The sequence below is a fragment of the Ranitomeya imitator genome, chromosome 5, assembly GCF_032444005.1.
Source record: "Ranitomeya imitator isolate aRanImi1 chromosome 5, aRanImi1.pri, whole genome shotgun sequence".
NCBI classification, from domain to species: Eukaryota; Metazoa; Chordata; class Amphibia; order Anura; family Dendrobatidae; genus Ranitomeya; species Ranitomeya imitator.
The window spans coordinates 102,522,887-102,667,065 of record NC_091286.1 but is presented as its reverse complement, the minus strand read 5'-3'; the positions used below and the strand labels follow the sequence as shown (position 1 = coordinate 102,667,065).

General features: G+C 45.3%; 1 protein-coding gene across 2 annotated transcripts; it reads left to right on the top strand.

Annotated features, from left to right (window-relative positions):
- Positions 1 to 62,031: 62,031 nt before the first annotated feature.
- ATL2 (atlastin GTPase 2) lies at positions 62,032 to 139,844 on the top strand. Of its 2 annotated transcripts, none has more exons than XM_069768990.1 (13): positions 62,032 to 62,151; positions 110,049 to 110,302; positions 113,597 to 113,731; positions 115,665 to 115,769; positions 117,183 to 117,233; positions 118,169 to 118,225; positions 118,414 to 118,506; positions 125,597 to 125,735; positions 125,845 to 125,972; positions 127,044 to 127,100; positions 127,185 to 127,256; positions 133,515 to 133,946; positions 138,570 to 139,844. In XM_069768990.1, exons 1-13 carry the CDS (start codon positions 62,070 to 62,072, stop codon positions 138,687 to 138,689), a joined length of 1,725 nt encoding a protein of 574 aa, XP_069625091.1. In that variant the 5' UTR covers positions 62,032 to 62,069; the 3' UTR covers positions 138,690 to 139,844. The 2 variants fall into 2 exon arrangements, with proteins under 2 accessions (XP_069625091.1, XP_069625090.1); XM_069768989.1 differs by having other exon boundaries at positions 133,515 to 133,964; positions 138,081 to 139,844.
- Positions 139,845 to 144,179: the final 4,335 nt, after the last annotated feature.

Sequence of the window (144,179 nt, the reverse complement as noted above, 5' to 3'; positions counted from 1 at the left end):
GGGGCAGGAGGATCAACAGATGGAACCATAGGTGCCACGTATCTCCGCAACAATGACCTATGGAATACGTTATGTATGGAAAAAGAATCTGGAAGGGTCAGACGAAAAGACACAGGATTAAGAACCTCAGAAATCCTATACGGACCAATAAAACGAGGTTTAAACTTAGGAGAGGAAACCTTCATAGGAATATGACGAGAAGATAACCAAACCAAGTCCCCAACCCGAAGTCGGGGACCCACACAGCGTCTGCAATTAGCGAAACGTTGAGCCTTCTCCTGGGACAAAGTCAAATTGTCCACTACATGAGTCCAAATCTGCTGCAACCTGTCCACCACAGTATCCACACCAGGACAGTCCGAAGACTCAACCTGCCCTGAAGAGAAACGAGGATGGAACCCAGAGTTGCAGAAAAACGGTGAAACCAAGGTAGCCGAGCTGGCCCGATTATTAAGGGCGAACTCAGCCAAAGGCAAAAAGGACACCCAGTCATCCTGATCAGCAGAAACAAAGCATCTCAGATATGTTTCCAAGGTCTGATTGGTTCGTTCGGTCTGGCCATTAGTCTGAGGATGGAAAGCCGAGGAAAAAGACAAGTCAATGCCCATCCTACCACAAAAGGCTCGCCAAAACCTCGAAACAAACTGGGAACCTCTGTCAGAAACGATATTCTCTGGAATGCCATGTAAACGAACCACATGCTGGAAAAACAATGGCACCAAATCAGAGGAGGAAGGCAATTTAGACAAGGGTACCAAATGGACCATCTTAGAGAAGCGATCACAGACCACCCAAATGACTGACATCTTTTGAGAGACGGGAAGATCTGAAATAAAATCCATAGAGATATGTGTCCAAGGCCTCATCGGGACCGGCAAGGGCAAAAGCAACCCACTGGCACGAGAACAGCAGGGCTTAGCCCGAGCACAAATCCCACAGGACTGCACAAAAGTACGCACATCCTGCGACAGAGATGGCCACCAAAAGGATCTAGCCACTAACTCTCTGGTACCAAAGATTCCAGGATGACCAGCCAACACCGAACAATGAACCTCAGAGATAACTTTATTCGTCCACCTATCAGGGACAAACAGTTTCTCCGCTGGGCAACGATCAGGTTTATTAGCCTGAAATTTTTGCAGCACCCGCCGCAAATCAGGGGAGATGGCAGACACAATTACTCCCTCTTTGAGGATACCCGCCGGCTCAGATAAACCCGGAGAGTCGGGCACAAAACTCCTAGACAGAGCATCCGCCTTCACATTTTTAGAGCCCGGAAGGTATGAAATCACAAAGTCAAAACGGGCAAAAAACAACGACCAACGAGCTTGTCTAGGATTCAACCGCTTGGCGGACTCGAGATAAGTCAAGTTCTTATGATCAGTCAAGACCACCACGCGATGCTTAGCTCCTTCAAGCCAATGACGCCACTCCTCGAATGCCCACTTCATGGCCAGCAACTCTCGATTGCCCACATCATAATTTCGCTCAGCAGGCGAAAACTTCCTGGAAAAGAAGGCGCATGGTTTCATCACCGAGCAATCAGAACTTCTCTGCGACAAAACAGCCCCTGCTCCAATCTCAGAAGCATCAACCTCGACCTGGAATGGAAGCGAAACATCTGGTTGACACAACACAGGGGCAGAAGAAAAATGACGCTTCAACTCTTGAAAAGCTTCCACCGCAGCAGAAGACCAATTGACCAAATCAACACCTTTCTTGGTCAAATCGGTCAATGGTTTAGCAATACTAGAAAAATTGCAGATGAAGCGACGATAAAAATTAGCAAAGCCCAGGAACTTTTGCAGACTTTTCAGAGATGTCGGCTGAGTCCAATTATGGATGGCTTGGACCTTAACAGGGTCCATCTCGATAGTAGAAGGGGAAAAGATGAACCCCAAAAATGAAACCTTCTGAACACCAAAGAGACACTTTGATCCCTTCACAAACAAAGAATTAGCACGCAGGACCTGAAACACCGTTCTGACCTGCTTCACATGAGACTCCCAATCATCCGAGAAGATCAAAATGTCATCTAAGTACACAATCAGGAATTTATCCAGGTACTCTCGGAAGATGTCATGCATAAAGGACTGAAACACTGATGAAGCATTGGCAAGTCCGAATGGCATTACTAGATACTCAAAATGGCCCTCGGGCGTATTAAATGCAGTTTTCCACTCATCGCCTCGCTTAATACGCACAAGATTATACGCACCACGAAGATCTATCTTGGTGAACCAACTAGCCCCCTTAATCCGAGCAAACAAATCAGATAACAATGGCAAGGGGTACTGAAATTTAACCGTGATCTTATTTAGAAGGCGGTAATCAATACAAGGTCTCAGTGAACCATCCTTCTTGGCTACAAAAAAGAACCCTGCTCCTAATGGCGACGATGACGGGCGAATATGCCCCTTCTCCAAAGACTCCTTCACATAACTCCGCATAGCGGCGTGCTCAGGCACAGATAAATTAAACAGTCGACCTTTTGGGAATTTACTACCAGGAATCAAATCGATAGCACAATCACAATCCCTATGCGGAGGTAGGGTATCGGACTTGGGCTCATCAAATAAATCCCGGTAATCAGACAAGAACTCAGGAACCTCAGAAGGGGTGGATGACGAAATAGTCAGAAAGGGGACATCACCATGTACCCCCTGACAACCCCAGCTGGACACAGACATGGATTTCCAATCTAATACTGGATTATGGACTTGTAGCCATGGCAACCCCAACACGACCACATCATGCAGATTATGCAACACCAGAAAGCGAATAACCTCCTGATGTGCAGGAGCCATGCACATGGTCAGCTGGGTCCTGTACTGAGGCTTATTCTTGGCCAAAGGCGTAGCATCAATTCCTCTCAATGGAATAGGACACTGCAAGGGCTCCAAGAAAAACCCACAACGCCTAGCATACTCCAAGTCCATCAAATTCAGAGCAGCGCCTGAGTCCACAAATGCCATGACAGAATACGATGACAAAGAGCAGATCAAGGTAACAGACAGAAGAAATTTTGACTGTACCGTACCAATGGTGGCAGACCTAGCGAACCGCTTAGTGCGCTTAGGACAATCAGAGATAGCATGAGTGGAATCACCACAGTAGAAACACAGCCCATTCAGACGTCTGTGTTCTTGCCGTTCAACTCTGGTCAAAGTCCTATCGCACTGCATAGGCTCAGGTTTAAGCTCAGGTAATACCGCCAAATGGTGCACAGATTTACGCTCACGCAAGCGTCGACCGATCTGAATGGCCAAAGACATAGACTCATTCAGACCAGCAGGCATAGGAAATCCCACCATGACATCCTTAAGGGTTTCAGAGAGACCTTTTCTGAAAATAGCTGCGAGCGCACCTTCATTCCACTGAGTGAGTACGGACCACTTTCTAAATTTCTGACAATATACCTCTATTTCATCCTGACCCTGACACAGAGCCAGCAAATTCTTCTCTGCCTGATCCACAGAACTAGGCTCATCGTACAGCAATCCGAGCGCCAGGAAAAATGCATCGATATTACTTAATGCAGGATCTCCTGACGCAAGAGAAAATGCCCAGTCCTGAGGGTCGCCACGCAAAAAAAGAAATAACGATCCTAACTTGTTGAACTGGGTCACCAGAGGAGCGAGGTTTCAAAGCCAGAAACAGTTTACAATTATTTTTGAAACTCAGAAATCTAGTTCTATCTCCAAAAAACAAATCAGGAATAGGAATTCTCAGTTCTAACATAGAATTCTGAACCACAAAGTCTTGAATACTTTGTACTCTTGCCGTGAGCTGATCCACACATGAAGACAGACCTTTAATGTCCATTGCTACACCTGTGTCCTGAACCACCCAAATGTCTAGGGGAAAAAAAAGGCAAAACACAGTGCAAAGAAAAAAAAATGGTCTCAGAACTTCTTTTTTCCCTCTATTGGGAATCATTAGTACTTTTGGCCTCCAGTACTGTTATGAAAGGTAATTTAGTACCACAATGGACATAGAGGTCAACGCACATACAGTGACCTGGCAATAACCCAAAAAACAAGAACGAGCTCTGAGACGTGGGAACTCTGTTGACCGCAATCCCTAATCCTCTCCAACACACTAAAGGCAGCCGTGGATTGCGCCTAACGCTCCCTATGCAACTCGGCACGGCCTGAGAAACTAGCTAGCCTGAAGATAGAAAATAAGCCTACCTTGCCTCAGAGAAATACCCCAAAGGAAAAGGCAGCCCCCACATATAATGACTGTGAGTTAAGATGAAAAGACAAACGTAGAGATGAAATAGATTTAGCAAAGTGAGGCCCAACTTTCTGAATAGAGCGAGGATAGGAAAGGTAACTTTGCGGTCAACACAATATCCTACAAAAACCACGCAAAGGGGGCAAAAAGACCCTCCGTACCGAACTAACGGCACGGAGGTACACTCTCTGTGTCCCAGAGCTTCCAGCAAGCAGAAAAAAAACAAATTGACAAGCTGGACAGAAAAAAACAGCAAACAAATAGCAAAGAGGAACTTAGCTATGCAGAGCAGCAGGCCACAGGAACGATCCAGGAGGAAACAGGTCCAATACTAGAACATTGACTGGAGGCCAGGATCAAAGCACTAGGTGGAGTCAAATAGAGCAGCACCTAACGACTTCACCACATCACCTGAGGAAGGAAACTCAGAAGCCGCAGTACCACTTTCCTCCACCAACGGAAGCTCACAGAGAGAACCAGCTGAAGTACCACTTGTGACCACAGGAGGGAGCTCTGCCACAGAATTCACAACAGCTGATAAAATCACATGTATGCGTTTGCTGGTTATATGTATTCCTATACAGGTGCATCTCACAAAATTATAATATCATCACAAAGTAAATTTATTTCAGTTCTTCAATACAAAAAGTGAATCTCATATATTATAAAGAGTCATTACAAACAGAGTGATTGATTTCAAGTGTTTATTTCTGTTAATGTTGATGATTATAGCTTACAGCCAATGAAAATCCTAAAGTCTTTATCTCAGTAAATTAGAATACTTTATAACACCAGATTGAATAATAATTTTAAAATCTGAAATGTTGGCCTACTGAAATGTATGTTCAGTAAATGCACTCAATACTTGGTCAGGGCTACTATTGCATCAATTACTGCATCAATGCGGAGTGGCATGGAGGTGATCAGTCTGTGGCACTGTTGAGGTGTTATGGAAGCCCAGGTTGCTTTGATAGTAGGATTCAGCTCGTCTGCATTGTTGGGTCTGGCATCTCATCATCTTCTTGACAATACCTCATAGATTTTCTTTGGGACTATGGTCATACGAGTTTGCTGGGCAATCAAGCACAATGATACTGTTGTTTTTAAACCAGATATTGGTACTTTTGGCAGTGTGGACAGGGGTCAAGTCCTGCTGGAGAATGAAATTTCCATCTCCAAAAAGCTTGTCGGCAGAGGGAAGCATGAAGTGCTCTAAAATTTCCTGGTAGATGGCTGTGCTGACTTTGGTCTTGATAAAACACAGTGGACCTACAGCAGCAGATGACATGGCTCCTGAATCCATCACTAATTGTGGATACTTCACACTAGACCTTGGAAATCAAGGTCCCAGAGTCTGGAGAACGAGTGGAGAGACAGATAATCCAATCTGCTTGCGGTCTAGTATGATGTTTCCACAATCAGTGATGGTTTGGGGAGCCACGTCATCTACTGGTGTAGGTTGACTGTGATTTATCAAGACCAAAGTCAGCGCAGACGTCTACCAGGAAATTTTAGAGCACTTCATGCTTTTTGGAGATGGAAATGTAACCCCTTTCCGACATCGGGCGCAATAGTACGCCGATGTTGGACTCCCTCCCTTTGATGCGGTTTCCAGCGCTGAGCCCACATTTTTCCAGGGACATGTCAGCTGTTTTGAACAGCTAAAATGTGCCCGCAATAGCCACAGGTGGATTTGAGATCTACCCGCGGCTATTAACCAGTTAAATGCCGCTGTCAAACTCTGACAGCGACATTTAACAAGAGCTTCAGGCAATTGCGGTGGAAACCCGCCCACGTGATCATGGGTCACCGGTGTGTTGGCATGACAACCTGAGGTCTCCTGGAGACCTCTATGGTTGTCAGTGCGATTGCTGTGAGCACCACCCAGTGGTCGGTGTTCATAGCAAGTGAGTAATTCTGCCATATAGTGGCGGACTGATTATCGCCTCCATGTAGCAGAGCCGATCGAGTTGTTGCAGCTTCTAGTCTCCCATGGAGACTTTTGAAGCATGCCAAAAGTAAAAAAAAAAATGTTTTTAAAAATATATAAAAAAATAAAAGTTCAAATCACTTCCCTTTCGCCCCATTCAAAATAAAATAAAATCAAACATACACATATTTGGTATCGCCGTATTCAGAATTGCCAGATCTATCAATAAAAAAATGATTAATCTGATCGCTAAACGGAGTAGGGAGAAAATAAGTAAAAACGCCAGAATTACATTTTTTTGGTCGCCAGGACATTGCAGTAACGGCAATCAAAAGATTATATACACATGTTTGGGGTCTATGATCTCGTAATGACCTGGAGACACATATTGGCAGGTCAGTTTTAGCATTTAGTGAACCTAGTAAAAAAGCCAAACAAAAAACAAGTGTGGGATTACACTTTTCTTGCAATTTCACCGCACTTGGAATTTTTTTCTTGTTTGCTAGTACACAACATGGTAAAACCAATGGTGTCGTTCAAAAGTACAACTCGTCCCACAAAAAAACAAGCCCTCACATGGCCATATTTACAAAAAAAATAAACGTTATGGCTCTGCGAAGAAGGGGAGGAAAAAGCAAAAAGGCAAAACTGAAAAAAGCTCTGGGGGTTAATAGGTTAATGAGGTATGTCAAAAGGAAGATGAGAGACACCAGACCCCACAATGCAGAGGAGCTGAATGCTGCCATCAAAGCAACCTGGGCTTCCATAACACCTCAGCAGTGCCACAGGCTGATCGCATCCATGCCCCGCCGCATTGATGCAGTAATTGATGCCAAAGTAGCCCCAACAAAGTATTGAGTGCATTTATATTTCAGTAGGCCAACATTTCAGAATTTAAAATCATTTTTTCAAGCTGGTGTTATAAAGTATTCAAAGTATTCTAATTTACTGAGATATTGACTTTTGGGTTTTCACTGGCTGTAAGCCATCATCAACATTAACAGAAATAAATACTTGAAATAGATCACTCTGTTTCTAATGACTCTATATAATATAGGAGTTTCACTTTTTGTATTGAACTGAAATAAATTAACTTTTTGATGATATTCTAATTTTGTGAGATGCACCTGTATATTTTCTCATTGCACATTAGATGATTGTATAGGAGAGCATTAAGGTACCTTCACACATAACGATATTGTTAACGATATCGTTGCTTTTTGTGACGTAGCAACGATATCGTTAATAAAATCGTTATGTGTGACAGCGACCAACGATCAGGCCCCTGCTGGGAGATCGTTGGTCGCTGAATAAAGTCCAGAACTTTATTTTGTCGCTGGACTCCTGCTGACATCGCTGGATCGGCGTGTGTGACACCGATCCAGCGATGTTTTCACTGGTAACCAGGGTAAACATCGGGTAACTAAGCGCAGGGCCGCTAACCTTACCTAACGCTGTCTGTCCTCCAGCGCTGTGCTCTGCACTCCTCCTGTACTGGCTGTGAGCGTCGGTCAGCCGGAAAGCAGAGCGGTGACGTCACCGCTCTGCTTTCCGGCCGCTGTGCTCACACAGACAGTACAGGAGGAGTGCAGAGCACAGCGCTGGAGGACAGACAGCGGTAGGTAAGTATGTAGTGTTTGTTTTTTTTTACTTTTAGGATGGTAACCAGGGTAAACATCGGGTTACTAAGCGCGGCCCTGCGCTTAGTTACCCGATGTTTACCCTGGTTACCGGCATCGTTGGTCGCTGGAGAGCGGTCTGTGTGACAGCTCTCCAGCGACCAAACAGCGACGCTGCAGCGATCCGGATCGTTGTCGGTATCGTTGCAGCGTCGCTTAATGTGAAGGGGCCTTTAGACTCCATTTGAAGAACAATGCTGTATAAATTGCATTAGATAACCTGTGTTTGACTGAGGCAGTGTATAATCTTATTAAAGAGTGGATAAAGCTAGCCTGATCCAATTTTCTTAAGGGTTTGTGCAGTTTCCAGAGCTAACATCTTAACTGTCATGTCTCTGCTTCACAGCTTCTTAACAAGCCAACATCATTAGTACTTCTCAGCCTTGCCACTCTAATTCAAGGAGAAAATAATAAGAATTTACATCTCTTGGGTTGGTAGCAGAGGCGTATCTAGGGGGGGGGGGGGGAGGAGCTGGGGCAGGTGCGGGAGAAGCCAGCAGGGGAAGCCAGCAGGCGGCACAGTCGAGCCACCTAATGCGGTGGTCTGAAATGTCTGCATTTTGCTGCCCCATGGACTGGGAGTCAGCAGTTCTGAGGCGGCTGTCAAACTGACTACCGACTCACAGTACGTGCAGCACTCCGGCTCCCAGTGATCAATTGTACTTGGGTCTTTCAGACTAGAATACAATTGAAGCTCTGACCGCTGGGTCAGAGTGACGTCAGCAGCATGATCAGGTCATGTGATTACACCGACAATGCAGGGGTGCACATTGGTGGTGAGTGCCCCAGAGGAGATAAAGACACCGAAGATTAAATGTAACGGCAGGAAAGGGGACATATAGTGTGGGGTATTTACTGTGTGTGGGGGAGATTTTTTCTGGGTATGGAGGTATTTACTGTGTATGGAAGTTGTGACAGGGTCACTGGCACTGTATGCAAGGGGAGATGTGTCACAAAGATTGCTTCCTGTAGAATGTAAGCCAAGGGCAGGGTCATCTCCCCTCTGTATCAGTCTGTCATTGTTAATTTTGTTTACTGTAAGTGATATTTGTATTTTGATGTAACCCCTTCTCATGTACAGCACCATGGAATTAATGGTGCTATATAAATAAATAATAATAATAATAATTGCTTTCCTCTGTGATCTGAACCCTATACATTTCTCTCCAGCATGCTATGTGCTGAATGGGTTAACCAGCCACTATCTGGGTTTTAGGTGAGTAGGTGAGAGATGGGCGGGACAGACGCCTACTCACCATATCTCCACCTCAATGGAGTGGCTGGAGAGTTAAATGTGCAGCCACTGTTTGCTTTCTCTGTGTTGTGTTTGGAGAGGAGAGTCTCCAGGAGGAACTGAAGACATATGGTGGTCTGAGCAGGCGAACCCCTCAGATATAAGGACTTTGTGTTTTATCTTTTGTTTTGCCGTTATGCCAGAAAGGCCATGTTTATTTTGCTGAACCGTGCTGTGGTTTATGCTGTACCATAATAAACCAGCAGGTGACTTACCTAAGAAGCATTCCTGTGTCTACTTTTCAAAGCAGCTGAGTGAGTCAACCCCTCATAGGGTATTTACTGTGATTGGGGTATTTACTATGTGGGGGAGATTTAGTGTAACGGGGCTGGGGGATATTTACGGTGTGTGGGAGAGATTTAGTATAATGAGGGGATGATTTGAGGACACAAATTTAGGAAGCAAGGAAGGGGCAGGAGCAGACAAAATGGGGAGCAGGATAAATTTCAAGACACAATATGAGGAGCAAGTGGGAGAGGGGGCATGTATGAGGAATCAGTATAGGGGCGAAGGAAAAATCTATGCAAACACAGTATGGGAAGCAAGGGTCATGGGATGGGTGCGGACCCAGTATTGGGAGTCAGGGGATTGCATGAGAAGGCAGAGTGAGAGAGTAAATGTGTTAGGAGACTATTGAGGTGAATAGTGTGAGGAAACAGTATGGGGGGACAAAAGTGTGAGTGGGCATAGAATAAAGACTTAGTAGTGTGTGTGTGTGTGTGTGAGGGGGTAGCATGGGGGAACAGTGTATGGTCACAGCCAGGAAGAGATAGTAAAGGGGGAGGAGGGAGTGTGGTGAGGGGGCACAGTATAGAGACTGGACAGAATAGGGGGGATGCAGCGTGAGAGGACAGTGTGAAGAGGGGGCCCGGTATGGAAAGGAGAGGGCACTGTGGAGGGCATGTACCATAAGACAGACATTGTGTGAGTCATATTTTGTGCAGACGTAATCTATCGGGTACCTGGATGTAAAAAAAAATGTTGTGATACTAATTCTCATTTTTATTTCTGTTAGGAGCATTAAAGGGGTGGTTCAAGTTGGTGGTGAGTCTGCAGTCATTCTATGTGACTACAGATTTCTGAATTCTTACAGTGCGCATGGAACACTGTCAGGATTCTCTCATGCCGGCCATTTGCATATATGCAGTTACGTGCTGACTAGACATGCATGGCTTCACTCAATGAAAATAAATTGAGCGAGGCTGGACACGTTGAGTCGGAATGTGGCTAGAAGTATACAAATCACATACTTCTGCAAGGGAGAATCCTAGAAGTGTGCAGTACATGCGCTGTGAGAATTCAGAAGCCTGCAGCTACCTATTGTGAGTGCAGACTTCCATCTCAAACTTGGACACATCCTTTAATGAAAAAATGAAGCCCTATAGCATGCCAATCCTAACAGTGTTTACTATACTCACTGTCAGGATTCAGGCCTGCTTGCTGGTTCCAGCAGTCATCACGTGGCCGCTTCACTCCTATGTGATTTTCAATCTTACGGTCATGTGACAATGAGCTTCTCTTCCTGGGGAGAGGGGGGCGCTAAACTGAATTCTTGTCCCAGGTGCCTCTGGTTGTTAGAGTAGGCAAATTTTAGGCCATGCCCCAGACCACACCCATTTCACAACTAGTCACACCCATATCCACACCCCAACCACACCCATTTAGCACTGCTGATCACACTGTTTCATAAACAATTATAAACAGAAAAAAATATGGCCACACGGTGCTCCATACTGTATAATGGCCACACAGTGATCCATACTATATAATGGACACACATGATGCTCAATACTGTATAATGGCCACTGACACATGATGCTCCATACTGTATAATGGCCACACATGATGCTCCATACTGTATAATGGCCACACATGATGCTCCATACTGTATAATGGCCACACAGTGCTCCATACTGTATAATGGCCACACATGATGCTCAATACTGTATAATGGCCACTGACACATGATGATCCATACTGTATAATGGCCACACATGATGCTCAATACTGTATAATAGCCACATAGTGCTCTATACTGTATAATGGCCACACATGATGCTCAATACTGTATAATGGCCACTGACACATGATGCTCCATACTGTATAATGGCCACACAGTTCTCCATACTGTATAATGGCCACACATGATACTCCATACTGTATAATGGCCACACATGATGCTCCATACTGTGTAATGGACACACATGATGCTCCATACAGTATAGTGGCCACACATGACGATGTCAGTGTACAGTCGGGGCTGTAGATGTGTCCCAGCAGCTCTGCTTACAATGCAGGCAAAGATTTCACCACGTCGCTGTCCACACTGCTGCCTCACAGATCCTGCACATTGCAATATAGCCCAGCTCTGTGAACTCTGCATGCTCTTGGACAACACCACTATCTACTGGCTCCACTTCATAACTGCTGTAGTATATAAAGGATATATATATATATATATATATATATATTATATATATATATATACCGTGCCTATGACTAACAGGCTGTACTGGATTGCTCTAACTGCTGCCAGTACTCCTGGTTATAATGCCTTGTACTGTAAGCAGAGCAGGGCCAGCTGCATGTATGCGTGCATTACATACACACACACCTCAGAATGTCCTCTCTCCCTCTCTGAACCACCATCCCAGAAGAAGAAGATACGGAGGGGGCGTGGCCTAATACAAGGGGGCGTGTCGGCTGCTCCTCCTGCTGGCTGTGCGGGAGATGTAGAGTCCCGTGTGGGACTCCGAGGCACAGCTTCAAAATCAGGACAGTACCGCAGTATGAGGGACGGTTGGGAGCTATGCACTATAGCCGGCGGACTCTAAGGCCGCTATTTGGCTGTGAATTGTCACTTGTATGGGGAGGCTATTCTTTTACGGTATATCTCGGGTCAGTAAAAAGACGTATTGTCGGTCATTAAGGGGATAACAAAATGTGTTTCTCAGAAATAAAACAGTGGGTCGCAGATATCAAGGTGCCATTTTATTCAGCTTCCTATGACCTACATGCACATGTATACGACTTAGGAGCAGTATTCCTTCTGACAAATTCCCTTGAATTGCAACTGCATTCCTTACACAATGGCTATATGTTTAATATTATATTACCCAAGACTGTATCATCATTTATTTACAAGAGTCTAGGAAACTGAGAAATGTCCTTGATTAAATAGCAAGTGGTAATGGCTGATGTTTTCCTGACTAATATCCCATTTACACATCACCATTTCTTTAATGCACGCTTTTCTCCATAATGACAGTGATAATTGCAAATAATGAAACAAAACATTAATATCTGAAAATAATTCAAGGAAAATTAGACATCCATATGAAGTAGAAGTATAGTTAAGGTACCTTCAGACTCAGCGACGCTGCAGCGACACCGACAACGATGTCGATCGCTGCAGCGTCGCTGTTTGGTCGCTGGAGAGCTGTCACACAGACAGTTCTCCAATTGAATAAGACAAAAATGCTGGCGCACTACAATATGCTACCTATATGATAACAACAAGCGGGGGTGCAGTAAAGTGGCCAAAGGCAATATGAATAAGAAGAAAAGAAGCCACAATATAATCTGCACACCACCAATCAGGTATATGGAAAACGAAGAACAGCTTTATTGGTAACAAAAGTAGTTAAAAACAGTTAAAAATATACAAAACAACTCCCCCATGAGGCCTGTCCAAGATGATATCTCATCAATGATATAAATAACACATGGTGCCTGACACATATACAAAGATGCACAAACACGGCTGGGAATGATCTATGAAAATATATACAAATCCTATTATTCAATCCTAATAAAGAAATATGGGTCACGGCTACAAGCCTAATAACATGGCCAACACATGGACAAAATACTGGAAATAACAAGGCTTTAGCCCCTAATGAAGGGTGGACAAATCATGTCCACTGCCCATAGTTAGAGCCGCCAAGAGGACCCTAATCAGCATATAACCCCAGCAGCGTGCATAGAGTTACCCGATAAACACCTGTAATAGGGAGGGTAACCCCGGCAACCAATGCGTGGACCAGGACCAGAGGGTGGGAGAACCCAACGCGTATCGCGGTTTCAACGACTGCTTCATCAGGGGTGATAACTTACCATGCAAAGCCTACGTCCTTATATATCGAATAGAACGGCCGAAAGTGCGCGCCGGTGTGTAGCCAGCTCTAGACCGGAAACAAGGAGACCGGAACAGATCCTAGAGGAAGGTAACAGGACCAATATACTCGCGCTTGCGCAAACAGTGGGGGATGCCGAAAATGGGCAGACGTCTCTGCCCACACTGTTCCAATGCGCATGCGCCGGAAATATAACCGGCGGTCCGCATAGGAACATGGAAAAAAGAATCACCTACAGGGGCGGCTAGTGGCATATGGCGACTGCGCAGTAAAAAAGAAAAGAAAGAAAAGATATGGCCAAACAATGACCCATGATAATAATGCTGAAAGAAAAAGCATATGGTTAAAGCAAAAGTTGCATTCAATCTGAGAATTATATACCAAAGAAATAAAAAAAAAAAAAAAAAAAATAATAATAATAAAGACAATGAGATAAGCCAGTATAACATAGTCTTCCATCCACGATGGAAGTCGCCAACCCTCCATAGAACTCATAGTCCATAAAAGTCCACTCATGTCCCCAAGACAGTTCACAATGATAAGGATCCATTGAAAGAAGGGGGAAACCCCCGCCGATCCGTCCAGTTCCGGACAAGTCCGCTAAAATACGCCACAAGTCCCGATGTTGTCCAATCTCCCAAAGGTATATAGAGTATACAGTGTATCCAACCATAGAAGCGAAGCTTTGAGGGAGACCTTCTCAAGTTGCCATCTATCCACAGAATCCAGTCCAAACCTCATCAGTCAAGAATTAATGGATCAAATAGGATGGAATCCGAATCAAAAGAGTCATTCAGAAGTTTTTAGCCCAGAAAACCTGTAAAAAGGAGGTCCTCATTAATGCCATGAGGCGCTATAGAATTGAGCAGATAAATCCACCGAGACTCCACTTGTAAGAGTCGCTTGTGCAGGGAGCCACCCCTCCCAGAGCCCCTAACGTGTTCCAGACCAATTATCTTGGTATTGGCATAGCTTCCACCATGGTGAAGTAGGAAGTGTGAAGCCACTGTAGTGAGCGTCTTACCCTTCCTGCTGTCTGCAGCCGCCACATTAATAGTAGAAAAATTACCCTGCATTCTCCGACGCAGCTCTTGCGAGGTCTGACCTACATAAATACAGGGACATGAACATATTAAGGCATAAATAACGTGAGAGGTTTTACAGTTGATATATGCCTTTAGTCTATGTTGCATCTGATCTACGACCAACTGACCATCTGATCTCCAGCGACCAACGATGCCGGTAACCAGGGTAAACATTGGGTTACTAAGCGCAGGGCCGCGCTTAGTAACCCGATGTTTACCCTGGTTACCATCGTAAAAGTAAAACAAACAAACACTACATACTTAGGGTATGTTCACACGTTCAGGATTTCCATCCTTTTTTTTTCAGGACAGTTTTTTTAAAAAACTGCAGCTCTTGGCAGAAAACGCAGGTCCTTTTTTTGTCCGTTTTTGATGCGTTTTTGATGCGTTTTTTGATGCGTTTTTTTATCCTTTTTTTACTGTGTGTTTCCTAGGAAGCTTTTTAGGGCTAAAATGGCTGAAAATACCTAACCCTACCCCTACCCCTAACCCTACCCCTAACCCTACCCCTAACCCTACCCCTAACCCTACCCCTAACCCTACCCCTAACCCTACCCCTAACCCTAACCCTAACCCTACCCCTAACCCTACCCCTAACCCTAACCCTACCCCTACCCCTAACCCTAACCCTACCCTACCCCTAACCCTAACCCTATTCTAACCTTAGTGAAAAAAAAAAAATTCTTAATTTTTTTTATTGTCCCTACCAATGGGGGTGACAAAGTGGGGGGGTGTCATTTACTATTTTTTTATTTTGATCACTGAGATAGGTTATATCTCAGTGATCAAAATGCACTTTGGAGCGAATCTGCCGGCCGGCAGATTCGGCGGGCGCACTGCGCATGCGCCCGCCATTTTGCAAGATGGCGGCGCCCAGGGAGAAGACGGCCGGACGGACACCGGGACGCCGGGTAAGTATAAGGGGGGGAGATTAGGGCACGGGGGGGGGCATCGGAGCACTGGGGGGGGGCATCGGAGCACGGGGGGGGGGCATCGGAGCACGGGGGGGCGGGATCGGAGCACGGGGGGGCAGCCACACTCCGCCCACGCACTTCCGCCCGCTCCCCCGCACTTCCTGCTGCAGCGGTTCTGCACATCAAATCGCAGTAAAACCCGCAGATATATTTTTGATCTGCGGGTTTTACTGCGATTTTGACCTCACAATGGAGGTCTATGGGTGCAGAACCGCTGCGGTTCAGGAAGAAGAATTGACATGCTCCTTCTTTTTTCCGGGAGCTATTCAGCGCGTCTTTTTTTTTACAATTTCCGGACCATGTGCACAGTGTGTCCTGTTTTCCATAGGGTACAGTGTACTGTACCCTGCATGGAAAACAGCTGCGGAACCGCAGCGGTAAAAAACGCACTGTGTGAACATGGCCTTACCTTCCGCTGTCTTTCCCCGGCGCTCTGCTTCCTGCACTGACTGTGAGCACAGCGGCCGGAAAGCAGAGCGGTGACGTCACCGCTCTGCTTTCCGGCTGGCCGGCGCTCACAGTCAGTGCAGGAAAGCACAGCGCCGGTTACAGACCGCGGAAGGTAAGTATGTAGTGTTTGTTTTTTTTTAACTTTTACGCTGGTAACCAGGGTAAACATCAGGTTACTAAGCGCGGCCCTGCGCTTAGTAACCCGATGTTTACCCTGATTACCAGTGAAGACATCGCTGAATCGGCGTCACACACGCCGATTCAGCGATGTCTGCAGGGAGTCCAGCGACAAAATAAAGTGCTGGACTTTCTGCAGCGACCAACGATGTCACAGCAGGATCCTGATCGCTGCTGCTGCGTGTCAAACTGAACGATATCGCTGCAACGTCACGGATTGCTAGCGATATCGTTCAGTGTGACGGTACCTTTAGGGTTTCAGCACAGGGGAGAGTGAAACATCTGAGCAGGTTCACAAACCAGGAAAAGTAAGAAACAATGGCGACAGACTCTAATTACAATGGACAGCTCCGCAGAAGACAATGTTGTTACTGAATTAAACATCACTATGCAAAGACCAAGACTACATATGACTACCATATAATGTCCATGTATTGAAATCACTTATACAGTCTTCTTAACTGGTGGATACTATATGTACAGTGGATTTAAAAAGTCCACAAACTTCTGTTAAAATTTGTCATGTAAAAAAAATCATAACAAGAAGAATAATTTCAGAACTTTTTACACCTCTAAAAGAAATCTGTCAGTAGGGTCATCCCTCCTAAGCCATCTATATTGCCATGTTGGTCATATAAAGGTAACACTTTACTCAACTTTCTATTGACAATCCGATGTCTTATTCAAAGAAAATCATAATTTTTCTTAATATGTAAATGAGCTGTTATGTTATGGGCTGGACAATGATCTATATGACAATCATGCTCCAGAAGTTATTTTCAATGAAAGGGGAAGTTACCAGTGTGAGACATGTAATGACTGCTCTCCTGATCTACACCACCATGCAACCACAACATTTCTGTGCAGGATTTGCAACAGACACATATGACTTCTCATATTTCAATGCCACACAGAGGTCGGGGTCACAACATGGCCATGTGTTCTCTCATGCGAGAGAATCGGGACAATTATACTAGTCTCACTCCCATATAATGCTCCATAAAGGTTAATGATGGCCCCATAAGATGCTCCATATTAAAATATGCCTTATATAATGCTGCACAAAGGATAATGATGGCCCATAAGATGCTCCGTATTAAAATATGCCCCATATAATGCTGCATAAAAGGTTAATGATGGCCCCATAAGATACTCCATATTAAAATATGCCCCATATAACGCTCCATAAAGGTTAATGATGGCCCCATAAGATGCTCCGTATTAAAATATGCCCCATATAATGCTGTAGAAAGGTTAATGACGGCCCCATAACATGCTCCATATTAAAATATGCCCCATATAACGCTCCATAAAGGTTAATAATGGCCCCACAAGATGCTCCGTATTAAAATATGCCCCATATAATGCTGTAGAAAGGTTAATGACGGCCCCATAACATGCTCCATATTAAAATATGCCCCATATAACGCTCCATAAAGGTTAATAATGGCCCCACAAGATGCTCCGTATTAAAATATGCCCCATATAATGCTGTACAAAGGTTAATGACGGCCCCATAACATGCTCCATATTAAAATGTGCCCCATATAATGCTCCATAAAGGATAATGATGCCCCATAAGATGCTCCATATTAAAATATGCCCCATATAATGCTATACAAAGGTTAATGATGGCCCCATAAGATGCTCCATATTAAAATATGCCCCATATAATTCTGCTGCTGTGATTAAAAAAAAATAAAAAATGACATACTCCATACTCACCTCTTGTAGCTGCCCGCTGCTCCTCAGAGTCGCCGACTCTTTGTAGTGACTGTTCAGGCAGAGGGCGCGCACTAACCATGTCATCGTGCCCTATCACCTGAACGTCACAGCCAGAGGACCCGGAAGACACAGCGTGGCGGTGGAACGGGGACAGGTGAATATCGCATGGCTCCCTCCCCCAGTCCTACTCACCCTCCTGGCGCTGCATATCTGTCCCTGCATCTCAGGGGCCGGCATCTCTTTCTGTCTTCCTTCCTGTGCTGAGTGGTCAGTGATATTGCTCTTTAAAGTAATGAAAATGCACACCTATGGGAGTGGAGACGCATGCATATTCATTACTTTAATGAGTGGTACCACGTGACCGCTCAGCACAGGAAGGAAGACAGGAAGAGATATGCCGGCACCCGAGATGTAGCGTTGACACCAGGAGAGTGAGTATGATGTCTTCTGCTCCCCCTCCGACAATGTCTCATGTATAACCCGAGAAGGGCGTTTTCAGCCCAAAAAAATGTGCTGAAAATCTCGGCCTATACACGAGTATATACGGTACATCTATAAAAAATAAAAAAGTCAGAGAGATGTCGATTTCTGATCCAAGTGTCGAATAAAAGTCACGCATACAAGTCTACAGGTCAGAGAAAAATCACTGACTGTAAACATATATATAAGGGGAGCACCCCTGTATTCATAGTAAGACAGCGTGCAATACCTAGTCTGTTAAAGATTAAGCAAAACAAAGAAGAAAAAAGACTAGACCAATAATGGTATACACACCCATGGATAGTACAAAAACATAATGGTACTTTATTAACACCTCAGAAAAAGACAAACACAGGATAAAACCATTTAAAAAAGACCTAAATATAGAACCAGTGGCCCTCACCCCTATACAGATCATGCATAATATAACATAACCAAGGCAAAAAGTGCAGATACCAATCTATATAGACATAAATAATGTGCTTGGTTACGTTAGTACAAATACCAATAAGCTGTAACAGACCAAAATATTGCAAATTCAGAGAAAAAGAAACTAAATACTGGCACACAATGAACTGTAGTTATATATCAACATTACAGTTGCTGCATAAATGAGGTAAACTAAGTTGCAGTGTTATATAAGCATGCTCAGTACCTGAATGATGTTAGCCCCAATGTACCCATCACAAAGTGAACCTAAGCTGTCATCATAAAACCTGGCCTGGTGTGTAGCGAGGGAAGTACTGCCAATTCAAATAAGGGGCAGTGAGCTTACGGATTTGGAAAAGATGGGACAAAAGTGCCAAGAATGAAGGCTGTAGCACCAGTGAGGCTTTTGCCTCACCCCTTAGGCTGCCGTCACACTAGCAGTATTTGGTCAGTATTTTACATCAGTATTTGTAAGCCAAAACCAAGAGTGGAACAATTAGAGGAAAAGTATAATAGAAACATATGCACCACTTCTGCATTTATCACCCACTCCTGGTTTTGCTACACACCTGGCCAGGTTATATGATGACAGTTTAGGTTCACGGATGCTTATTTTGTCCTCTTTGCTGTAGAATTTTTATCCTCCTTTATGAAGAACTAGCTGAAGAGCCCGGCGTTGCCTGGGCATAATAAATATCTGTGGTTAGTTATAGCACCTCACTTCTCTTATTTTCCCATCACGCCTCTCATTTTCCCAATCACATCTTTCATTTTCCCCCTCACATCTCTCATTTTCTCCCTCACACCTCTCATTTTCTCCCTCACTCCTCTCATTCCCCCCTAACACTTGTCATTTCGCCCTCACATCTGTCATTTTCCGATCACTCCACTATTTTCCCTCACTCCTCTCATTTTGCACTGACACCTTTTCATTTTCACCTCACACCTCTCATTTTCACCTCAGTATATACATATTTGTCATCTCCCTTATATATAGTATACACCTGTATGTCATCTCCTGTATATAGTATATACCTGTATGTCATCTCCCCTGTATATAGTATATACCTGCTGTGTGTCATCTCCCCTGTATATAGTATATACCTGTATGTCATCTCCTCCTGTATATAGTATATACCTGTGTGTCATCTCCCCTGTATATAGTATATATCTGTGTGTCATCTCCTCCTGTATATGGTATATACCTGTAGGTCATCTGCTCCTGTATATAGTATATACCTGTGTGTCATCTCCTCCTGTATATAGTATATACCTGTATGTCATCTCCTCCTGTATATAGTATATACCTGTAGGTCATCTGCTCCTATATATAGTATATACCTGTGTGTCATCTCCTCCTGTATATAGTATATACCTGTAGGTCATCTCCTCCTGTATATAGTATATACCTGTGCGTCATCTCCCCTGTATATAGTATATATCTGTGTGTCATCTCCTCCTGTATATAGTATATACCTGTAGGTCATCTGCTCCTGTATATAGTATATACCTGTGTGTCATCTCCTCCTGTATATAGTATATACCTGTATGTCATCTCCTCCTGTATATAGTATATACCTGTAGGTCATCTGCTCCTGTATATAGTATATACCTGTGTGTCATCTCCTCCTGTATATAGTATATACCTGTATGTCATCTCCTCCTGTATATAGTATGTACCTGTATGTCATCTCCTCCTCTATATAGTATATACCTGTGTGTCATCTCTCTTGTATATAGTATATACCTGTATGTCATCTCCTCCTGTATATAGTATGTACCTGTATGTCATCTCCTCCTCTATATAGTATATACCTGTGTGTCATCTCTCTTGTATATAGTATATATCTGTGTGTCATCTCCCCTGTATATAGTATATACCTGTGTGTCATCTCCTCCACACGTTATTTGCCCAGTATTTTTACCTCAGTATTTGTAAGCTAAATTGGCAGCCTGAAAAATCCCCAGCCAACAGGAAGCCCTCCCCCTGGCAGTATATATTAGCTCACACGTACATATAATAGACAGGTCATGTGACTGACAACTGCCATATTTCCTATATGGTACATTTGTTGCTCTTGTAGTTTGTCTGCTTATTAATCAGATTAATATTTTTGAAGGATAATACCAGACTTGTGTGTGTTTTAGGGCGAGTTTTGTTTGTCAAGTTGTGTGTGTTGAGTTGCGTGTGGCGACATGCATGTTGCGACTTTTGTGAGATGAGTTTTGTGTGGCAACATGCGTGTAGCAACTTTTTGTGTGTCAAGTTGCATGTGACAGGTTAGTGTAGCAAGTTGTGTGCAGCAAGTTTTGCGCATGGCGAGTTTTGCTCATGGCGAGTTTTATGTGTGGTGCCTTTTGAGTATGTGCAAGTTTTGTGTGAGGCAACTTTTGCGTGTGTTGCAACTTTTGTGCATGTGGCAATTTTTCTGCGTGTGCAAGTTTTGCATGTGGCGAGTTTTCCATGAGGTGAGTTTTGCACTTGTGGCGAGTTTTGCGTGAGCCTAGTTTTTGCAGGTGGCGAGTTTTGCGCGTGGCGAGTTTTGAGCGGCGACTTTTGTGTTTCGACTTTTATGTGGCGAGGTTGGTGTATGTGTGGTGAAATGTGTCCTGAGGGCAGTATATGTGTTCAAGCACGTGGCAGTTTGTGGCGCATTTTGTGTATGTGTTCATATCCCCGTATGTGGTGAGTATCCCATGTCGGGGCCCCACCTTAGCAACTGTACGGTAAATACTCTTTGGCGCCATCGCTCACTCTTTAAGTCCCCCTTGTTCACATCTGGCAGCTGTCAATTTGCCTCCAACACTTTTCCTTTCACTTTTCCCCATTATGTAGATAGGGGCAAAATTGTTTGGTGAATTGGAAAGCGCGGGGTTAAAATTCACCTCACAACTTAGCCTATGACGCTCTCAGGGTCCAGACGTGTGACTGTGCAATATTTTGTGGCTGTAGCTGCGACGCCTCCAACACTTTTCCTTTCACTTTTTTCCCCACTATGTAGATAGGGGCAAAATTGTTTGGTGAATTGGAACGCGCGGGGTTAAAATTTCACCTCACAACATAGCCTATGACGCTCTCGGGGTCCAGACGTGTGACTGTGCAAAATTTTGTGGCTGTAGCTGCGACGGTGCAGATGCCAATCCCGGACATACATACATACATACACACACACACACACACATTCAGCTTTATATATTAGACTAGCTGAAGAGCCCGGCGTTGCCTGGGCATAGTAAATATCTGTGGTTAGTTATAGCACCTCACTTCTCTTATTTTCCCATCATGCCTCTCATTTTCCCAATCACATCTTTCATTTTCTCCCTCACACCTCTCATTTTCTCCCTCACTCCTCTCATTCCCCCTAACACTTGTCATTTCGACCTCACATCTGTCATTTTCCAATCACTCCACTATTTTCCCTCACTCCTCTCATTTTGCAATCACACCTTTTCATTTTCACCTCACACCTCTCATTTTCACCTCAGTATATACATATTTGTCATCTCCCTTATATATAGTATACACCTGTATGTCATCTCCTGTATATAGTATATACCTGTATGTCATCTCCCCTGTATATAGTATATACCTGCTGTGTGTCATCTCCCCTGTATATAGTATATACCTGTATGTCATCTCCTCCTGTATATAGTATATACCTGTGTGTCATCTCCCCTGTATATAGTATATATCTGTGTGTCATCTCCTCCTGTATATGGTATATACCTGTAGGTCATCTGCTCCTGTATATAGTATATACCTGTGTGTCATCTCCTCATGTATATAGTATATACCTGTAGGTCATCTGCTCCTGTTTATAGTATATACCTGTGTGTCATCTCCTCCTGTATATAGTATATACCTGTAGGTCATCTGCTCCTGTATATAGTATATACCTGTGTGTCATCTCCTCCTGTATATAGTATATACCTGTAGGTCATCTGCTCCTGTATATAGTATATACCTGTATGTCATCTCCCCTGTATATAGTATATACCTGTATGTCATCTCCTCCTGTATATATATATATCTGTGTGTCATCTCCTCCTGTATATAGTATATATCTGTGTGTCATCTCCTCCTGTATATAGTATATACCTGTGTGCCATCTTTCCTGTATATAGTATATACCTGTGTGTCATCTCCTCCTGTATTAGACCGCATTCACACTTTATTTGGTCAGTATTTTTACCTCAGTATTTGTAAGCTAAATTGGCAGCCTGATAAATCCCCAGCCAACAGGAAGCCCTCCCCCTGGCAGTATATATTAGCTCACACATACACATAATAGACAGGTCATGTGACTGACAGCTGCCGTATTTCCTATATGGTACATTTGTTGCTCTTGTAGTTTGTCTGCTTATTAATCAGATTTTTATTTTTGAAGGATAATACCAGACTTGTGTGTGTTTTAGGGCGAGTTTCATTTGTCAAGTTGTGTGTGTTGAGTTGCGTGTGGCGACATGCATGTAGCGACTTTTGTGAGATGAGTTTTGTGTGGCAACATGTGTGTAGCAACTTTTGGTGTGTCGAGTTGCATGTGACAGGTTAGTGTAGCAAGTTGTGTGCAGCAAGTTTTGCGCATGGCGAGTTTTGCGCGTGGTGAGTTTTATGTGTAGTACCTTTTGAGTATGTGCAAGTTTTGTGTGAGGCAACTTTTGCATGTGTTGCAACTTTTGTGCATGTGGAAATGTTTCCGCGTGTGCAAGTTTTGCGTGTGGCAAGTTTTCCATGCGGTGAGTTTTTGCATGTGGCGAGTTTTGCGCGTGGCGAGTTTTGAGTGGCGACTTTTGTGTTTTCGACTTTTATGTGGCGAGGTTGGTGTATGTGTGGTGAAATGTGTGCTGAGGGTGATATGTGTTCAAGCACATTTTGTGCGTGTGTTCATATCCCCGTGTGTGGTGAGTATCCCATGTCGGGGCCCCACCTTAGCAACTGTACGGTATATACTCTTTGGCGCCATCGCTCTCATTCTTTAAGTCCCCCTTGTTCACATCTGGCAGCTGTCAATTTGCCTCCAACACTTTTCCCCATCATGTAGATAGGGGCAAAATTGTTTGGTGAATTGGAAAGCGCGGGGTTAAAATTTCACCTCAAAACATAGCCTATGACGTTCTCGGGGTCCAGACGTGTGACTGTGCAAAATTTTGTGGCTGTAGCTGCGACGCCTCCAACACTTTTCCTTTCACTTTTTCCCCATTATGTAGATGGGGCAAAATTGTTTGGTGAATTGGAAAGCGCGGGGTTAAAATTTCACCTCACAACATAGCCTATGATGCTCTCGGGGTCCAGATGTGTGACTGTGCAAAATTTTGTGGCTGTAGCTGCGACGCCTCCAACACTTTTCCTTTCACTTTTTTCCCCATTATGTAGATAGGGGCAAAATTGTTTGGTGAATTGGAAAGCGCGGGGTTAAAATTTCGCCTCACAACATAGCCTATCACACACACATACACACACACACACTCAGCTTTATATATTAGATTTAGGCCATGTTCCCACGATTAGCTTTGATATTTTTTGACGTTGCAGAATTTCTGCACCTATCATTTAAATTAAGTGACTTGTTTTTTTTATTGTATGCAAATTGCCTCTTCTGAGAAGAAGAGAACTTAAACTCTATAGCGCCACCTGTTGGAAGTAGCGATCCTACAAGTCACAATCAACCCTTTAACGAGTCGTGCAATATGACTTAGGATAAAAGCCAAATCAATATCTCAATTCGCAGACACGGTGTTTCGGGCTGTTGGCCCTCGTCAGTGCGAAGCATGAGAACTGATTTGGCTAGGTGAGAGGCTTTTTTATTGCATTTTTTGTGCAGATTTATCGTGTTTTTGACTAGGTGTTTTTTGTCCCTTGTTGGTGTTTGATATTTTTTTTAACCCCTTCATGCCCTTGGGATTTTCTGTTTTTCCGTGTTCGTTTTTCGCTCCCCTCCTTCCCAGAGCCATAACTTTTTTTAATTTTTCTGTCAATATGGCCATGTGAGGGCTTATTTTTTGTGGGATGAGTTGTACTTTTGAACGACATCATTGGTTTTACCATGTCGTGTACTAGAAAACAGGAAAAAAATTCCAAGTGTGGTGAAATTGCAAAAAAAGTGCAATCCCACACTTGTTTTTTGTTTGGCTTTTTTGTTAGGTTCACTAAATGCTAAAACTGACCGGCCAGTATGATTCTCCAGGTCATTATGAGTTCGTAGACACAAAACATGACTAGGTTACATTTTATCTAAGTGGTGAAAAAAAATTCCAAACTTTGCTAAAAAAAAAAAAAATTGCGTAATTTTCCGATACCCGTAGCGTCTCTATTTTTCGTGATCTGGGGTTGAGTGAGGGCTTATTTTTTGTGTTCCAAGCTGACGTTTTTATTGATACCACTTTTGTGCAGATACGTTTTTTGATCGCCTGTTATTGCATTTTAATGTAATGTCGCGGCGACTAAAAAAACATAATTCTGGCGTTTCTAATTTTTTTAATCGCTACGCAGTTTAGCAATCTGGTTAATGCTTTTTTTTATTGATAGATCGGGTGATTCTGAACGCGACAATTCCAAATATGTGTAGGTTTGATTTTTCTTTTATTGTTTTATTTTGAATGGGACTTTTATATATTTTTTTTATTTTTTTCACATTTTTTTTTACTTTTTAACTTTTGCCATGCTTCAATAGCCTCCATGGGAGGTTAGAAGTTGGCACCACTCGATAGGCTCTGCTACATAGCAGCGATCATCAGATCGCTGCTATGCAGCAGAATTGCAGGTGTGCTATGAGCGCCGACCACAGGGTGGCGCTCACAGCTAGTGGGGATCAGTAACCATAGAGGTCTCAAGGACCTCTATGGTTACAATGCAGAAGCATTGCTGACCCCCGATCATTTGACGGGGTCAGTGATGCGCGCATTTCCGGCCGCGCGGCCGGAAGCGGTAGTTAAATGCCGCTGTCTGCGTTTGACAGCGGCATTTAACTAGTTAATAGCGGCAGGTGAATTGCAATTTCACCCGCCGCTATTGTGGGCACATGTCAACTGTTCAAAACAGCTAACATGTCCCGGCTTTGATGTGGGCTCATCCACATACAACGCATGTCCCTGCGTACCCAATGTTAAAGATTGTAATGCAGGACACATGTGAAAGTAGGCGGAGCCTAGGGGAAGAGCGGAAGTAGGTGGAGCTTAATGGAGGAAGTACGCAGCCCTAAGCATTCTACCCAAACGCAAGTATGAACCCGGCTTTACCCATTACTTTCTTTCTATTGGTAAAAACAAAACAAAAAAAATACTAAAGTGAAATGCTGCAGTTTTCCAAATCAGTGAGGAAAAAAAAGCAATGTGCATGTGGCGTGAGATTTCTAAAATCTCATAGGCTTTGCTGGCTCTGTAAAACGCACCTTAAAATTTACATAAAAAATGCAGCAAAATCGCAACGTCTGAACATAGCCTTAGCCTGGAAATAGCCACCCAATGAACACCTACACTAAAAGGTAATGTTGATTTTCCTGCATGCAAGGCCTCATACAGACATCCATGTGGAATGTGTATGCCTGGGGCCCTGTATGCTGCCTGGAGCCCCCTGTTCTGCCTGGGACCCCGTCCGCTGTCTCTGCCCCCATGTGCTACCTAGGGCCCCGTGTTCTGCCTGGGACCCCGTGTGCTGCCTGGGAGTATATCACTCAATGGTTCTCAAAAGCCTGAAAAATCTGATCTACAGCAGCTGGGGTATATTCTGGCCCAGAGGGGTATACTTTAACCCTGGGTATAATCTGGGGGCGGGGGGAGGTGTAATCTGGCCTGTTACACTGGGTCTTATAAATGTCCCATGGCCACAGATTCTTTTTAAAAACCTGCAGCAAAGGATTGGGTGTGTCAGTGTCTGGTGTGCAGGCGGCAGGGAACATCTTAGGCCGCCGTCACACTTGCGAGTTTTACGGATGTAAGAGCGCAGAATCTACGTCCGTAAAACTCGCAAAAAATACGGCACAATTATTCTCTATGCCCCTGCTCCTATTTGCCGTATTTTACTGATCAGTATTATACGGCTTTCTACGGCCGTACAAAATCGCAGCATGCTGCGTTTGTCACCGTACTGCGCAAGAAATACGCCAATGAAAGTCTATGGAAGCGTGAAAAATACGGATTACACACGGACAAGCAGTGTGACTTGCGAGAAATACGCAGCGCTGTTAGAGAGAAAAGCCGGTAATTCAGTGTGGTGTACAGTAAAATCACACTGACAGCTTACAGAAGAATAGGTAGAATAAATGTGTACACATAGAATAGGTATATATATATATATATGTCAGTGAGACACATATATGTATATATATTAATATTTATTCCAGCGCTATACAGCTTGAAAGCCGGTAATTCAATTACCGGCTTTTTCCTTCTCCTTCCTAAAACCCGACATGATTTGAGACATGGTTTACATACAGTAAACCATGTCTTCTCTCCATTTTTTTTGCAGATTCCACACTACTAATGTCAGTAATGTGTATCTGCAAAATTTGGCCGTTCTAGCTCTTAAAATAAAGGGTTAAATGGCGGAAAAAATTGGCGTGGGCTCCCGCGCAATTTTCTCCGCCAGAGTAGTAAAGCCAGTGACTGAGGGCAGATATTAATAGCCTGGAGAGGGTCCACGGTTATTGCCCCCCCCCTGGCTAAAAATATCTGCCCCCAGCCACCCCAGAAAAGGCACATCTGGAAGATGCGCCTATTCTGGCACTTGGCCACTCTCTTCCCATTCCCGTGTAGCGGTGGGATATGGGGTAATGAAGGGTTAATGCCACCTTGCTATTGTAAGGTGACATTAAGCCTAATTAATAATGGAGAGGCGTCAATTATGACACCTATCCATTATTAATCCAATACTAGTAAAGGGTTAAATAAAACACAAACACATTTTTTAAAATTATTTTAATGAAATAAGAACAATGGTTGTTGCAGTATTTTATTCAACGCCCAATCCAGTCACTGAAGACCCTCGTTCTGTGAGTAAAAAAACATAATAAACCAACAATATACTTACCCTCCGCAGATCTGTAACGTCCAACGATGTAAATCCTTCTGAAGGGGTTAAAACATTTTGCAGCAAGGAGCTGTGCTAATGCAGGCTGCTCCTCGCTGCAAAACCCCAGGGAATGAGGCTAAAAATAGATCAATGATCTATATTTAGCTTCATTTGCGGTGAGGCGCCCTCTGCTGGCTGTTCATAGATCGTGGGAAATTACCTAGAAAGCTCCCAGGCTTTCTAGGCAAGTTCCCACGATCTATAAACATCCAGCAGAGGGCGCCTCACCGCAAATGAAGCTAAATATAGATCATTGATCTATTTTTAGCCTCATTCCCTGGGGTTTTGCAGCGAGGAGCAGCCTGCATTAGCACAGCTCCTTGCTGCAAAATGTTTTAACCCCTTCAGAAGGATTTACATCGTTGGACGTTACAGATCTGCGGAGGGTAAGTATATTGTTGGTTTATTATGTTTTTTTACTCACAGAACGAGGGTCTTCAGTGACTGGATTGGGCGTTGAATAAAATACTGCAACAACCATTGTTTTTATTTCATTAAAATAATTTAAAAAAATGTGTTTGTGTTTTATTTAACCCTTTACTAGTATTGGATTAATAATGGATAGGTGTCATAATTGACGCCTCTCCATTATTAATTAGGCTTAATGTCACCTTACAATAGCAAGGTGGCATTAACCCTTCATTACCCCATATCCCACCGCTACACGGGAATGGGAAGAGAGTGGCCAAGTGCCAGAATAGGCGCATCTTCCAGATGTGCCTTTTCTGGGGTGGCTGGGGGCAGATATTTTTAGCCAGGGGGGGGCCAATAACCGTGGACCCTCTCCAGGCTATTAATATCTGCCCTCAGTCACTGGCTTTACTACTCTGGCGGAGAAAATTGCGCGGGAGCCCACGCCAATTTTTTCCGCCATTTAACCCTTTATTTTAAGAGCTAGAACGGCCAAATTTTGCAGATACACACTACTGACATTAGTAGTGTGGAATCTGCAAAAAAAATGGAGAGAAGACATGGTTTACTGTATGTAAACCATGTCTCAAATCATGTCGGGTTTTAGGAAGGAGAAGGAAAAAGCCGGTAATTGAATTACCGGCTTTCAAGCTGTCTAGCGCTGGAATAAATATTAATATATATACATACAGTGGGGCAAAAAAGTATTTAGTCAGTCAGCAATAGTGCAAGTTCCACCACTTAAAAAGATGAGAGGCGTCTGTAATTTACATCATAGGTAGACCTCAACTATGGGAGACAAACTGAGAAAAAAAAATCCAGAAAATCACATTGTCTGTTTTTTTAACATTTTATTTGCATATTATGGTGGAAAATAAGTATTTGGTCAGAAACAAAATTTCATCTCAATACTTTGTAATATATCCTTTGTTGGCAATGACAGAGGTCAAACGTTTTCTGTAAGTCTTCACAAGGTTGCCACACACTGTTGTTGGTATGTTGGCCCATTCCTCCATGCAGATCTCCTCTAGAGCAGTGATGTTTTTGGCTTTTCGCTTGGCAACACAGACTTTCAACTCCCTCCAAAGGTTTTCTATAGGGTTGAGATCTGGAGACTGGCTAGGCCACTCCAGGACCTTGAAATGCTTCTTACGAAGCCACTCCTTCGTTGCCCTGGCGGTGTGCTTTGGATCATTGTCATGTTGAAAGACCCAGCCACGTTTCATCTTCAATGCCCTTGCTGATGGAAGGAGGTTTGCACTCAAAATCTCACGATACATGGCCCCATTCATTCTTTCATGTACCCGGATCAGTCGTCCTGGCCCCTTTGCAGAGAAACAGCCCCAAAGCATGATGTTTCCACCACCATGCTTTACAGTAGGTATGGTGTTTGATGGATGCAACTCAGTATTCTTTTTCCTCCAAACACGACAAGTTGTGTTTCTACCAAACAGTTCCAGTTTGGTTTCATCAGACCATAGGACATTCTCCCAAAACTCCTCTGGATCATCCAAATGCTCTCTAGCAAACTTCAGACGGGCCCGGACATGTACTGGCTTAAGCAGTGGGACACGTCTGGCACTGCAGGATCTGAGTCCATGGTGGCATAGTGTGTTACTTACGGTAGGCCTTGTTACATTGGTCCCAGCTCTCTGCAGTTCATTCACTAGGTCCCCCCGCGTGGTTCTGGGATTTTTGCTCACCGTTCTTGTGATCATTCTGACCCCACGGGGTGGGATTTTGCGTGGAACCCCAGATCGAGGGAGATTATCAGTGGTCTTGTATGTCTTCCATTTTCTAATTATTGCTCCCACTGTTGATTTCTTCACTCCAAGCTGGTTGGCTATTGCAGATTCAGTCTTCCCAGCCTGGTGCAGGGCTACAATTTTGTTTCTGGTGTCCTTTGACAGCTCTTTGGTCTTCACCATAGTGGAGTTTGGAGTCAGACTGTTTGAGGGTGTGCACAGGTGTCTTTTTATACTGATAACAAGTTTAAACAGGTGCCATTACTACAGGTAATGAGTGGAGGAAAGAGGAGACTCTTAAAGAAGAAGTTACAGGTCTGTGAGAGCCAGAAATCTTGATTGTTTGTTTCTGACCAAATACTTATTTTCCACCATAAAATGCAAAAAAAATGTTAAAAAAACAGACAATGTGATTTTCTGGATTTTTTTTTCTCAGTTTGTCTCCCATAGTTGAGGTCTACCTATGATGTAAATTACAGACGCCTCTCATCTTTTTAAGTGGTGGAACTTGCACTATTGCTGACTGACTAAATACTTTTTTGCCCCACTGTATATGTGTCTCACTGACATATATATATATATATACCTATTCTATGTGTACACATTTATTCTACCTATTCTACTGTAAGCTGTCAGTGTGATTTTACTGTACACCGCACTGAATTACCGGCTTTTCTCTCTAATATATGTGTCTACTGACACACATATATATATATATATATATATATATATATATATATATATATATAGACAGTATATATATATATTTTCTTTTCTTTTTGGGACACATGGATCACTTCTATAGCGGTATGTTGGTTTTGCTAGCCTGCGAGAAAACCACGCAGTACGGATGCCATACGGATTACATACGGAGGATGCCATGCGCAAAAAACGCTGACACACCCTGCCTACGGAGGAGCTACGGACCACTTTTTTCGGGACTTTTCAGCGTATTACGGCCGTAATATACGGACCGTATTGTTTTACGCTGTGTGTGACGCCGGCCTTATAGATGCAGCTTTTGTAAGGAGGCTAAGATCTGATGTTTTTAGTCTGGAGGGGGCAGTATCCATGGCCCCTTCCTAGGTTATTAATATCAGACCGCAGCTGTCTTCATAGCATTTGCTGGTTATTAATTATGGGGGAATCATACGTCATTTCTTGGTGGTCTCCAATTTTAGTAGCCAGTAAAGGCTCCAAAGACATACTGATAGGGAATTTAGATTGTGAGCCCCATCGGGGACAGCGATGGTAATGTGAGCAAACGGTAAAGCGCTGCGCAATAAGTTAGCGCTATATAAAATAAAGATTATTATTATAAGTATAATGCTCCATTGGTATTGCCCCTTTCCCAGGCTATAAACATCAACCCCCATGGTTAAAAAAATTACGCGGGAGCCCACACCATTTTTGTTTTCAGAAAAATAATCTTTTAATAATTGTACAGAAAGCTGCACACACAATGTACTAATTGTATATGTCACAGACGTCTGTTTATCTGTCTATTCTATGTGTATATGCTGTGTGTAATCCTTCTATCCTGTAAATACGTAAAGGGTGCACTCCTATCACAATAACATATGACAATAGCCGTACGGGGTGCAAAACCTAGACTGTATAAACCATGGACTGAAGAAAAAGAGAAAAAGACAAGACTAATAATGGTATGCACATCCACCATCTACTATATAAAGCTGAATGTGTGTATGTGTGTGTGTGTGTGTGTGTGTGTGTATGTGTGTATGTCCGGGATTGGCATCTGCACCGTCGCAGCTACAAACACAAAATTTTGCACAGTCACACGTCTGGACCCCGAGAGCGTCATAGGCTATGTTGTGAGGCGAAATTTTAACCCCGCGCGTTCCAATTCACCAAACAATTTTGCCCCTATCTACATAATGGGGAAAAAAGTGAAAGGAAAAATGTTGGAGGCGTCGCAGCTACAGCTACAAAAATTTGCACAGTCACACATCTGGACCCCAAGAGTGTCATAGGCTATGTTGTGAGGTGAAATTTTAACCCCGTGCTTTCCAATTCACCAAACAATTTTGCTCCTATCTACATAATGCGAAAAAATGAAAGGAAAAGTGTAGGAGGCAAATTGACAGCTGCCAGATGTGAACATGGGGTACTTAAAGAATGAGAGCGATGGCGCCAAAGAGTATATACCGTACAGTTGCTAAGGTGGGGCCCCGACATGGGATACTCACCACACACGGGGATATAAACACACACACAAAATGCGCCACACACTACCACATGCTTGAACACATATTACCCTCAGCACACATTTCACCACAAATACACCAACCTCGCCACATAAAAGTCGAAACACAAAAGTCGCCACTCAAACCTCGCCACGCGCAGATCTCGCCACATGCAAAAACTAGGCTCTTGCAAAACTCGCCACAGGTGCAAAACTCACCTCATGGAAAACTCGCCACATGCAAAACTTGCACACGCGGAAAAATTGCCACATGCACAAAAGTTGCAACACATGCAAAAGTTGCCTCACACAAAACTTTCACATATTCAAAAGGCACCACACATAAAACTCGCCACGCGCAAAACTCGCGATGCGCAAAACTTGCTGCACACAACTTGCTACACTAACCTGTCACATGCAACTCGACACACAAAAAGTTGCTACACGCATGTTGCCACACAAAACTCATCTCACAAAAGTCGCTACATGCATGTCGCCACACACAACTCAACACACACAACTTGACAAATGAAACTCGCCCTAAAACACACACAAGTCTGGTATTATCCTTCAAAAATAAAAATCTGATTAATAAGCAGACAAACTACAACAAATGTACCATATAGGAAATACGGCAGCTGTCAGTCACATGACCTGTCTATTATGTGTATTGTTATGAAAGGCAATTCAGTACCACAATGGACATAGCGGTCAGAGCACATACAGTGATCTGACAATAACCCAAAATCATAGAACGAGCTCTGAGACGTGGGAACTCTGCAGACCGCAATCCCTAATCCTCTCCAAACAACACTAGAGGCAGCCGTGGATTGCGCCTAACTCTGCCTATGCAACTCGGCACAGCCTGAGAAACTAACTAGCCTGAAGATAGAAAATAAGCCTACCTTGCCTCAGAGAAACACCCCAAAGGAAAAGGCAGCCCCCCACATATAATGACTGGGAGTTAAGATGAAAAGACAAACGTAGGGATGAAATAGATTCAGCAAAGTGAGGCCCGACTTTCTTAACAGAGCGAGAATAGGAAAGATAACTTTGCGGTCTACACAAAACCCTAAAGAAAACCATGCAAAGGGGGCAAAAAGACCCTCCGTACCGAACTAACGGCACGGAGGTACACCCTTTGCGTCCCAGAGCTTCCAGCAAAACAATTAGACAAGCTGGACAGAAAAAATAGCAAACAAATAGCAAAGAAGAACTTAGCTATGCAGAGCAGCAGGCCACAGGAATGATCCAGGGAAAAACAAGTCCAACACTGGAACATTGACAGGAAGCCAGGATCAAAGCATTAGGTGGAGTTAAGTAGAGAAGCACCTAACGACCTCACCAGATCACCTGAGGGAGGAAACTCAGAAGCCGCAGTACCACTTTCCTCCACAAACGGAAGCTCCCAGAGAGAATCAGCCGAAGTACCACTTGTGACCACAGGAGGGAGCTCTGCCACAGAATTCACAACAGTACCCCCCCCCCTTGAGGAGGGGTCACCGAACCCTCACCAGAGCCCCCAGGCTGACCAGGATGAGCCACATGAAAGGCACGAACAAGATCGGGGGCATGGACATCAGAGGCAAAAACCCAGGAATTATCTTCCTGAGCATACCCCTTCCATTTAACCAGATACTGGAGTTTCCGTCTTGAAACACGAGAATCCAAAATCTTCTCCACAATATACTCCAATTCCCCCTCCACCAAAACCGGGGCAGGAGGGTCAACAGATGGAACCATAGGTGCCACGTATCTCCGCAACAATGACCTATGGAATACGTTATGTATGGAAAAAGAATCTGGGAGGGTCAGACGAAAAGACACAGGATTAAGAACCTCAGAAATCCTATACAGACCAATGAAACGAGGTTTAAACTTAGGAGAGGAAACCTTCATAGGAATATGACGAGAAGATAACCAAACCAGATCCCCAACACGAAGTAGGGGACCCACACGGCGTCTGTGATTAGCGAAACGTTGAGCCTTCTCCTGGGACAAGGTCAAATTGTCCACTACATGAGTCCAAATCTGCTGCAACCTGTCCACCACAGTATCCACACCAGGACAGTCCGAAGACTCAACCTGTCCTGAAGAGAAACGAGGATGGAACCCAGAATTGCAGAAAAATGGCGAAACCAAGGTAGCCGAGCTGGCCCGATTATTAAGGGCGAACTCAGCCAAAGGCAAAAAGGACACCCAGTCATCCTGATCGGCAGAAACAAAGCATCTCAGATAAGTTTCCAAGGTCTGATTGGTTCGTTCGGTCTGGCCATTAGTCTGAGGATGGAAAGCCGAGGAAAAAGACAAGTCAATGCCCATCCTACCACAAAAGGCTCGCCAAAACCTCGAAACAAACTGGGAACCTCTGTCAGAAACGATATTCTCTGGAATGCCATGTAAACGAACCACATGCTGGAAGAACAATGGCACCAAATCAGGAGGAAGGCAATTTAGACAAGGGTACCAGATGGACCATCTTAGAAAAGCGATCACAGACCACCCAAATGACTGACATCTTTTGAGAAACGGGAAGATCTGAAATAAAATCCATAGAGATATGTGTCCAAGGCCTCTTCGGGATCGGCAAGGGCAAAAGCAACCCACTGGCACGAGAACAGCAGGGCTTAGCCCGAGCACAAATCCCACAGGACTGCACAAAAGTACGCACATCCCGCGACAGAGCTGGCCACCAAAAGGATCTAGCCACTAACTCTCTGGTACCAAAGATTCCAGGATGACCAGCCAAGACCGAACAATGAACCTCAGAGATAACTTTATTCGTCCACCTATCAGGGACAAACAGTCTCTCCGCTGGACAACGATCAGGTTTATTCGCCTGAAATTTTTGCAGCACCCGCCGCAAATCAGGGGAGATGGCAGACACAATTACTCCTTCCTTGAGGATACCCGCCGGCTCAGACAAACCCGGAGAGTTGGGCACAAAACTCCTAGACAGAGCATCCGCCTTCACATTTTTAGAGCCCGGAAGGTACGAAATCACAAAGTCAAAACGGGCAAAAAACAGCGACCAACGAGCCTGTCTAGGATTCAAACGCTTAGCAGACTCGAGATAAGTCAAATTCTTATGATCAGTCAATACCACCACGCGATGCTTAGCTCCTTCAAGCCAATGACGCCACTCCTCAAATGCCCACTTCATGGCCAGCAACTCTCGGTTGCCCACATCATAATTTCGCTCAGCAGGCGAAAACTTCCTGGAAAAAAAAGCGCATGGTTTCATCACTGAGCAATCAGAACCTCTCTGCGACAAAACAGCCCCTGCTCCAATCTCAGAAGCATCAACCTCGACCTGGAACGGAAGAGAAACATCTGGCTGACACAACACAGGGGCAGAAGAAAAACGACGCTTCAACTCCTGAAAAGCCTCCACAGCAGCAGAAGACCAATTGACCACATCAGCACCCTTCTTGGTCAAATCGGTCAATGGTTTGGCAATACTAGAAAAATTGCAGATGAAGCGACAATAAAAATTAGCAAAGCCCAGGAACTTTTGCAGACTTTTCAGAGATGTCGGCTGAGTCCATTCATGGATGGCTTGGACCTTAACAGGATCCATCTCGATAGTAGAAGGGGAAAAGATGAACCCCAAAAATGAAACCTTCTGCACACCAAAGAGACATTTAGATCCCTTCACAAACAAAGAATTAGCACGCAGGACCTGAAAAACCGTTCTGACCTGCTTCACATGAGACTCCCAATCATCCGAGAAGATCAAAATGTCATCCAAGTACACAATCAGGAATTTATCCAGGTACTCTCGGAAGATGTCATGCATAAAGGACTGAAACACTGATGGAGCATTGGCAAGTCCGAATGGCATCACTAGATACTCAAAATGACCCTCGGGCGTATTGAATGCAGTTTTCCATTCATCGCCTCGCCTGATTCGCACCAGATTATACGCACCACGAAGATCTATCTTGGTGAACCAACTAGCCCCCTTAATCCGAGCAAACAAATCAGATAACAATGGCAAGGGGTACTGAAATTTAACCGTGATCTTATTTAGAAGGCGGTAATCTATACAAGGTCTCAGCGAACCATCCTTCTTGGCTACAAAAAAGAACCCTGCTCCTAATGGCGACGATGACGGGTGAATATGCCCCTTCTCCAGGGATTCCTTCACATAACTGCGCATAGCGGCGTGCTCAGGCACGGATAAATTAAACAGTCGACCTTTTGGGAATTTACTACCAGGAATCAAATTGATAGCACAATCACAATCCCTATGCGGAGGTAGGGTATCGGACTTGGGCTCATCAAATACATCCCGGTAATCAGACAAGAACTCTGGAACCTCAGAAGGGGTGGATGACGAAATTGACAGAAATGGAACATCACCATGTACCCCCTGACAACCCCAGCTGGACACCGACATGGATTTCCAATCTAATACTGGATTATGGGCTTGTAGCCATGGCAACCCCAACACGACCACATCATGCAGATTATGCAATACCAGAAAGCGAATAACCTCCTGATGTGCAGGAGCCATGCACATGGTCAGCTGGGTCCAGTATTGAGGCTTATTCTTGGCCAAAGGCGTAGCATCAATTCCTCTCAAGGGAATAGGACACTGCAAGGGCTCCAAGAAAAACCCACAACGCTTAGCATATTCCAAGTCCATCAAATTCAGGGCAGCGCCTGAATCCACAAATGCCATGACAGAATACGATGACAAAGAGCAGATCAAGGTAACGGACAGAAGAAATTTTGACTGTACTGTACCAATGGTGGCAGACCTGGCGAACCGCTTAGTGCGCTTAGGACAATCAGAGATAGCATGAGTGGAATCACCACAGTAGAAACACAGCCCATTCAGACGTCTGTGTTCTTGCCGTTCAACTCTGGTCAAAGTCTTATCGCACTGCATAGGCTCAGGTTTAAGCTCAGGTAATACCGCCAAATGGTGCACAGATTTACGCTCGCGCAAGCGTCGACCGATCTGAATGGCCAAAGACATAGACTCATTCAGACCAGCAGGCATAGGAAATCCCACCATGACATCCTTAAGGGCTTCAGAGAGACCTTTTCTGAAAATAGCTGCGAGCGCACCTTCATTCCACTGAGTGAGTACGGACCACTTTCTAAATTTCTGACAATATACCTCTATTTCATCCTGACCCTGACACAGAGCTAGCAAATTTTTTTCTGCCTGATCCACTGAATTAGGCTCATCGTACAGCAACCCAAGCGCCAGGAAAAACGCATCGATATTACTCAATGCAGGATCTCCTGACGCAAGAGAAAACGCCCAGTCCTGAGGGTCGCCACGCAAAAAAGAAATGACGATCCTAACCTGTTGAACTGGGTCACCAGAGGAGCGAGGTTTCAAAGCCAGAAATAGTTTACAATTATTTTTGAAACTCAGAAATTTAGTTCTATCTCCAAAAAACAAATCTGGAATAGGAATTCTCGGTTCTAGCAAAGAATTCTGAACCACAAAATCTTGAATATTTTGAACTCTTGCCGTGAGCTGATCCACACATGAAGACAGACCTTTAATGTCCATTGCTACACCTGTGTCCTGAACCACCCAAATGTCTAGGGGAAAAAAAAGGCAAAACACAGTGCAAAAAAAAAAAAATGGTCTCAGAACTTCTTTTTTCCCTCTATTGAGAATCATTAGCACTTTTGGCTTCCTGTACTGTTATGAAAGGCAATTCAGTACCACAATGGACATAGCGGTCAGAGCACATACAGTGATCTGACAATAACCCAAAATCATAGAACGAGCTCTGAGACGTGGGAACTCTGCAGACCGCAATCCCTAATCCTCTCCAAACAACACTAGAGGCAGCCGTGGATTGCGCCTAACTCTGCCTATGCAACTCGGCACAGCCTGAGAAACTAACTAGCCTGAAGATAGAAAATAAGCCTACCTTGCCTCAGAGAAACACCCCAAAGGAAAAGGCAGCCCCCCCACATATAATGACTGTGAGTTAAGATGAAAAGACAAGCGTAGGGATGAAATAGATTCAGCAAAGTGAGGCCCGACTTTCTTAACAGAGCGAGGATAGGAAAGATAACTTTGCGGTCTACACAAAACCCTAAAGAAAACCACGCAAAGGGGGCAAAAAGACCCTCCGTACCGAACTAACGGCACGGAGGTACACCCTTTGCGTCCCAGAGCTTCCAGCAAAACAATTAGACAAGCTGGACAGAAAAAATAGCAAACAAATAGCAAAGAAGAACTTAGCTATGCAGAGCAGCAGGCCACAGGAATGATCCAGGGAAAAACAAGTCCAACACTGGAACATTGACAGGAAGCCAGGATCAAAGCATTAGGTGGAGTTAAGTAGAGAAGCACCTAACGACCTCACCAGATCACCTGAGGGAGGAAACTCAGAAGCCGCAGTACCACTTTCCTCCACAAACGGAAGCTCCCAGAGAGAATCAGCCGAAGTACCACTTGTGACCACAGGAGGGAGCTCTGCCACAGAATTCACAACAGTGTATGTGTGAGCTAATATATACTGCCAGGAGGAGGGCTTCCTGTTGGCTGGGGATTTATCAGGCTGCCAATTTAGCTTACAAATACTGAGGTAAAAATACTGAGCAAATAACGTGTGAACGAGGTCTAATACAGGAGGAGATGACACACAGGTATATACTATATACAGGGGAGATGACACACAGATATATACTATATACAGGAGAGATGACACAGGTATATACTATATAGAGGAGGAGATGACATACAGGTACATATATATACAGGAGGAGATGACATACAGGTACATATATATACAGGAGGAGATGACATACAGGTATATACTATATACAGGAGGAGATGACACACAGGTATATACTATATACAGGAGCAGATGACCTACAGGTATATACTATATACAGGAGGAGATGACATACAGGTATATGCTATATATAGAACATGACATGCAGGTATATACTATATACAGGAGGAGATGACACACAGATATATACTATATACAGGGGAGATGACACACAGGTATATACTATATACAGGAGGAGATGACATACAGGTATATACTATATATAGAAGGAGATGACATTCAGGTATATACTATATATAGGGGAGATGACACACAGCAGGTATATACTATATACAGGGGAGATGACATACAGGTATATACTATATACAGGAGATGACATACAGATGTATACTATATATAAGGGAGATGACAAACATGTATATACTGAGGTGATGAGGTGAAAATGAGAGGTGTGAGGTGAAAATGAAAAGGTGTGAGTGCAAAATGAGAGGAGTGAGGAAAAATAGTGGAGTGATCAGAAAATGACAGATGTAAGGTTGAAATGACAAGTGTTAGGGAGGAATGAGAGGAGTGAGGGAGAAAATGAGAGGTGTGAGGGGGAAAATTAAAGATGTGATTGGGAAAATGAGAGGCGTGATGGGAAAATAAGACAAGTGAGGTGCTATAACTAACCACAGATATTTACTATGCCCAGGCAACGCCGGGCTCTTCAGCTAGTTTGTAATAAAATAGAAAAAACCTTTATTACACCTCAAGTAACACAATTATAAAACCATTTAATAACATACAGTTAGGGCCAGAAATATTTGGACAGTGACACAATTTTCGCGAGTTGGGCTCTGCATGCCACCACATTGGATTTGAAATGAAACCTCTACAACAGAATTCAAGTGCAGATTGTAACGTTTAATTTGAAGGGTTGAACAAAAATATCTGATAGAAAATGTAGGAATTGTACACATTTCTTTACAAACACTCCACATTTTAGGAGGTCAAAAGTAATTGGACAAATAAACATAACCCAAACAAAATATTTTTATTTTCAATATTTTGTTGCAAATCCTTTGGAGGCAATCACTGCCTTAAGTCTGGAACCCATGGACATCACCAAACGCTGGGTTTCCTCCTTCTTAATGCTTTGCCAGGCCTTTACAGCCGCAGCCTTCAGGTCTTGCTTGTTTGTGGGTCTTTCCGTCTTAAGTCTGGATTTGAGCAAGTGAAATGCATGCTCAATTGGGTTTAGATCTGGAGATTGACTTGGCCATTGCAGAATGTTCCACTTTTTGGCACTCATGAACTCCTGGGTAGCTTTGGATGTATGCTTGGGGTCATTGTCCATCTGTACTATGAAGCGCCGTCCAATCAACTTTGCAGCATTTGGCTGAATCTGGGCTGAAAGTATATCCCGGTACACTTCAGAATTCATCCGGCTACTCTTGTCTGCTCTTATGTCATCAATAAACACAAGTGACCCAGTGCCATTGAAAGCCATGCATGCCCATGCCATCACGTTGCCTCCACCATGTTTTACAGAGGATGTGGTGTGCCTTGGATCATGTGCCGTTCCCTTTCTTCTCCAAACTTATTTCTTCCCATCATTCTGGTACAGGTTGATCTTTGTCTCATCTGTCCATAGAATACTTTTCCAGAACTGAGCTGGCTTCTTGAGGTGTTTTTCTGCAAATTTAACTCTGGCCTGTCTATTTTTGGTATTGATGAATGGTTTGCATCTAGATGTGAACCCTTTGTATTTACTGTCATGGAGTCTTCTCTTTACTGTTGACTTAGAGACAGATATACCTACTTCACTGAGAGTGTTCTGGACTTCAGTTGATGTTGTGAACGGGTTCTTCTTCACAAAATTAAGTATGCGGCGATCATCCACCACTGTTGTCATCCGTGGACGCCCAGGCCTTTTTGAGTTCCCAAGCTCACCAGTCAATTCCTTTTTTCTCAGAATGTACCCAACTGTTGATTTTGCTACTCCAAGCATGTCTGCTATCTCTCTGATGGATTTTTTCTTTTTTTTCAGCCTCAGGATGTTCTGCTTCACCTCAATTGAGAGTTCCTTTGACCGCATGTTGTCTGCTCACAGCAACAGCTTCCAAATGCAAAACCACACACCTGGAATCCACCCCTGACCTTTTAACTACTTCATTGATTACAGGTTAACGAGGGAGACGCCTTCAGAGTTAATTGCAGCCCTTAGAGTCCATTGTCCAATTACTTTTGGTCCCTTGAAAAAGAGGACGCTATGCATTACAGAGCTATGATTCCTAAACCCTTTCTCCGATTTGGATGTGGAAACTATCATATTGCAGCTGGGAGTGTGCACTTTCAGCCCATATTATATATATAATTGTATTTCTGAACATGTTTTTGTAAACAGCTAAAATAACAAAACTTGTGTCACTGTCCAAATATTTCTGGCCCTAACTGTACATACATAACCAGTAAACCAACACCCCCCCCCCAGACTATATAGGCCTTCCCCTGAGGAAGCTGCAGTGGCAGCGATACGCGTGGGGCTCCAGCCTCACCCCTCCTCTTGCCTTTGATCCCGGGCTGATCTGGCTCTGACGATCTTCTTCAGAAATGGCATTATGGCCACCACTATTGATAGCTCATATGCAAATACAGCCTCTTTAAATTCCTATGCGTCATGCTAGGTGATTTCCTGCCAGGTTGTACATTTGGGCTTCATTTCCCAGACTTGTGATACAACTGTTATCGTGGCACTTTCTCCCTCATGTTTGGTGTACATACATTGTTCCCTTATATGGGATCCTACAACGGTGGGAATTGACCCCCATGGCATTCTAGGGGGGAATGTATCTACATGCTGGGATTTATTATATGTTATTATATGTGTTTCATACTATGCCACATACAAAGGTTCAGGTGCACCATTGACAATTATTCTCCCTTCTCAATAAAATGTTTTGGGACAGGCAAATCAAGTTTCTTTTTCCTTATCGTATATCTATGATGGTTCACCCGTGTTTTGAAGTCCCAAGAGGTTTCTCCCACATACCATAGCTTACATGGGCATTCCAATATGCGGACACACGCATTTCCTTTATCTTTGTTTGCTTTTAGCTAATATTGCATCTGACCTTGCTTGATTCCTACTGCACACGCGCTAGTAAGCGCTCTGAATATTATAGTTGAATTGCTTTCCCTGACATGGCATTTAGCACTATAGGACGCCACTATGTGCTTGACTCATCATATGCTATGGGGTAGGCCATGGAGTTGATTCACTATAATGTCACACATCTGGGCTTTCATTGTCTATTAGTGCTTTGATGCGCACTGTATGTGCCTCTGTATGGTTGCACATTTGCATTGCATTTTATGTGATTCATGCTGACCTGTACAATGCTCTGCACTTTTTGTATTTCACATATTGAAGGGCAATGTCCCCTTTTTTTTTTTTACTAATGTTGTTAAATATTTCTAATTATGCACATGCTTTAAATATTCAATCCTGTGCAGTTTGTTCAATGCTTGAAAAAGGTTCGCTACACTGAACCGAAACATGGCCATCATGGGCTAAATAAAATAGCTCCTTATTCACAGACAGTGGTGTGCTGCTTCCTTTTTTGGACTACTATCTATCTATCTATCTAAAAAAAATATAAAATAAGGCAGAACTCCTTTTCTTCAAGTGAAAATCTGTGTTTTAATTCAGACCCACATGGCAGGCGACATTTCGGCTCTGGATGATATCTATCTATCTATGTGGAATGCCCGCCAGGGCCGTGGGGTACTCGGTACCGGGTTCGGTCTTAAAGAGGGGATGTCACGGTGGCTGCGACTCGGTCCATGGCCCTGGGCGCCCAATTAAAGGGGAAAGGTCTTTAAGGGATATTGTGAATAAAGTCTATTGTTCATGACGCCACCTGTGGTTATCGGTCAGTAGGAACCGACACCTCTTAAAGGGTTCCTCTGGGGTGATGGTAGGGCGGCTAGATGGGGACGCTTCCCAAGGTGAAGCGGGGTTCCCAGGCCTTCCCAAATGTATGGCACCAATGATGTGCTGGATGATATAGTAAAGAACAAGGGCACAGGTTTGCAGTCTTTACCTGGTTTATTGATGAAAGCAGTCCTCAGACCAGGGTACCAAGTGCAGGGAAGCTGTGTTCCGGCCGGCTTTGAGGCAATAGGAGATCCCTCTCCCAGGTGAGGTCCTTAAGCCTTTCCTACTTGCACTAAGATGGTGAGGTCTCTGCTGCTTGAAGCTTAGTTGCAAAGTCTCCTCTCTCCTGTTCTAAGACATATGTCTGTATGATAGGCAGTGCAAGCCTGTTTATAGGATCTCCATCATGACCCGGGCTCTCAAGTTACTGCTTCACCTCAGACTTGGTGCAGGTAATTGACATACAGTCCTATGCCTTTCGGTTCTGTCACGCGTCCTGGAGAACAACACGACCTCGGGCTCCCGGTACCCGGCTTCTGCGCTCTAGCTCCCAGGGTGTCCTTCCGCTGTTCCCCTGCTGAGCCTCTTCCTCCTCTGTGCTTCTTCCCTCTAAACTCCTCCACAATTCAACTCCTCACGATATCTCTCTTTCCAGGGGTCGCAGCTCCCACGTGGCTGCTCGACCTCTACGTCTGCTCCAGACATCCTTCTCCTCTCCTCACTCCTCTACAACTCGCTGGCTTCTCCTCCAGACCAGGATACATAAAGTCTAAGAAAGCTCCCCTGAATCTGGGTCCTGAGCTCCCTCTTCTGGCCTAGATTCAGATGTGTTGAATGTGAGTGCCTTACCTGATAGAGAGAATCTCCCTTGCCTCCAAGCGTGACATCACCTTCCCCGAAAGGAAGGAAACATCACTGCAACAACCGGTTACCTGGGGTGTTGCTTATGTAATATAAATACATATATATATATATATATATATATATATATATGAGTGTGTCACTGATATCTACAGTTAGGGCCAGAAATATTTGGACAGTGACACAAGTTTTGTTATTTTAGCTGTTTACAAAAACATGTTCAGAAATACAATTATATATATAATATGGGCTGAAAGTGCACACTCCCAGCTGCAATATGATAGTTTCCACATCCAAATCGGAGAAAGGTTTTAGGAATCATGTTGTGAATTCTGTGGCTGAATTCACTCCTGTGGTCACAAGTGGTACTGCAGCTTCTGAGCTTCCTCCCTCAGGTGTTCTGGTGAGCTCGTTAACTGCTTCATTACTTAACTCCGCCTGATGCTGCTATCCTTGCTCCTTGTCAATGTTTCAGTGTTGGATCTGAGCTTCTCCTGATTGTTCCTGTGACCCGCTGCTCTGTATAGCTAAGTGCTTTTTGCTTTTTTGTTGCTTTTTTTTCTGTCCAGCTTGTCTTTTGTTTTGCTGGAAGCTCTGAGACGCAAAGGGTGTACCGCCGTGCCGTTAGTTCGGCACGGTGGGTTTTTTTTGCCCCCTTTGCGTGGTTTTGCTTTAGGGTTTTTTGTAGACTGCAAAGTTCGCTTTACTGTCCTCGCTCTGTCCTAGAATATCAGGCCCCACTTTGCTGAATCTATTTCATCCCTACGTTTTGTCTTTTCATCTTACTCACAGTCATTATATGTGGGGGGCTGCCTTTTCCTTTGGGGAATTTCTCTGGGGCAAGTCAGGCCTATTTTTCTATCTTCAGGCTAGCTAGTTTCTTAGGCTGTGCCGAGTTGCCTAGGTAGTTGTTAGGCGCAATCCACAGCCGCTTTTAGTTGTGTTTAGGATAGGATCAGGTGTGCAGTCTACAGAGTTTCCACGTCTCAGAGCTCGTTCTTGTATTTTTGGGTATTTGTCAGATCACTGTGTGCGCTCTGATCGCTAAGCACACTGTTTCTGGATTGCCTTCATAACACCTGTCATTAGCAAACATAACTGTACAAGGGCCCAAACTAATGATTCTCAATAGAGGGAAAGAAAAAGTTCTGACATCATTTTTTTTTTTTTCTGCTCTGTGTTCACTTTTTTTTTCCCCCTAGACATTTGGGTGATTCTGGACACAGGTGTGGACATGGATATTCAGGGTCTGTGCTCTTCAATGGATAATCTCGTTATAAATGTACAAAAAATTCAAGATACTATTGATCAGAAATCTATGTTAGAACCAAGAATTCCTATTCCTGATTTGTTTTTTGGAGATAGAACTAAGTTTCTAAGTTTCAAAAATAATTGTAAGCTATTTCTGGCCTTGAAACCTCATTCTTCTGGTAATCCTATTCAACAGGTTTTGATTATTATTTCTTTTTTGCGCGGCGACCCTCAAGACTGGGCATTTTCTCTTGCGCCAGGAGACCCTGCATTGAGTAGTGTCGATGCGTTTTTCCTGGCGCTCGGATTGCTGTACGATGAGCCTAATTCAGTGGATCAGGCTGAGAAAAATTTGCTGGCTTTGTGCCAGGGTCAGGATGATATAGAAGTATATTGTCAGAAATTTAGGAAATGGTCAGTACTCACTCAGTGGAATGAATCTGCGCTGGCAGCTTTGTTCAGAAAGGGTCTCTCTGAGGCTCTTAAGGATGTCATGGTGGGATTTCCTATGCCTGCTGGTTTGAATGAGTCTTTGTCTTTGGCCATTCAGATCGGTCGACGCTTGCGCGAGCGTAAATCTGTGCACCATTTGGCGGTACTGCCTGAGGTTAAACCTGAGCCTATGCAGTGCGATAGGACTATGACTAGAGTTGAACGGCAGGAATACAGACGTCTGAATGGTCTGTGTTTCTACTGTGGTGATTCCACTCATGCTATTTCTGATTGTCCTAAGCGCACTAAGCGGTCCGCTAGGTCTGCCGTCATTGGTACTGTACAGTCCAAATTCCTTCTGTCCATTACCTTGATATGCTCTTTGTCGTCGTTTTCTGTCATGGCGTTTGTGGATTCGGGCGCTGCCCTGAATCTGATGGATTTGGATTATGCTAAACGTTGTGGGTGTTTCTTGGAGCCTTTGCGGTGTCCTATTCCATTGAGAGGAATTGATGCTACACCTTTGGCCAAGAATAAACCTCAATACTGGGCCCAGCTGACCATGTGCATGGCTCCTGCACATCAGGAAGTTATTCGCTTTCTGGTGTTGCATAATCTGCATGATGTGGTCGTGTTGGGGTTGCCATGGCTACAAACCCATAATCCAGTATTGGATTGGAATTCCATGTCGGTATCCAGCTGGGGTTGTCAGGGGGTACATGGTGATGTTCCATTTTTGTCGATTTCGTCATCCACCCCTTCTGAGGTCCCAGAGTTCTTGTCTGATTATCAGGATGTATTTGAAGAGCCCAAGTCCGATGCTCTACCTCCGCATAGGGATTGTGATTGTGCTATCAATTTGATTCCTGGTAGTAAATTCCCTAAAGGTCGATTATTTAATTTATCCGTGCCCGAACACGCCGCTATGCGCAGTTATGTGAAGGAATCCCTGGAGAAGGGACATATTCGCCCATCGTCATCACCACTGGGAGCAGGGTTCTTCTTTGTAGCCAAGAAGGATGGTTCGCTGAGACCGTGTATTGATTACCGCCTTCTTAATAAGATCACTGTTAAATTTCAGTATCCCTTGCCATTGTTATCTGACTTGTTTGCTCGGATTAAGGGGGCTAGTTGGTTCACTAAGATAGATCTTCGTGGTGCGTATAATCTGGTGAGAATCAGTTAAGGAGATGAATGGAAAACTGCATTCAATACGCCCGAGGGTCATTTTGAGTATCTTGTGATGCCGTTCGGACTTGCCAATGCTCCATCTGTGTTTCAGTCTTTTATGCATGACATCTTCCGTGAGTATCTGGATAAATTCCTGATTGTTTACTTGGATGACATTTTGATCTTCTCGGATGATTGGGAGTCTCATGTGAAGCAGGTCAGAATGGTTTTTCAGGTCCTGCGTGCTAACTCTTTGTTTGTGAAGGGATCAAAGTGTCTCTTCAGTGTGCAGAAAGTTTCATTTTTGGGGTTCATCTTTACCCCTTCTACTATCGAGATGGATCCAGTTAAGGTCCAAGCCATCCAGGATTGGATTCAGCCGACATCTCTGAAAAGTCTGCAAAAGTTCCTGGGCTTTGCTAATTTTTATCGTCGCTTCATCTGTAATTTTTCTAGCATTGCCAAACCATTGACCGATTTGACCAAGAAGGGTGCTGATTTGGTTAATTGGTCTTCTGCTGCTGTGGAAGCTTTTCAGGAGTTGAAGCGTCATTTTTGTTCTGCCCCTGTGTTGTGTCAGCCAGATGTTTCTCTTCCGTTCCAGGTCGAGGTTGATGCTTCTGAGATTGGAGCAGGGGCGGTTTTGTCACAGAGAGGTTCTGATTGCTCAGTGATGAAACCATGTGCTTTCTTTTCCAGGAAGTTTTCGCCCGCTGAGCGTAATTATGATGTGGGCAATCGAGAGTTGCTGGCCATGAAGTGGGCATTCGAGGAGTGGCGTCATTGGCTTGAAGGAGCTAAGCATCGCGTGGTGGTATTGACTGATCATAAGAACTTGACTTATCTCGAGTCTGCCAAGCGCTTGAATCCTAGACAGGCCCGTTGGTCGTTATTTTTTGCCCGCTTCGACTTTGTGATTTCATACCTTCCGGGCTCTAAAAATGTGAAGGCGGATGCTCTGTCTAGGAGTTTTGTGCCCGACTCTCCGGGTTTATCTGAGCCAGCGGGTATCCTCAAGGAAGGAGTCATTGTGTCTGCCATCTCCCCTGATTTGCGGCGGGTGCTGCAAAAATTTCAGGCGAATAAACCTGATCGTTGTCCAGCAGAGAAACTGTTCGTCCCTGATAGGTGGACTAATAAACTTATCTCTGAACTTCATTGTTCGGTGTTGGCTGGTCATCCTGGAATCTTTGGTACCAGAGAGTTAGTGGCTAGATCCTTCTGGTGGCCATCTCTGTCACGGGATGTACGTACTTTTGTGCAGTCCTGTGGGATTTGTGCTAGGGCTAAGCCCTGCTGTTCTCGTGCCAGTGGGTTGCTTTTGCCCTTGCCGGTCCCAAAGAGGCCTTGGACACATATTTCGATGGATTTCATTTCTGACCTTCCCGTTTCTCAAAAGATGTCAGTCATTTGGGTGGTCTGTGATCGCTTTTCTAAAATGGTCCATCTGGTGCCCTTGGCTAAATTGCCTTCCTCCTCTGATTTGGTACCTTTGTTCTTTCAGCATGTGGTTCGGTTGCATGGCATTCCTGAGAATATTGTTTCTGACAGAGGTTCCCAGTTTGTTTCAAGGTTTTGGCGAGCCTTTTGTGGTAGGATGGGCATTGACCTATCCTTTTCCTCGGCTTTCCATCCTCAGACTAATGGCCAGACCGAACGAACCAATCAGACCTTGGAAACATATCTGAGATGTTTTGTTTCTGCAGACCAGGATGATTGGGTGTCCTTTTTGCCGTTGGCTGAGTTCGCCCTTAATAATCGGGCCAGCTCGGCTACCTTGGTTTCTCCATTTTTTTGCAATTCTGGGTTCCATCCTCGTTTCTCTTCAGGACAGGTTGAGTCTTCGGACTGTCCTGGTGTGGATTCTGTGGTGGATAGGTTGCAGCAGATCTGGACTCAGGTAGTGGACAATTTGATCTTGTCCCAGGAGAAAGCTCAACTTTTCGCTAATCGCAGACGCCGTGTAGGTCCCCGACTTCGTGTTGGGGATCTGGTTTGGTTATCTTCTCGTCATATTCCTATGAAGGTTTCCTCTCCTAAATTTAAACCTCGTTTTATTGGTCCGTATAGGATTTCTGAGGTTCTCAATCCTGTGTCTTTTCGTTTGACCCTCCCAGACTCCTTTTCCATACATAATGTATTCCATAGGTCGTTGTTGCGGAGATACGTGGCACCTATGGTTCCATCTGTTGAGCCTCCTGCCCCGGTTTTGGTGGAGGGGGAATTAGAGTATATTGTGGAGAAGATTTTGGATTCTCGTGTTTCTAGACGGAAACTCCAGTATCTGGTTAAATGGAAGGGTTATGCTCAGGAAGATAATTCCTGGGTTTTTGCCTCTGATGTTCATGCTTCCGATCTTGTTCGTGCCTTTCATGCGGCTCATCCTGGTCGGCCTGGGGGCTCTGGTGAGGGTTCGGTGACCGTTAGTTCGGCACGGTGGTTTTTTTTTTTGCCCCCTTTGCGTGGTTTTGCTTTAGGGTTTTTTGTAGACTGCAAAGTTCGCTTTACTCTCCTCGCTCTGTCCTAGAATATCGGGCCCCACTTTGCTGAATCTATTTCATCCCTACGTTTTGTCTTTTCATCTTACTCACAGTCATTATATGTGGGGGGCTGCCTTTTCCTTTGGGGAATTTCTCTGGGGCAAGTCAGGCCTATTTTTCTATCTTCAGGCTAGCTAGTTTCTTAGGCTGTGCCGAGTTGCCTAGGTAGTTGTTAGGCGCAATCCACAGCCGCTTTTAGTTGTGTTTAGGATAGGATCAGGTGTGCAGTCTACAGAGTTTCCACGTCTCAGAGCTCGTTCTTGTATTTTTGGGTATTTGTCAGATCACTGTGTGCGCTCTGATCGCTAAGCACACTGTGTTTCTGGATTGCCTTCATAACACCTGTCATTAGCAAACATAACAGAATAATAGCTCTGTAATGCATAGCGTCCTCTTTTTCAAGGGACCAAAAGTAATTGGACAATGGACTCTAAGGGCTGCAATTAACTCTGAAGGCGTCTCCCTCGTTAACCTGTAATCAATGAAGTAGTTAAAAGGTCAGGGGTGGATTCCAGGTGTGTGGTTTTGCATTTGGAAGCTGTTGCTGTGAGCAGACAACATGCGGTCAAAGGAACTCTCAATTGAGGTGAAGCAGAACATCCTGAGGCTGAAAAAAAAGAAAAAATCCATCAGAGAGATAGCAGACATGCTTGGAGTAGCAAAATCAACAGTTGGGTACATTCTGAGAAAAAAGGAATTGACTGGTGAGCTTGGGAACTCAAAAAGGCCTGGGCGTCCACGGATGACAACAGTGGTGGATGATCGCCGCATACTTAATTTGGTGAAGAAGAACCCGTTCACAACATCAACTGAAGTCCAGAACACTCTCAGTGAAGTAGGTGTATCTGTCTCTAAGTCAACAGTAAAGAGAAGACTCCATGACAGTAAATACAAAGGGTTCACATCTAGATGCAAACCATTCATCAATACCAAAAATAGACAGGCCAGAGTTAAATTTGCAGAAAAACACCTCAAGAAGCCAGCTCAGTTCTGGAAAAGTATTCTATGGACAGATGAGACAAAGATCAACCTGTACCAGAATGATGGGAAGAAAAAAGTTTGGAGAAGAAAGGGAACGGCACATGATCCAAGGCACACCACATCCTCTGTAAAACATGGTGGAGGCAACGTGATGGCATGGGCATGCATGGCTTTCAATGGCACTGGGTCACTTGTGTTTATTGATGACATAAGAGCAGACAAGAGTAGCCGGATGAATTCTGAAGTGTACCGGGATATACTTTCAGCCCAGATTCAGCCAAATGCTGCAAAGTTGATTGGACGGCGCTTCATAGTACAGATGGACAATGACCCCAAGCATACATCCAAAGCTACCCAGGAGTTCATGAGTGCCAAAAAGTGGAACATTCTGCAATGGCCAAGTCAATCTCCAGATCTAAACCCAATTGAGCATGCATTTCACTTGCTCAAATCCAGACTTAAGACGGAAAGACCCACAAACAAGCAAGACCTGAAGGCTGCGGCTGTAAAGGCCTGGCAAAGCATTAAGAAGGAGGAAACCCAGCGTTTGGTGATGTCCATGGGTTCCAGACTTAAGGCAGTGATTGCCTCCAAAGGATTTGCAACAAAATATTGAAAATAAAAATATTTTGTTTGGGTTATGTTTATTTGTCCAATTACTTTTGACCTCCTAAAATGTGGAGTGTTTGTAAAGAAATGTGTACAATTCCTACATTTTCTATCAGATATTTTTGTTCAACCCTTCAAATTAAACGTTACAATCTGCACTTGAATTCTGTTGTAGAGGTTTCATTTCAAATCCAATGTGGTGGCATGCAGAGCCCAACTCGCGAAAATTGTGTCACTGTCCAAATATTTCTGGCCCTAACTGTATATATCTATGTACTCTATGTGTATATATCTATTCTAACCTGTCAGTGTGATTTTACTGTACGCGGCAGATGAATTTATGTTTTACAAACATATTCGCTCATCTCCAGTCATTAGCAACACTATTCTGGTTTTCCACATACCGGAGCACACTTTGAATAGTCTGCTGGTGGAGGTGGTGGTCCCATAGGATGAAGTGGAAGCAGAGGAGGATACGTAGGGGATGACAATATCTCTAATTTCCGGACTGTCACCGCACAGGCGGGTAACATGGGAGGGTGGCTTACACTGATTGAGGAGGGTTCATGGTACCATTCAAACTGTTACTGAAGGTGTAGGAGCCAAGGAACAAATGTAGGAGGACAAGGAGGAAGAGTTGATTTACACGCAGCAGTCAAAAGATGAAGAGGATAATGATCCCCTCTCTGTTGATAAAACATGTCTTCATATCTACTGGTGGTGTCCTGACAGATAAGTGCATTCGGTTCCACTGAAAGTGTAGACTGCCTAACTGTCATCAAGATGAACAAGTTATGGATCTCCAATGACTTTTGCACCTCAGTCGCAGACATGGCACACTAGGCATGTGTCGTTTTCAATGTCATGCATTGATTTCGCTTTAGTGCAGTCTGTGGCATCTATGCTGCGGCTTCTGACTGTGCTAGCTGTTGCTACTGCTGCTGATGATAGAAACAGTTTTTTTTAAATGTGGAGATTCCAAGATGGTCTCCATCTGGTGGTTGCCTGTAGTGGAAGGGTTGTCAGAGGGCTGTTATACTATTTCTACTCTGGGGAATTGATGACACTTTTCATGGAGTCTGCCCCTAATTTGCGCTGTTTGTTTAGCTCCTCTTAAGGTATTGTCTATGCATTTGTTTTTTCTTCCCATTGAAGTCAATGAGGTTTGGGTATGTTCGGAGAACCGTTCAGTGAATATGTTCAGCAAACATCGGGACGTTTGCCGAACCGAACCTTGAAAGGTTTGCTTATCTCTAATCCTTAGCATTATATCTGTCTAGGAGATAATAGTTTTCAATGTATTTCCCCTATAAGCCACTATGTAATGTGTATTGCTGTCATCTTTATGCTTGACTGAAATGATGTGTATGAAAAGAAAATAACACATATGATGCTGTTAAATAGTAATGTCTTTTTATTCTGTAATCATTGTTATTCTTATTTTTTCTCTCATGAAATTTCTCAATATGTCAAATTAAAAAAATAGATCATCGTGGAAAGGAGACGTTGGAGGAGAACAGAATTTGAGATGGTCTATTTCAGCTTGGGTGGAATACACCGCTTGTCAGAAAAGGAAAAGAGAAAACTAACAGAGGACACAGGCAGAGGTGACAGGAATGACAGTGGTCAGAGAGGTGTCAGTATTAAGACTAAATACTGGTGAATAAGTCCTTTAACCCCTTCCCGACCTGTGACTCCACGTAGGCGTCATGAAAGTCGGTGCCAATCCGACCTGTGACGCCTATGTGGCGTCATGGAGGGATCGCGTCCCTGCAGATTGGGTGAAAGGGTTAACTCCAATTTCACCCGATCTGCAGGGACAGGGGGCGTGGTACTTTAGCCCGGGGGGGGGGGGGGGGGGGGGGGGCGGCTTTACCCCACCTGGCTACGATCGCTCTGATTGGCTGTTGAAAGTGCAACAGCTAATCAGAGCAATTTGTAATATTTCACCTATGAAAAGTGGTGAAATATTACAATCCAGCCATGGCCGATGCTGCAATATCATCGGCCATGGCTGGAAACCATGATCTGCCCTCCGCCACCGCCATCGATCTCCTCCCCAGTCCTCCGTTCTGTGGTCCGCTCCCATCTGTCCTCCTGTCCGCTCCCCCAATCCTCCTGTCCGCTCCCCCGTGCTCCGATCCACCCCCCGTGCTCCGATCCGAGAAAAATTATGTTTTATTTTCACGGCTCTGCGTTGTAAACGTCTGTGAAGCATTTGGGGGTTCAAAGTGCTCACCACATATCTAGATATGTTCCTTGGGGGATCTAGTTTCCAAAATAGGGTCACTTGTAGAGGGATTCTACTGTTTAGGCACATCAGGGGCTCTGCAAATGCAATGTGATGCCCGCAGACCATTCCATCAAAGTCAAATTATTTTTTAGCCTGCAATTTGTGAAGCACCTGGGGGTTCAAAGTGCTCACTATGCATCTAGATAAGTTCCTTGGGGGGGTCTAGTTTCTAAAATGGGGTCACTTGTGGGGGAGCTCCAATGTTAAGCACACAGGGGCTCTCCAAACGCAACATGGTGTCCGCTAACGATTGGAGCTAATTTTTCATTCAAAAGTCAAATGGCGCGCCTTCCCTTCCGAGCCTTGCTGTGTGCACAAACAGTGGTTTGTGACCACATATGAGGTATCGGTTTACTCAGGAGAAATTGCTCAACAAATTTTAGGATCCATTTTATCCTGTTGCTCATGTGGAAATGATCAAATTGAGGCTAAAAGAAATTTTTTGTGAAAAAAAAGTACTTTTTCACTTTTACGGATCAATTTGTGAAGCATCTGGGGGTTCAAAGTGCTCACTATCCATCTAGATAAGTTCCTTGGGGGGTCTAGTTTCCAAAATGGGGTCACTTGTGGGGGAGCTCCAATGTTTAGGCACACAGGGTCTCTCCAAACGCGACATGGTGTCCGCTAAAGATTGGGGCCAATTTTTCATTGAAAAAGTCAAATGGCGCTCCTTCCCTTCCGAGTCCTGTCGTGCGCCCAAACAGTGGTTCCCCCCCCCACATATGGGGTGTCGGCGTACTCAGGACAAATTGTACAATAACTTTTGATGTCCAGTTTCTCTTTTTACCCTTGGGAAAATAAAAAAAATTGTTGCTAAAAGATCATTTTTGTGACTAAAAAGTTAAATGTTAATTTTTTCCTTCCATGTTACTTCTGCTGCTGTGAAGCACCTGAAGGGTTAATAAACTTCTTGAATGTGGTTTTGAGCACCTTGAGGGGTGCAGTTTTTAGAATGATGTCACTTTTGGGTATTTTCAGCCATATAGACCCCTCAAACTGACTTTAAATGTGAGGTGGTCCTTAAAAAAATGGTTTTGTAAATTTCGTTGTAAAAATGAGAAATCGCTGGTCAAATTTTAACCCTTATAACTTCCTAGCAAAAAAAAATTTTGTTTCCAAAATTGTGCTGATGTAAAGTAGACATGTGGGTAATGTTATTTATTAACTATTTTGTGTCACATAACTCTCTCGTTTAACAGAATAAAAATTCAAAATTTGAAAATGCGAAATTTTAAATTTTTTTCACAAATAAACGCAAAAATTATCGACCTAAATTTACCACTAACGTGAAGCCCAGTTCACTGAAAGAGTTATCTAGTGCTAAATTTATAGATCACGTTGTTCTGACCGCGGCAATACCAAATCTGTGTACTTTGTTTGTTCATTTTTTAACATAAAAATTTGTATGTATTAGTGTACTATAATTTTTATTTATAATATGTATTTATTAGTGCAATGCACCAGCATCACAATGCACTATACCTATACAGAAGCTTAGACTAAGAAGCTTTCCATAGTGTGGGGGGGTCATCATGACGACCCTGGGTCACCATGGCAAATATCAGGCCCCTGCAATGACGCCGCCGGGGTGCTGATCTGAAGGCAGTGGGTGCTATCAATTGCAGCATTTAGGGGGCTAAGCAGCCAGGGGCGGTACTGGCACCATCCCTGGCTGTTACTGCAGGAGCTCGGCCGTTAACAGCGCCGAGTTCCTGCTGTGTTTCAGGCAAGAGGTGCTGATATTTCAGATTGACTGACCGATCACGGCGCTTAAATGCGGGGACCAATGGCATGGGTCCCCACACCTCTTCCCATACCACTCAGCTGTCAGTGACAGCTGTCAGCACTAAACTGTCACTGCGTATATACATGCATGACGGACATAGCATACCATAGCGTGGGAACTGACACCCGCTCATGACGTGATATGTCAGTCATTGATAGTTAAGATGTTAGGTTAGTTGCATTTGTTTGAAAACAAAAAAGTCTCCAGAAAATGATAGTGGGAAGGTAGTCTAAGAAAGGGTGATATGTTGAGCTATTTTGGAGCAAAGGACCACAAGACCTGTTCTTGCATGCAGGGTCTCTGCTGTCAGTCCCCTGATCCGCAGGGTATCTGATGTACATAACACTACCAATTAGGTCATATTCTCTCAGTATTTAAATGGTCGTTGCTAAAGAATATTTCATTACATGTAAACTGGTTACATCAAAGCAAAATATCTATGTAAACTACTGGTTCAGCTGACTCAGACCATCCAATGTTGAGCGAAGTGTGATTTTGCATTATCATTATGTCAGGCCTCTCATGTGCTTCAGTAAGCGACAGAGGTAAAATGATCTTTTATAGCAGCTGGTCCTGCCACTCACCTGTCCTGTTCTGTATGTGTGGCAGACTCAGCGGGACTCAGAGAAACCAGAACAGATGTCTTTTGTCTGCAATGTCCTCTGTCCAGATATCTCACTTTATATATTAGCATTCAGACCGCAAGTCTTATTCCACCAGAGAAATGACAGCTAGGACCAGCTAATCCTAATCTGGTATATTTGTTGAGGTCTTCATATAGCTACTAAACAATTACAGAATACATCAATTATTTAGGACACGGCAGTGTTACAATGGTTTCACCATTTAAAATACAAACAACAAACCACGTGTCTTATTAATAATTCATTGTCCTTTCTGAGAGATCACTACATTCACAAGTGACCATTAGATCTCATTGCCAATTACTAATACGAGTATATGTCTTCTAATTGTGGAAATATTGTTTAGAGTATTGACAATTAGGAATGCCTATTTGGGGGAAGCGTTGGACCCCATGCTCGAGGGAGAAATTACAACAATTTTCGCATCTCGGCTGCAAGAAAATGGCCGCCGCGATCGCCATCTGCGCACGCACGGCATCCCGCGGCCATTTTCCTGAAGCCCCGGGAAGCCGAGAAGAACCATCTGCGCATGCGCGGCCTCACAAAGATGGCCGCGCCCACCGATAAACGGCTGAATAGCGCAGATCGCGCTATTTTCCTTCAAGCTGCGCAGTGGATTTGCCAGTTGGACATGCGCACACCACTACGCCACCAACGGAGATCTGGGGGAGAAACAGCGCTGTCACCACGCCTAGATGACCTGACCAGCGTGAGTGACAGCCCAAAACGGCGACTTTACAAAGGTATTTCGGCAGCATAGGTGGGGAATAAAGGCTCACAAAATACACTAATGTAAAGCACAGCTCTGCCCCTATTTAACGCTATTTTTAGCTCTTCTTGGAAAAACGGGGTGACAGGTTCCCTTTCATATTGTTGCTCCATTTATCTAACGGCCCTCATGGGTACTGTATGTGGATCGCCCCCCAAGGGCTGTGGGGTACTCGGTACCAGGTCCTGCAGTTCACAGGAGGATGTCACGGTGGCTGACCCGGTCCGTGGCCCTGGGACGTTCGTATAAAAGGGGAAAGGTCTTTAAGGGGAATGTTCGTGACGCCACCTGTAGTAATCGGTCAGGGCGACCGACGCTGCTTTAAGGGGTCCGCTGGGGTGATGTTATGGCAGCTAGATGGTATACCTTCCCACAGTTGAAGTATATCCCCAAGGCTTCCCAGTGCGTAGATGGTAGGATGGTGAGAGGCGCAGTGAAGAACGAGGACACAAGGTTGCAGTCTCTTTACCTTTACTGAAGACTTCAGCATCCACAGTCCAGGGCACCAGATCACAGGGCAGGCAGAGTCCGGCTGGTTTGGAGGCAAGTCCAGAGTCCCCTTGTCCAGGTGGAAATCAGTAGCCTTCCCTTGTGCTGCGGTGGTGTAGTCCCTTACTGCCTATGGCTTCACATAAGGGTCTCATAGATGTGGTGTTTCGTTCTCTCTGTCCCCCATATAGGATAGGACAACACCCGCATGACTGGTGACTTGAGCCTGTTTATAGGGTCTCTTAGATAACCCGGCTCTGTAGGTGTCACCGTGCCTCCTGGGTGTAGGTGCGGACAGGAAACCTGCAATTAGCTGTCCTGCCGGTCTCTGAAATAAAGCGTAGAGGTCCTTACTCCCTCTGTGTTCCGGCTACCGGGGTTTTGCTCCTCAGAAGGAGACAGCTTGAGCGGGGCTGGTCCTCTTCTGGTATCCTCTCCTTTGCTTTGACTTCCTTCACGCTCGCTGCAATACAATTCTGTCTTTGAATGTCTCTTTCTGGGAGCTGCAGCTCTGAGGGCATGCTCAGCTCCTTTAACCTTCCATCCTCCTCAGACTCTGGTCTGGAACTAACGGAACTCCTGTCTGGAGCTCTGCCAGGAACTAGCTCACTTTCCCTACAGACTACCAGTTATATACATATGGTAAGTGACCTAATAAATAGGAGCAGAAGCTCCCCCTGGTGGTCTGGAGTGTGAAATGTGTTGCATGATTGTGATACCTGGATGCAGTTATCCTTCTTTGTCTCCAAACGTAGCATCACTCTCCCCGAGAGGAAAGCAATACCACTGCGATGACCAGGACCCTGGGGTGCCGCATTTGAAAGTGTGGACGCAGGGCTAAGTACCGTACATAGACAAAGCTCAAGCCTGGATCCAGCTGAATTCAGTCCTTGAAAATGTTTTACGTTATCAGGTTAAGTGTCACCATTTGCCCTCCATCTAAAGTCCTCTTTCCTAGATCTTTTGCACTATTGCTAAGTCCATTGCACGGTAATTGCTTTATTCTTTATCAGCTGTTTTTATGCTCGGTACTTTTGGCTCAGTATCATGGAACTTTTTTCACCCGTTTACAGATAGTGATAATCGATATAATAACATAACACAATATAAGTAGAAATAATATCCTCCAAAATATTCTGTAGCAGGACTTCACCAAAAAAAACACAAGAGTGAGATAAAGTCAGTAGTGAGCCTACCTAGCGGAGTGTAAACCGTTTGGACGAGGTAGCGCAGAAGATTTCCCAAGATGACCGATATCCCCAGGTCTCTGGATAGTCACTGCACGGGATATATCCTCTGGTCTAGATGGAATGTACAACCCGTATGTTTCCTTGGTCCGGAAGCTCTGCGCTTTGGACGCAGCAGATACCCGGCTCCGCTCAAAGCGCCGCCCCCTGGTGTACACCCAGTGATTCCATTTGTGTTCACTGAACACATGTGGAATCACTGCATCGTATTCATAGACCGGGTTATTTATCTTGCCGATACGGAGCGTCTCCGCAAGATAAATAGACATGCTGCGGTCTAGAAAGACGCACCGCATGTCCGGATACGCAGGGCCGCCGGATGCGGCCCTGCACGCATATTGGAAACGGAATTTCATAAAATCCCCTCCACTACGCTGTAACATCTGGACGATGCAGCTGTACGCACCGTCCAATCCGCAGCAAATCCTGAACGTTTCCTGACCGTGGAAACATAGCCTAAGTTCGTCCACAGTACACGGGGCAGCTCGGCTTTTCTTGGTGGCCCCAGAGGAAATGAATGAAGCGGCGGTCAGACATCTCACTTGCTACTCTATTTTGGCAGTCGGGCGTCTCACCTGTCGCTCTATTTTGGCGGTCGGGCGTCTCACCTGTTGCTCTATTTTGGTGGTCGGGTGTCTCACCTGTCGCTCTATTTTGACGGTCGGGCGTCCCACCTGTCGCTCTATTTTGATGGTCGGGCGTCTCACCTGTCGCTCTATTTTGGCGGTCGGGTGTCTCATCTGTTGCTCTATTTTGGCAGTCGGGTGTCCCACCTGTCGCTCTATTTTGGCATTCAGGCGTCTCACCTGTCGCTCTATTTTGGCGGTCGGGCGTCTCACCTGTTGCTCTATTTTGGCAGTCGGGTGTCTCGCCTGTCGCATTATTTTGGCAGTCGGGCGTCCCACCTGTCTCTCTATTTTGGCAGTCGGGCGTCTCGCCTGTTGCTCTAATTTGGTAGTCGGGCGTCTCGCCTGTCGCTCTATTTTGGCGGTCGGGCATCTCGCCTGTCGCTCTATTTTGGCGGTCGTGCATCTCGCCTGTCGCTCTATTTTGGCGGTCGGGCGTCTCACCTGTCACTCTATTTTGGCGGTCAGGTGTCTCACCTGTCGCTCTATTTTGGCGGTCGTGTATCTCGCCTGTCGCTCTATTTTGGCAGTCGTGCATCTCGCCTGTCGCTCTATTTTGGCGGTCGTGCATCTCGCCCGTCGCTCTATTTTGGCGGTCGTGCATCTCGCCTGTTGCTCTATTTTGGCGGTCGTGCATCTCGCCTGTTGCTCTACTTTGGCAGTCATGCATCTCGCCTGTTGCTCTATTTTGGCGGTCGGGTATCTCGCCTATCGCTCTATTTTGGCGGTCGTGCATCTCGCCTGTCGCTCTATTTTGGCGGTCGGGCGTCTCACCTGTCACTCTATTTTGGCGGTCAGGTGTCTCACCTGTCGCTCTATTTTGGCGGTCGGGTGTCTCACCTGTCTCTCTATTTTGGCGGTCGGGTGTCTCGCCTGTCGCTCTATTTTGGCAGTCATGCATCTCGCCTGTTGCTCTATTTTGGCAGTCGGGCGTCTCGCCTGTTGCTCTAATTTGGTAGTCGGGCGTCTCGCCTGTCGCTCTATTTTGGTGGTCGGGCGTCTCACCAGTCGCTCTATTTTGGCGGTTGTGCGTCTCGCCTGTCGCTCTATTTTGGCAGTCGTGCATCTCGCCTGTCGCTCTATTTTGGCGGTCGTGCATCTCGCCTGTCGCTCTATTTTGGCGGTAGTGCATCTCGCCTGTTGCTCTATTTTGGCAGTCGTGCATCTCGCCTGTTGCTCTATTTTGGCGGTCGTGCATCTCGCCTGTAGCTCTATTTTGGCGGTCGGGCATCTCGCCTGTCGCTCTATTTTGGCAGTCGTGCATCTCGCCTGTCGCTCTATTTTGGCGGTCGGGCGTCTCACCTGTCACTCTATTTTGGCGGTCAGGTGTCTCACCTGTCGCTCTATTTTGGCAGTCGGGTGTCTCACCTGTCTCTCTATTTTGGCAGTCGGGTGTCTCGCCTGTCGCTCTATTTTGGCGGTCGAGCGTCTCACCTGTCGCTCTATTTTGGCAGTCGGGCGTCTCGCCTGTTGCTCTAATTTGGTAGTCGGGCGTCTCGCCTGTCGCTCTATTTTGGCAGTCGTGCATCTCGCCTGTCGCTCTATTTTGGCAGTCGTGCTTCTCGCCTGTTGCTCTATTTTGGCGGTCGTGCATTTCGCCTGTCGCTCTATTTTGGCGGTCGTGCATCTCGCCTGTCGCTCTAATTTGGTCAGTCGTGCATCTCGCCTGTCGCTCTATTACGGCAGTCTTGCATCTCGCCTGTCGCTCTATTTTGGTGGTCGGGCGTCTCACCAGTCGCTCTATTTTGGCGGTTGTGCGTCTCGCCTGTCGCTCTATTTTGGCAGTCGTGCATCTCGCCTGTCGCTCTATTTTGGCGGTCGTGCATCTCGCCTGTCGCTCTATTTTGGCGGTAGTGCATCTCGCCTGTTGCTCTATTTTGGCAGTCGTGCATCTTGCCTGTTGCTCTATTTTGGCGGTCGTGCATCTCGCCTGTAGCTCTATTTTGGCGGTCGGGCATCTCGCCTGTCGCTCTATTTTGGCGGTCGTGCATCTCGCCTGTCGCTCTATTTTGGCGGTCGGGCGTCTCACCTGTCACTCTATTTTGGCGGTCAGGTGTCTCACCTGTCGCTCTATTTTGGCGGTCGGGTGTCTCACCTGTCTCTCTATTTTGGCGGTCGGGTGTCTCGCCTGTCGCTCTATTTTGGCGGTCGGGCGTCTCGCCTGTCGCTCTATTTTGGCGGTCGAGCGTCTCACCTGTCGCTCTATTTTGGCAGTCGGGCGTCTCGCCTGTTGCTCTAATTTGGTAGTCGGGCGTCTCGCCTGTCGCTCTATTTTGGCGGTCGGGTGTCTCACCTGTCTCTCTATTTTGGCGGTCGAGCGTCTCACCTGTCGCTCTATTTTGGCAGTCGTGCATCTCGCCTGTCGCTCTATTTTGGCGGTCGTGCTTCTCGCCTGTTGCTCTATTTTGGCGGTCGTGCATTTCGCCTGTCGCTCTATTTTGGCGGTCGTGCATCTCGCCTGTCGCTCTAATTTGGTCAGTCATGCATCTCGCCTGTCGCTCTATTATGGCAGTCTTGCATCTCGCCTGTCGCTCTATTTTGGCGGTTGTGCATTTCGCCTGTCGCTCTATTTTGGCGGTCGGGCATCTCGCCTGTTGCTCTATTTTGGCGGTCGGGCTTCTCGCCTGTTGCTCTATTTTGGCGGTCGGGCATCTCGCCTGTTGCTCTATTTTGGCGGTCGGGCATCTCACCTGTTGCTCTATTTTGGCGGTCGGGCATCTCGCCTGTTGCTCTATTTTGGCGGTCGGGCATCTCGCCTGTTGCTCTATTTTGGCGGTCGTGCATCTCGCCTGTCGCTCTATTTTGGCAGTCGTGCATCTCACCTGCCACACTATTTTGTGACAATAAAAATTTCCCGTTCTGCTGATTGTTGCTGATCTCAGTGGTCGGTCATCCACCAATGAAGAAAACATCCCCTTTTAGGTGCGTATTCAGGGATATCACTGAGGCCACGCTCACAAGGTCAGCATTTGGTCAGTATTTTACCTCAGTATTTGGGCTTGTTTTCACTTGCGAGGAACACGTCCGTGTCTCGCATGTGGAAACGAAGCTCTGATGCCGGCACTCCGGAGCAGAGCGTGCGGCTCCATGTGTTGCTATGCGGCCGCACGCTCCACTCCACAGTGCTGGCGCCAGAGCTTCGTTTCCACATGCGAGACACGGACGTGTTCCTCACAAGTGAAAACAAGCCCTTTGTAAGATAAAACCAGGAGAGGAACAGAGGAAAAGTATAATAGAAACACGTCACCACTTCTGTATTTATCACTCACTCCTGGTTTTGGATTATAAAGACTGAGGTAAAATACTGACCAAATACTGAATGTGCGAACGTGGCCATAGGAAGCCAAAAAGTCACTGGATGAAGCAAGTCAGTGTCCTTGACAGTGTCACCCCAACCACGACACATCCCTAGCCATAGCCATGGTCGCCCGTCACACCGCAGCACATACGGGTGAGCTGCACAGACGCCGCCAGGCGCCGTCCACATTGTGCTGCTGTGACTGCGTTTCCTCACTAACCAGGCGCATGCGTACACAAGTAAGAAGGCGGGCACTCCACAGAGCCAGGAGCACCTCTCAGACTGCGGAGACTGGGCGTGACGTAATCACAGCGGGCGGGGCTAATTTCAAAACCAAGAGCCAAGATGGCGGAGAGAGGATCGCTGAGGAATCGGAATCGGTTCGATTCGGACAGAAATTGGGAAATGAATCACGTTAACGAGCCAGGTAATGGTCGTACGTGTATAGAATGGCGGGGACATCTACGAGGACGGGCGGAAGGATCACCGCAGCCGTTCGGTGTGCGCGGCTGTGACGTTACCTTGGCGTCCGTAGCGGGTTTGAGGGGGTTAAGAGAGCGCGCGGGTCTCTGGTGTCACGTGACCCGAGCAGGCTGTAAATAACGTGTGTCCATGTATGTGTGCGCCCTTAACGGGCCGCCTCGCCGGTCACCGGCCCCGTGAGGAGCTGCTGTGCCCGCCATATGGTGACTGTGCACCTGCTGCCCGGGGTCCGCGGACTGCGGGTACAAGGCCCGGGCAGCCACCACTGTGGGGCAGGACCGGGGGTATACCGGGGGTAGTGGCCTCTGATGGAGGGGCCGGTCTGCACTATATTCTAATAAAAACAAATAATTACTGGTTTTGTTTTGGAAAAATCCAAGTTATTGGAGACTAGCTGCTTCTCTCATCAGCCTGGCACTGGGGGAACAGCGGAGTCATGCCTGACAGCTCGGTTGCTAGGGATATATTGCCTAACAACCAGCTTTTCCTTAGTTACCCAGCATCAGGTGCCTAGTAACCAGCTGACTGCAGGGCTCATGTTAGGCGGTAGCCCCCCATTATGGGCTCCATCCCCCTCAACTACAGGACCCAGGTGCAGACTAACGGTCCATTTACTGTCTGAGGAATGATGGGACAGAGCGCCCGCTAATAGGCCTGATCTGTCAACATATAGAGGACATATTATCGGCAGCACGTTCTGCAATGTGCTGCCGATAACGATCTGTATACATGCATAATTAAATCATAGAACAATCGAGCGCTTTGCATGTTTTCACCAGCAGATCATCGCCAAAGTGATCAGTTTCTCGAAATGGCCTCACGCCCATAGGGGATGTTTTGCTCCTCTAGGTCTCGTTCACACTGCTAGGTTTCTTGTGCGTTGTATCTGTGGTTCTCACGGTGCAAAAAAATCCATTTCTGATCAGAGTCATGGATCAAAATTACCGATATGTCTGGTATCGACCACACTCGTCTGATGCAAGTTACTACTTGTTGCCTTGGGCCCAGCTTCTATGAAACCAGCCCACAGAAGAAAATAGGGCCGGTTTTGGAAAATTCCCATTTTTCCAATCTCATACATCCCATTAAAGGCAAACTGTCATGGCCAAAAACACAATTGACCCTTAGGTATAGGGTTAATAGCATAGATTACCCCATCTCTCCAGGTACATAGTGTTCTGGGCTGATAAATTCCCTTTAAGATCAGTGACGACCGATGATTGTTCACTTGATGGCTGCTTTCTCCGTTCCCCTATAAGTATATATTTATAGTGGAATAATAAATATTTATGGCTAAAGCAGAAAAAAAAGTCACTTTAAAATCTGAGTTCAGACCATTTTGATCCCAGCTAAATCCTGTTGGGAGGATTTCCAGGGTATGGTTCCTTTCCTTTGTGCCTTGTGATGTTAAGTTGGCACCTGATAAATACAGGATTATCGCCATCCAGTGCTGCACAGCGTATACGGCTCCTATGCACTTGTGTTCTCAGTCTGTAGGATGAGTGTGACAGCTGCAGCCGCCTGCCACTGACCACGGTTGTCCTCCCTGGATTGCCATATGTTGCTGTCTGTAGGGTCTCGGTCCTCCTCGGAGGGTGGGGGGCGCACACTTGTGTTGTGGCGTTAGTAATTGATTGTAGTACAGGAAAGGTGAGCTGGCAACTTACTAATAGAAGCTGCGAGCCCATCAGCAACACATGAAGCCAACGTTGTGCTTGTGTAATTAGGAAATAAGAGCAGGGAAAGTACAAGAGTGGTAAAATGTAGCACTAGGAAAGATCATTATTAAAGGGGTGAGTTATTGGTATTCTTATGCCTTACTTTTTGTTTCACGTTCACTTTACTATATTTATTAATACTGCTAATATCACACACTTTGACAGCTGCAGTTGTAATATAATTTGTTACATATAGATATATTTTAAAACAAATTTGGATAAGAACTTGTATTTTAGGCATACATTTGAGGCTTACTTTTTGGGGATCTGTTGAGTATATACAGTGAAGGAAATAAGTATTTGATCCATTGCTGATTTTGTAAGTTTGCCCACTGACAGACATGACCAGTCTATGATTTTCAGGGTAGGTCAATTTTAACATTGAGAGATAGAATATCAAAAATTAAATCCAGAAAATCACATTGTATAAATTATATAAATTTATTTGCATTTTGCAGTGAGAAATAAGTATTTGATCCCTCTGACAAACAAGACTTAATACATGGTGGCAAAACCCTTGTTGGCAAGCACAGCAGTGAGATGTTTTTTGTTGTTGATGAGTTTTGTAAGGAGGAATTTTGGCCCACTCCTCTTTGCGGATCATCTCTTTTAATAATTAGTTTTGTTGCTGTCACTTGGCAACTCAGAGCTTCAACTCTCTCCATAATTTTTTTTATTTTTTTTTTATGGGATTAAGGGCTGGAGACTTGCTAGGTCACTCTATGACCTTAATGTGCTTCTTTTTGAGCCATTCATTTACTGCCTTGGCTGCATATTTTGGGTGATTGTCTTGCTGGAAGACTCAGCCACGACCCAATTTTAATGTCCTGGTGGAGGGAAGGAGGTTGTCACTCAGGATTTTACGGTACATAGCTCCATCCTTTCTCCCACTAAGGCAATGAAGTAGACCTGTGCCCTTGGCAGAGAAACACCCCCAAAACATAATGTTTCCACCTCCATGCTTGACAGTGGGGACCGTGTTCTTTGGGTCATAGGCAGCATTTCTCTTCCTCCAAACACGTCGAGTTGAGGTAATGCCAAAGAGCTCAATTTTTCTCTCATCTGACCACAGCACCTTCTCCCAATCACTCACAGAATCATCCAGGTGTTCATTAGCAAACTTCAGATGGGTCTGCATATGTGTCTTCTTGAGCGGGGGGACCTTGAGGGCACTGCAGGATTTTAAATCTTTACGGCGTAATGTGTGTGTAGTTTTAGGCTGATCTCTTACCTTCCTCATGATCAAGGATACCCCACAAGGAGAGATTTAGCATGGTGCCTCAGATCGATGGCGACTGACGGTCCTTTTGTATTTCTTACATTTTCTTACTATTGCACCAACCGTTGTTTCCATCTCACCCAGCGTCTTACTTATGGTTTTGTACCCCATCCCAGCTTTGTGCAGGTTTATGATCTTGTCCCTGACATCCTTATAAAGCTCTTTGGTCTTGCCCATGTTGTAGAGGTAAGAGTCTGACTGACTGAGTCCTCGGACAGAAGTCTTTTATAAAGGTGACTGTAACAGGTAATGAGTTGATTAGGAGTGTCTAACTTGTCTGTAGGAGCCAGAACTCTTAATGGTTGGTAGGGGATCAAATACTTATTTGCTTCATTGTATTTGATATATGTTCAGATATGGAAATGCAAGCATTCTGGATATAAGTCTTCATCTGTCCGTTGATATAGTGTGCTGTTTGTACTGCTATGCCTGTCCATTGATGTAGCGTGATAGATGTATGGACCCATCTGCCCATTAATGTAGGGTGCTGGATGTACGGACCCATCTGCCCATTAATGTAGGGTGCTGGAAGTACGGACCCATCTGCCCATGGATATAGGGTGCTGGATGTACGGACCCATCTGCCCATTAATGTAGGGTGCTGGAAGTACGGACCCATCTGCCCATGGATATAGGGTGCTGGATGTACGGACCCATCTGCCCATTAATGTAGGGTGCTGGATGTACGGACCCTTCTGCCCGTTGATTTAGGGTGCTGGATGTACGGACCCATCTGCCCGTTGATGTAGGGTGCTGGATGTACGGACCCATCTGCCCATTGATGTAGGGTGCTGGATGTACAACTTAGTGATGATTCCTATAATTAATTATGGCACTTGGACTTGCTGTTCTCTTTTTTTTTTTTTTCTGCTCTCTTCTACCCGACTTTTCAGGGGTATCTTCTTACAAAGGTCAGGCGTTACGTCAGCTGTACTCGTGTGTGTGTGTGTGTGTGTGTGTATGGTGTGAATCTGGTATAGCATGAGTACTTGGTTAACGCTAGATCCTCAATGGCTGTATATTTTGCCAGTCATTTTTAGGAAGATAGCAAACAGGGTTATCTCTCCTCCTCCCAGAGAAATTCCTTCATACTGAATGGCAGGGTAAAATGATGTCTGAAAGAAGCGGTCCATAAATACACAGGAATACCGGCCTCCGTGCCAAGTCAGGGCACTTGTAAGCGGAGTGTGCTTACTGTGAACAGATTCGTGGTTCATGTGATTTGCATTTTATTTGCAGCCACAGATATCCCAGAGCAGACAAGTATTAGTTGCAGCTTGTAGGACTCTAGAGCAGGTGGATATGTTCACATGTTTTTGGCTAAAGTTAAGATCCATGGAAGAACTGTCCTGACATCTAGAAATCTGTCAATTGCAGCAGTCGTGGTTAGGCTACTTTCACACTAGCGTCGGAATCTCCCCGTCGCAATGCGTCGGGCAGAGATTCCGACGCTAGTGTTTAACGCACTGCACAACAGAGGCAGCGGATGCAATTCTCCGGCGCATCCGCTGCCCCATTGTGAGGTGCGGGGAGGTGGGGGCGGAGTTCCGGCCGCGCATGCGCGGTCGGAAAAAGCAGTCCGTCAGGAGCAAAAAACGTTACATGTAGCGTTTTTTGCTCCCGACGGTCCGCCAAAGCACGACGCATCCGTCGCACGACGGATGCGACGTGTGGCAATCCGTCGCAATGTGTCGTCAATACAAGTCTATGGGGAAAAAACGCATCCTGCAAGCACTTTTGCAGGATGCGTTTTTTCTGCAAAACGACGGATTGCAGTTAAAGCTAGTGTGAAAGTAGCCTTACGGTTATCTTGTGATGGAGCAGCAGGTATTAAAAAGCCAAAAGTTTGTATATCTGACTGGCAAATGCTGAAAGGATTCCCTTGCCATCTGGCAACTCTATACCTCTATACATAAGTACATACTTGAACCTGAACTATAATTTAATAATCCTGCAAATTTTCCGGTTAATAAAATGGTAGACTTTTCTGAAAGCCTGTGTGCACACGGTGCTTTTTCGCACAGAGTTTTTTCCCCACGGAAATGAGCCAAAAACGCTCTAGAATCCTTATGCCAGCTAATTCAATGAGAATCCTGAAGTACTGTGCACATGATCAGTAATTTTCCTTGAATATTTGCAGTGTGTTGTTTTGTTTGTTTGTTTTTCTTTGTTTTTTTCTCTGCAGCATGTCAATTTTATGTGGATTTTTTAGTGTTTTTCACCCATTGTCTTCAATTGAGTCAGTCAAATCCGCAGCAAAAACGCAGGTGTAAAAAATGTTTGCGGATTTGCTTAGTTTTTGTTTGCGTTTTTACGGGCTGCCTATGGTGTTTCCCACGCTGTCATTTGTGTGACAGCATGGGAAACACTGGTGTGGCGGTTTTAATCGGCGGTAACGCTACCGTTGGTAAGACCGTCAGTCAGAGCGCTGTGGGGTCACGCTGTCAAATGTCAGTGTGACCCCACAGAGATACTCGCTGCTTTCGTGCGGTAAAAGCTTTCTGCAGGTCAGCAGGTAACATCAGTTTCTGCTCTCTTAGGCTATGTGCACACGTTCAGGATTTCTTGCAGAAATTTCCTGAGCAAAACCGCGTTTTTGGTGTGTTTTTTTTTTTTTTTTTTTCAGATTTTTCCAGAGGTTCCCAATGCAATATAGTGGGAAATCCGCAAAAAATCCGCAAAATTAATGAACCATGGTGCGTTTTTTACCGCGATGCGTTTTATCACGGAAAAAAACGCATCGCGGTAAAAAACGCATCATGTGCACAAAAATTGCGGAATGCATTCTAAATGATGGGATGCATAATGTATGCGTTTTTTCGCGTTTTTATAGCGAAAAAAACGTGAAAAATCTGCAAAGTGTACACACAGGCTTAAGTCATCAGGATCTTCGTTGGGCATTATGGATTATTATCTCAGCGGACAGGTGAGGCATATTGTGGCTTATTTTGTTTTTGTTGAAGACGTTGGTGGTAATGGATTAGGCTTTCGGTGAGTATGGTTTAATTTAGGTTCAATAAAGGAGTCTGTCATTATTTTAAATAAAGGACTTTATTCTAGGTGTTTTTTTTTTTATAATATCACTATGGGGATAGTAATGGGGGTGTCTCAATTGCTAACCTGTAGGCTTTAACCACCACATTCCCCATCCCTCCAGCCATTACCCCACTTGCCACAGCACCAGGGCTAGTGGGAAGAGCGAGGCTAAGTTCTTATTGATGTTTTTAGTCTGGGAAGGACCAATATCCAATATCCATGGCTCCTTCAAAGGCTATTAGTATCAGCCTGCAGCTGTCTGCCTAGCCTTTGATGGTTAGATCTTATATAGGTACCCTATGTCAACTTTTTTCTGGGGTCCCCGTGTAAACTATCCAGTAAAGGCGAACCAAACCGCTGTGTGCTGATATTAATAGGCATGGTACCTTTATGGCTATTGCCTCCTTCCCAGAATATTAACATTAGATTTTAGACGTCATCTTCCCCTCTGGTGGTTAGGAAAAATACACAGGAGCCCACAGAAATGTCTTTAAATTATTATTTTTTTTAAAAGAAAAATTAACAGTTGCTGTTAGGTTACAGCCTATGTAGGATCATTCTGTTAATGCTCCTACATAGGCTGGTGACTGTGCGTGTGTTTACTTACATGTTTAGTAATGAGGGTGTCTGGCTGACACCTCTTCAATACTAAACCTATGGCTTGGTGTCAATGACAGCTGCTGACACCAACCCCTAATCCCAATACACTGATGCCACTGAGTCAGAATGAAAAAGGTGTTGAACCAAGAAATTACATCACAAAGCATTTTAAAAAAAATATCTTTATTTGCTCCAAAAAGCATTCAATACTTTACAAAATCGCGGCAAAATTCGCATTTTTGCCGCAGCGTTTTTGCTACCAGATGCAGACACCTTGCAGAAATTTCTGCAAGCAAATACTCAACGTCCGCACGCAGCCAAACTGTCATCTCTGGTTTGTGTGGTTCGTAGGCTACTCTAATGAGCAGTTGCATTTTTTTTTCCTCCTCTAACCTGCTTCTACTTTGCAGAATTTCATATACGTCTAACAGGAGCTGAATATGACAGCCATGTAGACAGTAGAATTGGGAATTTTTAAAGTTGCGCATCTGGCTTGAAGCTCATTACATAGTAAAGCTTTTGTAAAGTAGTTACAATAGCAAAAAAGTACTAATATTGTGCAAAAACTGCCACAGAAACCTTGAGGCTGCTTGCCCACGATCATGAAGAGCTGTGTTTGATTCTGTGACAGCATAGTGGATGGGATTTCTAGAAATCCCATGTCCACTAAGGGTACCGTCACACAGTGCAATTTTGATCGCTACGACGGCACGATTCGTGACGTTCAAGCGATATAGTTACGATATCGCAGTGTCTGACACGCTCCTGCGATCAGGGACCCCGCTGAGAATCGTACGTCGTAGCAGATCGTTTGAAACTTTCTTTCGTCGTCTAGTGTCCCGCTGTGGCGGCATGATCGCATGGTGTAACATATATCGTATACGATGTGCGCATAGTAACCAACGGCTTCTACATCGCACATACGTCATGAAATTATCGCTCCAGCGTCGTAGATTGCAAAGTGTGACAGCAGTCTACGACGCTGGAGCGATATTGTTACGATGCTGGAGCGTCACGGATCGTACCGTTGTAGCGATGAAAATTGCACTGTGTGACGGTACCCTAAGTGTGCATAGTTGGCTGCGGTTCACCCGCGGACACTAACATGCGGTGCGTCTTTCTAGACTGCAGCATGTCTATTTCTCTTGCAGACACGCTGTCCTCCACAAGTGAAATTACATCAATAGAAATGTATTGTGTGGTAAATTTGCACGGTTCAGTGAACACATACGTGGCATCCAAAGCACTGCTAGTTCCGTATTGTGGGCACCCAGACTAAAGGGTTATTCCAATGTGTAGAAGCTATCGCCTATGTGTAAAATATGATAGAGCTGAATATAGTGCTTGCTGATTTTCGTCAGTCCCATAGAGAATGAGTGGAGCTCGTGTCTGGCCATCGCTCCATTGAGGTGGGACCGGAAGTGGTCAGAGACTATACATTCCAAACCGAAAAATGTTTTACGGTATTTTTTTTTTAAAGTTTTTTTGTTTTCTTTTAACTGTATTGTATACAGTACATTCTAGTAGCTGTGCAGTTTTTGCGCTTCTTCTAATCTCTTCTCTAGGGTGCAGAAAAAGAAAACTTCCTGTGATTTCCGCGTTTAGAATATACTCTCTGAATGTTTTCCTAGGCAAATGTGTTTAATAACTGTTCAATCACTAACTTTACATGCCTCCTATGATTTTGTGGACATGGACAGGGGGGAGGTATATTGTCCATGGTGTTTGCTTGGTGAGCGTCTCCTCTGACCTGTGGCACACTTTTGGGAACCCGCTGGACAGTTCCATGTTACATTTCTTCTGTTTAGTTCTGATTGACCCTCTTGTTTTTCAGTTTTTACAGTTTTTTTCATAACTGCTGGAATTTGCTTTTTGTTTTTTGTTAGTACTATGTTGTTTTTTTTTTTTTTTTTTTGTTTTGTTAGTTTTTTTTTATGAATAAAAAACCCCTCATCATTATCTGGCGTCCATGTCATTGGCATATTTGACGTTACTGCTGTTATGGTGTGTTTTTAGTAAACTGATGCCATGCAAGCTGCACAGTACCGCTGTACCCAGTGATTGGCTGCCGCCATCATGTGCTCATATCATCACCCCTGCAGCCATATCAACAGAAGCTGGGGCAGCAGCAGAGCAATGGTACTGGAATGGTGGGGGGGAGGGGGGTAACAACAGCTTAGCCTCTTTTAAGGCGCGTAATGTTTAGCCTGGAGAAGAGAAGGCTAAGGGTATGTGCACACGTCCGGATTTCTTGCAGAAATTTCCTGAAGAAACCGGAAATTTTCTGCAAGAAATCCGCAATTTTTTTTTTTTTTTTGCGTTTTTTTTTTTTTTAGCATTTTGCAAGCGAAATTAGCTTGCAGAATGCTAAAGTTTTCCAAGCGATCTGTAGCATCGCTTGGAAAACTGACTGACAGGTTGGTCACACTTGTCAAACATAGTGTTTGACAAGTGTGACCAACTTTTTACTATAGATGCTGCCTATACAGCATCAATAGTAAAAGATAGAATGTTTAAAAATAATAAAAAAAAATAAAAAAAAGTTATACTTACCTGCAAACAGCCGATCTCCTCAGCGGCGTCCGTTCCTATAGATGGTGTGTGTCTGCAGGACCTTTGATGACGTCACGGTCACGTGACCAATCACAAGACGGCGACGTCATCGCAGGTCCTTCACACACCATCTACAGGAACAGAAGCGGCAACGTGCACCGATGAGAGGCGGGAAGACTCCGGGGCCATCAGAGGGTGAGTATATGACTATTTTTTATTTTAATTATTTTTTTTTTTTACCAATTATATGGTGCCCAGTCCGTGGAGGAGAGTCTCCTCTCCTCCACCCTGGGTACCAACCGCACATAATCTGCTTTCTTCACAGCCCCATGCGGAAAGTAAGCAGATCAATGCATTCCTAGGTGTGCGGAATCCCCGCAATTCCGCAAATTTAATGAACATGTTGCTTTTTTTCCCGCAATGCGATTTTTTTTTTTTTTCGCGGGGAAAAAAAAGCAACATTTGCACAAGAAATGCGGAATAGACTGTAAATAATAGGAGGCATATGTAAGTATTTTTATCACGTTTTTATAGCGAAAAAAAACGCAAAAAATACTGAACGTGTGCACATGGCCTAAGAGGAGACTTAATAGCTGTCTACAAATAACTTTTCAGATATCACAATGTAAAGGGATCATCCTTATTCTCATTTGCACATGGGAACACGAGAAGCAATGGGATGAGACACAGATTAGATATTAGAAAAACCTTTTTGACAGTGGAGGTGATCAATGAGTGGAACAGACTACCATGAGAAGTGGTGAGTTCTCCTTCAATGGAAGTCTTCAAACAGGCTGGACAGACATCTGTCTGGGATGGTTTAGTGAATCCTGCATTGAGCAGGGGGGTTAGATGCGATGACCCTGGAGGTCCCTTCCAACTCTAACTTTCTATTCTTTTACGATAGTCATTATACACCCAACACTAAGAATTAAAAAATCATTTATCTGGTGACCGTATTAGTCCACATGAGACGGGATCTTAAATCTTTACAAGACTAGAAAATTGTCACACGTTTTCAGGGCGACAGGTTTTTTCCATATAGTGTCTCCGCAAGCGTGACCTTCCGAAATGTTGCAAACACTGCTTCCTGCAACGTTCCAAAGCAGGAGGACACTTCCCGTGTTCCGGCGGCTTAACTTACGGATGGCAAGCAAGCAAAGGAGACATTGCACACTATCATCGCTGGTAGGTAGGCATTCACTACCTGGTATTTACTATTCATGTACACACTTATTAATCGGAACCTACAAGAAACAAAATTATTAAACACCCAATGTGAACATGCGTTTATGTGCTGCATGTATACCAACTTAAACCAAGCTCAAGTTTTGTGTTTTTACGCTTATCAATCAGGTTTAATTGGTGCCTTTTTCAGTGTCATATTTATTTATTTTCCTCTTTCAATATTACATTTTGTTATGCACGCAGACAAACCATTCATCAGCATTTGCAGCTATATACACCCTTGTTTGGTGGCAGTGCTGGTTCACAATTTTTTTTTCTTCCAATTGTTTTGAGTACAATCTTTACGATAACACTCAATTAGATGTTTCTCCTGACGTGTGCCGCACTACTAAGATATTGGTGATTGTCCACACTATAGATCATGTTTTCACTCCATCTGAAACTGTACCTTTCCAAAACTGAACCTCTTGTGTTTCCTCCATCTGCTAATCTAGCTAAACCTGATAATCCATTTCCATGTGTGGTCCTATCCTAACACCCAAGCAACATGCCAGCTGTCATGGGGTTATATTTGATTTGGATCATTTCTTCATTCATTACATCTAATCGCTTGATCATGTCACCTACACTTCAAAATGATCTCCAGAATCTGCCCTCTTCTTACCTTGTGAAATTACAAAAACTCATACTGTCTTATTTAGTCTCCTCTGGATCACTGAAACTCCTTACTAATAGGTTTCCCTCTTAATAACTTTTCCCCTCCAATCTATCCTGAATGCAGGTCCAGTTTCTACACAGATGCTTCCACCCTGTGCCAGTCATTGCACTGGTTGCCTATCTGCTATAGAATACAACATAAACTTATAACACTCACCTACAAAATTCTCCATAGTACTTCATTGCCCTACTTTTCCCTCATGGTCTCTAAACTGTTCCTGTGATCTTTGTTCTGCTAGTGATCGAAGAGTAACATCCTCCATCATTCATACCTGCTGTTTCCATCTCCAAAACTTTTCTTATTTTGCACTGTATCTTTGGATTGCATTACCTCAATCGGTTTAATTTTCAGTATCCAGAGTCTCAAGCATGGATAGTTTTAAGAGTCCTATATCAACACAAGCCATTAGACAGGCGTATCGCATCATCTTACTAATCTAACTGCTCTATCGTCTTCCCACACCCTTCATCGACTTACAGCAAATGTAATGCCAATGTAACACTATTTGTTAGTTTACCTGGAATGAAGGCTAGAGTCCTGCTGCTGGACATTATGCCACTCCACCTCATAATCCCTGGAGTAGGACGGGTGTATTTTGTTTATGGCATTGCCAGCATCGTCTCTACTGTGTGTGGAGAATGGAATTGAGCAATGGCGGCCCATTCAGTTATAAGTCCCACTTTTGGTTTGGACACAATGACGGCCAGAGATTGGTCTGGAGCCTATACGGGCAACGCCGTGAAGAGGTCTTAAAGAGACTCTGTCACCTGAATTTGGCGGGCTCCCTGTCCGGTCCAATGGGCGGTGTTTTCTCTCCTTTCATTCACCCCTTCCTTTTCCGCTGGCCGCAATATTATCTTGAATATGAGTCTGTTTCCTCCGTAGTTCACGCGTGCGCAATGCAATCTTGCCTTGCGCACGCGCAGTATGCTTTGCCCAACTGCGGGCAAAGCCAAAAAAACATTAGTGCGCATGCGCAGCCGCACTATGTCCCGGAAGTATTTTGCTGTGTTCTGGGACATAGTGCTGCTGCGCATGAGCACTAATGCTTTTCGGCTTTGCCCGCAGCTGGGCAAAGAATACTGCGCGTGCGCAAGGCAAGATTGCGTTGCGCACGCGTGAACTACAGAGGAAACAGACTCATATTCAAGATAATATTGCGGCCAGCGGGAAAGGAAGGGGTGAATGAAAGGAGAGAAAACACCGCCCATCGGACCGGACAGAGTCCCTTTAATGAGGGAATCCTACTCCCTGGCTTATGGTGTGGGTGTGATGTACAATAGCCAAACCCCTCTAGTTTTCATTCCAGGGTCCCTAACCTCTCGGTGGTATATTTATATAGTCGTAAGTCCACTGTGAATATCCTCAGTGTTTTGGGTTCGTATTTCATCAGTGTTATCATAAGTGTTTCATCAGTAATTCTCATATGGATAAATATATTACAAAACTTCTCCCATCCACTACAATATTGGCCACCGACAGCACCGGTGTTGTAGACTAGAGTCATCCGTATGCTATAGGTGATTTTCATCCATGATGATAAATAGCGGATATGTCTGTGACTGTTTTGTGGACGCCTGGTTAGAAAAAAGTAGACGCGTGAACAGCTCCATGCACTGTAAAGCTATGTACCCACATTGCGTTTTTGCCGTCATTTTCCGCTGCGGAAACGTTTAAAAAGGCTTACAAACAGCATCTCATTTCTTATGCATTCCGCAATTGCTTTGCCCATGCTGCATTTTTTTTCCGCAGTGGTAACGCATCGCGGAAAAATAAGCAGCATGTTCATTATTTTTGCGGATCCACGGCAATTCCACACCCATAGACATGTATTAAAAAAACCGCTTGGAAAACTCGGTAAATACGCGGTAAAAACACATCTAAACAGCGTCTAAATCCGCATGCCTTTTTTCTGCCAGGTGTATGCAGAATTGAAGCAGAAAATTCTGCTTCTATTCTGCAACGGGCACATAGAAAAAGTAACCATTAGGCTATCTGTGCAAACTACAGAGCAGGTTTGTGAAAAAAGTGTGAATGAGGCCTTAGTACTCAGTAATATCTTCTATGAATGTAATATCTGCTCCATGCCAAATTTACCCAATATCGCACTGATCATGGTGACTTCTACAGCAGCACAAGTCATCAGGATCATCAATAACTGATTCTAACGGTTTGTTTCTAATGATTGGCATTGTGTGGATCAGCAGGGTTATCCTCCATGTCTTTGCTAGCTACCTGCCAGTTACGAGCATTCATGGACCTCTTGTGGGCAATTCTACAGCTTCTGCTGATGCCACATCGACAGAGCAGTCTCGCCTTCTTTGATCTGCTCTGCTGACATCACATCTCTGCCAATGTCCTTCTGATTGACAGTTGGCTCATTGCTGCCTAACAGTTGGCTCCAGCTGTCAATCATGACATCGGCAATAACGTCCTGTCAAGAATGAGGAAGAACTGCTCTGTTGACGTGAGGTCAAAGCGGCAGAATCGCTGGCAGAAGCGGTCCGTGACCCCTCCGAGCTCGCAGAGATTGGCTTTGGGCAGAACAGGCAGGTGGCTAACAACAACCTGCCTATATGTTCTTGACCCCATAGAAAAAAAATGAGCAAAGTACTGTATAAGCCCTTTAGCTGATACTCGAGAGATGTGAGTGGGCGGCACGGTGGCTTAGTGGTTAGCACTGCAGCCTTGCAGCGCTGGAGTCCTGGGTTCGTATCCCACCAAGGACAACATCTGCAAAGAGTTTGTATGTTCTCTCCGTGTTTGCGTGGGTTTCCTCCGGGCACTCCGGTTTCCTCCCACATTCCAAAGACATACTAATAGGGAATTTAGATTGTGAGCCCCATCGGGGACAGTGATGATAATGTGTGCAAAAATGTAAAGCGCTGCGGAATATGTTAGCGCTATATAAAAATAAAGATTATTATTATTAGAGGGTATGGTGACTTCATACTGGCCTCAAGTCTATACCACGGATGGGGCAATAGTGGACGTATCCGTGTGATATGCTCATACTATAAATGATATAACAAGAATTAAAAATAGGAGATTGCAAAACACCTAATATGTCCTGTCAGTTGCACTTCCATCAAATCACAATACTGAAATGATATTTTTTTTCCTCATTGTTAATTATGGCTCGCTCTGCTTATTCCATGGGGTGCATGCAGAATGTGCAATCCATTCCTTCATTTACAGTAATGTTGTGAAACCATTGGCAGGTAATGTCAAGCACTAAATATTTAGCGGATGATCATGGTGATTTTCTCTAGAATATAGACAGTCAGCAGGAATGGTAAGATGTAATGACACTGGTAGCACTGAATAATGTATATACTCTTGTGTAGTCTTGTAGTAGACAGTGTGAAGGAGTCTGATTTGTAATTGCTCATGATAATTCATAACCTTTTGTACACTAAGGTTTGTGGTCACAAAGAACTTTGCAATTTAACATCATATTCCCGTAATGGTGAAACGAGTGAGGATATTGCAGTCTGCCTTCATACTAGTGTCAGTGGGGGGAATGTTCTCCTGACCTACTTCTGCAACACATCATCCCAGGAGATCTCACATCTGATCTAAATATTACCAGTCTATCGCTCGTCCTTCTTGGCAGATGTTAGGAACCTACTGAAAGATTTGTGCTGTCGCCAAACATCTGCCATAAGATATTGCTGTAACCTGAAGAGGTTGTTAAAGGATTGAATTTTTTAATGTATTTTAGGGACCATCTCCACATACCTTTTACATACAGCTGAATCTCCTTCCACATCTTTAAAAAGGTTCTCCCAGAATAGAAGCAATAAAGAAAATGTCATTATAAATCTCTAAATACCTTTTTAATTAGCAAATCATTTTTGTCATGAGGAATACAGTAATTACTAAAGATTTAATATACAGCCTTTTTACTCTTGACGGATAATCGTCAGAACCCCTAGTACTTCCAGAATTAGGTTATAAAGACAAGGTGGACAGCAGTGTGAGCAGCCTCTTCTTACCTCAGCACCCCTGGTATCTCCAGTATTAGATCAGATAGACAGGATGGACAGCAGTGTGAGCAGCCTCTTCTTACCTCAGCATCCCTGGTATCTCTAGTATTAGTTTAGATAGACAGGATGGACAGCAGTGTGAGCAGCCTCTTCTTACCTCAGCATCCCTGGTATCTCTAGTATTAGATCATATAGGCAGGGTGAACAGCAGTGTGAGCAACCTCTTATCTCAGCATCCATGGTATCTCCAGTATTAGGTCATATAGACAGGGTGGACAGCAGTGTGAGCAACCTCTTCTTATCTCAGCACCCCTGGTATATCCAGTATTAGATCAGATAGACAGGATGGACAGCAGTGTGAGCAGCATATTCTTACCTCAGCACCCCTGGTATCTCCAGTATTAGATCATATAGGCAGGATGGACAGCAGTGTGAGCAGCCTCTTCTTTCTTCAGCCTGTTATCTACAGTATTAAATTAGAATAGCCACTGAGCACATCAACCCACACATGAAGGGAGAGGGCTGAGCTTCCTAAGGAGCCTGCTCAGACACCTTATTTTTCCCTTTCGCCACGACAGCACCCCACTGGAGAGAGGGATCCGCCCCGCAGGAACAGGAAACCTACCGAGAAATAAAAGGGGGCGGTCCGCCTCTCCTCCTCAGTTTAGGTTTCCTGTTCCTGCGGGAACAATCCAGGAAAGACAGGACGACTTCAACATACCTGGGCTAGCATGCCGCCTGTGCGGTGTCCGTGAGAACGGCAGGGGCTGCAGCTCAGAAGCAGCGTCGGGGGAGTTCCGTTAGACTGCTCCCTCCTCAGCTGGTGGATGGAGCAGACGGCCAGGTCTGGGGAGGGCCGCCCGGCGTCTTCTCCTGCGTGCGGTGCAGCCAGGAGCCGGGTAAGAGAACCTCCATTGCGGTCCGGCGCTGAATCCCGGACCGTGCATGCGCCGACCGCCGCAATACTGGCTACTCCGGAACTGAAGGAGTCACTTCCGGGGCGCCTAGGCTGGATCTAGGGCGGGGGAGCCAGCGGCAACCCGCGCATGCGCATTGCGCAGCGGGAAGAAAAAAAAAAAAAAAAAGAGAGGAAAAAGGGCACACTATTTAAAAACGGCCAGAAACAATAATGCGGCGATGCAGAGATGTCATCCCCAGGTGCCATGGACCCCACAGCTGGAGATCCAGTGCCCCCCACCAAAGATCACACCAAAGGATCCTCGGAGTCCGCTCGTAAGAGTGACGGTTCCAGAACAGGATCTCGGCCTTCTGATCCGGTACTATTCGCTTCACTGGGTGAGTGTTAAAACTCTGCCTATTAAGCTGACGTTGTCTCCCTATTTCTCTCTCTTTTCTCTCTCTCTACTTATTACGCCCAGTCTAAAAAACGACAAAAGTCCAAACATAAGGAATGTGCCTTGTGTAGCCAGCCCCTTCCGGACTCATACCCCAAAAAACTGTGCAAGGACTGTTTTAAGGAAACAACTCAGGGAGCGACAGTGTCAGTTACGGACTTACGGGCCATTATTAGAGAGGAGCTAAAAAATATGACCCAGGAAAAACCGCGTAAAGCTAAGTCCAAAACACCAACACTTATGTCAGACTCCGAAAGTGACCAGACTGTACTGTCAGAAGCCTCCCTATCATCATCATCATCATCATCTTCCTCATCAGAAATCGAGGGGCGTTCATGTTTCCCCTTAGACAGTGTGGACAACTTGGTAAAGTCAATCCGCAATACCATGGGGTGTGAGGAGGTAAAGGGTGCGCAAACCACGCAGGAAATTATGTTTGCGGGTTTGGCAGAGAGAAAGAGGAGATGTTTTCCGGTTATACCAGCGGTGAAAGCATTAATTAAAAGAGAGTGGGAGAAGCAGGATCAAAGAAGCTTTTTGCCCTCCGCGTCTAAACGTAAATATCCGTTTAGTGATGAGGAGCTCCTTACATGGACCAAAGTTCCTAAGGTCGATGCAGCCGTAGCTTCTACCTCCAAGCAATCCACTCTGCCTGTGGAGGATGCGGGACTTCTGGTCGATCCATTAGATCGTAAAGCTGAATCATCCCTTAAACGATCTTGGGAAGCGGCTACAGGAATTTTTAAACCTGCAGTAGCCAGCACCTGCGCTGCCCGGTCAATGATCATTTGGATTGATCAGTTGGACCAGCAGATCAAAAATAAAGTTTCAAGAGAGAAACTTCGAGCGGCCATCCCCTTAATACGTGGAGCAGCAGCTTTTATGGCGGACGCATCTGCCGACTCTCTTCGGCTAGCAGCGAGATCCGCAGGTCTTGTGAACAATGCAAGACGCGCACTTTGGATGAAAAGTTGGAAAGGGGACGCGCAGTCTAAATCCAAAATATGCGCAATCCCATGCGAGGGTGAGTACCTCTTTGGTAAAACCTTAGATGAGATACTCAAAAAGGCAAAGGACAGGAAGAAAGCTTTCCCTGATTCCTCTATTCCCTTTTACAGGAGAGCCTTTAAGAGGAGACCGTTTGGTAAAAGGAGGCAAACGGATAGGTCTACAACATGGACTGCTAAAGAGGTACCATGTTTAGAAGGCCCAACCCCCCAAAAGACAATAAATTCTGAGGATATACCAGTAGGGGGCAGACTGAAATTTTTCGCCACCCAAAGGGAAAAAGTAACATCTAGCTCGTGGGTTTTAAACATCATCCGAGATGGAATTAAACTACAATTCTCTCGTGTTCCCCACGAGTCATATATTATAACATCCCTCAGCTCGCCCGCACAACAGCAGGCTCTAGAGCTAGAAATTCAAACCCTATTATCAAAGCGGGTTTTAGTTCAAGTCCCCGAGGGACAGGAAGGCAGAGGATTCTACTCTCCCTTATTCCTGATTTCTAAACCCGATGGTTCTTTCAGGACCATCATAAACCTTAAAAAACTCAATTCATTTGTTAAAAACCATACATTCAAGATGGAATCCATTAGATCCACTATAAAGCTCCTCTTTCCAAACTGTATGATGGGGGGGCATTGATTTGAAAGATGCTTATCATCTCCCTATCCATGACAGATACCAAAAGTACCTCAGAGTAGCAGTGATAATCAACGGCGATGTTCATCATTTCCAATATACAGCCATGCCCTTCGGCCTGTCAACAGCACCGAGGATCTTAACCAAGATAATGCTAGAGGTGATGGCCTACCTTCGCCAAAAAGAAACCTTAATTGTTCCCTATCTGGATGACTTTTTGGTCATTGGAAATTCAGTTACTCAATGTGCTGATCGCTTGGCTCATGCAATTTCCTCTCTACAGGATCTAGGCTGGATAATCAATACCAACAAATCCAGACTCACTCCGCTATCATGTCAGGCGTACTTGGGGTTCCATCTAGACTCCGTATCTCAAGTGTCTCCTGCCTCAGGTAAAAATACTACTGGTCAAACACAAAGTCCTAGCGGCGATAAACAATCCACGTATATCCCTAAGACAAGCTATGTCCTTACTAGGATCTCTTATCTCTTGTATACCTGCGGTAAAATGGGCTCAACATCATACCCGTACACTGCAACACCAGATTTTACAAGAAGATAGACGGTTATCTGGTCACCTAAATGTGAAAATAACCTTATCTCAGGAAGTTTTAACTTCCTTAACGTGGTGGCTGAATTCAGACCATTTAATGAGTGGTGTTCCATGGATAATAACGCCATCTCATACCATAACCACGGACGCCAGTCCTCATGGATGGGGCGCTCATATGGGGAATGATTTTTGCCAAGGGTTATGGAACATGGAGGAAAGCTGCTACTCCTCTAATGTTAAAGAATTAAATGCAGTAAAATACGCCTTATGCCATTTTCTCCCACAGCTACGAGGGAAAGACGTCAGAATCCTTTCCGACAACACCACCACAGTGGCGTATCTAAACAGGCAAGGAGGCACGCGATCAGAGACTCTGATGTCTTCTGCTACAGAAATCCTGAATCTAGCAGAAAGTCACCTAACATCCCTTACTGCACTGCATATAAGGGGGGAAAACAACCAGCAGGCAGACTTCTTAAGTCGACACACCTTGAAACAAGGGGAGTGGTGCCTAAACCAGCAGATTTTTCAAGATATAGTATCCCTATGCGGTCAACCTCAAGTAGATCTCTTCGCCACAAGGAAAAACAAAAAAGTCCGGAAAATTGCCTCCCTATCTCTAGCGGATCATCCGGACATTCTGGACGCTCTCCAAGCCCCTTGGCAGTTCAGTCTAGCATATGCTTTTCCTCCGATCATACTGCTACCTCAAGTCATTCGCAAAATCAGAACCGAAGGAGCGAGGGTGATACTAATGGCTCCATTCTGGCCCAAGAGACCATGGTTCTCGTGGCTGCAAACCATGTCGGTCTCAGATCCTTGGGTCCTCCCCTCAACACCCAATCTTCTCTTCCAGGGTCCGTTTTTCCACCCTCAAGTGGACAGTCTTCATCTTACGGCCTGGAATTTGAGAGGCAGATGCTAAAATCAAGGGGGTTCTCGGAGAGATTGATAAACACGCTCCTCCAGAGTAGAAAACCTTCCACTACAAAAATTTACACAAAAATATGGAAGAAATTCCTACAATTCCATACATCTTCAAATACGTCAGAAATTCCGATACAGTCTATCCTGGAATTTCTTCAAAAAGGGAGAGAACTAGGTTTAACTGCAAACACCTTAAAAGTTCATGTTTCAGCACTAGGAGCTCTCTATGGCCATAACATTGCGGGGAATAGATGGGTATCCCGATTTATTGCAGCCTGTGAACGGATAAATCCAGTTAATATACCTAGAGTTCCTCCCTGGGATCTAAACTTAGTTTTACAAGCCCTAACAGACTCTCCATTCGAACCAATAGATTCAATACCAATCAAGATTCTATCACTAAAAACGGCCCTCTTGGTAGCACTGACTTCAGCCAGGAGGATCAGTGACATCCAAGCACTCTCTATAGATCCACCTTTCCTGCTAACTTTTCAGGATAAGTTGGTCCTTAAACCAGACCCTTCCTACCTTCCCAAAGTAACTAAGACATTCCATAGGTCTCAGGAAATAATCTTGCCCACTTTCTTCAGTAATCCTTCCACTCCGGAAGAACAAAAGTACCACACTCTAGACGTTAAAAGAGTAGTGTTAAAGTACATTGAAAGAACCTGTAGCTGGTGACAGTGTAGGGCTCTGTTTATTTCCTTCCAGGGTCACAAGAAGGGTCATGGAATAACGAAAAGCACGTTATCCCAGTGGATCAGAGAGTCTATCAGACTGGCCTATTCCGCGAGTAAAGAAAACCCTCCGGAAGGCATAACAGCGCACTCTAGAAGAGCTATGGCATCCTCCTGGGCAGAAAGGGGAGAGGTCCCAATTGAGACTATATGTAAGGCGGCAACTTGGTCAAATCCCTCTACATTCTATAATCACTATAGGCTTGACCTATCGTCAACTTCTGACCTAGACTTTGGCAGGCCTGTCCTCAGCACGGTGGTCCCCCCCTAGGTGATGGTCTCTGTAAGATCTCCAGTGGGGTGCTGTCGTGGCGAAAGGGGAAAAAGCCGGATTACTCACCGGTAATACTCTTTTAGTGAGTCCACGACAGCACCCTCTTACATCCCTCCCTATATTAATATAGTACTTACTATTGAGTAAAATTCTTTTAATCAAACATGAGCAAATAAGTTTGAAAATGAAATAAATTATATTTGCCTAATACTGGCGGTCCTCCGGGTACTCTGAAATCAAAACTGAGGAGGAGAGGCAGACCGCCCCCTTTTATTTCTCGGTAGGTTTCCTGTTCCTGCGGGGCGGATCCCTCTCTCCAGTGGGGTGCTGTCGTGGACTCACTAAAAGAGTATTACCGGTGAGTAATCCGGCTTATCTTTCTATGACACGTTTTGACCTTGTAATAAGATGGCAGCTATTTTTATTTCTGTGGGGAATTACAATTAAAGGTGTTAAGGAATTTATAACGAACCCCTTTAATAGCGACCCTCCACCCTAGGACTGAAAAGCGACCATACATTTCTCATGTTTAGTCACCCTAGCTGTTACCTTCGTTTGTCCCCCTTTGTATCCTACGCTCAGATTGGCTATCTGTTGCTCCTGCATCCAAGACTGCTGCAGCAGTAGAGTGCAAAGTCGAGTGGTAAGTTGCTGTTCTGCGGGATAGGAAAGGCAGGGGGGTGGTATGGTTTAGACTTGGCACTGCACTCCCCACGTCACTGCTGCAGCCATCTTGGAAACAGGCGGAATGGAGCACCGACCTGAGCAGAGGCAGCGTCAGGAAAATGGAAGGCACCACTTAAGGTAACTATATATGAGAAATGTATGATCACTTTTCAGTCCAGAAGGGACAAAAATAATGTACATCAGAATGTAAGTTGCGTGTAGATACAATCTGGAAATCTGGCTGAGAAGTTTAAAATTCCTACACCTAGCCAGAAGCTGAGGAAAAGAGGTGCGAGTGCTAAAATGAGTGAAAGAAGTGAGGATGTGCCATCAGTCAAAGTGGGGTCACCACTCCTGGGCCACTCCAGCTCTTAGGGCTTGATCAGGAAATTCAAGGACGCCCCCATTTGCTAACTGCAGCCCCTGCAATAGCTACTGATAACAGACACTGCACTTTATCTCACCCAAAAAGTGATCACATACAAATTTCATCACCGAGGCTAGGGTAGATGATATCTTGTGGATTGGTGGGGGTCTGAACGCTTGGATCCGCACCGATCAAGAACGTTTTTCTGTCCGGCGGGAAAAAAAAACGCCCAGCGACGGTTCCAGCGATAAATGGATGAAACTGAGTTGTGAAATGATGAATCCGTTTCTTCATGCATTCTCGATACAAACCAAGCACACTTTCTTTCTTTCTTTCTTTCTTTTTCTTTCTTTCTCTCCTTTCTTTCTTTCTTTCTTTCTTTCTTTCTTTCTTTCTTTCTTTCTTTCTTTCTTTCTTTCTTTCTTTCTTTCTTTTCTTTCTTTTCTCTCTCTCTCTCTCTCTCTCTCTCTCTCTCTCTCTCTCTCTCTCTCTCTCTCTCTCTCTCTCTCTCTCTCTCTCTCTCTCTCTCTCTCTCTCTCTCTCTCTCTCTCTCTCTCTCTCTCTCTCCTTTCCTTTCCTTTCCTTTCCTTTCCTTTCCTTTCCTTTCCTTTCCTTTCCTTTCCTTTCCTTTCCTTTCCTTCCCTTCCTCCCACAGCGAGTCTAAACTCTATCCCCAGGTTCATTAAGAAAAACAGATCCAGCTGAAAAACGAATTCACAAAACGGCAAAAACCTCATGTGTGAAAGTAGCCTTAGAATGTGCCACCGCCGCTCCATTCATTACCCTTGAGGCAGCTTGGCTTTTCTTGGCATCCCCAGAGGCAATGAATGCTATCACTGTTCCCATTGGGGCTCACAAACTAAATTCCTACTCGGTATATGTTTGGTTTCCTCCCACGCAAACATGGGGAGATCACACATGCTCCTTCAGATGTCCTAGGTGGGATCTGAACGCAGAATTTCATCATTCTGTTTACACAGGACAACATGCTGTCTGTATGAAGAATTTAAATTTATGGACAAGTCCTTTGTTGGGTGATTGCCAGCATGTAGAGTTGGTGACTATTCGTTGGACGTGGTGTAGAGGCCAGGTCAGTTATGTTTCCACTGGATGGAAGGCCTAAGAGCAGCTTCCTACCTCTCGCAAGCCACAGCTCTTTTGATTTGCCGGCCTGGCGTGCGTCATACCACAATTATATCACATGTGAGATTGTGCCACGCTGGCTAATCAGTAGAAGCCAGCTGGATCTGATCCTACAAATCTATTTGCACCAACTCTATCGGCATGTCTATAAAAGCCAATAATCGCCGACCTAGTGGGCTAATGAACACTCGTTCCTGTTTACCGCCCTGCCCAAAGGGGCTTTTGGTTTGATCACCTGAGTAACTGTTCTCTCCATGGCATCTCTTTTGCACCACTTCTTATGATGGCTATTTCTAACTGAGAATATAGGGCTATTTCTGTGGTGTGACGTGGAGGTTGGCATTACTCCAGATGGTCTATCGGCTGTGCTGCAGCGCGCTGGCATCGTCATATGCACATGCCACTAGAAACATGACAGCTTCTTTCCAGGCATAGCTGCTGAGTGAAGTAAGTGCTTACCGCATCGGCTCACCAAATCTATATTAGGCTACTTTCACACATCAAGTTTTCGCCGTCAGTCACAATCTGCCGAATTTTGAAAAAAAAAAAAGGATCAGTTACAATTTACCGCCGGATGTTTTTTTTTCTTATAGATTTGTATTGGCACCGGATGGCTTCACGTTTTGTCCGTTATTTTTGCCGGATCCGTTGAAAATCCATTTTCCGGAGAAAACGGACATAGGAACGTGGTTTTTTTTTTTTGTTTGTTTGTTTTTTTTTCCTCTCCCTCCCCTAGTGCGCGGAAATCAGCTAATCGGATCCAGCAAAAGTAGCCAGATTCAACCTGACATCAAAACCTTTTTGGTTTTTGACACCCATTGTTTTCTGTTCATAAACCTGTTTTGTGGTGTTTTTTCTCACTTCCTAATTAAGATGTGGTCCGCAGGATGTCAGAACTGCCACATGTACACCCGGCTGAAGGTTGTATTGTGAAACGTGTGCAGTGCTGTGGACTTTGAGAGCCGATGAGCACACAAGACCTTGTATAAGGGCGCTTTACTGTGGCCGAGTCTTCATTGTTATCTGGGATTCCCATGGAAACTGCAGCGGCTGATCGTCAGCTCAGAGATAGAAGGGTCTCCGCTATAATGAAGCATGTGTGTTACTGATGACGGGGTACAAGTGCTGATGCTATTCTGCAATATTGTATCTGACAGAGGTGTAATACTCAGTGTAACTGTATTCTGGGTTCGTTGTCCAAATCTGTAGATCGCTAATGGTTTTCCTGCAGCAAATACTCAGTGTGCACAGACCCTTCTTGGCGGTAGTCTTACTCCTTCCGAGCTTGGAGGCGGCAGCAGCTTCTTCTGGTGTTTGCTGATGCAAGGAGTGGTGACCGGGAGCGTCAAATCTCTATGGACCTCAACGTGTCTATTTCTAACTAGGAAGAAGTCCTGTAGGCGCACTTGTCGTTTAGGCAATGTGCACGCGTTACCTGCAGACTATACGGTATAAGGGCTCATTCAGATGGCAGTGATTTATTTATTTTTCATATGCAAAAAAATCTGTTTGCGTTTCATCAGTGATTGGTCAGTGTCTGTTTTTTCCATCCGTGATTTATGAGCCATTTCTCACATGGATAAAACCAGCAAACCGCCAATCTTCTCCTATACAAGTCCCGGATAGTACAGACTGCGCACTGATGCCACCCGTGGGTCTGAAGAGGCCTAAAGGTACCGTCACACTTAGCGACGCTGCAGCGATACCGACAACGATCCGGATCGCTGCAGCGTCGCTGTTTGGTCGCTGAAGAGCTGTCACACAGACCGCTCTCCAGCGACTAACGATGCCGGTAACCAGGGTAAACATCGGGTAACTAAGCGCAGGGCCGCGCTTAGTAACCCGATGTTTACCCTGGTTACCATCCTAAAAGTAAAAAAAACAAACATTACATACTTACCTACAGCCGTCTGTCCTCCAGCGCTGTGCTCTGCTCTCCTCCTGCACTGACTGTGAGCACAGCGGCCGGAAAGCAGAGTGAAGACATCGCTGAATCGGTGTCACACACGCCGATTCAGCGATGTTTGCGGGGAGTCCAGCGACCAAATAAAGTTCTGGACTTTCTTCCCCGACCAGCGACAGCACAGCAGGGGCCTGATCGCTGCTGCCTGTCACACTGGACGATATCGCTAGCGAGGACGCTGCAACGTCACGGATCGCTAGCGATATCGTCTAGTGTGACGGTACCTTAAGAAATTTAGATGAGACTTTACAATCTCATCGGCAGATTATGAGAATAGATCTGCAGCATGGCGATGTTGTCGTATTTTTCACAGTTTTCATCCTTTGCATTGCGAAGAGTGAAATCTGCAACAAACTTTCACGCCGATATTCTGCTGCTGTTTAAGGGTATGTGCACATGTTGCGGATTTGGCGCTGCGGACTCGCAGCAGTTTTCCATGCGTTGTACAGTACCATGTAAATCTATGGAAAACCAAATCCGCAGTGCACATGCTGGGGAAAATACAGCGCGGAAACGCAGCGGTTTATATTCCACAGCATGTCAATTCTTTGTACGGATTCTTCAGCGTTTTACAGCTGCTCCATAATTGGAATCTGCAGGTGTAATCCGCGTTTTTCAGAATCTGCGCGGAATCCGCAACATGTGCATATACCCTTTCTCTAATTTTGTGGTGAAATTTGCAATGTGTTTGTATAGCCTTAAGGTATGTGCACAGGTCAGTTTTGGCACAAAAGCTGCAGGATTTCCTAGTACTAACAAAGTGAATGAGATTCCTGCTGTCTCATGTCCATGTTGCTGTCAATTCTTTTAACCTCGAACGCCAAAAACAACTTTTAATAGATAAACATTAAAAAAAAAACCATAGCTGAAAAAAACAAAAACATTGTCTTGTGACCTTTGATGATTGAGAGGACATTCAGGGATATTTACAGGCAGCCACTGGTGAGCGTTATCTGAATATGGTGCCAACCTCCGCTGGTAGGCAGGTATAAGATTGGGTGAGGACAGGCCATAAATTAATATCTTTCTATTTGTACCTCTTCACCCTTTCCCTGATTATCTAGATTGCTTGTACAACCTTTTTTGTGTGTAGCCCCTACCTTGCATTTCTGGGATTGTTTTGATTAGTAGGAGTATCACCATGGGTTTTTTTTTTGTTTTTTTTACAGCTGTTTTTTTTTTTTTTTTTTGTCCCTTTTTTTTAATGCATATCAAAAGTTGTTTTTTTTAGGGTTTTATGTTACATTTGTTGATATTCCCTAAGTGTTTTGTATTCTAGACATTAACTGCAGCTGTTTTGCAACAGAGTTCACCCATAGTAATGAGTGAGGAGAAATCTGTGTTAAAAAAAAAAAAAAAACACGTGAAAACCATGGCAAAAAACACGTGTGTTTAACACAGCGTGTTTCATGCCAATACATCAGGATTACACCTAGTATATACAGAAGTATTACATCTGAGCTCATAAATGCAGATATTACTCAAAAAGCAGACCATGCAATCTAATTAAAAAAAATCTGCTGATAAGATAAAACCAGATTGGAGCGAGGACGGCGCTAATAATCGGTGAGTTAGTGCTGATTGATTTTGGGCTTGTTTCCAAAGTACACTTACACCTACTGTTTGCAATAGCCAGGTAATAAAAGTTGGTTGCAAAATGGAGAAAATCTTCATATCAGGCCTAATTAGGTCAAATGTTGCTTTAAAGAAAATCTAAAGCCAGATTTTTTTTTATTTTTTTTTAAAGAGGTAGTCCAAAATTTTAGTCCCAAATGTCTTCGTGAGATTCTAGTCTTTTGACAGTGACCGTGCACTCATTTGCCCCTGGCTCAGATCATGAGTAACGAGCCGGCAGGAGAGTGCGCTTTGTGAGACTACACAGTGTTCAGAGACAAGCGCTACTCCAGCAAGTAATGTCACTGATGGTGTGCTCTTTCTTCCTCCTTATTTCTGATCTGAGCCGGAGAGAGTGCACTGTCACTGTGTGTATTACACAGTGAAAAGAAATTACTGATCGTGCGTCGGAATTGACAACCGACATATGCTCAGTAGAGCAAGTACTAGCTGAATCCTTGAAACTAAGGTCACCGATGATGCTTCTTTTCAGGGAGGAGGCAGAGGGTGTGGAAGTGACAGTGGCCTCTGCTCCCTGATGATATTTTACATGCACTGGGATTCTCAAATGAAGTGTCGTCAAAGAGGAAATGGTAAAAGAAAATGTAGTGATGAAAGGATAGGGAAGCTTAAATAATAATAATAATCTTTATTTTTATATAGCGCTAACATATTCCGCAGCGCTTTACATTTTTGCACACATTATCGTCGCTGTCCCCGATGGGGCTCACAATCTAAAATCCCTATCAGTATGTCTTTGGAATGTGGGAGGAAACCGGAGTGCCCGGAGGAAACCCACGCAAACACGGAGAGAACATACAAACTCTTTGCAGATGTTGTCCTTGGTGGGGTTTGAACCCAGGACTCCAGCGCTGCAAGGCTGCTGTGCTAACCACTAAAATCAAAACCACTTAAATCAAAATGTATTAGGAAATCCTGTAGATTAGATTATGACATTAGGTAGATTTTTAAATGGGTGGTCTGAAACACAAATGTTAATCTTAAATGCCTATAGTGATTATAGTAAATGCAATTGTCAATGACGATGGAAGCTGCAAACGGCTGATGTGTGTTGGAACCAACTGATCTGATATTGATGACCTTCCCCTAGGAGAAGTCTTACATGGGCCCTGAACAGTGTTTGAATATTGTAGGGTTTCTTGAGTCAGTTTCACTTTTATCTAACGAGGCATGATTGTTTTTTATTATTTATTTATAGAGCACCATAGATACCAAAGGGATTACACCAAAATACAAGTATCACTTACAGTAGACAAAGGTAGACTGGTGCGGAGGGAAGAGGACCCTACACTTAATACATGATTATGGAATGTTTTCTTGTTTTTTTTTCTCTATGGTTTTTTTTTTTTTTTTTTTTTTTAAGGCTTACAAATAAAATCACATGGTCTCAAAGAGGATGAGGTTTTACCAAATCTTATCCAGGCGCTGTGGGATTTTTCAGACTGGGATTTGATGCCACTCGTCTATTACACTGTAAACGTTGACGTCCTGCAGGTGTTTTTGTTTGCGTCTCTGCTGCAACGTCTGCAGGTGCGTATGTGACCGATTTCCCTTGTTTGCGCCTAGTACTCTTTCAAAGTGTGAGATGAGTGACAGTATCGTGTTCTGTCCTTGCCATTTCTGAATTCTTTGTAAGTTATGTCCTGGACTGAAGAATGTGTTGTCTACTGCGGAGAATGAGGGGTATTTTAGTTATGTCAGGCTAACCATTAAGGGGTAGTCTAAGGAAGAGGGGTTTACCAGTGGCTTGGAGCCGTAAAAGAATAAAAATCTAAGTGCTACTTGTCTTACCGGCGCTCAACGCAGGAAAGAGGACCGGATGGGGCCTGTGATTGACTGCAGCGGTCAAGTGACTTGAGCAGCACATCATCAGATGTTTTTCTGATTACATGCTGCTCATGTCACCTGACCTCTGCAGCCAATCACCGGCCACAGTAGTCATGCTCCTCGTGAAACTGTGGCGTCAGCATAGAACACACCGTGCCCTGCACTGGATCCAGTTGGGTGCCGGTAGAGGAGAAGAACTTAGTTTATTTTTGTTCTTTTACATCTCCAAGCCACTGGCAAACTTTTTGTCCAGACAATCCCTTTTAGGCCATGTTCAGTATTTGGTCAGTATTTTACATCAGTATTTGTTTCTCTCCTGGTTTTGGCCTACAATTGGAGGAAAAGTACCCACGTTGGAGTTTTTTTTGTGCGTTTTGCTTGTGCACTATGCTTGACAAGTGTGACCAACCTGTTAATCACTTTTCCAAGCGATGCTTCAAAGCGCTTGTAAAGCGCAAGCATTCTGCAAGCTAAAAACGCTTGTGTTTTGTGGGAAAACGCATGCGAATTCCACATGCGTTTTACCCGCGGCAGGAGTTGCGGAAATCCGGCTGACATTTCTGCAACGTGGGCACATAGCCTAATAGAAACAAGTCACCACTTCTGTGTTTATCACCCACTCTCTAACAAGTTTGTGCCTACTGGGAATTATGGTGAATGCTGCCAATCCATGTAGGTTGTAGCTGGGATTATAAAACCTTCAGATCTATTTTATCCACCATATAAAAACGTTTCCAAAAGGCTATGTCCTAAATATACCAGAGGGACAGTAAGGGAATCTTATGCCCGTGCAATGCATTTTCTTATACGATCTGTGCCATATTTCAGCGTGGATCGACTTCAGAATCCACTTCAAATACTCTTTGATTCGCTACAAAATCCACGTGAAAAAGTCTTGTGTGAACTTACCCTTAGGAAGATACATAACATTAGTTATTATTAGTCTATGCCATTCCCAGCCATACAGCAGATATTAATCACTGGCGTTATTATACTGTGTCGGCCATTGACGGAAATAGGGCAGAGTAGGAAGAAAACGAATTGTTCCATTGTGTTCAGTCATCTTAATTATTGATTGTGATCCCCATAAGATTCAGTAGGGAACTAATATGGTATGGAGATGTAATGCAGGGACATGCGACTCCGGAGGAATATGCTCTGCCGTCTGCAGATTAATCACCACCTATCTGCTGCGCTCCATGGGGAGATTATGCTCCTAGCTAGTGCTTAACTACCTGCGCAGGATTCTAGCCACAGACAGCGATTCCGAGCTCTTGTTTTGGGTTGTTAATTAATGGTAAAGATTATTGTAGATCAAGGCCCAGATCTGAGCATGTCCTGTGAGATCAGGAAAGGCACTGGATCGTCACATATGGCTGGTGTACAGAGCTAGAACACCGGCGTACAGTGGTTTTTGGTGCTAACGATGTCTGAACAGTTTTGTAGTAAGTTTATGGTGCTGGTTAAGAATATGACTTTGGTTTTGCCAGATTCTCTAGTTTCTGAGATTTAATAGGTAATTACAATAGATTTCTGGCTTCAAAAAGTCACTTTTCTAGCATTGGAAGAATACAAATTGAAATATAACATAATTATGTGGGATATTTCAAAACCTAGGACATCGATAGTCAAAAGACCATTTATTATCACGCACAAGTCGCATTGGGGGAATGCATTATTTTTATGGATGTATTATCTCAAATACTAGAAACAGTTCAGCAAAAGTAATGGATGTTTGAATTCAGCACCTTCAAAATACCGCGGCACCAACAGGTACGACGCTGCAGGGGGTGAATCTGTTCTTTATATTTTAAATTGGCCAACCCCTTTGGATCTTTCACTACATTTTTCATGTTGAAATGAACACACAATATCATATATCTTTAATTTTTTTATTTTAACTTTTGAAATGTATCCTCTCCATTGCAGAGATAATAGCAATGAAAGCATTTGGCACCTAAACAATCACATGCAGGCAATAACGTACTGGTGGGTCCATCCTGCCCTTTTCCAGGTGTCTGTTGGACTCTCTCCTAGATACATTAGAAGTATCTGGCCAATAAAATGTGACCGTAATGGCCAGTCATTGGCTGCAGTGGCGACCAGTCATTGGCTGCAGTGGCGACCAGTCATTGGCTGCCGTGGCGACCAGTCATTGGCTGCCGTGGCGACCAGTCATTGGCTGCCGTGGCGACCAGTCATTGGCTGCCGTGGCGACCAGTCATTGGCTGCCGTGGCGACCAGTCATTGGCTGCCGTGGCGACCAGTCATTGGCGGCCGTGGCGACCAGTCATTGGCGGCCGTGGCGACCAGTCATTGGCGGCCGTGGCGACCAGTCACTGGCGGCAGTGGCAACCATGGCTTCTATGGGTTGAGTCTTTCCTAGTGAGTCCTCTTGTTCTTAACCACGTGCATGCCTGTACTTTGAAGATGGTAGCTCTGGTGTTTCTCATTATTACATGCAGGCTTGACCCGCTGGTAGGTGGCAGCGCTCCAGGAGTATATTGTGCATGCCTTCATTGCAGATTATCACAGTCCACTGCTGGATACTGCCGCTTTTGTTTCTTCCAGTCCTAATTAAATGCCGCTGCTCACTTAATTATCAATCCACTTAAATTGTGCATCGCATCCGCTGACCGACGTTGCGCTGGGAGGTTTTTTCTTTCTTTAATCCTTCTATCCGCATTAATCCCTCTGATTGTAATGCCTTGTGAGCCTTTTGTTCTTGCTTGTAACATCCAATCTCCGACTTCTCTGTAAACCTTCCCCACACATCTACGGTTTCTCCTTGGTGTATAATGATACGTACGGTACAATGCATGGATCTATTGATCGTTTATCATGGAGGGGATTGGGAGGCTCATTATATGTAGCCGTGTGGCTGCAGAAGAGGCTGATTCCACACCTCTCATGGTAATGGCAGCAGTTCAGTCTGTGGCTTTCTGGCCACCTAAAGGTTGCCATATGTCATGTTTGTTGTCTGATGAAAAGGAGTGGGTGTTTGTTGGCCCTTGTACAGACGCAGCAGGTAGTGCTCCAAGGCTGATGCCGATCCGTAGTAACGGCACACGCTTACTCCCAGTGCTGTGGAGCTGGTAAGCCAAACCTCCGACTCCTCAAATTCCATGACTCCGACTCCACAGCCCTGCTTACTACGTTATGCTACTTGTGCTACTACAACAGACGTTGAGCCCAGGTCAGCGTCACATTGTGACATCATTCCAAAACCGTATGTGTAATCTTATGGACTAGGTCTAATTGCTGTTCCCCATCCTGTGGGATAAAAAAAAAACCTTTTGAAAATCCTTTCGTCTGCATAGATAGTGTAAAGACCTGTGCACATGCTGTGGTTTTGTTTTTTCTTTCTTGCAGATTTGTTCCAAAACTTGAAGGGTTTTCTGAATCCAGCAAACTGAGCTGGAATCCTGAAGTCTCATGCACTCGCTGCTTATTTATGACTTTCAGATCTAGATCTACAGTATGTCCATTCTTTCTGTGCTATTGCTACAGATTTCACTGAGTGGGGAGAAATCTGCAGCAAAAATGTGGTTTTTTTTTTAAATGATTTTTTCTAGCCAAGAAATGCAGAAACTTCTCCAAATACTTAGCCTAAGCGTATGTTATGTTCACACGTTGTATTGAGTTTTTTTAAATTTGTTTTTTATGCAAATTTTCAGTTGCGGTTTACAGTAACTGCAATGTCTGAGACATCAGAAATCACATGCACACAGCTTTGTTTTTTTCGTCCTCGGTATTTTGTGCAATATCTTGGTTTTTGGCATTTGCAGCATCACTTCATCATTTTTTCACCCATTGAAAGCAATGGGTGGTGCGAAAACGCAGGTCTCAGGTTTTACTGTGTTTTTTGTTCCAATACCTGATTACCGGTAAGTAAAATCAGATTTTTTTTTTCTTTTTATACACTATAAGCTTTATCTGCATGGAAAAAATACAAATGTACCCTGACAAAAACACAGCAAACACAAAAACGAAGCAAAACCTTCTTTTTTGCGGCTAGTTTTTACTGCCAAGAGAGCAGGTTTTGCCTTAAGGAAAAAAATGCAGCAAAGATGTAATGTGTGAACCTAGCCTTATATGGCTTCCTGGAGATGTACATTGTGTACCTAAAAGTGAATAGTGTCCCATCACGAGAAGGTGGGAAGTGAGTTTTGAAAGGCAACTTTCCCTTTGTCCTGAAGGCAGCTAATATTTTATAGCTTCTTTCACATGCCCTTTTTCACCTCAGCTTTTGAATCCATTTTAGGCTACGTTCACACTAGCGCTCTGCTAGTGTGCATCGCCTTAGCGTCGGGCGACGCAGCGGCGACGCACGCGTCATGCGCCCCTATGTTTAACATGGGGGACGCATGCGTTTTTGTGTGTTGCGTTTTGCAACACTTGCGTCTTTTTTGCCGCTAGCGTCGGAGCAAGAAAACGCAGCAAGTTGCATTTTTCTTGCGTCCGATTTTCGGCAAGAAACGACGCACGCGTCGCAAAACGCAGCGTTTTTGCGTGCGTTTTGCCGCGTTTTTGTGTGCGTCGTGCATTGCGTCGCCGACGCAGCGGCGCGCAACGCTAGTCTGAACGTAGCCTTAGGCAATTTGATGCCATTTTTGTTATTTACTTTTTGTGTGTAATTTCTTTTTTTTTTTTTCCCTCAGGGAAGTTTTTTTTTTTTTGCCCTATTATAGCACCATTTTATTCCATGGCTCTTTACTCATAATAAAAAAACAAGTAAAATAATCCTGACCAATATGAGTCAGCGACTGGTACAGGAGGAGCGAGGACCCTGCCCCCGAGGGCTCATAGTCTACAAGGGAGGTTACAGAAGGTGAGGGGGGTAGAGCAGAGCTGGCCGTGCAACAGTGTGGTGGAACGAGGCTTACTACCAGGGCTGTGGCGTCGGTAAGCCAAACCTCCGACTCCACCAAAATGGGCTGCGACTCTGACTCCACAGCCCTGGTTACTACAGGTTGTAGGCTTGTCGGAAGAGATAGAATTGGGACTGCATACTTACTTGTTTAAGTGCAACTTGATTACAGATCCCAAAAGTTGAGTTGTAACATGATACCTCACTGTTCTGTCAGATTTTTTTTGTTTTGAGCCTCATTATTTATTTATTTTTTGTTTACTCCCCTTCATTAAAGAGCAAATGTTTTTTTTTTTTTTTTTTTTTTTTTTTCTTCCTTTAAATCATTATGGCTTTAGAGGAGTTGTTTTTTGTTGTTGTAGTTTTGAATCACCACCTGGCTACTTCTACTTCATTTCCTTTCTGTGGACATCTCCACTATCATCATGGGCGACTTCAACATCCCCATTGACACTTCCCTCTCGGCTGCCACTAAACTTCTATCTCTCACTTCCTCCTTCGGCCTCACTCAATGGTCTTCTGCAGCCACTCACAAAGATGGTCACACACTGGACCTCATCTTCACCCACCTCTGCTCCCTATCTAACCTCTCTAACTCACCTCTTCCTCTTTCTGACCACAATCAACTCACATTCTCTTCCCTCTCCACTCCTTGTCTACAATCCGCACCCCACAAACTTGCACACGCTCGCAGAAATCTTAAACACCTTGATCTACTCTCTGAATCCCTACTCCCTCTCACAGACATAAGCTCCCTTCACAATGCGGAAGACGCTGCCGCTCTATATAACACCCACAATAGCTGTATCTTTGGAATTTCTTGCCCCTCTCACACATACCAAAGCTTGCAAAATCAACAGACAGCCCTGGCACACCAGCCTGACCAAAGAACTGAGGCAAGCTTCCAGGGCTGCTGAGCGCAGATGGAAAAGATCCCACTCCAACAAGCACTTCATCGCATTCAAACAGTCCCTCACTACTTTCAAGACCACACTCGCCACAGCAAAACAAACCTACTTCTCATCTCTCATATCCTCTCTGTCTCACAACCCTAAACAGTTATTCAACACCTTCAATTCTCTCCTCCGTCCCCAAGCACCTCCTTCCTCGCCACTCATCTCAGCTGAAGGCTTTGCCTCATTTTTCAAGCAGAAGATTGAGAACATCAGAGACCGTTTTAGTGAACAACCCCCAGAGCCCTTCCTCCCAACTACCCAGCCCTCCACCTCCAAAACCAACTTATCCACCATTACAGAAGATCGACTCTCCACTCTCAAGATCGCATCTCGCCACCTGTGCACTTGACCCGATCCCATCCCATTTCATCCCAAACCTCGCCACAGTCTTCATCGCAACCCTAACCCATCTCTTCAACCTATCACTAACAACTGGTGTTTACCCCTCAAGCTTTAAACATGCCTCAATCACACCTATCCTCAAAAAGCCCTCTCTTGACCCATCCTCTGTATCTAGCTATCACCCTATATCACTTCTCCCCTATGCCTCAAAACTACTGGAACAACACGTCCATCTTGAACTGTCCTCCCATCTATCTTCCTGCTCCCTCTTCGACCGCTTACAATCAGGTTTCCGGTCACACCACTCCACTGAAACTGCCTTAACTAAGGTCACCAATGATCTATTAACCGCCAAGAGCAAGCGACACTACTCTATCCTCCTCCTCCTGAACCTGTCCTATGCCTTTGACAGTGGACCATTCCCTGTTGCTGCGGACCCTCTCATCCCTTGGCATCACAGACTTGGCCCTATCCTGGATCTCGTCATACCTAATTGACCGGACATTCAGCTTCTCCCACTCACACCACCTCCTCACCTCGCCCCCCTATCTGTCCCACAAGGTTCAGTCCTAGGGCCCCTGCTCTTCTCCATCTACACTTTTGGCCTGGGACAGCTCATAGAATCTCACGGTTTTCAGTATCATCTCTATGCTGACGACACACAGATTTACATCTCTGGACCAGATATCACCACCCTACTAACCAGAATCCCTCAATGTCTATCCGCTATTTCATCCTTCCTCTCCGCTAGATTTCTAAAACTTAACATGGACAAAACCGAATAAATCATCTTTCCCCAATCTCACGCAACCCCCCTTTCTCCCCCCCCCAACGAACCTATCCATTACAGTAAACAGCTGCCCACTCTCCCCAGTCCCGCAAGCTCGCTGTCTTGGGGTAATCCTTGACACTGATCTCTCCTTCAAACCACATATCCAAGCCCTTTCCACTTCCTGCCGCCTTCAACTCAAAAATATTTCACGGATCCGTACATTCCTAAACCAAGAATCTGCAAAAACCCTGGTGCATGCCCTCCTCATCTCCCGCCTCGACTACTGTAACCTCCTGCTCTGTGGCCTCCCCTTTAACAATCTTGCACCCCTCCAATCTAATCTAAACTCTGCTGCCCGACTAATCCCCCCGCTATTCCCCGGCCTCTCCCCTCTGTCAATCCCATCACTGGCTCCCCATTACCCAGAAACTCCAGTACAAAAGCCTAACCATGATGTACAAAGCCATCCACAACCTGTCTCCTCCATACATCTGTGACCTTGTCTCCCGGTACTTTCCTGCACACAACCTCCGATCCTCACAAGATCTTCTATATTCCCCTCTTATCTCCTCTTCCCACAATCGCATACAAGATTTCTCCCGCGCATCCCCTCTACTCTGGAACTCTCTACGGTTCTCTACCCCAACATATCAGACTCTCGCCTACTGTGTAAACCTTTAAAAAGAACCTGAAGACCTACCTCATTAGACAAGCCTACAACCTGCAGTAACCACCGATCGACCAAACCACTGCACGACCAGCTCTATCCTCACCTACTGTATCCTCACCCATCCCTTGTAGATTGTGAGTCCTCATGGGCAGGATCCTCTCTCCTCCTGTACCAGTTTGACTTGTATTGTTCAAGATTATTGTACCTGTTTTTATTATGTATACCTCTCCTCACATGTAAAGCGCCATGGAATGAATGGCACTATAATAATAAATAATAATAGTGACTACATTAATTACACCTTATAATGTCCTGAAAATTGGGGGGAAAGATTAAGTGTAATGAAATGGTGGGACAAGCCCCCCCCCCCCCCGCAATTCGGCTATTGTTTCTTGTGTGTTTATCGTACAGTAACAATGTCTGAGCAACACGATTCTTCAGATCAGTAGTATAGTTTTTGTATGCTACTACTAAAAATAAGAAATTGGTGTGGCCATTTTTTTTCTAATGGTTAGAGCTTTTTTAATTAGAAATATAGGGGACTTGATCCTGCAGTCACTTAATCACCGATAGGATTGCAGTGTATTGTATAGAGTTCTAACACGGTCACAGGACATTGAGTGATGTCCCTGTTGCTGTGGCAACAGACACCCGGTGATCGTGTTGGGTGATGCTGGGAAGGTGTGGAATGGCAGACAGAAGTGATGCCTACCATGCTGGAAACCTTTTAAGAACAACACAGACATTTAACACAGAGACCTTTTAGAGGTTCAGCTGTTGCAATCTGAGCTAGCTCTGATCACCTCCATCACACTCTGCTGCCAGCTGTGTACTACAGCCGGCACCCACTCTGTATGGAGAGGACTTGACTGTATATAGTGATGGCCCACCGCCTCCATACCAGGTACAGAGTCAAAGGAGGTAACTGATGTACCAAAGAGGCAAAAAAATATTAATGCCCCGCCGAGCCATGAAGTGATGTCCAGTTATTTGGTCACATAACCGCTGAGGCCTGTAAATGACATCAGCAGTCATGTGACTGAAGTGACGAGTAATTCGGGGACCTTCCGTCCCTATCACCTGAGCGCGACAGCCACTCACAGATCTCTGCTGTTAGATGACCCAAGAATGGAACAAGTTCACCTTCTGGTCTGGTGGAGACCACTATGAGAGCATAACTTCCTGCTGTTGGGTTCCCCCATTAACCAATTACAGCACTGCATTAGACATTACAGGGGTTGTCCACTACTAGGACAACCCCTTCTTGAACTACATGTTTGGCACCAATAAAATAATAAAAAAAAGTATACGTGCCGACGCCGTTCCTGCAATGAATGCACTCGCTCTCCCCGGCGCTCTTGTGCGGTGTTGTGACGCTGTCGCCCAGTCAGCGCTGGTGTCACTGTCTCTGCCTATGTACGGATTAAACATTATGAGGAAGTCCAGTCTGCAGCTGATCCCTTGCTCTTCCATCTGCGATCTCACCGCAGATGTACTGTGCCGCTGTATATTGCTCTTGAGTTGGCAAGTAGTGGCACATAGGCAGACATTCACTGTATGAGCCACTATCTCTCGACTAGGCCTTACAACTGTGCGGCATAGCTCCGTATAGTGACCACGGCCGTGTACTGCACATCGGCCCCCTATTTAAATCAATAGGGGGTGACTGCGCAGTACTGCTCCGCAGCCACTATTTTGTCGACGGATCTGTGCTGTGCAGCTCCGTATCTGAGCAGTTCTGGGCAACCCAGAGAACAGTCAAGGTTGCCGTATATCTCGCCCCACAAGACAGCAAATCCGATATTGATGACATATCCTAAGGATAGGCCATCAATGTTAAAGTCCTGGATGTACCCCTTTAACTGAGAATGAAGTACCGTATATGATGATTAGTTTTCTAAGTTACAAGACTCCTTTAATCCTTTGGCGCTATATGATGTAAATATTCATCATGAGCACAGATTCGCAGAAGTTTAAATCCCTTATATTGCCTCTGTCAACAGTGACAGCAGCACATGAGCAATTTGACAGATCGCCCATTGGCACCCCTGCAGTGTGTTCACGGGGAGCTGATGGGTTGTTATGGCAAATAGATGCCTGACACAGTAGGTAAGATCTTCTAGGCTGCCGTTACTAAACACTGACTGGATTACCGTACTGAATTACCGTACTATTGCGACTATAGAATTGCATGTTCAAGTTCCCCCTAGGTTACTAATTTTTTTAAAAAATTCATACATTGTTTTTACAATATATATTTTTAAAATGGCCTCCCCAAAATCAAAGGTGTCTCAAAAAAAAGAAACAATCTTTAAAAACATTTAATCTGCTAAAAATAAACCTATTTTGAAAGATCACATATTTGGCATTGCTGCTTCGGTAATGACTTGTACTCTAACACTAGATTATTTATCCCTTACAGTGAATGTCTCAAAAAACAAAAAACTAATGAATAATGCCAGAATTGGCGTTTTTGTTCATTTTGCTTGAAGTATTGTAATAAAAAGTGATCCATTTTGAGATGTATACAATTTGTAACTAATAAAAACTATAGCTTATGTAAAATAAACCTTCATACAGCTCTATAAATGAAAGTTTTGATTCAATGAACATGATGCAAAAAGGAGAAAATGTAAAAAAAAAAAAAAAAATAGATTACAGTGATAGCAAATCTATAAGACACGATCATTATTTCTCATTTGGTGATGGTTACAAAAACAAAGTAAAACTGACAGAATTTTCTGTTTTTGGTCATCCTGTATCACAAAAATGTAAGTGCTCAAAAAGTCATATATAACAAAAAATGGCTGTTGTGTCACTTGTCGGCCAATCAGCACTGGAGTCACTGTCCCCGCCATCAGACAAATAGAACATGAAGAGGAAGTCAGGGCTGCAGCTGATCTGACTTCCTCTTCCTGCTCAATTCGACAGGAGGCGGGGACAGTGATACCAGTGCTGATTCAGCGCCGGCGTCACAACAGCCACAAGGGAGCCCTGGGAGATGGAGTGCCGACATAGGGGGATTGGCGTCAGCATGAGAGGAGAGTATAAGATTTATTATGTTATGGGGGCAAGTGAGAGGTATGAGAAGTTGACCAAGTATCAGACAACTTCTGTAAGTGACCATGGAGGGGCCACAAATGGTGGTAATAGTTCAGACACTTCAACGCCTGTTTAACGTTGTTAGGTTTCTTTCATGTGGACTGCATAAACAGCTGGAATTGAAGGTAGCGCATTGCCTTTATACAGCAAGACTGCTTTTAAGCTTGGTTTGGACGAATTGATGCAGAGCCTCCATTCCTCTGGGATATGACTTACTGTATCTTCAGAACTTGCATTAAACTGTTATTGCTGCATGTCACAGGATCACCCTCCATGGAGAAGTATTGGCCAAGATGTTTTATCATGGTTGCAGGACAAAGAAATTGAAACCTCTTCTGCTAGGAGACTCCACTGCTGTAGTATGGAAGCTAAGAGCTCAGCCATAATTTTGGGCAGAGCCAAATCTCTAGCCAGATCGTTCAATTCACTTTGTTTTAGAAGGTGTGGTTGACTTGAGGTTGTTGGCAAAGTTTGGGTCATGGGAGGAAGATGCTTCATGACACCAAGCGCCCTCTTCTTCCTAACGTGATTCTACAGAAAATGTTTCTGGTGCTTTTGGAACCGGCAGGTCTTCTGTATGTGATACCAGGCGTATTGCAGATGGCTTGTTTAAATACTACAAAGACTAATTCTTCCTTGAAACTCCTTGTAACGGGGTCTACTGTGCTGTAGTACCTTTTTCAGCACCCCCCGTGTTTCAGGAGGTCCACTCTGCTTTTGCTGGATTCTGAATGAAGGACGCTGGCTGGAATTCCTTGATTACGTGAGAGCATATAAAAGCTGACTGCTACTCCACGTATTTCCAGTCTAAAAGAACACACTTTATTCACAGCACACAGAATATATAACACAGATACACAGGGCAGGCCAGTAGAAAAAACAGGCCAGACATACATTACAATAGCCGCAGGGGGCCGGAGCCTGCTGATATTTACTGTGGGAATTACAAAGGTGGGGGGAGGTCAGAAGGAGAATATCTTGTCCCCTCTGACCAGGGGCGCAGCCTGTGGACTGATGCATTTCACATGGAACCTATTATACATAATATATACTGCATAACATATTCTTGGTGCTGGGGGTTCTGGAACATGGCTCCCCTTTTCAGCGACGCGATCGGCATACACAGTCTGATCCTTAACGGATCGGTTTGGGGATGACCGAAGTTTATGGGGTTGGTACAAGTTCCGTTTGTCGACTTAGTCCATCGGCATTACCGTTTTGTTTGCCGGGTCTGTAGTGGATGGTGAAGACCAGAGGTTGTAGGGCTAAACTCCACCACAGTAATCTGGCATTGTCTCCGGAGACCCGATTTAAGCCAGACTAGGGGATTATGGTCCGTCAAGAGGGAAAACTGTCGCCCATACAAATATGGTTGTAACTTTTTGAGTGCCCATACTATTGCCAGGGACTCCTTCTCGATGGCCGCATAGCTCACTTCACGGGGCAGTAGTTTCCGACTCAGGTAAGCTGCCGGGTGTCCTTGGCCGTCCGGCCCGACTTGGCTTAGTACTGCCCCCAATCCAAACATAGAAGCGTCTGTGTGAACAAGGAAACGTTTAGTTGGATCGGGTGCGGCCAATACAGGGGTATTGGTGAGGGCGTCCTTTAGCTGGCGGAAGGCTTCCTCACACTCTGGTGTCCAGGTTACCTGGCAGGGTTGGTTCTTACGGGTCAGATCAGTGAGGGGCTTGGCCACACTGCTGTAATTGGGAACGAATTTCCTATAATACCCCGCTGTCCCTAGAAACGCCATGACCTGGGTTTTAGTGCGTGGGGTGGGCCATTTGGCTATGGCCTCAATCTTGGCTGGTTCTGGTCTCTGTTTCCCACTTCCCACCCAATGCCCTAAATACTGAACCTCTGCTTTGCCCACGTGACACTTGTTTGGGTTCAGGGTGATTCCGGCCTTGTGGATCCTGTCTAATACTGTCTCTAGGTGATTTAGATGCTCTTCCCATGTCGCGCTGTAGATGGCGATGTCATCCAGGTAGGCACACGCATAGTCCTGGAGACCATCCAGAAGCCGGTCAGCCAGCCTCTGGAAGGTCGCCGGGGCAGTCTTCATCCCGAATGGCATAACTCGAAACTGGAATAAGCCAAATGGGGTGACAAATGCCGACTTGGGAATAGCATCAGGACTAAGGGGAATCTGCCAGTAGCCTTTGTATAGATCGATGGTGGTCAAATACTTTGCCCCTGCCAGCCGGTCTAACAAGTCATCCACACGCGGCATGGGATACGCATCCGTCACTGTTTTCTCATTGAGCTTACGATAGTGTACACAAAACCGTGTAGTCCCATCTTTCTTGGGCACTAACACTACGGGGGATGCCCAGGGACTATCTGACTCTTCAATGACCCCTAAACGCAACATCTCTTGTATCTCTTGTCGCATCCCTTCTCATACAGACTCAGGGACGCGGAAGGGTGGTTGTCGCAGGGGGGTCTGATCCTGGGTCTCAACCTTGTGTTGTGCCAGGTGAGTGTACCCGGGTTTCCATGAAAACATCCTCTGTCGCTGCCTCAACAACTCCTCCGCCTGCTGTCTCTCCCGGGGACCTAAGTCTTCACCCCAGTGTACCTGGTCCCATGTTTTAGACTGAGTCCTCTCCCCTAAGACATCAGGCAAGGGAAGTCCGGCTAAATCCTCTGCTTCAGGGGCACAGATGGCGACTACCTCTTCAGGGCGCTCCCTATAGGGCTTCAGCATATTCACGTGGAACATGCGGATAACCCTGGGGTTGTCACAATCGGCGACATTATAGGTGGTGTCGGCTATTTTCCCCACTACCTGGTAGGGCCCCTGCCATGCAGCTTGGAACTTGTTCTGCCTAGTGGGCTCTAACACCAGGACCTTCTGCCCTATTTCCAAGGTGCGCTCTCTGGCCCTCCGATCGTACCGTACACGCTGGCGCCGCTGGGTCACCTGCATGTTCTCACGTACAGCTTGGGTCAGCTCCTGTAGGCGGTCCTGGAATTCCAGCACATAGGGTACAATAGGTACCCCTTCTATGAGGCCCTCCCCTTCCCAGTGTTCTAGCACTAAGTCTAGGGGTCCCCTTACCCGTCTCCCGTATACCAGTTCGAATGGGGAGAACCCCGTGGATTCTTGGGGCACCTCTCGATAGGCAAACAGGAGGTGAGGCAAGAATTTCTCCCAGTCCCTGTAGGTCCTGGTAAAAGTCCCAATGAGTTGTTTTAACGTCCCGTTAAAGCGTTCACACAACCCATTGGTTTGCGGGTGGTACGGGGCGCTTCTAATGGACTTTACGCCGCACAGTTTCCACAGTTGGTTGGTCACCTCTGCTGTAAACTGGGTACCCTGGTCTGAGATAATCTCCCGGGGAAATCCAACCCGTGAGAAAACCTGGAGCAGGGCAGCCGCCACCGTCTCTGCCAGTATGTTAGTTAATGCAACCGCCCCTGGATACCGTGTGGCATAATCTACCACTGTCAATATATACCTTTTCCCTGACGGACTGGGTTTGGATAACGGCCCTATCAGATCGACTGCTACTCGGCTAAATGGTTCCTCCACAATGGGGAGGGGGCGTAATTTGGCCGTGCGCTGGCAACTGTCACAGGTCTGGCAGTATTGACGAACATCATAGGTTACCCCCGGCCAAAAGAAGTTTTGTGTCAGACGATGCCTGGTGCGACTGACGCCGAAGTGCCCGGCCAAGGGTATGTCATGAAAGATTCGCAGTAACTCCTGCCTATACTTCTTGGGAACTACCAGCTGTCGTTTTATAGTGGGGCTCGTCCCCGTGTGGTGCTGCTCTGTGATCCGGTAGAGGAGTCCCTGTTTCCATATAAACTGTTCCCCTTCCAGTACCCCTCTCCCCTCCTGTGCCTTCCCACGATATCCCTCCAATGAAGGATCCTCAAGTAACTCCCTCTTAAATTCATCTGGGGTGGCTCAAGAAATGTGTCTGGCTATGGGAATACGTGTAGGGCTGGGATGTCTTACCTGGGCCTCCTCTGAGTGTGATTCCGTTTCCGCAGCTCGAGGTTGTCTCCGGGTGGTCACCGGATATGTCTCAGCGAGAGGGGCAACCGAGAAGGCAGACAACATGGGCCCCAAGTCATTTCCCAGCAAAACGTCTGCAGACAAATCCTCCATCAAGCCGACCTCAACAAGGCCATCCCCAACTCCCCAGTTCAGGTGAATCCTGGCAGTGGGCAGTCGATGTATGGCTCCCCCTGCTACACGGACTGCCACTGTCCGGTCCGTCTTCTCTTGGTCCCGGACGAGATGAGGCTTCACAAGGGTCAAAGTTGCTCCGGAATCTCTTAGTCCCTGCATGCGTTTCCCATTAACCCACACGACCTGTCGATGCTGTTGTCGATTATCTGCCCGGGCTGCCTGCACGGGGTCTACTTCATGCAGCACTTCCTCCATGTCTTCCACCCCTTGGTTAGTTGTAGCCCCCAATGCCGGGTCAACTTCGCCTTGGTAGCAGTGTACAGCGGCCCGGCGGAAGGTAGCTGTTCCCACCTTTGGCCACTGGGTATGCTGAGTCCGGTTGGGACATTGTCTTTGCAGGTGGTCCAGCTGACGGCAGGTGTGGCATCGCGCCCCAGGGGAACTGTGGCAGGCTGGGTTTCTAGCTGGTCCCCCTACAATCTTCGGTGGTAGCGTGATCGGATAGCCCTCCCTAGATCATTGGGACTGCACAAGGCGTAGATTGCCTCTTCCCATGCAACCACTGCGTTAGATGTGATGCATCTCCACTGCACCATATGTGTGGAGCCCAACTCTTGTCCTGATCTTATTCTGCAGCCAAAATACAGGTTGTAGGCTTTCCTTATGAGTCAAGTTTCGCCTTTGTGACGCAAAAGGGACTTTTTCACATATGTAGTAAAAAAAATTATCTGCTTTAATTCAAGAACAAGGTATATCTGAAAAAAACAGAAACATGTCAATATGCTAAAAAAAAAAAAAAGCTGAGATAGAATACTGAAGGCTGAATCGACTAAATAGGCGATGTAATAGACGAGCTCCTAACAATGCAAGAATGATGATGAAATAGACACAATTTTTCTATAAGAGGTGTGAAAGGTGTCATAAGTAATAAGTTATAACAACCTCCTCTGGATCTTGAAAATTAGACCCAATCAGCAAATTTTAAGCTTCATTAGTTGAACTCCGCGGTTTTAGTCTGAAGCAGTTTAGGTGTAGAGCAGCGTTATCAGTTCAGGTTGTAATGTGTGAGCTCGGCTCCTAAAGGTCTCTCCTCATATCCAGTCTCCCTTTTCTTTGATATTGTGAAATGCGGCTTTCAAGAGTTATTACATTTGGGCTTTATTAGTTCACCTTATCGCAAGTACTAAAGGTTTAGTGTGGACTTTTACCTTGTAGATTTCCCATGCATGTTCACGTGAAGGTTGCACTAGTTTTACAAGTCAAAGTATGTGGGCTTCTTTTTCATCCCGGGCATGTGCAGAAAAGTTCACTATTTTTTGTGAAAGACTCAGCTGGATATGACTGTTCTTCAATGGGAAATGCATGCTTGAAGTGCGTGTATCTTGGATGTAAATATGGACTGATGAAAGGTCAGGGTAAGTAATGTGCATGAGGGGAGCCAGACCCTACCCAAAATCTGATGGTGGGAATTCATGGGTCACACCTGTTCTAGTTCGTCTCTGATGTCCGGTTTGAGCCCTTCTCTTCTTGGTCTTCAGATGTCCATTCTTACAATCCAAACAAGCCTGGTTATGGGATAGTCGTCTGGTTCTTAAAAAAAATCTGTCTTTTGTCTGCAATTTTTGGATTTAAAGGCGTGAAAGGCACGGTATTCTGTGCTGTCGGGATGGTTTAGATTTAGTATGTGAGAACCTGAGATAAGACTAATGAGCACAATCATTACTCCTCCAATGCAGCGAGGTCTGGGGCTAATATTATATAGAAGCTCATAATATTCCTAATTGTGGAATATTGGATATTGGGCTTTAGCAGATGAAAGTAATATAGTATTTATTCTCATTCATGCAGCATGGAATTGAATTCTCTTAAGTCTCATGAGAAACATCTGGAAAGTTCAAAAGTGTTTGTTTTTAATTTATGGGATGGTTCCATTTTGGGGGATAGCATATGCTTTTACAGTGGTTGCAGCAATGGACCTGAGCTGTATCTTTGACATATGCAATTTTTCGCTTTTGCCCTTTTGCAGGGTTAATGTTTATTCTATGTTCCAAACACTCGTCTGTACATGGTGGAAGAGGAAATGACCTGATCTCCGGTGATGATAGGGACTGATGTGCATGAATATTTATTTATTATTTATTTATATAGCACCATTGATTCCATGGTGCTGTACATGAGAAGGGGTTACATACAAGTTACAAATATCACATACAGTAAACAAACTAACAATGACGGACTGATACAGAGGGGCGAGGACCCTGCCCTTGCGGGCTTACATTCTACTGGATGTGAGAATTATTTAATTCCACCATTTGAAGTTAAAACGTTGCTAAATTACCGCATTTTTTTTGGACTATAAGACGCATAGGACCATAAGACGCACCCCAAATTTTGGGGTGGAAAATATCAGAAAAAAGATTTTTATAAGATGGGGGTCCATCTTATTAACCGAATTTAAGGTATCTTAATTGAGGGCCGGCGGTGGTACAGCGAGGTCACAGAAGGCAGGGTCCCTTTCCTCCGGATGCCAGCGGCAGAAGTGGGGCAATGCTGCAGTCCTGGGGTGCGATGTTGAGGATCATGGAGCAGGGTCCCTTCTTCAGAATGCCGGCCGCAGAAATGTGCTGACGCATCGGGCCGGTGTCCACGGTGAGCAGATTCGAGTGCATCACCAGTTTCCCTGTGGCAATCTTCCTGAAGCCGTAGGCCGCCAGAGACTTCAAGAAAATGGCCGCCGGAGGCCGCACGTGCACAGATTGAAATCTCGGCGGCACTCGGCATCAGGAAAATGGCCGCCGAGATCTCAATCTGCGCGCAGTGAAACCGGTGATGTACCGTGGACACCGGGCAGCAGTGTCGCCACATTTCCGCCGCTGGCATCCTGAAGAAGGGGCCCTGCTCAGGCGCATTCTGCACCGCCTACTGCCGCAGCATCGCCACACCTCTGCCACAACCCCCCAGTAAGCCTGCGTGTGCACTATAAGACGCACCCCCAGAGATTTACTGAATTTATTAAGTGTGTCCTGTTACTAAGACCAGCGTGTAAAATAAGCAGACCTCATAATTGTGCTACCCAGATGGCATAATCCTTTTCACACTCCTCACAAGTTGTCTCATATTTGAGGCTGTAAGTCCTGCCCATCACTGGTGGTAAATTATGGCATAATTGGGTTAGCCGTACTGCACACATACACGGGCAGGGAAATCTGCTCTATTTTTGCTCTGTTCTGTGGTTCTGTCCTAATCAAATTGTCTCTTTGCATATTGTCGAAGCTGCATATCCCAGCGGAATCCAAAGTCTTAAGCGTAACTCGCTGCTATTTCTGACTGCTCTCTAAAGGATGGAAATAGTACTGTGAAAGCACCACTGCTCAGGAGGAGACAAATACAGGGCTCATCCGCGCTCAGAGGCTTATACCTGGGATATTATTGTAAACAATTCCTGATCTCATTGAGAATCCTCATTGTTATGTTAAAATCCACTGACGTGGCGCAATGCAGAAATAGTGGTTATCGATATGGGCACTGACATGGGACAATTTGGAAATAGTGGTCCTCTATGCTGGCACTGATGTGGCGCAATTAGGAAGTATTGGTCCTCGATATGGGCACCGACATGCCACAACTTCAGAAATGGTGGTTCTCGATACGGGCACCGACATGGCAAAATGCGGAAATGGTGGTCCTCGATTTGGACACTGCCACTTCAGCCACATGAGCTCTTGCGTATGTCGCACATTGTGTTCTAAAGTAATGAGTTTGTGTAATCTACAGGACATCTGGTGAGTGAATGTACATTCTCATATTATCTTGGTGGGAAGAGATTCCTGGATCTGAGAGAATCCACATTTTAACATTTGTATGGAACTAGTTTCACCATCAAGGGATGGCTGATGCTGTTAGTGATGGACCTAAAGATCACTGATGAGAGAAGGGAGGCCCTCTTTATAACCGTTTTAAAGGGGTTTCATACTTTTAATAACAACATATTAAATTTTAAAGGGGTGTTGTTAAATCAACTCCTCTTCCGATATGTAACCACTGTGCCCTCTTGGCCAAGGTCTGATAGCCAAGCTCCATGGAAACTAGCTGTACACTATGTAAGATAAAAGCTGTCGTGGCAGGAGAATGATAGAAGAAGCAAGTCAATTGCAAACTTGCCGATTATCATGCTGCCTAATGACTTTAAGCAATTTAAGAACTTGCGTATACCCCTTTAATTGAGCACAGTCCCTGGTTGTAGTTGGTCATGTTTGCTGATTATAATTTGGTATCCGAGCACAGATCTGGGAGCACCGTTTGTATGCTATATACACTTATCTCTGTGAATGTATCATGGGCTTGTATTTGGACTAGTTTTGAGGGACTGGCTTGTAATAACTGAATACATTGTGGTGTTTGGTGATCTGTATATGAGCCCTTGCCTCTGTATATGAGCCACATTACTTAATCCTGGCTCCTCTTTCTCTCCAGCATTTCCAGGCTATTTCTGAAGCCGGAGGCTCAGCATCTAGTTTCCAGGGTCACACAGAGTTGGCTCCAGCACCGGAGTCGATGTACTTGACATGCCGTGCTCTGACTTTCTTGCCCTTCTCTAGTAATACACCTGTATACACATCTGGCTTCTTTAGTAGGTGTTTGTAGATTAGTGTATGTCGGTGATGATGCTACGTCACATAAGGTCCTGCTGTCCTCACTTACACAACTTGTTGCTTTCTTTAGGATGTGTAGGAAGCAGCGTATCTTGTCACCTTACCCGTAGTCACCAGATCGGAGATTCTTATTTCTCTTGTTCTCTTCCTTGCAGATGAAGATCCTGTAGAAGACATCCAGCTGAATTCTGAGAGCGATGCGGAGGTGATGGACAAACCTCACCCCATCCAGATTGTCCTGGCCCATGAAGATGACCATAACTTTGAGCTTGATGAAAAGGCCCTGGAGAGCATCCTAATGCAGGATCACATACGGGATCTGAACGTTGTCGTTGTGTCTGTAGCTGGTGCTTTTCGAAAAGGGAAATCTTTCTTACTTGACTTTATGCTCCGGTTTATGTACAGTCAGGTACGGCGTTCTGTTCAATATTACCATCCGGACCGTATCGTTAACATAACAAACCAGAATATCACAGTACAATACCACAAGCTTTGTGTCTCTTTAAAGGGAAACCTGTCACCCCCAAAATCGATGGTGAGGTAAGCTCACCATCATCAGGGGCTTATCTACAGCATTCTGTAATGCTGTAGATAAGCCGCCGATGTTACCTGAAAGAGGAGAAAGACGTTGGATTGTATTCACCCAGGGGCGGTCCTGCTCCGATGGGTGTCTCAGGTCCGCTCCGGCGCCTCCCATCTTCATTCCATGACGTCCTCTTCTGGTCTTCACGCCGCGGCTCCATCGCAGGCGTACTTTGTTCTCCCTGTTGAGGGCAGAGGAAAGTACTGCAGTGCGCAGGCGCTGGAAAGGTCAGAGAGGCCCGGCGCCTGCGCACTGCAGTACTTTGCTCTGCCCTCAACAGGGAGAACAAAGTACGCCTGCGATGGAGCCGCGGCGTGAAGACCAGAAGAAGACGACATCTGATGAAGATGGGAGGCGCCGGAGCGGACCTGAGACACCCATTTGACCAGACCGCAGTGGGACTGCTCCTGGGTGAGTATAATCTAACCTTTTTCTCCTCTTTCAGGTTACATCAGGGGCTTATCTACAGCATTACAGAATGCTGTAGATAAGCCCCTGATGACGGTGACCTTACCTCACCATCGATTTTGGGGGTGACAGGTTCCCTTTAACTAGCAGCTTATTTTGTGTAGCATGTCTTCAAAACAATCGGAGCTACTTCGATGGCGCTGTAGTGTAAGTGATAGTGGACAGAAAGGAAATGGTATAGTAAAAGTCCATTCCCATTCAATTTTTAGGTCCCCAAATTCTTATACAGCTCTAGAACTACAAACACAGATGGGACTCGCCCTTTCCGGGCACATCACCGGTGTCCAGCGCTGCACCTCTTTGTTTACCAGCTGTGGTGGTGATTTTACAACTACACTTCACCAAAATGGCCAATTGCTCATTTCAGCATCCTACACTGTCTGCCTCATTAGAGCTGCTGATCTTAATGATTGGCTGCAGCAGTTGCATGCACTGTAGTTATGATGTCACTGCTGCAATCAATAGGCAAAGACCAGCAGCAGCACTAGACAAATGGAGAAGTCTTTTTAGGGGTAAGGGGAAATAAGTTGATTGTGGGGAACGTGTCCTCTCCAGAAATCACTATAAACCTGTAGTTATGGGGGTTATCTGCAAGTAAATGGCACTTTAAATTATGCCCGGCTGGCTAGCTGGAGCAGCGGCTACAGGGAGAAAATGAAGTTATATCCTCCTGCAGCCGCTCCCGTCAGTGCAATGCAGGAAGCTGATAGCCAACCTCTAGCTACACAGTGAGGGTGCTGTAATCACTCCCCGACACATTGATCGACAGTCAGCTCTGTGCACAATCCGCAGAGCAGGATGTCAATTTGCCAGGGAGAAACTACAGCTGCACTCAGTGTAACAGGGATGTGATGACTGGAAGCGAGTGACTACGTGGAGGATATAACTTCATTTTCTCCCTGTAGCCACTGCTACTGTAAGCCAGCCAGGCATGATTTAAAATGCCATTTACCTGCAGATTAACCTCATATATGCTGGTAAATGGGGTTTTTGGAGGTGATTGGTGCCCTCTAATGTGAGAATCTTTACTCTTATCACTTCTTTCCCCTGACTATCTGTGCCACTCCTGGTCCTGGCTTACAAATTGCCCCCACGTAAATGGTGAAGCCAATCAGTGGCCCCAACTGTCATGTGAAGTTATGTCAGCATCATGGCTCCCATCACTGAGCAGCGATGCCAGTAGCACGGCATGTGCCCACTGCTGCCATTTACTGCAGCCCCCTTGCACCAGTCTCTTAACTGGGAGGTCTGCGGGAACATTAGGTCTGGATCATTCATGGGCAGAAGAGGTGAATCATGTGTTTTTTTTTATATTTTTATGTTATGATATTCACAGCTATTCTTAAAGTTCTTGATTGTTAAAGCTCTATAGTTCTAACACACAATTACCTGATCTCCACGTTTTCACTCCCCTTCTGGTGTGACTTATCCGTTGTCCTTTTTTTACTGGTTATTCAGTGAATGGACCCCTGTTGATCTATTAAAGGGGGGGGTCTGGTACCTAAAATGTACTTTCTAAATATCCTTATATCCTAACCACTTTTGTAATTGGCTTTATTCCACAATGCCCTACATGTTTCCCTATCTAGCTCATCCCTAAATGTTTGTTTTTGTTTTTTACTTCACTTCCTGTGAAACGTTTGAGAGGAGCCACAAACATGACGTCACAGGGGGCTGCACTCACATCCTGAGTGTCCGTCATCACTCCTTGAATAAGACGTCATCAGGGGGCAGCACTGCAGTTAGTTACTACAGTTGTGTGCATCACTGCCCTCTGAAAATGTCCTGGACCCTGGTTGATAGGCTCTGGGAAATGTGAGTGCAGCACCCACTCTCTGCTTCTATCGCCGCCGTAGCTTCCGTGAATGAAGACGATATCAGGGGCACAGATAAAAGCAGTAATGAACAACAACGCCACCCTACAGCTTCTAGCACCGGCCACTTCGAAACCTCATCAGGGGACGGTGCTGGTGTCACTCCCATCCTCTATCACTTCCACCTCCTGACTGTTCGTTTGAAGTCTGTGATAGAAGCTGTAGGACAATGCCGGTGTCACTCAGCTGCTTCTATCTCCGTTCCCTGGCGACATCTTCTTTCATACTTAGGAGCTGTGGTGAAGACAGAAGCAGAGAGCTGGCGCTGCACTCACATCTGCCACAGCATCAATCACCCAGTGTCCAGGGCATCTTCAGACTGGGCGGCGACACAAGAAGTTAGTAAATAACAGCAGTGCTGCCCCCTGTGACATCCTGTTCCAGGAGGGTCATGTTTGATACTGCTAGAGATTAGGTTTATGGGGAGAAGTGCAGGGCATTATGTAACAAAGCTAAAGGGGTTCGGATGTAAGGATAAATATTTAGAAAGAACATGTAGGCGCCTAGCCACCTTCTTAACCTGGTGGTCATTGATAATGTCTGTTTTACCATCCACTGTGACCCACAAAGCCTTTTTTAGATCGGTTTTGCCCTTCGTCTTACTATTTAATGAGTACTGGGGAAGTTTTATTATTTATTAAACCGTTATTTTCCATTTATTAAACTCTGCTTTAACTTGTAAATCTGAACTACTTGGCCTGCATTACAAACCTAGCATTACTGCTGCCTCCTAAATCATTGCTAATAACTTACTTACGCCTTCCCTCCATCTTTTCAGAACTATACAAACTGGGTTGGTGGCAGCCATGAGCCATTGACCGGTTTCACGTGGCGGGGCGGATGTGAGCGGGAGACCACTGGCATCCAGATTTGGAGTGAAGTTTTTGTTATTGAGAAACCTGATGGAACAAAGGTAATTCTAAAAGCCTTGTTTGTATTCTTAATGTTTTCCATGTGACACCCTCGCTTGTGTTACCGGATTACAGGAAGGGCAGGTCCGCACCCCATATCCAGCCTCCTACTAGTAATTGTTCTCTGGTCATGGAGACAGGAAACGCTAATCTGTTACTGACCGAGTAACGCGTCCCCTCCTTCATCCATATTAAAGTGACCACTGTAATCTGAAATGAAGTGTGGAAGCCCAGCTCAAGACATGAAAACGTTCCCCGTGCACATTATTAAATGAGCAAGCTGCCATCCATCAGTAAATATGTTGTGGCATTTTATATTGATGATTAACCCTTGGGATACATCATCAGTATCAGATCGATGGGGGTATGATGGCGAACTTCCCCACCATTTATGTACGATTCGATCATGCGGAAGTCATATTTAAAGGGAACCTGTAAGATCAGATAACCCTATTAACCTGCAGATGACTGGTTAAGCTGCTGGTTAATGGCGTTCGAAAGCTGCCCGGCCGAAGCACTGAAAGTGTGCCTTTTGGGAGGAAATTCATTTTTCTCCTGGAAGTCGCCGGCTTTCAGTCATAATGGTGTGCTGACACGGCTACAGTTATCACTCACAGCCTTGTGGGTGGTGGCTGTATGCACGCCGTCACTTTAACTGACAGCCTCTGCACTGTTAGGATGTGCTTACAGCCACCACCCACCGTGTACTGAGCAGTGACGGTAGCCACACCAGCACAGCTGTATGACTAAAAGCTGGCTGCTCCCGGGAGGAATAAAGTTCATTTTCTCCCAGCAGCTGCACTTTGAGTACCTTCCTAATGCTATTAATTTGCAGATTAACCCTATATCTGCAGGTTTAATAGTGTTATCTGACCTGATACGTTCCTTCTAAACGTTGAATGGATAACAGCACTGTTCTGATCGATGTATAGTGGCCGCTGACTAGGACAGCACATCAGTTCCTGTCCACTTAAAGGGACTGTGTCGGCACAGAATGACTGTGCAAACCAAGTCCAGACGCTCAGTGCACCATGGCGGGGCCAATCATTTAGATACACCTGCCCTCTATCTCTGACAGCTCCGGCTTTATGGAGCAATCCGAGGAGGGTGGAGACGGAGAGAAAACAAGCAGGTGGGAAGGTGTCATTAAGTGATTGGCCGCACCTGTACCTGGTGTGAACAGTCATTCTGCGCCAACAGTCCCTTTAAATAGGAGCTGACCTGCAGTTCTCGGCTAGAACCGGAGCTGTGCAGGTCAGCTCTGTACACTGGTTACATCCCGTCCGCGCTGTTGTAGGTAACAGCCGATCAGTTGGGGTGATGGGTGTCTGAGCTCCGCTAATCTGATATTGACGGCTGATCCCAAGGGTAGATCATCAATATAAGGTGCACCGATAACCCATCTAATGGAGGGTGCATGGCCTTTAACTATATATTTTTAATGCGCTTTGTGTTACCCGTTTCATATTTTGAGTTCTATTACTGCTGGATTAAATACGTTTTCAGGTACAGTCCGATATTGTTTAAAGCCCCACTTGGCCTGTATGCTGATGTGCAGTCGGCTGTTAGGTGGCTTATTTTGATCATCGTGCCTCGCTGACTTATTTCATGTATCGTATGTAATAGGAACTCCACTTGGCTGCTGCAGTCATATAGAGAGCATGTGTCTGAGATACTCCAGAGGGATCGCTGCAGCAGAAGGGTCATGTCGTGCTGCCACCTGCTGGATGGACAGAAGAACTAGCTCCGCATTTAAATGTGGAGGAATATGTGCCAGTTTAGGTTTTAGTGCCTCTTCCCACAATTTTACTGACTTTAAAAGCTTAAGCCCAAACTAAAAATATATTGCTTAAGCCCAAACTAAAAATATATTGATATTTTCCAACAACTCCCTTTGATTATTTTTTTCCCCACTTTCTTGTCTCTTCTAACCAGATCGCGGTTATTCTCATGGACACTCAGGGAGCCTTTGACAGTCAGTCAACGATTAAAGATTGTGCAACGGTGTTTGCCTTAAGCACAATGACCAGCTCTGTTCAGGTACCACGGTCTCTGATATTTCATGTCCGAACTAAAAGTAACATAAGTCTTCTTGAGGATGTATGTACATATGTGTATGATATGCTAGTGATGTAAAAATAGAACCATCATTTTGAACCTGTCGCTTTATTCAATATTGAGTATGAGCACCACTTGCATTAATACATGCACTAACACTACCTTGGGATGTTAAATGAGGTTATTGAGGAATGTTCTACTACGCTGAATGTACAAAGGCAGGCAAATCATCAGTATCCACTGCTGGCAGCTGCCTTTTGTATTTACCAACCATGTCCCAGATGTGCTCTATGGGAGACAAATCTGAAACCTCTGCAGGCCATGGTAGTACGTATAGGCCACAGAGGCTGTTTAGGGGTATGAGCAACTTACTGGGCATTGTCCTCATGAAAACACAGCTCCTAGGACGCTTTGGAGAAATGTCCGTATAACTGGTTCCATGACTAAATCAATGTAACTCTGAGCTGTTAATATGCTTGGAATGAACACTAGAGGTCCGGCTACCATACACATTACTACCCCGTACCATAATCCCAGGAGATGTTCCCCATGTGACGTTCCATTGTGAAGGCCTCTTCATGATGTGGTCTCCAGATCAACCTCCTGCTATCATTGCATTCAAGACAAAAGCGGGAGTCGTTTCTGAAGAAGATAAGCCTCCTATCCAGCCTCCATTGCTGTCTTGTTCTGCACCACAATGGCTTTCCATCATACCAAGGCGTTTAAAGCACCACCCCAGCAGTATTTTTTTTTTTTTTACTGCTAGAGTGGTGCTTAAAATCCAAGTCCCCTGTCTGATCCTCGCCTTCCTCCGTTATCATTTGCTTTTGCCTCCGCTTCTGTTGGTCTCCAGCAGTTTGCTGACTGTTCCAGTGTTTCATGGAGCGAGCCGGAGGTCACTGACCAATGCAAGTCTGAGAGTGGTGCTTTACGTGTGTGCAATAATATATATATATTATTATTATATATTTTTTTTTTTTTTTTTTCAATGATCAGATGTTGCAGTTTCAATGATGTGGAGTATGTGTATACATATAATTATTTTCTATATTTTTTTTCCATAGTATTTTATAATGTTGTTTAAAATATTTGCCTTAATGAGGATAACTCATTGAGTCCCCCACTAACGTCAAGAATGGGACTCTGCATGTGCACCTCTACTCTATTACTACTTTATGGTACTATTGGCCATTACATAGACAATGAGCCTTCAGACTTGGCTCTGGGTTGCCCCGTTCTCATGATCGATGGATGCTATTAGTTGGACCCCAGCGATTAATAAAGTTGTATCCCATTCTATTGATAGGGATAACAACCCTTTTAGAGATCACAATATTGCAGTCTGTCTCGTGTTTTTCATAGGATTAAACTAATGATCTTCCTCCCGGTTTTTAGGTTTATAATTTGTCACAGAACATTCAAGAAGATGATCTCCAGCATTTACAGGTAATTCCCTTCCTCCGGCCATACATACATAGTAGACGGTCAGGCCGTGTAATTGGCTTATGTTATAGATTCTATTGATACCTTATAGCCAGCATTTTACCCTGGGATATAGGTGAGGCTTAGTGCTCATTGCATTCTTGCAAGAACTGCAAATCGGCCTCGGGAGAAGCTCCCTGCATAGTGGTAACGTTCCCATGGGCCCTTATGAATCAGACAGAGGCTATATATATTTTAAAGGGTCCTGTGGTGGTCTGCTGCCCAGGGAGGGTCTGCTTAGCAGGAGTACTTTTTTAGTTTGCTCAGTGGCTTATTTTTTATTTATATTTTGGATTCCCGTCGGCAGTACGATGTGTTTGTAACAATAAAACAGTTAAAGGGGTTTTCCGACACAGGAGAGAAAATTGTTTGGGCATGGATTCTTCTAAAATAATAAAACAAGGCATACTCTGCTACCTGCAGCCCCACGGATCCAGCGTGGGGGCTCCAGAGGTCCGCACCAGCTCCAGAACCAATACCTGCTCCGTTTGGAGGTCGCAGGGCTTCAGTGGTGAAGTGAGTAGAAGAGCGCGTCGTTGCTTGTTGGTGACACCCTTCTACTCCTCCAACACTCCTGTGACTTCTGAGCGGAGCAGAGCCTTTTATTGATCACTGACTCTGAATATTTCCATGATCTGTAAAAATGGATCCTGAATTACGGCTCAACGCTCGCTTGTTGACTACTTGTTTTACACAAGGTTTTTCCTCCAATGTTACAATGCATATAAAGACACATGTCATTTACGTTCCTGGAGTCTTATAATGGATTCATTGGTTTCACACACTTTCCACCCCTGAGCTCAATAAATGAGAGGACTATGGAATTGAAACGCTAACCTCCTTACATCCCCGAGGGATGACGAATAATCTCTCAATTCTCCGCAAATATTATTTTCCAGCTTTTCACAGAGTACGGACGTCTTGCAATGGAAGAAATCTACAAGAAACCCTTTCAGGTGAGCTCCCTCTTGCATGTCTCCCGGCTTCTATGTGTAGATCCTGGTGTGTGATTAATGACTCTGTACAGAAGAGGGAGGCCAGGGTCCATTAATAAATACTGCTAAAATGTAGATTCCTAGATGGTTTATCTGATACCCTCCCGCTCTTCCAGCCTCACGCTTGTATTTGTGTATCTCTGTTACAGACTCTTATGTTTTTAATCCGAGACTGGAGCTATCCGTATGAACACCCATATGGATTAGAGGGCGGTAAACTCTTCTTGGAGAAACGATTGCAGGTAAAAAGCCATGTTGATTTGTCTTGTAAGTCCACTTGCTGGAACATTTCACTTGTGCATGTTCAGGTTTGATTTTTTTTTCCCCCCCTTACTACAGTCTATTTAGTCTCCCATCACAGTCATAGAACTTGGAATTGTATTTTTTATAATGTCTCTGTGGGAACATAATAGTAAATAGATTCAAATCTTTCTTTTTTTCCCACCTATAGCAAGAGCATGTCATCTAACAAAGTTGAAGCATTAAAGGGTTTTTCCACTACTCACACACCCCTTCTCAATTTTCATGTTTCTCCCTTGTAAGATAACACTTATACTCCACTCTAACAGTGTCGACACTGGCTCTCCCGGGGATCATGTAACGTTGTCATGTGATCCCTGCTGCCCATCAGCACTGGCTTCACTCTCCTTATGACAAACCAAATCTATCCTGTGAAATGAGAGAGCCGCAGCTCTCACTTCCTCGGGTTGTGTGTGATTTTTCCTTATGAGGGGAAAGTGAATTCAGGTGATTGGCCTCAGGGATTGTGTGACATAATGTTATGCAATCCCCGAGAGAGACTGCCACACTGCTGGAGTGCTGCTGGCATCTGAGAGGAGTGTAAGGGTTATTATTTCTTTATCGCCTCTCATTGGGGGGACACAGGAACCATGGGTGTATGCTGCTGCCACTAGGAGGCTGACACTATGCAAATAAAAAAGTTAGCTCCTCCTCTGCAGTGTACACCCCACCGACTGGCATTATACTCTTCAGTTTAGCTTAGTGTCAGTAGGAGGTGGACACGGGTCTTTCATTAGACCCTTATCTACCTCAATGTGCATCGTTCCTTTTCAGGTTTCCCGGAGGGATACAGGGTGAGCAGTCACACCTGTATTCCCACAAGCGGACTATGAGTACGGCGTGTACTGCCACCCCGTATCCTCATAGATCCCTCACCAGGACCAAGATCCTAGCACACAAGCGTGCTTAGAAGTCCGGTCCTGGCTCCGTCTCCCACCCACTCGCCCACCAGAGCCTGTCGGTTGGAGGAGACTAGGACGTCCATCAGCTCCCTGGACGTCTCATACCCTTCCTGTCAGGTTAGTATCGGCGTGGGATGTTTTAGGTGAGTATTTCCCCCATCCCATCCCACATCTTTTATAGGGGGGGGTCTTGTTAGGGGCTCCCAGACGGAGACCCTTTCATACCTGTCATCGCCTGCGTCCATACAGTGACGCGGCCGGGACTGTTGTGTCGCGCTGCGACATCCGTAGGCGCGCTTTCTTCCCCCCAGTCAGCACCTCTTCCCCCTATTCAGATACGGCGGCCCTCTGCCTTCTTTCCGGCGCGGGGCCCTTACAGGCTGCTGCGCTGTTCTTCTATATGTCTGCACTTTAGGCTGCCATACGTTTCCCCCTGTGGCGCACTACTCGGCGCTGCGGCTTTTCATGGGGCACCATCCACAGTGCGGCAGCCCTGCAGGCTGTCGCGGCGCTCCGCTCTGGCGCCGCAGGAGGTCATTCTCTCCCTTAGGGCGCTCTATTCCGGCGCCGCGGCTCCTTTCCTCGGCCGCCGGCTCCTAATTTAGGCCCCGGCTTCAGTCGGGGCCTACTTCCGGTTTTCGGCTCCCTCACTTCCGGTTCTGCGGGCGGGCTTTTTCCCGCCCGACTTACTGTGCCCTGCCTACCGGCGCCCCTGCGTCTGGCTCCGCCCCCTTCCTCCTGGGACACTCGTCTGGTGTGCGCACCGCTTTGTACCTGCAGCAGCACCAGCTCTTGCAAGCGCACCCGCACCTTCGCACGCATCTTCTGTGGGCACTGCACTATCTGCGCTGAATACAGCTCCTCTGGGCACTCCATCGACAAGTGGGACATCTTCCAGGACCGGGTCCGTGAGTAGCTGCACTGCAGACTGACACCCCCCTCTGCCCCACTGTCCCCTAACCCACTGGCATTTTCTTCAGGGACCTCTCAAAATGTCTTCTAAAGGGGGCCGCTCTCGCCCCCCTACCTCTTCATCTTCTGCCTTGCTCACGTACTTTGCATGTTCGTCCTGTAACAGCAAACTTCCCTCAGGTCAGTCCTCCCCGCTGTGTCAGTCCTGCAGCAACCCGATTATTCCCACCTCCCAGGATCCCCCGGCTGCTCCGCCTGAGAGTGATACCCCCATCCCAGGCTGGGCCTCCTCTCTGTCACAATCGGTGGCCGATTTAACACGGGTGTCTCAAACCCTGGTGTCCGCGCTGGATCTGTTACCCCTGCAGACCCCTGCCGTGGCCAGCGGGTCGCAGGAACTGCCGCCCGAGCCCTCCTTGATAAGCCACAAAAGGTCCAGACAGGAACGTCGGTCTGAGTGCTCTTCTCGTTCCATCTCGCCGCATGGCCCTCCCCCGCGGTTGGTGTCCCACCGATCCTCCTCTCCTGAGTCAGGCGAGGCATTATCTGATGCGCCCTCGGAGGATATTTCGGAGCTGGATCCTAACCAAATCGCCACCATGAGTGAGACGGTCCAGAACCTCATTGGGACAATAAACCAAACCTGTGGCATCAAGGATCCCTCTACGGAACCCGCAGATCAGGCGGTTTCGTTTAGACGGGCCAAACCACCTTCTAAATTTTTCGCTCCTCATCCTGAATTCGAGGAAATCTTGTCCAGAGAGAGAGAGATTCCGACCAGATGTTTTCAGAGGGGAAAACGCCTGGGGGTGTTATATCCTTTTTCACCAGAACTTACCGCCAATTGGACGGTCTCCCCCTCGGTGGATCCCCCTGTTTCCAGGCTGTCCACCAACACGGTGCTTCCACTGTCCGGCGGAGCATCTCTAAAGGATTTTAACGATAGTTATAGAATCCTTCGCGAAATCTGCTTTTGAAGCGGCTTCAGCGGCTCTATGTCCAGCTTTTGCTTCCACTTGGGCCTCAAAATCCATCTCAAAATGGGCCAAGGATCTACGGCGAGGTATCCTGGACGGGGCGCCTCCCACGCAATTAGCGGAACTTGCCAACCAGATTTCCCACGCTGGTGAATACCTGGTCTCCGCCTCCCTGGATGTCGCGTCTTGTGCGGCTCAGGCTTCCAGCAATGCCGTTGCCATCCGCCGGACCGTTTGGCTCAAGGCCTGGCAGGCGGACTTATTCTCTAAGAAGTCCCTCACTAGTCTGCCCTTCCAGGGCTCTCGTCTCTTTGGTTCCCAGCTGGGCCAAATCATTAAGGACGCCGCCGGGGGTACAAGTTCCCTTCTCCCCCAGGCTAAGCCTCGTCGCCCTCCTCCTAGACGGCAATTTTGCTCCTTTCGGCCTTTTCGTCGCTTCGCTGCGTCAAACTCCTTTTCCCAGCAACAACAGAGGCCACAGGCACGTCAAGAGAAGAAGGCGGTGTCCTTTAGGCCCACTCCGTCCTGGCGTCCTCGCTACTCCCAGGGTAGATCCTCCAGGCCCAGGACTGGAAGATCCACCTCGGCATGACTCTCGGCAAGACTCCAGCCCAACTCCCAGGTTGGGCGGCCGTCAACTCCTTTTCAGGGACGTCTGGATTTCCGCAGTAGAGGATGCATGGGTCAGGGAAGTTGTATCCTCGGGATACAAAATAGAGTTCGCTTCCCGACCCCGGGATCGTTTCTTCCAATCCCGTCCTCCAAGAGATCCCGCTCTAGTTCCGGGCTTCTTCACAGCCATCGCTTCTCTGCTCAAATCCGGGGTAATCGTTCCCGTCCCAGAAAAAGAACGCTTCACGGGTTTCTACTCGAATCTTTTTGTGGTACCGAAAAAAGACGGCAAAATTCGTCCCATTCTGGACCTCAAAATGCTGAACAGGAGAGTTCGCCTGAGACCCTTCAGGATGGAATCCCTTCGTTCAGTAATTGCTTCCATGGAGGCTCAGGAATTTCTATGCTCAATAGATATCCAGGACGCCTACCTCCATGTCCCGATATTTCCCGGACATCACCGTTTCCTGCGCTTTGCAGTGCAACGAGATCATTTTCAGTTCGTCGCCCTGCCGTTCGGTCTCGCAACCGCGCCGAGGGTGTTCACGAAGATCATGGCGGCGCTGATGGCCATCTTGAGAGTCAGAGGCTTGGTCCTATTTCCATACCTCGACGACATCCTCATCAAGGCTCCGTCCTTTGCTCAGGCACACAAAAGCCTGTCCATTGTTCTCGACACCTTAGCCCGTTTCGGGTGGCTGGTCAACCGGAAGAAGTCCTGCCTTATTCCTTCTCAGCGCATCATCTTTCTGGGCATGCTTTTCGACACTCGTCAGACCAGAGTCCTCCTTCCCAAAGACAAGAGATCCACTCTTTGTCGGGACATACGCTTGCTCCAGGGTCCTCGGCCTCCCTCCCTCCGTTCGGTCATGAAGGTTCTGGGGAGGATGGTAGCTACATTGGAAGCGATTCCCTTCGCCCAATTTCATTCACGACCCCTTCAGCAAGCCATTCTGTCTCAGTGGGACAGGTCTGTCTTCTCCCTGGATCGGCCGATCAGACTCTCTTCTCGGGTCAAGCGGTCCCTCAACTGGTGGCTGACGTCACCTCTCATCTCCCAGGGCAGGTCCTTCCTTCCAGTTCACTGGCAGGTGGTGACAACGAACGCCAGCCTGATCGGCTGGGGTGCGGTTTTTCGGCACCTGACGGTTCAGGGCCGTTTGGTCGTCGCAGGAGTCATCTCTGCCAATCAATGTCCTCGAAATTCGGGCCATCTTTCTGTCCCTCTTCCACTGGGAAAGGATCCTCAGGGGCCTTCCAGTCCGGATCCAGACGGACAACGCCACGGCTGTGGCATATGTCAACCATCAGGGGGGGACCCGGAGCTCCTTGGCCCTTACCGAGGTATCAAAGATCCTCCTTTGGGCAGAGGCAACGGTTCCGGTGATATCCGCGGTGCATATCCCCGGCGTGGACAACTGGGCCGCCGACTTCCTCAGCCGCGAGGGCCTCGCGGCAGGGGAATGGTCCTTGCATCCGGAGGTCTTCCATCAGATTTGTCTTCAATAGGGGACTCCGGATGTGGATCTCACGGCGTCTCGAATCAACAGGAAGGTTCCGCAGTTCGTCTCCAGGTCCCGCGATCCTCTCGCAGTGGGCGTCGATGCTCTGGCCATTCCTTGGTCACAGTTTGAGCTGCCCTACCTGTTCCCACCTTCCATTACTTCCCAAACTGTTGAAGAAGATCAAAGCGGAAGGGGTTCCGGTCATCCTGATCGCCCCGGATTGGCCCAGGAGAGCTTGGTTCGCGGAGATCGTCAACCTTCTCGCGGACGCTCCCTGGCGCCTTCCAGACAGGCCCGATCTGCTGTCCCAGGGTCCGATCTGCCACCCGAATTCTCGGTTGCTCAGTTTAACGGCGTGGCTGTTGAGACCGCGGTTCTAAGAGCATCCGGCCTTTCGGACCGGGTGATTCACACCATGATTCAGGCTCGGAAGCCTTAGTCTTCCAGGATCTACTACCGTACCTGGAAGGCTTACTTCCGTTGGTGCGAGTCCAACCGCGTTCCGCCTATGGTTTTTTCCCTGACTTCTCTTTTGGCCTTCCTTCAGGCAGGACTGGATTCGGGCCTGGCTCTTAGCTCCCTGAAGGGTCAGGTCTCTGCACTTTACATCCTCTTTCAGAAGACCATGGCCTCTCGGCCACAGGTTAAGACCTTCTTTCAAGGGGTAGCCCACGCTGTCCCGCCGTACAGGGCCCCTGTGGATGCATGGGATTTAAACCTGGTACTGGACGTTCTGAGGGTTTCACCCTTTGAGCCTCTTGGGGAGATTCCTCTATCAGTTTTATCTTGGAAGGTGGCTTTTCTTGTGGCCATCACGTCCATTCGCCGCGTTTCCGAGCTGGCGGCACTGTCTTGCCGCCCTCCGTTTTTGGTCATTCACCAGGACAAGGTGGTCTTCCGACCCCCACCTTCTTTTCTTCCTAAGGTGGTTTCCACCTTCCACCTCAACGAGGACATCGTTCTACCTTCCTTTTGTCCAGCTCCGACTCATCCTCTGGAGCGATCGTTGAACAAGCTGGACCTTGTCAGGGCAGTGAGGATCTATCTGGACAGAACGTCCACTTTCCGGAAGATGGATTCTCTTTTCGTCATTCCTGATGGCACGCGCAGAGGCCAATCGGCTTCTAAAGCGACTATTGCTCGCTGGATTAGAATGGCAATTTTGGAGGCTTACCGGGTCAAGAACAGAGTGCCCCCTCCTGGGATTAAGGCTCACTCTACCCGGGCAGTCGGCGCCTCCTGGGCGGTTCACCACAGGGCTTCCACCCTACAGCTTTGCAAAGCAGCAACTTAGTCTTCCATCCACACGTTTGCCAAATTTTACAAGGTCCATACCTACGCTTCGGCGGACGCCAGCCTAGGCAGAAAGATCTTGCAGGCGGCAGTGGTGAGTCCTCTGACCTGATGGAAGTCTGTTTTTCCCACCCGTGGGACTGCTTTGGGACGTCCCATGGTTCCTGTGTCCCCCAATGAGAGGCGATAAAGAAAACAGGATTTTTGGTTGCTTACCGTAAAATCTGTTTCTTGAAGCCTCCATTGGGGGACACAGCTCCCTCCCAATGTTTCTGTTATCTGTTCTATGACTGTTCTCACGTTTACAGTTCTCAAGTTTGTGGTTATGGTTTTTCAACCTTGTTCTTTTCTCCTACTGCTTTCTCACTAACTGAAGAGTATAATGCCAGTCGGTGGGGTGTACACTGCAGAGGAGGAGCTAACTTTTTTATTTGCATAGTGTCAGCCTCCTAGTGGCAGCAGCATACACCCATGGTTCCTGTGTCCCCCAATGGAGGCTTCAAGAAACAGATTTTACGGTAAGCAACCAAAAATCCTGTTTTTACAAGGGAGAAACATGAGGATTGAGAAGGGGTTTCTGAGTAGGGGACAGCTCCTTTTTAAAGGGTTTGTGATAACTTGCTGTGTGCGGATGAGAATGAATGGAGGTAAGGTTCGCGTGCTCAATCTCTGCTTCATTCAGAGAGCGCTCTGCAGGGCCATGGTCTTGGGATTGGTGGTGGTCCCGGCTTTCGGACTCCCAGCTATCAGGAAGTTATCCCCTATTCTATTGATAAGCGTGAACCTCTGTACTTGGAAAGTTGAAATGCTTTGTACCTTTTTGTCTTGCAGGTAAAACAAAACCAACACGAGGAGCTGCAGAATGTCAGGAAACACATTCACTCTTGTTTTACGAATATTGGCTGTTTTCTCTTGCCTCATCCTGGCCTTAAAGTGGCAACCAATCCTTCGTTTGATGGTAGATTAGTAGGTAAGCTCATGACAAATGCACTTTTGTGGCCTCCGGTGTAATGAAATTCTAGCTATCCATCCAGCACAAGTTTTATAACCTTTTAATAATGTGACTTTATCCACGTTAGACATAGATGACGAGTTCAAGAAGGAACTTCAAAATCTGGTCCCTTTGCTTCTTGCTCCTGGGAACTTGGTAGAAAAGGAAATTAGTGGTTCCAAGGTGACTTGTCGAGATCTCCTTGAATATTTTAAGGTAAGTACAAGCAGGGTGTAAGCGGCAGATGTTTTATAGCTTGTGACCGGAGTTCATAGGAGATCATGATTTTTGCTACAGATAGTGCTTCAGCCCTGCTATGTGTAGCACAGACGATCGCAGCTTCAAGTCTCCTAAAGGAAAGTTGAAATCGCCCCTCTTTTGCCCCATTGAAAATAAAGTAATTAAAAAAATAAATACACTTTTGGTATCGCTGCATTCAGAAATGTCCAATCTATCAAAAGTATAAAGTAAATTAATCAGATCTGTAAACGGCGTAACGAGAAAAATAATTTAAACTCTAGAATTAAGTTTTTGCTTTGTTTGTTTTTTATGTTGCTGTAACGTTGCAATAATGGACTATTAAAAGGTCGTATCTAACCCAAAATGGTGTCCATAAAAAAAAAAAATCTGCTCGGATTGTAAAAAATAAGCCTTCACCCTGCCCCTGAACCTGAAATACGGAGATGCTATGGGTCTAGGAAAATGGCGACATAAGTTGTGTTGTTTTTTTTTTCCCCCTTTCTATTAATCTGTTTTTGTTTTTTACAAATTTCGCAAATTTTTTCTGTTTTTCACTACTTAGATAAAAAAGGTTCTATACATATTTGATATTTGCGTACTCGTACTGACCTGGGGAATCATTGTCAAGTCAGTTTTAGCATTCAGTGAGCATGGTAAATTAAAAAGAAAAATGGGGTATTGCATTTTTTTGTTTTGTAGTTTCACCACACTCGGAAAGGTCATGAAGGGGTTAAACTATTGTGTGCTATCCAATATACAGACTTTTGATGTTGAGGCACAGATTTAGGGGAACAGTATAAGAGAAATGCCACTTTCATGGATATATATATATAGATAGATATATAATGCGCACACTATGTAATATGTGTACACATGTATTATGTATGTGTTTGTATATACGAAAAATGCAGTGTCTGTATATAACACAGAGACACACACACACACACACACACACACACACACACACACACACACACACACACACACACACACACACACACACACAGCAGTGTCTCATCCTAGTTTTCATTGTCCATTTATTTCTAGGCGTACATTAAAATCTATCAAGGAGAGGAGCTTCCCCATCCAAAGTCCATGCTGCAGGTATGCATCTAAGAACAAAGTGTTTTTCTCTTTGTCCGACACAAACACTTTAAACATATATTCTTGTTTTTTTTTTTTCTGTAGGCCACAGCTGAAGCCAATAACCTTGCGGCTGTCGCTGGAGCTAAAGACACGTACAGCAAATACATGGAGCAGGTAAGATACAGGCATTAATCCCCCTTACACATTCTTGCTTCCCATTTCTTGTCTGCTGCTAGAAAACCAGAGACCTCTGGACCTGTTGCCTCAAAATTCAAACATGGTCAATAATTCTTTTTGCTTTCAAAATATTTTATTGGGTTTTCAACTATAGACTGGGGGGGGGGAAGAGATAAGGGAGAGGGGAGGGGGGGGGGGGGAGAGGGAGAAGGGTAAGGAAAAGGAAAAGGGGAAAAACAAACCCCCTAACATTAGGGGGGATAAATAGGCGATCATACAGTCGAGTAAAATAAACACAGTAAAGTAACAAGTATTATAAACGCTTATGTCATAACAGAATAGAACAACATGTTATGGTACAAAGCTGGTATATAGCTAGTATTGGGTAAGTTCGGTAGGTGTGTATTTAAGACCATGGTAGTTGACAAGTAGCTCAATATGTTTATGTGTATAGAGTGGTACGACATGTTGTTGATGCATCATAAATGTGGAATTATGGGGGTTCATTGGGTGTGTAACTGAGATTGTGTTGGCTAAGTAGTAGATAGTGGCAAATGAAGGCCTATTGTAAGTTTTAACTTTTTGTACGGTGTGTAGTAACTTATATCAGGAGACATCTATGATGATCCTGTGGCTGTGAGGGCGGTAAATAATTGGCTCAAGATTAAAGCTAATCATAAGAGATTGTAACATCTATTGGATGTAGCAGGCTTGTAATGATAGGAGAAAGTGTATGCAGGGCAGGACATCTTATTCAGGACCATTATATGTTTTGCGGGATTGCAGGCCACGATGTCTGGAGGTATTCGGAGGATTGAGGCCGTGGTGTTGTAGGAAGGACAGGCCTTCCACTGGGCTTGCGACATGGACGTTTCCAGATAAAAGCTTTATTGTAAGGGTTGAGGAGGGGGACCACGAATATGCAAAATGAGCCCTCCTCAGCTCTTGAGTAATATGTGCAAAGTCTTTACGTTTTTTCAGCGTATCCCTGGATAGGTCCCTAAAAAAGGATAATTGGCTGTATGGGGAGAGCTGGAAGTTCTTATCAGAGGGGAGATCGAATAGTTTATTCCTGATCCAAGCCGGGAAAAAGGATACAATGATGTCCCTTGGTACGTCCTGTGGGAGAAACGCAGGTCTTTTGATTCGGAAAGCTTTTTCAATGATGTACGATTCCTTAGCATCAGGGATGAATTTGTGGATCATTTTAAGGATATAGTTTTTCAGATGTGGCGGTTTAATGGATTCAGGAACTCCTCTTATTTTTATATTATTTCTCCTTCTGTGGTCTTCGAGGTTAGCTATGTTGCTTTTAAGAGTGTCTAAGTCTTTTTGTAGAATATCCAATTTGTTTTCTAGTATATAAGAAGTCCTCGAACTGACTGAGTGTGGGAGATCTAGGCTCCTGGGTGGGATATCATCTTCGGTGGCATCAGATGAGTATGTAGAGGGTGGGTAAAAGTCGCCTATGGATGAGGAGCGATCACTTTGGGAGCATTCGGAAGAAGGTGACGTTGAGGAGCAAATGCTCTCTGCTATGGACGACAAAGCCTCTCTTATGTAAGACTCAGACGCTGTTTCCATATCATCTGATCCTGTGTTAGGTGATTTGAAAGAGAAAAGGCAATTGTCTCGATTAATAAGTTCCTCCAGTTTTCCGTTTAACCTTTCGCAAAATTTATCCAGCATGCGGTCCATATTTATTTTAGTGGGAGGTCCTTCAGTTGTCATTGTGTCCACTGGACCAATTGATGGACGTGGGGTGTTTGATGTGGAGCGTATCTCTCCCATATCTTTTTGGTCGTTATGGCTCTTTAACAGTGAGCTTTGTGGAATGCGGTTAATTTGTGACTTATCCTCGGGTATGGTTTGTGGAGTTCCCGGACTTGTGGATCGATGCTTCTCCTTTAATTCGTGTCTGAGCTGCGGTATAAAAGCAGGGGCATCATATCTAAGTGTGCGAGTTGCTGCTTGTTTTTTAGCAATGTTAATAGCCGTGCAGCTGTAATTAGTGGGCGGGGTCTCGTCCCTTCTATCTCCCATCTGTCCGAGGATTTTCCCTTGTGTTGCCTTGTGCCCTGACCCAGCCGGCAATAGCAGAGCGGCGCCCTCCGATCTCTGCGGCGTTCCGGGTCGAGACGCTGTAGCGCTCAGGCGCTGTAGCGATCCCCGCTGGAGCGTCCTGGGTCGATGTACTTCTAGGCGTTCCCTTTGAGTGCGGTCCGAGCGCTGTGGGCGGGGCTGTGGGCGTGGCCATCCCTCCGTCCCCTCTCTCCCGCTTCTTCGGCGCGAACGGTGCCGCTTCTCCTTTTCCTCTCACTGATGTGCCACTGGACCGGGTGAGTGTATCGGAGGGACCCGGGGGTCTAGTGGGGGCAGGTACCGCTTCGCCCGGTCTCCCCTTGGTTGTCAGGATGCGGCTCTGTCCCGCTGTAGCGGTGTCGCCGCTCGCGGCGGGCGGAGCTGTGGGCGGGGCCCCCTCCCCTCTCCTGCTTCTCGGCCTCGCCAGCTCAGGCGAGACCGCGGCTTTGGGCCTACCTGCGGCGGCAGCTCCGTTTCCAGCGGTGATGCCTGTGAGACCCGCGGTTTTCGGTATGGGAGCCGCTGTGGATGCGTGCCTGTCCAGAGGTCTTTTTGTGGCCGGGTTTGGTCTAGTACTTTGTGACGCCAGTGTATGCAGCTTCTTGTCTTCCTGTACAAGCGGGCCTGTCACACGGCCATGACTGGGATTAAGAAGTCCCTTTATGCTTTGTGCCTTCAATAAAGTAGCCTTTTTCATGATGAATCTTGTTCCTGGGAACCTCCAATAGCTTTCAGAGTAGTTTCTTCTCAATAAGATAGCTGTAAGTCGCTAATAATACGGGATTCAGCAGGAGCTCCCCAGACACAGGTCTGCTCCCTAGCCCGTGCAAGCCACGCCCCCAATAATTCTTTTTGGACCACTTATTGCAAGGGTTAGTATTGTTTATGATCAGACAAAAACAGCAAACTCTGGGAAAATGTTTGTCGTTGGCTTAGCAAACATTTGGTTTCTAAGGCTATGTGCGCACGTTGCAGATTTGCTTGTGAATAATTCTGCGCAGATTCTGTCTCTCTTGGCAGAAAATGCAGTTGAAATTGCAGACAAATTTTTCGTCTTTCATGTGGATTTGTAAGCTAAATAAAGTTATTTTTCAAAAAAGTCATTTCCTTGTTCAACCTCTTCAGCCAGATACCCTCATTAATATTAAATGAAGACGCCCACACCCACACACACGCACGCACATATAGACGCACACACAGTCACCAGCCTATGTAGGAGTATTAACATAATTAACCTACATATGCTGTAACAAAACAGCAACTGTTATTAGGCTACATCCCGACGGTCACTAATCGGCAGCGCTTTGGACGCAGCACATGTCCGCTGTATCCAAATCGCTCCTGGCTTTTGAACTCAGGTGTTCATTGGAGCGTGTGGAATCACCACGCCCTATACATTGGACTGGTGCTATTTGTCTTGCGGAGACTGAGTGTCTCCGCAAGATAAATAGACATGCTGCAGTCTGGAAAGACTTGCCGCATGTCCGTCTCCGCAGAGAAGCCGTGGGTGCCAGTGCACGCATAGTGGACATGGGATGTCTTGAAATCTCATCCACTATACTGTAACATCTGGTCCACAGCGTTCAACCCGTAGCGTTTACTGATTGTGGGAAGATACCCTCAGAAATCTGCGTGAAATGAAATATCTGTTTATTTTTAAAAAAATTAAATTGCATCGGCTCCCGCGTAATTTTAATAACCAGCAGAGGGAAAGCCAACAGCTGATGGCTGATGTTAATATACTGGGAAGGAGCCAATAGCCATAAAGGTTCCCAGGCTATTAATATCAGCTCACAGCTGTTTGCTTATCCTTTACTTGGTAGCTTACAGGGGAACCCCAGAAAAAAATGACATGGGGTCCCCCTACAAAATCGAACTAGCAAAGACTAGGCAGACAGCTGCGAACTGATATTAGCCTGGGAAGGGGCCATGTATACTCTCACAAACCCCACCCCCACCCCCGGGCTAAAAACAACAGCTCTCAGCCACCCCAAAAATGGCGCATCTTATAGATGCACCAATTCTGGCACTTGGCACCGCTCTTTCCACTGCATTGTAGTGGTGGCAAGTGGGGTAATATTTGTGGGGTTGATGTCACCTTTGTATTGTACATCAACCCCACATCATTAGTGATGAGCGAGTATACTCGTTTTTTCCCGAACACACTCGGGTGATCTCCGAGTATTTGTTAGTGTTCGGAGATTTAGTTTTTGTTGATTCAGCTGCTTGATTTACAGCTATTAGCCAGGCTAAGTACATGTGGGGGTTGCCTGGTTGCTAGGGAATCACCACATGTAATCAAGCTGGCTAGTAGTCACAAATCTAGCTGCGGCAAGGAAAACTAAATCTCCGAACACTAACAAATACTCAAAGAACACCCGAGCGAGCGTGGGAAAGCCTGAGCAACGAGTATATTCGCTCATCACTAAAAAGCATCAATAAGACACCTATCCATTACTAATCCTATAGTTATATGGTAAATAAAGACACAGCCAGAATTAAGTCCTTGAATTGAAATAATCACACAGACTTAACTTACCATACTTACTGCATGCAATAATAAACCAGCATCAATATTCCCTGTCCACCGTAGTCCATTACCGAGTGTCCCACAACGATATCGCTTGTAGAACAGTCACATCAGGAGATGTGACCGCTCTACCAGGCCTCCGGCGATGCACTGACAGGAGCTAATTGCTCCTGCAGTGCATCACTGAGAGTTCACCGGAGTTCATGATCTCACGGCACCGCTGTGTGAGAATTTTCTCAAGCAGCGGTGCCGCAAGCGACAACTTGAACTCCGGTGAACTCTTACGGCAGTGATACACTACGGGAGATATTACCTCCTGTCAGTGTATCACTGGCGCCTGGGTAGAGCGGTCACATCTCCCGATGTGACTGTTCTACACGCAAGATCGTCGTCGGACACTCATTTAAATGGACTACGGTGGACAGGGAGTATATGTTGGTTTATTATTTTATTTTTGTTGCAGGTAGGTGATTGGTGAGTATGAATGGTTTGGTTTTTTTTTGTTTTACAATTGAACACAGTCACCGGATGATGGGACTACTGTCCCATCATCGGCTCATGCTGTCACTATTATATGTGACAGCAGACATAGCCAGATGGGAGTAGTAGTCCCGTCAAATGATTCTTGGCTACACGCACACACCCACAGACACACGCACACCCACACATATTCTCCGCCCACACACATTCTCTGCCCACACACTCTTCCTTTCTGCAGTGTTTTTGTAACACAAATCCGCAGACATTTTTAGCTCAATTTTTAAGTCAATGGGTGCAGATCTGCAAAAAGAATTGACATGCTGCGGAAAATAAAACTCTGCGAATCAGAGTGGAATTTTCCGCAGCATGTGCACACCAATTCTGGATTGCCATTGATTAATATTGCTTGAGCTACACTTTGCAGATTTGATGCAATTCCATGCGGAAAAGACACTGTGGATCCGCAACGTGTGCACATAGCCATACAGTACAGCCTGTACTCCATCAGAGGACCCTGGAATGGATAAATATTTTCAGCACATCCCTGTTCTGCCTCCTCTGTAGAGTGGTGTATGATGTCCCCGTTATGCCTCCTCTGTAGAGTGGTGGATGACGTCCCCGTTATGCTTCCTCTGTAGAGTGGTGTATAACGTCCCCGTTATGCCTCCTTTGTAGAGTGGTGAATGACGTCCCCGTTATTCCTCCTATGTAGAGTGGTGAATGACGTCCCCGTTATGCCTCCTCTGTAGAGTGGTGAATGACGTCCCTGTTATGCCTCCTCTGTAGAGTGGTGGATGACATTCCCGTTATGTCTCCTCTGTAGAGTGGTGGAAGACGTCCCCGTTATGCCTCCTCTGTAGAGTGGTGAATGACGTCCCCGTTATTCCTCCTCTGTAGAGTGGTGAATGACGTCCCCGTTATGCCTCCTCTGTAGAGTGGTGGAAGACATCCCCGTTATGCCTCTGTAGAATGGTGTATGATGTCCCCGTTATGCCTCCTCTGTAGAGTGGTGTATTACACCCCTTTATGCTTCTTCTAACAGGACTGTATACTCTCGAGGCCTTACACTGTGTACTGTAGTCTAATATTGTAATTTTATAGATGCTGACTCTTTTGCTTCTGTGGCTGTGGATCCGTTTGACTGTAGCACTCTTCACCCGCAGGTATGTGGAGGAGACAAGCCATACATTGCCCCAGCAGATCTGGAAAGAAAGCACTTGGATGTGAAGGAAAGCTGCATCAAGCAGTTCCGCTCTGTGAAGAAGATGGGTGGAGAGGATTTCTGTCGCCGATACCAGGATCAGCTGGAGGCCGAGATAGAAGAAAGCTATGCAAACTTTATGAAACACAATGATGGCAAAAATATCTTCTATGCTGCCCGTACCCCGGCTACCTTGTTTGCCGTCATGTTTGCAATGTACATTATCTCAGGGCTGACTGGTTTCATTGGCCTGAACTCTATAGCAAACATTTGTAACCTGATCATGGGGTTAGCATTGCTGTCCTTTTGCACCTGGGCTTACGTCAAGTACTCCGGAGAGTTTCGGGATTTGGGAACCTTAATAGATCAAATTGCTGAAATAATTTGGGAACAGGTTGGTATCTCCGGTAATGTTAATTTGTGGTGTTTATTTCCAAAAATGTAGGTGTTTCCTATGCCTGAATGTCTTGCAGATTTATGTGTTGTTCTCAGCCATCTCCCGCGACCAAAAAAAGTATGGACCCTACACTAAGGGTCAAAGCTTTTTCGCACTAAGGGTATGTTTCCACGTTAAGGATTCGTTCAGGATTTGCTGCAAATTGGACTGTGCGATTTTATGAAATCCCATCTCCACTATGCGTGCAGGGCCGCATCCAGCGGCCCTGCATAACCAGACATGCGATGCGTCTTTATAGACAGCAGCATTTTTATTTATCTTGTGGAGACGCTCAGTCTCCACAAGATAAATAACCCAGTCTATGAATACGATGCGGTGATTCCGCATGTGTTCAATGAACACATCCGGAATCACCACGGGTACAACAGGGAATAAGCTTTGGGCGGAGCTGGGTATCCGCTGCGTCCAAAGTGCAGAGATTACGCCCTGTGGAAACATAGCCTAATTCTATGACTTTTGGCATCTACTTGCTATTTAGTGCTTGACTAAATTAATGATGAGCGGTAGCGTTCTTTACGCCATAGACCTTACTCCAACACAGATCTTGATGAATCACTTCCCAAATATTATTATGATGAGCGAAGTTGTGTCCTTAGGAAGAGCCATATTTTATCAATTTCACTTTTATTCTGCCCTCTGGTCACTAAAAAAAAAAAAGGGACTTCAGAGCCAGAAAAGACAATTACTCATCCAAAGTAGCATCATATATTGCATCCAGTGTCTATATATAAAAAGGAAAAATATTCTGTGGTCATGTTGGTCTGGACACTCCGCTGCCACCTTTCTTCCTGATCACGTCATTCCATGCAGAATGTCGGCATCGTACGTTATACTGGAATAGGATTACATTTAATGACAGAAGGTTTTCCTTCCCCCAGGCATGTAACCTGTCATTTTCCAAGTGCTGTGAAGGCCATTGCATCATGGTTTCATGTATCTCCTGCACTAACTGGTTTTAATGAGCCGCTGTTCGAAGTGCAAGATCCCATGATGTGGCTGCCACTTGCGACCAAGGATGACCCCACTAGCAGGGACGAGTGATTCTGTGAGTTTGCTGTTGTTGCCCCAAACTTATGCACCTAATTCTCCCTGGAGGTGGGCATGGCTGGCAGCCACAACATGGGACCATCCAGATCAGGAGACTCTCATGGTGTATGCAACAACTTGTGCCACCCAGGAATTCATACCCATGGCTCCCTAACTGGGCCGACTGACCACCTCTTACAACCAACACCCATCCCATACTGTTTCCTCTCATACTCCCATGTTAATAAGATTTTTGTAAATACGTGGAGGTGGGCTTGGATAAATTGTGTGTCTCCAAAGAGGAAATGTATTCCTTGTCCTTCAAGGAGAATCTTCCCTAGAGTAATATGAGGATGAACGTGTTTTCAATGAGGTGATGCAGAATATGAATGTGACATATATAAAGGTGGCAGGATGGTAAAGGGCACCCGTATTGTAAGCCATCACAAAAGGCATCGGGAGGGCACCTGCAAGGAAACCCACCACATCACAGAGAAGGCAACTTCTTAAGAAGCATCTGAGGGACCAGCAGGAAGTTCTATACAGTTGGAATAGTGTCCTAGGAGAGGACCGAGGGATTTCTGAAATATTTTTTTCTATTGTGCATTTCTTATGTTTAATGCTCCGGTAAGTGTCTGTAGGGGTTTCTGTAATTGGGTGAGTATACAGGCAGGAAAGATTACCCAGTATCACCTGTATACAAATGTTCAGTCTTCTGCTCCATCCAAGTCAGGCTCTAACGTTTCCCCTATCCCAGCCATCTTTCTTCTTTACATACTGTGTCTTACATATGTCTCTTTTCTTCCGTGCTGCACAGAGGAGTCCCAGGAAGGTGAGGTGCTGTCACGTCCCATCTCCTTACATGGGTCACAATTCAGGACTGAAAACAATAACGGAATTTGCCACATTATGAAAACGTATACTCCAGAACCCAAATTAAGGTCAACTAGTTTCTTTAAGATCTGATTTCCCCCACCCATAAAACGTCTCCATATTCAACCACTTTATAAAATGAGAATAGTAGTAGTATTAAAGTTCCACTCCCGTGATTTCCCCCACCCCCCTTTTTTTTTTTAGGGACACTTTAAGTGTCCTGAAGGTATTAGCATGCATGCTGGTCCATGCTGGCACCACGTGACCGCTACTGTAACCTGCTGGATCACTGTGTGGCGTGCCACTTACTCTGTGTAAGTCTGAGAGTCAGAAAGCGTGTAAGAGTCACAAAGTGTGACCACAAAGCAGCCACCCGGCAGGTCACAGATAGTCACATGGTGCCACAATGGATCAGCACCGGGAACTGGAAGACTGTGACCGGGAGTATTCCCTCACAAAGTATGTTTTAATTAATAGATCTTGGAATAAAAATAAGTTCCACATTTGGACGTATTAAAAAAAAAAATATATATATCCCTGTCTCGAGATTAAACTTACAATTAAGGCCTGTGTAATGGATGTGTCTGACTGTACAGGAACATGGTCTGATCACACCACATCTACTCGGCAGGGGAGGACACCAAAGAGTATACAGACAGGACAACATGGGATCACAGCTAATTTGTTTCAGTGAAACCAAACATGTCACTGACTGTTTTTAAGCAATGTTTCACCTTAAAGAATGAGTCAGCTGTAAATCCCATGCGGTCCTGTCTGTATCCTCTTCTGCTTCCCCCCTGCCCAGGAGCTGTGGTATGATCAGATCATGTCCCTGCACAGTCTGACACGGCCATTACACAGCAGGACACATGTATAAGATTATCTCAGCACAGGAACATTATATGTAATCGCATCCAATTGTGGAACTTATTATTATTATTTCAACATCTGTTGACTTAAAATTTAGTTTGTTCATGGTAAAACCCCTTTATTGACACCTCTTAGGACACATGATGCCTGTCAAAGGGGCAAATTTAAAAATCTCCCGGTAGGGTGATGCCACACAGTCTGGTACCAGGGAGCACATAACCTGACCCGGAATGTGCTGTCCCTGCTGGCGTCCATCTCTGGTGCTGGAATGCGATGCCGGCAGTCTGAGGTAAATCACAGCGGCCTTGGCACCCTTGTCACCACTTGCACAAGTGCTGTTAACGTGACCAAATTTTAAAGTGACTCAATGCAACTTCTTAAAACTATTGTTGAAAGGGAGCATTTATAAAAAATAAATTCAACATTTGGGCTACCCCTCTAAACATATACACCAGGGAAGTACAAAATAATGTAAAACTGCCCCTGGAGGAGTTCAGGTTTTAAAGAATATTTGCAAGAAAATGCTAAATTAGAGCGGTCAGTAGGTCTCATTTTCACAGGCATATTGTATCCGTATTTTTAAAGGGTTTGGCCACTATTTTATTTTTTTTCTTTGATAGCTTATCCTTAAAGTAGGGCCTCACGGTCTGATCAGTGGGGGTGCGACACCCAGCACACTGCTGTCTGGTGACTGGAAGTTCTCGGATGTTGCCGGAACAGAGCAGCGCCATGATTTCTGTTGTAGCCGGTTAATGCACCCCCACCCCCTATTTCATTTGAATCGGGGGGTAGAACCACCGCGGTTTTGAAAGAGCTACTGTGTTCCAGCAGCATCCGAGAACTGCCGGCATCAGCTGATCGACTGGTGTGCCAGGTGTCAAACCCCCACCAATCAGCTATGATAACCTATCCTGAGGATAGGCCATCATCAACAAAGTAGTGGCCAGACTCTTAACTGTCCATATTTTTAGTGCGACGCCCAGACCCTAGTGTTTTGACTTTAGTCTCGTAGATGCCATAGCATCATTATTATTGCTGTCGTCGTCTTTAAACAAGTTGTAATATGCCATATTGTGATTCTTACAGCAGTTTTTTTAGCCAATTTATTGAAGCCCTTTCTGTGTCACTTTATTGACTTCTTCTCATTTAATGCGACTCCCAACCAATGTTGACGATCATATAAAGTGCCGCCACAAAAACAACTTTTCCTTCCTGAATTGTGCCTCATGCTCCATCTATAACTACTCGCCCATCCATTCTTCTACTAGGCTCCTGTTCCTAACTAACCACTTCATGTTCTAGGTATTCTCCAAACTCTATGAAGTCTGTAAGCGCCGGCTGCCCCGCCGGGCATTACCGTCTACCCAGCGACACAGAAGGTCATCGAATAATAACAAGAGGAAAAACTAAAGCCTACTCTTTCCTTTTGCTTCTTTCAAGTGTTTGGTTTTGATCACTGGAGCAGTTAGCAGAACAGATGTACTGGGCTCATGATACCATTATCTGGTTTCTACATGGCAGGTTTAGGAAACCGATGGCCCTCCAGCTCTTGACGTACATAACTGGCCCGCATGCACCACCAGCTGGAGAGCCACCGGCTGCCTTACCTCTACCATATGGGGATCTCATCATATATAAATACACTACTGCTTTCCAGAAGTGTCACATAGCACAACTTTTTTCATGCCTTTTTATTTTTACGTTTTTGTTGCATTTGTTTTAGTTTTCTATTTTCTTTACCATTATTTTATTGTTTTTTTTTTATTCTTTTGCATCTTTTTAACACACCAGGTATTGAAGCCAATGAGTGATACCCTCATGGAAGATAATATAAGACAAACTGTGACAAACTCAATCAAGGCAGGTCTTACAGAGCAAGTAACTCAAGCTTCCCGGCTAAAGACAGACTGACAATCCTTCCCATGGCTGTATTCTTCCCTAATCTATGCTTGTTAGTTTTTTTTTTTTTTTTTTGTACAATGAGAACTGTGTAAAATGAATATAAAATAAACCAAAGTTTACAATTACCACTGCTGGTGTAGTAGAAGATGGCACATCATTATTTACAGCCGTAAATCTGTTTCCCACACGAGAAATCTATACTATTGTTAGTCCAGTCATGGAAGCTGCTTTGCCCACCAGTGGCAAAATTCTGTGTGGGAAATGGTGCCCCACTAGTCGTCCTCGAATGGTGTGCCCAGGACAATGGCGGCCCACTAATGCTTACGGTTTGGCTTACATGCTTGAGCACCACTGGCCTGGTGTCCAGGTTAAATTCTTGTGCCATTCTTAAGTCTCCGTAGCATTCTTGGGAAATTACGTTTAATATTCAAATTCTATTTTTAAAAAAATGAATGTAATGTTCATTTTATAATTTTAATATTTATATTCCGTTATATTAAGAATGTCATCTATGATAGACAATTACGTCCTAAGTTGGTTGCTTGATTCACTGCCTTTTTCGTGTACATGTATCCATAGATTTATCTTACTGTATGGAAGGATTTTTTTCTTTTTTTATTCTTTCTGATAAAACCTGCCATAACAGTTGCATATCCAGCACAATGAATTTTTTTTCCCTCCCCCCATAGTTTTGCCTTTATGTAAATACTGTATGCTGTTAATTTTATTGGGGGGTTGTGGGTGGGGGAGGGCATCGGTCCATCCATTAGCATAGCTACAGCTTTAGAAAGTTGCAATCATCTGTACAGCGTTTAGTTATTTTCTATATAAGAACAGATAGGGCATGTACATGATATATAAATAATATAAATACCAATTTTGTATCAAGTTTTTGTAGTCCATGCCAAATCCTGGTTCCGTGGTAGGCTAAGTTGAGTCCCTGCACAGGGACCGTTTGTGGCTCTTGTAAGTGTGTGAATGCATCATCCAATCTGAAATTTTGATATATTTGTGATAATTACATGCCTTGATCACTGCTGTCTCAACCCAATGGGCCGAGAAGAAAAATGAGCATTTTGTTGTGAATCTTTGTCCTGTTTAAAATTGAAAGCTGTTTCCTGTAATTTATTTTCAGTATGATTAAAATCTGTTGTATATATGGCACATCAAGCCGTGTGGCGTCTTCTTTATATAGCGGGATTTGTTGATAGTTTTTTTTTTTCCTCCCTGTTGCATAATTTAACACACTACTTATAGTGTAATAAAGTAAAAGTAGAGACCCTGATTACCGCGATGTGTCACTTACAAGGCAGTGCTTTTCTGTTCCAATACAACCAGTGTTTTATCAGCAGGAGATTATCACTACAGGACTAATTGGCAGGTGCAGGAAAGTCCAACCCCTCACCCAACACTGATTAGCGGCTCTGTCATTATACAATATAAACAGAACTGTAGTGTGGGTGGGTTATTCACCGAAAAACCTGCAGATATGGGGTTAATCTGCAGGTGAATAGCCCCTATGCCAGGAGTAAATTAGCTATTTTCCCGGAAGCATTTGGGTTTTGGTCTTGGGAGAAGGCTCACGACTCGGGTTCAATAACCGCTCTATATAGGGAGTGATGGCTGTAACCGCACCCCCAGCACTGACTGACACTGACTTAGTATTACAGCAAGCAATAAGATCTACAGCCTCTACGTTTTACATCTGATACACTACCTTGAAAAAGTATTCTTCCCATGTGAACTTTTGCCACATTTTTTCATGTTACACCCACAAACTTAGTGTATTTTATTGTAATTTTATGTGATATACCAACAAAAAGTAGCAAGTATTTGTGAAGAGTAAAGGAAATGAACGATGCATGGTTTTTGAAATATTTTAAAAATATAAATCTGAAAATTGTGATGTTCATTTATATTCAGCACTCTTGAGTAAATACATTGTAAGACCACTTTTAGCTGCATTTACTGCTGCAAGACTTTTGCAATATGGCTCTGCCGGCTTTTCACATTGAGGTGGATTTTTTTCCCCCATTCTTTGCAAACTAGCTCAGTGAGATTGAATGGAGAGTGTCTATGAACAGCAGTTTTCAAGTCTTGTCACAGATTCTCAAAGAGATTTAGGTCTGGACTGTGACTGAGCCATTCGCACACATGAATATGCTTTGTTCTAAACCATTACATTGCAGCTCTGACAGTATGTTTAGCGTTGTTGTCCTGTTGGAAGGTGAACCTACGCCCCAGTCTCAAGTCATTTGCAGCCTCTAGCAGGATTGCCCTGTATTTACCTCTGTCCATCTTCCAATCAATACTTGAAAAGGATAAAGAGCTAGCACTCGACAAATAGGTAGAGTTTCTTGATGGTGCTAGTGCACGGGATCCAAAGACACTCAATTACTGGAGAAAAAGTAAAACACTGCACTCATCCAGTTCAAATTTGCTACAGTGAAAAAGTTTATTGCAGACGTAAAGGCAGAAAGCAGTGAGGCAACAAACTTGTTGCCTCACTGCTTTCTGCCTTTACGTCTGCAATAAACTTTTTAACTGTAGCAAATTTGAACTGGATGAGTGCAGTATTTTACTTTTTCTCCATCTTCCAATCAACTCTAACAAGCTTCCCTGTCCCTGATGAGAAAAAGCATCCCCACCGCATGATCATGCCACCATCATGTTTGACAGTGGGGATGGTGTTTTCAGGGTGAGGTGCAGTATTTTGTTTTCCACTACTTACAGCATTTAGCACCAAAAGTTCTACTTTGGTCTCATCTGACTAGAGCACCTTCTTCCACATGCTAGCTGTGTCCCCTAAATGGCTTTTTGCAAACTACAAACAGGACTTACGGCTTACTTTCAAAAATGGCTTTTTTTTGCCACTCTTCCATAAAGGCCAGATATGTGGAGTATACGAGTAAGGCAGGGTCAAACGAGTGTATACAAAAAATCTGTCTCATTCAGAAGAGTGGGACGATTTTTTTCTCACTTGTTATCCGTGTGCAGTCCATATGCAGTTAGTTTTTTTTTTTTTTCTGTTTATTTTTGGGTTTTTATGCAGTTTACCATTTTTCACAATTGCAAATTATGTGTAAAAATTGTCTGCTATACTGATGGTCCATATGCAGCTAATTTTTTTTCTCCTTGTTTCTCTTGCACCCATGCCATTTGAAATCAAATCGTGGCATGCTGTGATTTAATTTTTTTTTTTTTTTTTGCTGAATACAGCTGAGAAAAAATACTCAGATCTGCACTGCCTCATTTAAGAACACTGATCCGAATGCAATACCTTTTTTTATTTTTATCAGATTGCACTTGTCCAATTTATATGGTCCTGTGAACGAGACCTAATAGTTGTCCTGTGGACAGATTCTCCCACCTGAACTATGGCTCTCTGCAGATCCTGCAGGGTGACCATGGTCCTCTGGGCTGCTTCTCTAATTCGTACTTTCATTGCTTGAGATGTCCGTTTAGGTGGACGGTCATGTATTGATAATTTTGCAGGGGTGCTACACTCCTTCAGTTTTGGATGATGGATTGAACAGTTTTCCTTGAGATGTTCAGAGCTTGGGCTATTTGTTTTTTTTCTATTCGCCACGACAGCACCCACTAGAGAGAGGGGATCCGCCCCTAGGAACAGGAAACCTACAGAGAGATAAAAGGGGCGGCCCCCCCTCGCTCCTCAGTTGGTTTCCTGTTCCTAGATGGGAACCCACAGAGAAGACTCTATGGATCTAGGAAGAGGAAGACCTGCCTGGACTACCGCCTGTACGACTCTGCTGAGCGACAGGGGTTCCAGAGCAGGTAGACAGTGTCGGGGGAATGATCCTGCGGGCTCCCCCCTCATCTGGTGCGGCTGACTTGCAGCCTGAAGGTAACCAACGGTCTCCCTGCTGGGACACCGTTGTGTGAGGCGCCGACAGTGCGGGTACCTTGTCCGGCCGGAGGTAGATGACGTCCTCCGGTATGCGAACTGAGCGGCGGTGTGACGACTCCTCGGTCCGAGGCCCTCCTGTCCCTCCAAGGTAAGAGGTGACATGGTGGGATGGTAGCATTTGCAGCGGCGTCTCCCGGTGTACAGCAGAGACGCGGGCGCATGCGCAGTAGCGTCGGCGTCCCGGAAATGGAGGTGAACTTCCGGGGCACGGGGTTGGAGTATCATTTCCGGGGGAACCGCCATATTGGATTCCCCTATGCGATGCCATTACCCTAAACGCCGGACTTGTGAGTAAAAAAAAAAAAAAAAAAAACACAGGGGGGTGTGTACAGGGAGTTACTGCACTATAAAGTGGAGTTAGTAGTGCAGTCAGTGTGCCATTATGTCGTCCCAAGAGGAGGTCAGGGTGCACCCTATGGAAGAGCCATTAGTTCCTAGTGGTGAAGCCAGGAAAAGGAGTAGTGGACACTCTAAAATAAGTGACTCCACTGATAAATCAGGAAGAAAATCGTCCCGTTCCACATCCCAAGCTAAGGCAACTCCGCAGCCGGTATAAAATAATACGCTGGGTGAGTGTATATATAGCTTCACTGAGGCTTATATTGATTCCTTTGCTTATATTGTTTTTAGGCAAAGAGGACGGGGAAGAGCAAGCACAAACAATGTGCTATATGTACCGAACCCCTGCCTGACTCTTATCCTAAAAGTCTGTGTCAGGCGTGTATAGATAATACCCTATGGCAGGAGGAATCTGTTAAAATGAACGAGATACGGCTTATAATTCGGGAAGAACTTCAGTCATTAGGAGGTGGTTCTTCAGTAAATATTGAAAAAAGGAAAAGAAGAGTATCTTCACCTAAAGCTGACACGTCAGCAGAGAGTGGGGAGGTTGACTCGGATTTCTCTCAGCTGTCCAATTCTTCAGAGGAAGAAGACTTTGTCTGTTTTCCAACTGAGGGCATAAACAACTTAGTTAAATCAGTGAGAAATACGATGGGGGGTATCGGAGTCAAAAGAACCCCAAACACCACAGGAAGTCATGTTCGCTGGTCTTTCTCCGAGGAAAGGCCACGTATTTCCGATAAACCAGGCCATAAAAGACCTCGTTAAAAAGAATGGAGTAGAGGTCAAAAGGGGTTGATGCCAATATCCTGTAAGAGGCGCTACCCCTTCGATGATGAAAATCTAAATACCTGGACCAAAATACCAAAGGTTGATGCGGCAGTTGCGTCTACATCTCACCGTTTCTCCTTACCCGTGGAGGATGCAGGTTCCTTATCAGACTCTATGGACCGAAAATCAGACGCACTCCTTAAAAAATCGTGGGAAGCCTGTGTTACGGCATTTAAGCCGGCAATGTCAGCCACATGTACTAGCAGATCAATGTTAGTCTGGCCGGATCAAAATATTAAAAGTGGCGTATCCAGGGAGAAATTACGAGCATCTATCCCATTGATTAAGGGTGCTGCGGCTTTTATATCAGATTCCTCAATTGATTCCCTCCGCTTGGCGGCCAGAACAGCTAATCTCTCCAATATGGCTCGGCGTGCTTTATGGCTAAAAAACTGGAA

Excerpts from the sequence above, each read along its gene's own strand:
- ATL2 (XM_069768989.1), top strand. The coding sequence starts at position 62,070 with ATGGCGGAGAGAGGATCGCTGAGGAATCGGAATCGGTTCGATTCGGAC. Across the intron at positions 113,732-115,664 it reads AGAAACCTGATGGAACAAAG|ATCGCGGTTATTCTCATGGA; the intron begins GTAATTCTAAAA and ends TCTTCTAACCAG. Across the intron at positions 125,973-127,043 it reads ATCTCCTTGAATATTTTAAG|GCGTACATTAAAATCTATCA; the intron begins GTAAGTACAAGC and ends ATTTATTTCTAG.